General features: G+C 34.6%; 13 protein-coding genes and 1 long non-coding RNA gene across 29 annotated transcripts; 6 read left to right on the plus strand and 8 right to left on the minus strand.

The window, feature by feature from the left end:
* Window positions 1–2,047: 2,047 nt before the first annotated feature.
* Window positions 2,048–6,416, plus strand: LOC126697641 (proline transporter 2). The gene is made up of 7 exons (XM_050394709.1): window positions 2,048–2,595; window positions 3,241–3,465; window positions 3,590–3,684; window positions 4,134–4,323; window positions 4,949–5,073; window positions 5,510–5,725; window positions 5,817–6,416. Exons 1-7 carry the CDS (start codon window positions 2,490–2,492, stop codon window positions 6,192–6,194), a joined length of 1,335 nt encoding a protein of 444 aa, XP_050250666.1. The 5' UTR covers window positions 2,048–2,489; the 3' UTR covers window positions 6,195–6,416.
* Window positions 6,417–6,773: 357 nt separating this feature from the next.
* On the minus strand, window positions 6,774–10,354 carry LOC126697642 (uncharacterized). 2 transcript variants are annotated; one of them, XM_050394711.1, is made up of 3 exons: window positions 10,183–10,354; window positions 7,946–8,194; window positions 6,774–7,180 (listed from the first exon to the last, which is right to left on the minus strand). In XM_050394711.1, exon 2 carries the CDS (start codon window positions 8,188–8,190, stop codon window positions 7,957–7,959), a length of 234 nt encoding a protein of 77 aa, XP_050250668.1. In that variant the 5' UTR covers window positions 8,191–8,194; window positions 10,183–10,354; the 3' UTR covers window positions 6,774–7,180; window positions 7,946–7,956. The 2 variants fall into 2 exon arrangements, with proteins under 2 accessions (XP_050250668.1, XP_050250667.1); XM_050394710.1 differs by having other exon boundaries at window positions 6,774–7,197.
* A 1,533-nt stretch (window positions 10,355–11,887) lies between these two features.
* LOC126697643 (O-fucosyltransferase 19-like) lies at window positions 11,888–16,956 on the minus strand. Of its 2 annotated transcripts, none has more exons than XM_050394712.1 (8): window positions 16,274–16,956; window positions 14,869–14,941; window positions 14,699–14,766; window positions 14,227–14,315; window positions 14,020–14,152; window positions 13,532–13,764; window positions 12,813–13,289; window positions 11,888–12,506 (listed from the first exon to the last, which is right to left on the minus strand). In XM_050394712.1, exons 1-8 carry the CDS (start codon window positions 16,649–16,651, stop codon window positions 12,308–12,310), a joined length of 1,650 nt encoding a protein of 549 aa, XP_050250669.1. In that variant the 5' UTR covers window positions 16,652–16,956; the 3' UTR covers window positions 11,888–12,307. The 2 variants fall into 2 exon arrangements, with proteins under 2 accessions (XP_050250669.1, XP_050250670.1); XM_050394713.1 differs by having other exon boundaries at window positions 14,869–14,945; window positions 16,274–16,416.
* Window positions 16,957–18,286: 1,330 nt separating this feature from the next.
* LOC126697645 (60S ribosomal protein L35a-3) lies at window positions 18,287–20,589 on the plus strand. 2 transcript variants are annotated; one of them, XM_050394715.1, is made up of 5 exons: window positions 18,287–18,437; window positions 18,550–18,585; window positions 19,066–19,294; window positions 19,386–19,428; window positions 20,360–20,589. In XM_050394715.1, exons 1-4 carry the CDS (start codon window positions 18,406–18,408, stop codon window positions 19,425–19,427), a joined length of 339 nt encoding a protein of 112 aa, XP_050250672.1. In that variant the 5' UTR covers window positions 18,287–18,405; the 3' UTR covers window position 19,428; window positions 20,360–20,589. The 2 variants fall into 2 exon arrangements, with proteins under 2 accessions (XP_050250672.1, XP_050250671.1); XM_050394714.1 differs by having other exon boundaries at window positions 18,288–18,437; window positions 20,355–20,589.
* Window positions 20,590–31,994: 11,405 nt separating this feature from the next.
* LOC126697658 (uncharacterized) lies at window positions 31,995–45,204 on the minus strand. The gene is made up of 2 exons (XR_007646237.1): window positions 45,159–45,204; window positions 31,995–32,073 (listed from the first exon to the last, which is right to left on the minus strand). It is a non-coding gene; the product is annotated as an uncharacterized LOC126697658 (long non-coding RNA).
* Window positions 33,032–58,909, plus strand: LOC126697651 (probable sugar phosphate/phosphate translocator At3g11320). 8 transcript variants are annotated; one of them, XM_050394725.1, is made up of 8 exons: window positions 33,040–33,048; window positions 40,823–40,885; window positions 41,259–41,363; window positions 51,261–51,394; window positions 54,869–55,348; window positions 56,375–56,478; window positions 56,604–56,832; window positions 58,374–58,909. In XM_050394725.1, exons 2-8 carry the CDS (start codon window positions 40,837–40,839, stop codon window positions 58,518–58,520), a joined length of 1,248 nt encoding a protein of 415 aa, XP_050250682.1. In that variant the 5' UTR covers window positions 33,040–33,048; window positions 40,823–40,836; the 3' UTR covers window positions 58,521–58,909. The 8 variants fall into 8 exon arrangements, with proteins under 8 accessions (XP_050250687.1, XP_050250682.1, XP_050250683.1 ...); XM_050394730.1 differs by lacking the exons at window positions 40,823–40,885; window positions 41,259–41,363 and adding an exon at window positions 50,731–50,793 and having other exon boundaries at window positions 33,032–33,048; window positions 51,168–51,394; XM_050394726.1 differs by lacking the exon at window positions 40,823–40,885 and having other exon boundaries at window positions 33,040–33,112.
* A 1,953-nt stretch (window positions 58,910–60,862) lies between these two features.
* On the minus strand, window positions 60,863–63,745 carry LOC126697654 (proliferating cell nuclear antigen-like). Its single transcript, XM_050394734.1, has 4 exons — window positions 63,300–63,745; window positions 62,005–62,157; window positions 61,785–61,882; window positions 60,863–61,558 (listed from the first exon to the last, which is right to left on the minus strand). The coding sequence occupies exons 1-4, from the start codon at window positions 63,616–63,618 to the stop codon at window positions 61,160–61,162; spliced, it is 969 nt and encodes a 322-aa protein (XP_050250691.1). The 5' UTR covers window positions 63,619–63,745; the 3' UTR covers window positions 60,863–61,159.
* Window positions 63,746–66,953: 3,208 nt separating this feature from the next.
* On the minus strand, window positions 66,954–69,960 carry LOC126697656 (LIM domain-containing protein WLIM2b-like). Of its 2 annotated transcripts, XM_050394738.1 has the most exons (7): window positions 69,787–69,960; window positions 69,557–69,606; window positions 68,970–69,238; window positions 68,506–68,605; window positions 68,372–68,406; window positions 68,160–68,249; window positions 66,954–67,453 (listed from the first exon to the last, which is right to left on the minus strand). In XM_050394738.1, exons 3-7 carry the CDS (start codon window positions 69,108–69,110, stop codon window positions 67,244–67,246), a joined length of 576 nt encoding a protein of 191 aa, XP_050250695.1. In that variant the 5' UTR covers window positions 69,111–69,238; window positions 69,557–69,606; window positions 69,787–69,960; the 3' UTR covers window positions 66,954–67,243. The 2 variants fall into 2 exon arrangements, with proteins under 2 accessions (XP_050250695.1, XP_050250694.1); XM_050394737.1 differs by lacking the exon at window positions 69,557–69,606 and having other exon boundaries at window positions 69,787–69,959.
* Window positions 69,961–74,880: 4,920 nt separating this feature from the next.
* LOC126697648 (F-box/FBD/LRR-repeat protein At1g13570-like) lies at window positions 74,881–78,732 on the minus strand. Of its 2 annotated transcripts, none has more exons than XM_050394719.1 (5): window positions 78,644–78,732; window positions 77,968–78,063; window positions 76,904–77,809; window positions 76,673–76,816; window positions 74,881–75,464 (listed from the first exon to the last, which is right to left on the minus strand). In XM_050394719.1, the coding sequence occupies exons 2-5, from the start codon at window positions 78,010–78,012 to the stop codon at window positions 75,156–75,158; spliced, it is 1,404 nt and encodes a 467-aa protein (XP_050250676.1). In that variant the 5' UTR covers window positions 78,013–78,063; window positions 78,644–78,732; the 3' UTR covers window positions 74,881–75,155. The 2 variants fall into 2 exon arrangements, with proteins under 2 accessions (XP_050250676.1, XP_050250677.1); XM_050394720.1 differs by lacking the exon at window positions 78,644–78,732 and adding an exon at window positions 78,372–78,628.
* Window positions 78,733–90,603: 11,871 nt separating this feature from the next.
* Window positions 90,604–95,373, plus strand: LOC126697650 (uncharacterized protein At2g39910). 3 transcript variants are annotated; one of them, XR_007646236.1, is made up of 9 exons: window positions 90,604–90,719; window positions 90,800–91,322; window positions 91,604–91,690; window positions 91,907–92,097; window positions 92,709–92,904; window positions 93,562–93,626; window positions 94,571–94,672; window positions 94,773–94,978; window positions 95,209–95,373. XR_007646236.1 is itself a non-coding variant. In XM_050394723.1 (9 exons), the coding sequence occupies exons 1-9, from the start codon at window positions 90,679–90,681 to the stop codon at window positions 95,218–95,220; spliced, it is 1,317 nt and encodes a 438-aa protein (XP_050250680.1). In that variant the 5' UTR covers window positions 90,604–90,678; the 3' UTR covers window positions 95,221–95,373. The 3 variants fall into 3 exon arrangements, 2 of the variants coding, with proteins under 2 accessions (XP_050250680.1, XP_050250679.1); XM_050394723.1 differs by having other exon boundaries at window positions 94,773–94,872; XM_050394722.1 differs by lacking the exon at window positions 95,209–95,373 and having other exon boundaries at window positions 94,773–95,202.
* Window positions 95,374–96,937: 1,564 nt separating this feature from the next.
* LOC126696617 (glucan endo-1,3-beta-glucosidase) lies at window positions 96,938–98,089 on the plus strand. The gene has a single exon (XM_050393316.1). It carries the CDS (start codon window positions 96,938–96,940, stop codon window positions 98,087–98,089), a length of 1,152 nt encoding a protein of 383 aa, XP_050249273.1.
* Window positions 98,090–99,873: 1,784 nt separating this feature from the next.
* Window positions 99,874–103,620, plus strand: LOC126697649 (L10-interacting MYB domain-containing protein). Its single transcript, XM_050394721.1, has 4 exons — window positions 99,874–99,975; window positions 101,759–102,099; window positions 102,202–102,798; window positions 102,902–103,620. Exons 2-4 carry the CDS (start codon window positions 101,788–101,790, stop codon window positions 103,373–103,375), a joined length of 1,383 nt encoding a protein of 460 aa, XP_050250678.1. The 5' UTR covers window positions 99,874–99,975; window positions 101,759–101,787; the 3' UTR covers window positions 103,376–103,620.
* A 708-nt stretch (window positions 103,621–104,328) lies between these two features.
* On the minus strand, window positions 104,329–108,116 carry LOC126697655 (uncharacterized protein At2g39920). Of its 2 annotated transcripts, XM_050394735.1 has the most exons (6): window positions 107,831–108,116; window positions 107,522–107,577; window positions 107,247–107,408; window positions 106,358–106,805; window positions 105,362–105,562; window positions 104,329–104,694 (listed from the first exon to the last, which is right to left on the minus strand). In XM_050394735.1, exons 3-6 carry the CDS (start codon window positions 107,314–107,316, stop codon window positions 104,481–104,483), a joined length of 933 nt encoding a protein of 310 aa, XP_050250692.1. In that variant the 5' UTR covers window positions 107,317–107,408; window positions 107,522–107,577; window positions 107,831–108,116; the 3' UTR covers window positions 104,329–104,480. The 2 variants fall into 2 exon arrangements, with proteins under 2 accessions (XP_050250692.1, XP_050250693.1); XM_050394736.1 differs by lacking the exon at window positions 107,522–107,577.
* A 2,542-nt stretch (window positions 108,117–110,658) lies between these two features.
* LOC126697646 (uncharacterized) lies at window positions 110,659–116,476 on the minus strand. The gene is made up of 11 exons (XM_050394717.1): window positions 116,275–116,476; window positions 114,980–115,284; window positions 114,698–114,841; window positions 114,058–114,273; window positions 113,781–113,963; window positions 113,162–113,383; window positions 112,720–112,836; window positions 112,489–112,632; window positions 112,042–112,143; window positions 111,621–111,689; window positions 110,659–111,243 (listed from the first exon to the last, which is right to left on the minus strand). The coding sequence occupies exons 2-11, from the start codon at window positions 115,190–115,192 to the stop codon at window positions 110,989–110,991; spliced, it is 1,665 nt and encodes a 554-aa protein (XP_050250674.1). The 5' UTR covers window positions 115,193–115,284; window positions 116,275–116,476; the 3' UTR covers window positions 110,659–110,988.
* Window positions 116,477–140,894: the final 24,418 nt, after the last annotated feature.

Raw genomic sequence — 140,894 nt, forward strand, 5'->3', positions numbered from 1 at the left:
TTAGGGTTGGATCAAGTTCAAGTTGGCAAGATTTCCAACCTGATTAACCTCTAAACCAACCCCATTTTATTAATAGTTTAAAAAATATGTGTATTATTTGTGACTTCAATTTATTTTGAAATTTGAGACCTAGTTTAAATTTCTTTGTTTGATGTATTTTAATATTTTAAAACTTAAATTATGATATGAATTTGAAATATTGAACTCAATTGTGTAAATTTCAATCACTTATTCAATATTGAAACTAAATAATTGTATAAAATCTCTAATTTTTATTAGCTCTGAAAAGAAAAAAATTGCCATAAACCCAATGACATAACCCAATGACCTAACCCAACTCAACCCCAATAACGTAAGAGGTGGGTTGATTTTTAGATTATCCAAGGTTGGGTTGTTCTTAACCTAAAAAAGTCAAGTGAGTTGAAAAATGTCACAAACCCAACTCATCCCCTAGCTGTACCTTAAAAAATAAGCTAACTTTATTTCCATTTTTTTTTAGAGAGAGTTTCCAACCTATTGTGTCCACTCCTGATGATAACTCTTTATCATCAGACCAATACACCAATCAGTTTTTGGTGTAGGCAGGGATTGAACCCCAGATTTTTTATACAACCATTAGAGACTTTACCAATTGAGCTAAATAGAACCTACATTTTATTTCCATTTTTAAGCCTAACTAAACAATAAGAAATAATAATAATATGTTGCTGAAAATGGGTAAAATTATAGTCATACATAGAAAGATTGATAACTTAAAAACTTGTACATAAATAAATAACATAATTAGACCTTAAAAAAAGAAAAGAAAAAAAAAGAAAGGAAACTTACACTTATTTGGCAACAACTTTTTTTACTTTTTATAAGTACCAAGTGTACAACTATACTTTCAGTAAATAAGTAAATAAGTACAAATGGACTCATATACTCCTCTATTTTTTTTAGGCACTACTGCTCTAAAATTATGTAGCTTCTGTTTGTTTTGTTTTGTTTTTTTTTTTTTTTTTTAATAATATGTAGCTTCTGTTAGTATGCATTTTGATGCAACTTTTTACTTACTGTATATTACTTGTTATATTGTAAGCTTTAAACTCTAAAAAGGTTCACATAAATGAGAACTAATTGGTTATATAATATATTATAAACTCAGTTTAAAATACTAATATTACTATTTTCGTGTGTGATTTAATAAGTATTATTGTTTACTAAAAAAAAAAAAAGTTGTAAAATTTCTCATTTAACTCATGGTCGGCTAACATTCCACCCAACCTAAATTATATATAGGGGTGGAAAAAGTTAAGGGACTTTATACTTCAGCTTTTCCCTATACGAATGTTTTGTTATGTTGCAACTGATATGAAAGTAATCTGTATAAAGCAAAATATAATTTTACATAATTAATAACCATTGAAGAAGAAGTTTAGATATAATTCCATTCTCCCATTTCTTTATCTTGTCTTGCAATTCCTTTTATTTTACATTAAAAAGCAAAAAAATAAAAAAATGACAGATAACAAGAAGGCTCTCAATGCCACACAAATGATATGATACATAACAGTAATACGGACCAAAAGTAACCCAAGACGCAAATACTTCAAACTCACGTAAGCTTCGTTTGGATTGCACTGAAAATAGGAGATGTTTGTGTTTGGCGTTTTTTTCCTAAGTCCCAGTGTACGGGATTCACAAGTATAAAATTTAACAAATTTTGCTTTAATACTGAGTCCCACAATACTATTCACATATTTAAAAATTATTTTGTTACAGTGTTTTCAATAATAAATTTTCAATTTTCAATAAAAAATATTCATTTGCCATAGATTCTTGGTAACTTCTTGTTTTTTTAAGGAATCATTGACAGTTAGTACGGAATTTGTTTACAGGGACAAATGCCTCCTAGTTCAACTTGATACTTACTAGTAAAAGTCTGTCGGTACCAGTTTTAACTAACCTAAACAATCATACCCACAAAACCAAAACTCCTTTATACTGTCACATAAAAAGTATTCATTAAAAAAAAAAAAAAAAAAAGTATTTAACGCAAACCAAGTTGGGTCCGAGATTCTGAGCTCTGGATTCGCAACGAGTGCTGCTTTGACACGGTGACACGAAAGAAAGAAGAAACACTAAAAAGTGTGGTGGCCAATAGGCAGAGAACATGGCATTTACGAATTACAACTATGATTTCTTTCTAAAAATTGTTTTCGTTCTAAAAATGAGTGCCTGTTAGATTCTTCGGTTGTAAGTAATTATTGGGGGTCGCCTTTTGTTGTGGTAAGGAATTTGAATTTGATTATTTGCTTTTATGGTCCCTGGCCCCGAGACTTTTTCCTATATAAAAGAGCGAGATATAGCGGCAATTGGATACGCTGGCTTTCACTTCGTGTATTTTTGAAGAAGACGAGGAGGCGGAGGAGGACGAGGTCAGCGTACCTCTCCTGGGACAATCATCATCATCAACAGCAATAACCCAGGAAGAGGAAGTGAATTACATGGATAACAACACTGGAGCCAATGATGATTCTCGTCCTAGCAAAGTGTACGATGAAGACGAGTTGGACGTGGAGATCCCACAAACCGCTCATCAGATTAGCAAAGGTAATATAATTTTAACTTTTTGGAGTTTTTGTTTTTGGCATTTTATTGGTTTGTGGAAAATGGGGTTATTGCTTCTTCTTTTTTTATGCTGTACAAGACCCCAAAATGTTTGCTTGGTTGGGTACTCTAATTGTTTTTTGCGTCAAATGGAATGGTTCTATTTGGTTGTGTAAGTTGTGATTGCTAAAATGATTTGGGCCATTTAGTATTTGGAGCATGTTTGTTCACTATACTTTCTTTTCTTGCTCAATTATGGATTGCCGTTGTGGTTCCAGTTCACTCATCTGGCTTATCTGGTAAAGTCGTTTTTTTTTTTTTTGGGTGATGGAATTAGGAATTTGCACTTGAATCTCACCTACTCAATTGGTGTTTTGATGTGATAATAAAGAATAATCATCATGGACATAGGTTCAAATTCTATCATATTGAAAAGAGAGAAGAAGAAATTATGGATTGCCATTGCTCATTGCTGTGTTATTATTAATGCCTCTGAATTTGAAACTCTAAGGAAGAGGATATTCTGTATCAGGGTAATCTTTAAGGATAAATAATTTCAATTACCATGAGTTAATGATATTAAATTTTATCTTTTTTTTGAGCTCATTTTTAATTTTAATTTAATTTTTTTGTGTTTTCAATTTATAGATTCATGGTTTCAAGCGGGTTTCGTCCTGACTACTGGTATCAACAGTGCTTATGTACTGGGATATTCTGGGACTATCATGGTTCCTCTGGGTTGGATATTTGGTATAGTTGGTTTGATAATAGCCACTGCCATATCTTTGTATGCAAATTCTCTTATTGCCAAGCTTCATGAATTTGGGGGCAAGAGGCATATCAGATACAGGGACCTTGCAGGACATATATACGGTATGAACAAAGAGAAAAATAACAAAGGAAAATTAAGTGGACCTATTTTCTCAAATACATTTCATTTGCTTTTTGTTTATGGCTTTTTTTCTAACTTTGGCTCTATGGGGTCTTATCATGGCAGGTAGGAAAGCTTATTCTCTTACATGGGCACTACAATATGTCAATCTTTTCATGATTAACACTGGTTATATCATTTTGGCTGGTTCAGCCCTAAAGGTAAGATCAAATCGAATAAATGGGCTTCTTTTCTAACAAGATAAGAATATAGGGAACTTGTTCAATATGTTCAAAAGTTAAGTCTTCAGCCTTTATAATAGCACTCTGTATTAAAGGGAGACATGATAAAGATTCTTTTGTGGGCGTGTGTTTCAAATAAAATAAAAATTTTGTGTCATAATCAGATGATATTCCATTATGCTGCCTCATCTGTTGTCCAATATGGTTTGCATCTGATTGCCACTGAGCTATTTGAATAAGAACAAGCCAGTTTTATGACAACTTGACAAAGCATGAGTGTGTGTTAATTGTTATCAGTTAAGAGCTATACTTAATAAATTGTAACTAGTCCATAGATATAACTTATAAAAAAAAAAGTCCTTAGATATGATGATTAAAGCTGTCTGAGTTTTTTTCTAAACCTTTTGATCTGTGCATTTGCCATGCAGGCTGTCTATGTTCTTTTCAGGGATGACCATATCATGAAGCTCCCCTACTTTATTGCCATAGCTGGGTTTGTATGTGCCTTGTTTGCCATATGCATACCCCATTTGTCAGCACTTAGGTTTTGGTTGGGATTTTCAACATTCTTCAGCCTGATTTATATAATCATAGCGTTCGTGCTGTCGCTTCAAGATGGTAAGGTCTTGTCTTTGGTGTTTTATTCCAGATAGCGCTTACCATATTGAAGTTTATTCAGATAATGATATGCACTTTGTGCTTTATGTTTCAAGGAACACAATGTACCATATAATTAACATGCTAGTATGTAAAACTAGGTTCTTAAGCACAGATAAAATTTAAAAAATAATAATAATAATAGACTAGGTCCTTAAGCTGGCATCTGAGCAATTGGTTGGGCCATTAGATAGCCTGATCTAGGTGGTTTGCAAACCATGGTTTGGGGAGCATCAGTCAACTGGTCCACTAAGGCTAGTAGACAAAGTTGCATTCTCTCCAAAGATAGAATTAACATGTAATTTCTTCCAACTCCTGCAAAATGTGCATGTTTTATTTACATGGTTTTAAGGGCTAGGCTAAGTGCATGCCCCTCAAATGTCCTTGATAGATTAGCTGGAGTTTCTCTTGTTAAGATTGCTCTTGATTTATTTCCTTGTAAGCTATATGGTACCTTTCATCTATGTCTTTTTCTCTTCTAGGCCAGTTAAATTTATAGTTTTTAGTGTCAAATCTGCATTTGCAATAATAAAATAAATATTTTGGTAGCATCAAATTGGCATCAGTATTCTATGTGTTGTTGTAGGAATCGAAGCACCTGCCAGGGATTATAGCATTCCAGGAACCGCAACAAGCAAAATCTTTACAACAATAGGGGCAGCTGCTAATCTTGTTTTTGCATTCAATACTGGAATGCTTCCAGAGATACAGGTAGGCCAGATTTTTGATGTATAGGGGAATGTTCTGTCATTTGGTGTGAAACCAATTGTTGCTATTCAGAAATAATAGAATTAAAGCTGTTGGTGTACTTCAGCTGGTGTTAATTTATCACTTGCATAATGTTTCCCAAGTACATATATCATTTTGGCATTTTGCAGAATGAAAAATTTTACATTTGTTTTAAAACTTCTTGGTCATTTCCAAAGTTGGTCAAGTTGAATGTTCATCTTCAAGTAGCTTAAACTCCTAATTTATATATATATAACTCTACTTGGTTTTATAGACAAACCCTCTGTTAGGTAATATCCGTGGTTGCACTTTCCACAGCCAGAATAGGCATGCTGTGTGTATCCATTTCTTTCTGTTTTTTATTTTCTGACTCTGCCTTCAAAACTCACCCTCTTTTTCTGCAATATTCTTGAAACAGGCAACAGTGAGGAAGCCTGTTGTTGACAACATGTTAAAAGCTTTGTACTTCCAGTTCACAGCAGGGGTATTACCAATGTATGCTGTTACTTTTGTCGGGTACTGGGCTTATGGATCTTCTACATCATCTTACTTGCTCAACAATGTCACTGGTGCAGTTTGGGTCAAGACGATGGCCAATATTGCTGCCTTCCTGCAAACAGTCATTGCTTTGCATGTACTTGTCTTCATTCCCTACTTTGGCTAATCTGCAATCATTTTCTTGTTGCTTCACTGCCCTAATTTAAGGTTCCTTTTGCTGCTTTCAGATATTTGCAAGTCCAATGTATGAGTATTTGGATACTAAATTTGGGATTAAAGGAAGCGCTTTGTCAGCTCGCAACTTGTCATTCAGAATTACAGTGAGAGGTGGTTACCTAGCTATTAACACACTGGTTGCAGCTCTTTTGCCATTCCTCGGAGATTTCATGAGCCTCACAGGGGCAATCAGCACATTTCCTCTGACGTTTATCCTTGCAAACCACATGTATCTAGTAGCAAAGAAGACCAAACTCACGTCTTTACAGAAGCTATGGCATTGGCTCAATGTTTGCTTCTTTGGCTGCATGTCTATTGCTGCAGCAATTGCAGCCTTGAGGCTCATTGCAGTAGATTCCAAAACATACCATGTTTTTGCTGATTTATGATTAGACTTCTTCTCTAGTCGCCTGTCTTCTTTTTTCCCCCACAATTATTATTCGACTCTTGATTGACATCTTGGCATTTTATTAGGCTCAGTGCTTTAAGCATAGAAGGCCAAGCATATGATTCTTGTCCCATTTAGGGTACTTCGACCCAGAGATGTATGTACCACATAATCCAGGGTGAAGCATAGTTGAAAAGAATGGGATTTATTTTCGCTGGTGTAAGACGTTGTTGCTTCTATCCACATATACAACCAAATTCAAAGGATGATACAATTAACATAAGTAGTATTTTAAATTAGACGTTCTTCTGGGAAAGAAAACTAGGCTCATTGGCCTAGATCCTTCTAGGTATTTTTTTACCGGTGCCTAAAAATTTGTTTAACAAGGTACACTTGGGGAATTTTGAACTTAAAGTAGGGAACTCCGCATCTATTTTAGAAAGTGCCAGGACAATTGTTGAGGCAACTCATTATTTGACATTGTTAAATGGATAGTTTTTTCCTCATCTCAAAACATGAGATTTATCGCAATGAGAAACTTCTAAATTCATCTCCAAGAAAGATAAGTTCCATCAACGAATACCACTGCCAAATGACAACATATGGTTTGAAAGTAAATTCTTGAGTTGTACATAGGGAATTATATTACCACAAAATAGACTAAGAGCAAGTGCGGCATTTGAAGTTTATACGTTGGCAACAGTTACCCCGCATACGGTCTAACTATATGTTACTTTGAATGATCACTTGCAAAAGCTATTTCAATAAAATACAAAAATCAAACAGTAACATTCAATTAAATTCAAAATGTCCTCATTCCCCCCACCTAGATTTGTTATTAAAGCATAAAAACAACCTTAAAATTACTAATCCTTCCTCCCAACCACCCCAAAAGAAAATGAAGCGCACACAGAACAAAATTCTTCAGCCTTTCAGAAAAATTTTCTTTTTGTGTAGTTCCCGCAATCTGGTTTATCTTTATGATATCTGCAATCATTCAGAAACTGAAAATTATACAAATCCCATAGTTAGCATACTCTAATAATCAACAGAGAAAATAATCATAAGATGTCAACACTTTTATAGCAAACAAATTCAAATAGCTCCAAAAGAACGGGACAAATGGAATGCCAGCCAAGAAAGGTACCAAGTCAAGCTTTCAAAAAAAGAAGAAGAAGAAAGAAAGGAAAATCATCTGTTTCATAATTATTCTGGAGACAGAGGGTGTTATTTCATTGCTTACCCCTTTTCTGGAAGGTGAATAGAAACTGCAAGGTTCAGTCAATGACCTTACACTTTATGATCGACATTTATGTGAGATATATATTTTGACACTGTTTAACAAATTGTATTTTTGCCATATAATTGATCCTTAAGGAATATTTTTCATGCTTACATTTGTCTTAAACATCATTCAAGCACTACGTCCTAGTCTCACTCACAAATAAAACTAAGCTAAAAAATGTAGAGTTATGCAGAAATATATATGTAAATCTTACTGCTCACTGGAGTTTAAACAAAAAAAAAAACCCGAGGAAAGCCTAAAGGTCTGGATCATAAAACAAGTCTGCTAGTTTTATGAGACATCAATTCTGAATTTCAGGAAACGCCTGTTTGTATTTTATTTAATGATTAATATCAAACATAATATATCCTTGTTACTTGAAATCTTCAAGAATAGCCTAATGGTGAAATTTTGTTCTAGTCATACTTAAATTAACAAAAAGTCAACATTAAAAAGCAAAATCTTACCTTACATGGTATCATCCGGATACCAACTTTACAACAACAAAGATGGAGTTTAACAGTATGAGAGGTACTCTTAAGTACTGGGTTGCATAAATAAGGCCGATAAGCTGCCCCTTAAATGATTTCGACTTGCCCCCTGAGAATTCTGAGAAGCTCCACCCTCTAGGTGCCAAGAAGCGGTCCTCATTTAATATTGCCAATGCATTTGCAAGAAGTAGAAATCCCTCCAACAATGTCCACAAACCCATTTTCCTGTATATTGAAGAATTTATTATGTAAAAGCTCAATGGATTTCAACTTAAGGGAATTTTTTTCCCCACACTTCCTCCCTTTTGTATTTTATAGAAAAAAAAGAAACTGCTAGAAGAAGAGCATGTCAAAATATCTTCTAAGCATCAATTGAACAAACATGACAGAGAGAAATGAATGCTAACATGATTAGTTTGACAACATGTTCTTAAGTAATACGAATGGATGATGTCCAAGTTGCAAATTGGATACATGAAAGGCCAAGGGAAACTTCAGCACAAATGTATCGGGATATAGCACTCTGGTCAAGGATGCCAAGTTGTCACCCTACGCCCCCCATAAATTAGTTTGAATACATGGTGTAGATATGAGATGATGAGAATCACGTACTCATCATGGTCACATGAGTGGTTAAGCACGTTTCAGCAATGGGTGTGGAAGAGTTCACAAGCAAGTTTGGCCATTTAAACCATATGAACATGGGTAACTCATGTCTAGTAAGAGTATGTTGTGTGGTCAGTTTCCTAAGCTTCATGTACTGAGAAACATTACATTTTTTTGGTGTTAGGACCTAACTCATTTATGAATTGAATTAACATGACCTACACACTGTTTGTTTTTCTCAACAATGTTGAGGATAAAAATGAATCCATGTTCCTAATCAGAAAATTAATCCAAATCATTAGCAATTAGATGATTAAAAGAAAATGTGACCTATTTCATTTATTCCATGTAGTTGCGGATCATATATACTATTGTGCCCACAAAAACCAAAATGCAGGATTGACAACCCAGTCCTAAACATATACATTATCCCAACAGCAAATGGATCCTTAATAAAAAGGAAAGGAATAGGTAATGATAATAAAATTAGGAACTTAAAAATTCAAAAATAGGAAAAACTATGCAAATAAGTGAGTAACTCATGGGTCTTGAAAAAGTAGGACAAAGAAATAGGTAAAGATGCAAAGCAACTGTTATATGACATTACCAAAAAAAAAAACACCATGCCAATTCAGCTGAGTCATTTAGTCATATATTAGTCATTAAGGACATTCCTCGAAAAAATGGTGACATTGACTTTCATCTACTGTCGATGAAATTATATGGATCTTCAAGAGACAAATTATGGTCAACTATAGGTATTCTATTCCGACATTCTATTCTATCCTAAGCCATACTCTCTGTTACCTCTTAATTGAAATCCTTTTTTACTACTTCTACTAATGTTATTTTAGATCTTCCTCTACCATTTTTCATTATCTCAACTTGATAGTCTAATTGCTTAACTTTGACTAATCCATCCAATTTAAATTACTCTTCCTCATCTTTTCATCAATAGAGGGCCCCCACCCTTATCTTGAAGCGAATTTTCTCATTTTGAATTCTATCTTTCCTTGTATTGTATGTTCACTTATCTTATCTATCCTAACCTTCTCATTTCAACTACACTCATTTTATGAACGAACTAACATACACCATATCAAGTAATTTTTAGCATCATCACCTTCACCACCACTCCTCCAACCCGTACCAAAAAATAAGAAAAAGGGAAACCCACTTGCAGGATCTTAGATATAATTCCCCCACAACAGCAAAATTATACTTATACCCACAATGCAATAAGGAAAATCAAGAGAAACCCATCAAAGAAAACCCCTTAAACATGCCCATTTTAGAGAATTTCACCCCCAAACCAACAAAAAGTAAATGCATATCATCACTAATAAATTAACAGAAGCTACAATATCCAATTCCATTAACTATGTCGGAAAATACGTATATTAATCCAGAATGCTTCAATAGAATAGTATTTCAACAACAACCCATTTGTGAGAGACACAAATGTGAGCCAAAAAATGCACAAGAACCCCGAAAGAAAATAATGGAAATCGAAATCTCAAAATTTACGAAGTTAGAAAAATTTGATAAATCTGGAATTTATAGGATTTATACCAGAATGAGGAAAAAATAAAAAATCTGCCACTGACCTGGTGGTTGGAACCTGATCTCTGAAAAGGTTTGGTAATGGGGAAAGGAATCGAAATCGGAGCCTGGAGCAGAGGCTTCACCGAAACGAGAATGGAGAGCAGAACGTGGCGTCTCTTTTGTGCAACGTAAACTTTTAAGGCCGCGTTTGGTTTACTATGGTAAAAATTAAAATGTGTTTTAGTTAAGAGTAAAAAAAAAAAAAAAAAAAAGTTGACTTTTTTTTTGGGAGAAACAAACACTACTGTGAGATGAAGAAAAATGGGTTCTAATATAAATACACACCACAAATTTTAGGGGTAAAAAATTTATTTTTTTATTTAATAATATATACTATTATATAAAATTTTAAATTATATTATTAAGTGTGGTATATTGTAGTTTCGGTTTCAATACCTTATTTGTAAAGTTTTTATTAAAATATTATTATTTTTATTTGTAAAGTGTTTGTTGAAAGATGAGTTTTTGTCACTTTTATGCTAATGTGTGAGAAAAGGTTAAAAGTTAACTTATATTTTAAAAAGAAAAATCTATTTTTGTGATTTTTTTTTTTAAAATAAATAAATAAACCAAGACAAAAAAGCTAGAGATTTTGTACCAAACAAACATAAAATGATGGAAAAAAATTCTAGTCCATGAAATGGACAACTGAGTCAGATTAGAAGAACATGAAGCTTAATAATTGATAGGCTTTTGACTATCAATTTTAAATTATTGTAAGATGAGTTTTAAAAAAAAATTATTGTAAGATGACAAGTTATTTTCCCTTTTAATTACTTGTCCAATTATGAGAAAAAGAAGACCCAGTGGCCTCAAACCCCTTGTGTAGGCTCATGGGCCCACTTAAAAACCATTCGGTATTAGAACAAGCTCTTAATCTGAATTCAATGGATGCAAACCCAGTCGAGCATCCAAAAGTTTGCCCAAGTGTATATAGCCCATCATTCGTGGGGTTTCAAGAAAGAAACTTGAGTGTTCGGAGTGACAACTTAATGAATCTCTATTTTTTTTTTTAATATATATTTAGTATGGGGAATCTCTATTAATTTTTCTTTGATAAATGAAAGTCCATTCGTTAAAGTGATGTAGATTTTTTTTTTTTTTGAGAAGAAGTGATGTAGAGTATTGACATATGTGAATTGCACTTAGAACCAGTTTAAGCACTAAAAAACCTTCATATTAGTTGGGCATGGTATTTCTAGATATAAAAAGCTTATGAAACACCTTTCAAAAAAAAAAAAAAAACAAAAAATGCCTATGAAACAAAACAACTTCATCATCCCTAAAAGTGAAGAAAAAAAGTTCTCTCTTGCTAATCTTCTTTTCTGATATGGGAATGGCAGATTGGCAGGCCTTGTTGTATAGTATTTACCAGTACCTGAATTGATAGGATCAAAAATTGCAAGCTTTACAATCTATGAGAGCATGTGAAAGTTTGTGTTCCTATAGGTTTAACTTTTTGTTTCTCCCTTCTGTTTTATTCTTTGTTTTAATCTTTAAAATAGTGTAATCTCAAACATCATTTATTAGGCGTTTGCTAGCACAATCAACATAACTAAATTGTGTTACTGTTAGTCTGTAATGTTTCAACAATGACTCTAGTTGCATCCAAACACTATGCAAATAATACCATGAATCATGGTTTTATTTAATCAATTTACAAAGAGGGTTTTGAGAGGGAAGAAAAGGAAGTGAAAGTCTACAATCAGCAGTAACTTATTTCGTTTTACTTGCAGCTCAGATTCTGCATTAATCTGACACCTTATGTCATATTACATAAATAATTAAATATGCCATCAAAATCCCCATCATGGTCTTCTATGAAGATTCAGGGAAACGAATGGAAAGAAAAAAAATTGTTTTGAGTAAATCATAAATTCCTATAAGCCTCTGGGATCCTTTTCTTCGTCCAGACTAACTCCTCTACCTAACATGATATAGACTGGAGAGTTATTAAGCAAAGCCCACCAAATGCCTTAATCAGCCAAAAAATGCCGTATATACAGTTAAATGGCAAAAAGTGAAGCAATGGGGTTTGCATAATATACAGTTGGAGCAAAGAGCGCAAATCCTATCTTTTCAAACCACAGTTCAGCTGAGTGTTAGACCTCAATTCTATTTCTTGTTCTACTGTTCGGACTTCTCACAAATGCAACCAGGAAAAGGGTTTGCATAAAAACTTTCCTCCTGTCTTGAAGAAATTCCAGCAAGCCTAGGGTATGGTGATCCAATCCTATCTTCATGTAACACTCTGACCTTAGTTGAAAAGCTTTCCCAAGATATCAGCCCCTTGTCCAATTTATCAATCAATGTCACAAATCTTTGTCTGCAATAGCAAGTAAGGCACAAAACTTAGTAATAATGATAACTGATTAGATAGAGTTTACCTTCAACTCACTACAAACAACCATTCATATGTACTTTTAGTCACATGACTTATTTAATGAGTGAAGTACCTTATTTAAATAATTTAATGAGTCATGTGATTTAATACACATGTATGATTTTATAAATTGCCAAATAATAGGTTGGAGGAGATTCCTTCAAATTGGTTTAAAAGAAAACTTTGTCCTAACTAACTATGCCTTCAAAAATTGAAGTTCAAAAATATTGGCCGGTAAGTTATTCTTACTTGTCAGGATTGATGGTTTTCAGAAATCCTTGAAATCTCCTATGACCTTGGACTGCCTTAGCCATATTTCCATCGTAGGTGTAAACAAAAACATCACTTTCTAGTGCTACAATATAGTCCAAGGCAGCAAGCTGGTTCTGGCGATGTTTAAAAGGTTCTAACTCTTCGTCGGTTGCTAAATTGGAATGGGAAAACACATTGGGAAACTTGTCTTCCAGTGGTCCAATGCCATTTTGACCGTAAATCTTCCCAGCAACTATGTAAATTTTTGTATCAGAAGGATAACCAATTGTCTCAAGCAACACAGCAACCTCTCTCGGGGTCATGGGGCATACTCCTTGTAATCGTCTCTCTTTGCCATCAATCTCTTTTTCTTTCCAATGTGTTACACCGTATCTTAGTTGCCGGAGCTCCTCAGCCTCAACTTCGCTAAGATTGTGATCGCAGCCTGTGAAAGCAAGCATATCCTTTTCATATCTGCAATTCATATTCATATTTACAAGTTAGTGAATTTGGACAAAGTAAGACATGCATCATTAATAGCAATGTCCATAATTTGGACTAAAAATCTTGTGTCTCAAGTTTCAACATGCGTGCTTCACTCTACGTTTCGCCAACCAGATGTCCACCAATTACATATGACATATTGTACTTAGAAAGTAAGAATACAAAGAGGAAGTGGGACTGAGGATTTTTTTTTTTGTTCCATAATTTGATACCTTAAATGAAGAGCAATGTACCGGTTACTGTTATTCCTAAGTCTGTTGATCAACTTCTTTGCAAGATCTTCAATTTTGGTCGTGAACCTGAGTGCATCATACATTGCATGGCATCGAAGTTTTTGGATGGAGCTAGCAACGCCATTATTAGTGAGGCGAGAATCAGTGTGGGTAAATTTGATCACCTTGTGCTTCTTTAATAAGTTAAGTATCTCCCCTCTATAGTATCTGGGCTGCATAAAAAACAAGTACCTGTTTTTAAATTCAACACTTACTTACATATTTTTTTTTTGGGAAAGGGTACTGTTAGGGAGATATATAACAATTTTCATAATTGCTGCTATGACCTGTTGTGATTGTGGCAATTTTACTTGGATCCACTATTGACATCACTTGTATTATGCACCAATCATGACAAGTGGTGTTAGCAGTTGTGATGAATATTATCTACAGACTTATTGTTTTAGAAAATGTCATATTTTCTGTACCTTGGACCAAGAAACGGGGGCCTTGGTGTAGGGCTTCACTTTTGCAACTTCTTGTGGGAGAGTCCTTACAATATTGATATCATCTTTTAGAACTTCTATGAAATTCTCCACATTGAAAATGTCTTTAAAGTCACTGAACCAATCATTTTAGAGAAATTAAGATCATATTTTTCACCAAGTCAATATTTTAACTTATTGAAACCTCACCTTGGATCTGTCCAAAAGGAACGATGATCTAAGGAAGGAAGAACCAGAGTGGCATTCATAATCTTTGCCACAGCAACCATGTCGCTTATCTGCATTTCAAATAATAGAGAACCATAAATTTCTGAAATATAGAAGAAATTAGGTTAAATTGTATATTTAATTCATCCTCAACATTTGTCTTTTGTTTCAAATTCATCTTTACACTTCAAAATGTTTCACTTTAATTTTTATACTTTCAAATTGTTAAAAAAAAGATCTTTATTGTCGGTTGAAAATGCTGAAGTAGCAAGCAAAATTCATACCATATCATTGTTTCACGCCATCAAAGTGACATTAGTTTCATGAATTCCATTTGCTACACCAACATTTTCCATCTATAAGATGACGCTAAGAACTTTTTCAAACATTTAAAGTATAAACACAATTTTCAAACAAATTTCAAAGTTTGAGTATCAAATATACAAATTTGTACCCCAGTTTTCATTTGATTCAGTCCCCCGTTTGCATGAACAAGAATGTAACCATTTGTTGCTCCAATCCCTAAAGAGATACAGTACTTACAAGTTACAAAGATGCATGGCAAATTGTAATCACACAAAGCTAACAAGTAACAAGTCAGAAGTAAATGTTGTTGGACATTACCTCCTTCCTTGGGTGATTGGTTAACGCATTTATGGTATTTAGCACTATCTGGCTGCATCCAAATATCCGGATTCTGACTAGCAGAAATAAAATGAAACTGGGATCAAAATCTAAGGTAACTGCAAATTAGACCTAAACTGTGCTATGGACACCACATCAACAAACTAGTCAGCATGTTATCCCAATAATTGAAGCAATCGAGTGAAACTCCTAGACCTATCAAGTTCATAGACAAACATTGCATCAAGGTCATTAACCATGTGTTTAAGGTTTTATAATTCACTGTTCATGCTTTATGAAATTTGTCAAAAGCTTAAAACATTAAAAAGTTTATCGATTAAAATTTTATATCTTTATTAATCAAGTACTCTACAAGATTATTCTGTGAAATTTGTCAAAAGCTTAAAACAGTAAAAAGTTTCTCAATCAAAACTTTATATCGCAAAAAATCTACTTCTACGATGATGTAAAACAAACACATAAATCTCAATTTATCAAAAAAATTATGTAATCTCAAAACAGAATTAATAAACAAAATGATGGAATTACTCAAACGAACAGAAAATCTACACAATTTGATCTTTAGAAAACCTGGAAAAAAAAAAAAAACTATACTCTTTGTTAGTGGCACCAATTAGATTTTTGGTGAAAGTGGGTTACATCATTTCTCATGCCATGCTAGCAAACAAGAAAATTGTTTTTCAGTGAAAAGTCAAAAACTTGAGATTCGAGTCCATTACCAAAGTAAATTACATATTTAAGTTTAGTTTACCTTCTTGTCAAACATGTTCACGAGTAGTTCATTACCAAAATAAATTACATGTTCGGGAGTTAGCTGAGTAACTTGTTGTTTATTGTATATAATAAAAAGTAAAAACACAAATCTAATAAGGAAATTATCTTTCAACTGGTACAGGAACACCGAAACTAGCTGCAAACTAGCTTATTTTTCAATAACACAATCTTCATTTACATTTTTTTTTAGTAAAAAATAAAACATTTTATTATTTCCATATACCATGTCTTGCAGATGGTTCAGCAAATATTATGAAGCTTTCTGCAGAATGGTAAACCATGTCTTGCTCCATGTGGTCTTGTGATTGAAGACTCTCTCTCTCTCTCTCTCTCTCTATTGCAATTAATCTATGTTCTATTTCTGTCCTAAATGTTAAAGGGGTTATCAATTCTATCGCCCATGCTCTTGACCTCCAAGAGTCTGGCTTGAAGAGGTTCCACATGATATTGAGCTTTTAATGCTCCATGAATTTTTGTAACTGATTTTGTTTCTTGAATATATATACACACACACACACACCAAGGGTATATATTTAATTTCAGCTATGTGTTTTATATATATAAAAGAAGACTATATGTAACAAAATTGAAGTCAAAATAACAAGCTGACCTGGAACCTCTCTGGTGGCAATAACTGAGTAAAACTACCCTCTTCTTGTGCCTCAACCAAAATATTATTAGTGATTTTTGATTCATCTTCAACCGTGGTTCGAAAATCATTTTCCCTCGACATATGGAATTCATGAAATGTACTTAACATGGCAAACTTTGCAAGAAAGAAAAGAAAAGCTACAATCATCAAGCTCCCATAAAGCCAACGTCCTGGCCACAACAGTTTCGGGAAATAATGTCGCACTTTCCTACGAAAAAACACATTGTTTTTTATCATGTCAAATTGATAACCATCTTGTGCTTCTGTGCTTTCAAACACCCTCCTTCTCGTCATGAAGTGAAAGAAGCCGCCCCCGGAATGAACCGGTGTGTGCATGGATTGTTATATGTATATATATATATATATATATATATATATCTATGGTGTTTTCTAAGAGCTTGACAAAGGGAAAGTCATGGAAGAAATAAAGAGAGAAAGAGACATGGGGGTGGGAGATGGTAACGGCTTTTTCTTCTGTGTTTTCTTTTCTGTTTGTATTTTTGTTATACATTTTGTCATTTCAATGGTTTTGGAAATGAGGGGAGCGAAATATGAGGCGAAGGAGACTCTGAGTTTGTGAGGAATTGAAAGAGTTTCGACCTTGGTGGACCATTTCCTCATTCAACCAACCAAAAAATAACCCACACACAGCTTGCTTTTTCTATTTTCTATATATATATATATATATATATATATATATATATTATCATTATCAAAAATAAGGAATCCTATTCAAATTAGACATGATTAATTTTCAACTTTCTAGTCATCAGAATTGAGACACGAAAAAAATGGGGTGAAAGAGAATGATGGGAATGTCTCACTTAATTATGGACATGTGAACTAAGAAAAAAAAGATTGCTCACCTAATGAGGAAGGTGTATTTTGGATTAGAAAAGTCTTGTGTTTATTTTATATAATAAAAACATCACTTTAATTTCCATTTCTTACCTACTAGGAGTTCCCACTTGATCTCACTCATCACAAAAGTCCAAATTATTTAACCATCCCTCCCCAAAGAAGAAAGGAAGCTAACTACCTTAGGGTCGATTTATTTTAATTTAAAATCTCAAACTTATTTTCATCCCCAACTTAAGTACAACAACTATTTAAAACCTCAAATATTCTAGGTAATGATGGGTATACTTGGACTTCCTCCTCCTCTCTTCTCCTCCATCCAAACCTAAGGGGTATTTTTACACAACTTATTTTTTAAACAAAATAATCACATGAAGACAACAAAGCACATCCAAAAATCTTCTAAGTACTGGTTTGAGAGAACTTATTTTCGTTAATTATCAAACTTAAAAAATAAGTTGGATAAAAGTACAATTGTAGCTCGAACCCAAATTGCATCACTAATTATCTTATATATGAGATTCTTTCCCTTGATGCAAGCAAGATAATAAGTTCTCATGAAACTAAGCAATTATTAAGTATTCACAAAGTATAGTAATGTGGTAAATCCTTTTCTCACATTATCGTACTTTAAAAGTACTTCATAATTTAGAAAAAGTTTACTTCTAAACTGATTTGGAGGAAACTTCTTTCAATTTATTTAGATGGTAAAAAAAATCATCCACATATATTTTTATTTATATAACTTTTTTTTTCTTAACTTGAAAATGATAGAATTCATACAACTTTTAAAAAGTACACATAGCGAATTATACTTGGTCGAGAAGAAAACCTTGTTATAATAATTTTCTTACATCAAATCCTACTCTGTGCCATGTTTTCTCTTTTCAAGTTCTCAAAACCAGGAGCCTACATGGTTAGTCTCCTCGTGCAAAGTGCCAAAGTCTAAATAGGCCAGACCCATTGTTGATGATAAAGTTACTTTCAAAATGGGCCTTGTAATCCAAATACCTCATAAGAGTACTGGGCCCTTAGGTATCATGGCCCATGAAAAATTCTAGGCCCTCAACCAAAACTCATAGTACACAATTCCCAGTCTATAAACCCAAACCCATCATATAAATACCCAAATCTCAAACTCTGAGCGAATTAGGGTTTTAGGTTCTTATATATAATTTGGCCTCTCATCGATTTCACTCTCTGAAAAGCAAGCGCCTCCAAAATCGAAGAAAATGGTGAAGGGACGCCAAGGAGAGCGAGTCAGGTCTGAGTCTCTGAGACCTCTACTTTTCCGTATTCATTTTCTCTCTTTGAAAATTCGAAACCTATGCCTATAGATTGTGCCCTAATTTTCAAATCTTTGTATTTGTTCTCAGGCTCTATGTTAGAGGAACAATCCTCGGCTACAAGAGGTAATTGGATATCATTTTCTATTATGTTAAACTGATCAATTTTGTTTCTTTTCTTTTTTGTCTGTTTGGTTGCTGAGAAAATAGAGTAGAAAATGATAATTATTGTGATTTCAGTTGTGGTTCTTGTATTTTGTGTTCCCAATTAGTTGAAAGTGGAGGCTTTTGTTTTTAGCTTTGCAATGGAGGTTTAGGGGTTTTTTTTTTTTTTTTGTATTTTGGGTTTAGGTTAGGTGAAGTGACTGTCTTTTTGATGTACTGGGGTTGTTTCATTCAGTTTCTACTATTTGTTTGGATGCTGAGATACAGAAAAAGAAAATGTGGGTCTCTATGAGTCACAAATAGTGAAACTGGAGGATTTCAGATTGTTTGTTTAGTTTTGATTATTTTGTTACATATTTTCTCAGCTGGTAAAATTAGGGCCAGAATTATTTTTTATTGACTTGTATATTGTTTGAATATTTGACTGGGCTGATGGGTCAGGTCCAAGTCAAACCAGTACCCCAACACATCCCTGATCCAGATTGAGGGAGTGAACACCAAGGAGGAGGTTGGGTGGTATGCTGGCAAGCGTATGGCTTATATCTACAAGGCCAAAGTGAAGAAGAATGGAAGTCACTATCGCTGCATTTGGGGTAAGGTGGCTAGGCCTCATGGTAACAGTGGCGTTGTCCGTGCCAAGTTCACGTCCAATCTTCCACCAAAATCCATGGTAATGTGAAGAAGTAATTGTTGCTGATATAGATAAAATGGTTCTGAATGAAGAGGTTTCTAAGTTATTGTTTCTTTTGGTTATTTTGCAGGGGGCTAGAGTTAGGGTTTTCATGTACCCCAGCAATATATGAGGTATTTAAAGCCCCTTTCATAACATTAATTTCCCCCGTTTTGGATTGTTTTGTTTGATTGTAAATACTTTGTTGATAATACTATATTTGGGCTTCATATTGTAATTTTTGTTACAAATTCACACGAGATAGTGGTTTAATATGCAACTTAGTTGTGTGATATGTGATGTTAGTTATTTGGTTTTCTTGTGTTTATTTTTCAGTTCTGTGTTCTAAATTAGCATAGGTTGCAGCAAAGATATGGCACCAGTTTCATACAAATGGAGATGTAAATTGATTAGCAGATGTTTTAGTGATTGTATATTTGTATCCTATCTGCTCCTCTAATGGATTTTAGGTTCAATCTTTCTATCTTTAGATGATGTTTAGATAGTCTTTCTGGTGACTTAAGATCTTTTTACCAGTATAATTTCTCCCTACGGCCTTTCTCGTTGGTGTGTTAATGCTGTTGCCATGATTAAATAGTCATAAAGTGTTTTGAATTATCTTCTCTTAATGATGGACACTTTGGAGTTTGTTGCTGCTCTCCTTATCCTTTTTATATTGTTTAGATTCTACCTATCTGTTGGACTAATCGATAAACCATATAGATAATGTTGATTCCCTCTTTCTAGCCCAGTGATTCTTAACTGTCGTTGTTTGTCATTTACTTGTCTGTTTGGTTTTTGAATAGCCATATGTGAAGTAACTGAGGGATAACACTCTTTTTTGGGTCTTTCTATCATTAACTGAATGATGAATGAGGAATATTGATCTTGTTCATCATATACTGATCTGTGTGGCTTGAGAATATACCTTTTGTGGACAAACTCTTAACGTTCTTGTGATCATCTGTTGTAACTTTGCATGCATAATTGGTAATTAGTTGATTTGAGAACTTGAATCTTTTACCCCGATCCTTAATTGCATCTTGTTCTCCTTTTGCAGCTCAGGTTGTGTAGATGCTGGATTTAGCTGGTGACAGAAGAATTATGTTTTTTATGAGCTAAATTTATGTCATGTACTTTCGAGCTGAGTCATTTTTGTTTATTTAGGTTGGTGGATGGAACTTTGAATCTTTACTAATGTCATTGAGAAGTTTCTTCTTGTTTGTTTCTTGATACAAGTATTTGGATTATCAACATTTCATAGAAATGGATATTGAGCAAACTTAGTTTATGTAGTTATGTCTCTTATTCAGTGCAAGGTTATTTTTCCTATATGATTATGGTATGTTACTTTCTTTTACATTCTGACAATAGAGAAAAGTAAGGTCTTTGAAATTATAAATAGCTTCATTGGGATAGACGGAATAGGTATTTTCATGTTTGAGATATGTAATAATATTAATGGTCTTCATGGGGTCTGAGATGTAGTTCCAGCAACTCTTGTGGTAATTTGTACGCATGCAGTGGTTGCAAGTTGAGAGTAGCGAGCAGAGAGAGAAGAGATGTAGAAAACTGCTCTAAAACTGGTTGAAATGGTATGATTCTCAGTTTGGATGAGTAGAGAGAGTGGAGAAAACTAAACCAGGTTGAAGTTTGGATGGTTGAACCGATGGTTCCTAGTTTTGATTGCATTATTATTTTTCAGTTTTTAAGACGAATCGGATTGGATTTCTGCCCAAGTCTCGGGTTGAATCGGCGGGTTTTGGAATCCATTGAACAATAAATTCTGTCGTCAATTGAATTATGTGAAAATCAATCATCCATCTTCCCCCAAGCGAGTTCTTTTTCAATTGATTACCCTTTTTTTTTTTTTTTTTTTTTCCTGATATTTCTGTAGTCCCTACGGCGCTCAAACGCTATTCTATTTAAGGTACGCCGATGTAACTACGTTAAATTCAAAAAGGAACTCTTGCAGGCACCTCTATCAGTAGAGAAATGCTCAAAACTTCCAACAATACATGAAATTCTAAAAAGTTTAAGCAATAGGATGGATAAAATTATGGACAAAGTTTTGCTACAAAATTAGTTGTAGCTTAAGACTACAACTTTACTCAATATTTTCTTATTAAAGCTGATTTTTGACAAATCCACCATTGGATTACATTTTTTTGTTATATTCTTTGTAGGGACTGGGTTCGCGCACTTCTTTCGTGGTAGAAGTGGATTCAAGCCCAACTAGCCCAATGCAATAAATTTGTAGAGAGTAGGTTCAAGAGCTAGGTTTTAGCGAGGACTGCAATGACTGATCATGGTCATGAATGGGTTGAATAACAGATACGCAGGCTAAAACGGGAAACTTCGTCCTCGGGCCTCTCGTCCGAGGAGCTTAATGTTCTTCTTATTTCTTTTATGCTAGGTTACAATGGTCCTAAAGACGATACATAATGCTACTCACCTCTCTCTCCTTTTTTTTTTTTCTTTCTCCCTTCTCTTGATTCATCCTCCCCTTTCATGGAGGAGTTTTTACATTATATAGCTCTTCTCAGTCGATCCTGACCTTCCATCTGTTGATCAGGCAGGTAACTACTTAAGTGCTTGTCCCATCAGCCGCCTTCCTTCCCCCACCTTCAGTTAGTTGTAGTAACCGAAGCCACACTGTTCAGGGGTCATGTCCCCATTAATGCGGCCAAAACGTTTGTTGGTGCATTTAATGCGGAGGTGACAGCTTTTCCTCGAACCGCTCCTACACCTCCTACACCGTACCCCCGTGCGCGTCCTACTGTACTCGCCCTTTCTTCTGAGAGCGCTCTAGGGGCTGCCTTTGATGGCGTGCCATTCTTTCCTTTTAGGTTTTGAGATGACGAGGACAGGATCGTCCTCGGCTACATCTCTAGGTCATTTGGACTTTCGTTGCATGTCCTCGACAACGTCTCTCCTCGGCGCGGGCCTTGGGCCCTAATGTAAAGTGGGCTGGAATCACAAATTCTCTGGCCCCACATCCTTCATGTTTGCAAAATTTCTAGAAAATTAAAAATCAATAATTTGTCATCAATAAATTGTATAAATTACAAGTTTTCATAGTTTAATATTATGCATAAAATATAAACTTATAGATTATATAGTAAATAATATCCGATTGAAATAAAATTTGACATGTATATTGAGAGCTTAAAGAACATGTAATTCAATGATTAGATTTTCAAAATATATAGTAATGTTTATTTTAGTAAGTAAGGTTGTAGTCTAAGACTATAATCAATTTTGTAGCTAAACTATGTCCTAAAATTACTCATTTGCATCTTTTATTTTTTTTTCCCTTTTTAATATTGAATTTTACGTTCTCTTTATATATATATATATATATATATATATTTTTTTTTTTTTTTTTTTTCTAATATCCAAAAATGGCTTCAAGTTTTTAGCATCCAAAAATTTACATATAGTTTGTAAACAACTAATAACTATGTTTAACTAATAAATATCTTTTTCAGTTTCTTTGTACAAACTTTTGGATTGCCTCAATTTTTTGCTTACTTTCATTTCATCAGTATCTCCAATTTTTGAAAAGTTAGTTTCCTTTGACATTGTTGAAATTATCAATTTGTATATTTTTGTTTTCGTAATTTTTTACTAATCTTGGTCTTTTTTTTTTTTTAATCTCTAGTCTTCTTCTCTATCTCTTTCTCAAATCTCTTTTCTAGTTTCTTTCCACAGTTCCTTTGATTTCCACAATTTTCTCATTTCATCACTCTTTTTTTTTTCAAAGAGGTATGTTTTCTTTTACATTTTTGGAATTATTATTTGTAGGTTGTGTATTTTTCTTTTCATTTTTTTTTCTAATATTACATTTCTTTAATCTCTTCTTCTCTATCTCTCTATCAAGTTCGTTCTCCATTTTCTTTCCACAACTCCTTTGATTTCCTCAAATTTTATCTCAATTCATCACTATCTCCCACCCAGGGCCGATTGAATAATAGATGTAATTGATGCAATTGCTTAAGGCCCCTAATATATATATATATATATATATATAAATATTTATCTATATATTTTAATTAAAAAAAATTAAATACTTTTATTGGTCAATAAAATGCATTAAAAATGCCACATTGTATCATAAAATGTAGAATACTGCACAATAACAGTGCACACCACTTGATAGGACAAGACTACTCAGTGCTATGTGCATTATGCAGTCTTATCCACAAGCCCCAACACATCACAAGGCCTAAGCTAAGCTGGCACCCACACGGCCCCACACTAATTAATAAGTTATCACATTTTTTTTAATGCAAACTCTTAATTTATCAATTATTATAAATTATCACACCAATTAATAATTTGATGTATATTATAACAACTCATTTGTATTATAGCGATACTAATTTATTAAACCATGTAATAAATTAATTTTATTTGTGCAAGTTTAGACTTTAAAGTTTTAAAAAAATCCACTTAAAATTTTCACCTAAGACCCCCAAAATTGTTGAGCCGTCCTTGCTCCCACCTAATATTTGGAAAAATTATTACTTCGTAGAAGAGTAAGGTGAGGATCATCAATTAGATGGAACAACAAATGAGATAAATGAGATATTGAAAGGATTAATCTTGGTTGTAATGTACATGTGTAATAAAGAATTGTACGAGTATTCCAATTTTTATGAACGCTATATGCATGATATACTTTATCACTAACCACAATCACCTAAAAAATGGATGTTCTTTTCTTTTCTTTTTCTTATTTTTTTTTTCTTTTTGTGATTTGCACCTCATCATTGTAACATTTATGCAAATATATATATATATATATATATATAAAAGGGGGGTAAGTTATAGACAATGGGGTTGGGGGAGAGTGTCGTACTTGTCATATCAAGACCTTGCTAGAAGGTTTTTACACCAGAATATGAGCTGTGAGAAACACTGTTCATGATCATTTCCCCATTAATGCAACCAACTAAGTGGCTGCAGTGCATTTAATTCGGAGGGGATGACTGCATTGTCCTTCCTTTTTCTTCCCTTCCTTGTTCAATACCAAGTTACCTTTGTCCCCTCTGGGATTGCACTGTGCTCCCTTCATACCTGATTCTCGGCCTTCCGAGATTAAGTAGGAGTCCTCAACATCTTCATCAACAGCAACATCCCGAACTCCTTATTAGTTAAATAGGTCCTCTCTAAAGATTCTTCATGAAATTCCCCTCCTCGGAAATACCCTTGCCTACTTTATTACTACTTTGGATCCATGTCCCTCCACAATTTATATATATATATATATATATATATATATATAAGAGATACATGTGAAAAGAAACTAAAAAAGGAATGTGGAAGTGTTGGAATAGGAGTTTGAAGAAGATGGATTGATAGAGTGAGATATAATTCAAGTAAAGAAAAGTTTTAAGTGCAAAAGTTGGGGGAAAATGGGCTTTTGCCCTTATTTTTAAAAATATTTAGTAAGTTATCCTGTTTTGAAACTATTAAGCATCGTGTCCCTGTTTTAAAACTCGATTTTCTAAAAATCGAGTTTCAATGTAACTTGATTTTCTAAAAATCGAGTTTTAATGTAACTCAATTTTATGATTATCGAGTTTTTGGTAAGTTTTTCCCTGGAACTTCAGCTGGATTTTTAAATTGGGAAAAGCCACCGGTGCTCCTTCAGCATTGCAAAAACTTACCTAGAACTCGATAATCATAAAATTGGGTTCTATGGGAAATTGAGTTTTCTAAACTCAATTTTCTAAAAATTGAGTTTTAAAACAAGAACACGGTGCTTAATAGTTTCAAAATAGGGACATTGTACTAGATATTTTAAAAAATAAGGGCAAAGACCCATTTTCCCCGCATAAGTTGTCCCAAATTTTTATTGGCAAGTTGGCGCATGTTAACGTAAATAGTTTATTACATATTGTAAAAATGTCATAACTGTTTTAATCAAAAGATACTACAACGTAAAATTTTATAAAGAAAAGGACAACGTTGTGAAAGCACAATGAGTTAAATTGGATTTAGTGTCATAATTTTTCAATTTATCCAATAATATTTTGCACTTGTGAACTACTGATATAACTAGAGTATCATGAAACTAGCTCCAAAAAATGAACACATCCACAAATACAAACATATGATTTCAATGCTATTTTTGTATTTATTTTTTGATACTAACCTCATGACACTCTTGACTGTATAAGTAGTTCCCAAATGCTTTTTTTTTTTTTTTGAGAAAAAGTTCCCAAATGCTTGATAATATTGGACAAATACCTAAACATCAAATTAGGATAAATAGAAAATTATGACACTAAATCCAAAAAAAAATAAACTTCAAGCTTGCACAGGTTATATTTGTTTGTTTTTAAAATTTTGGCGTAAATGCACTTTTAGTCCCTATGTTTTGGCTTTTTTCCATTTTGGTCCCTACATTTTATTTTTTCCACTTTTAGTCCCTAAACCAATTAACGCGTGTTTATTTTCGTCCTTTCCGTCAGTCAACCAACGGAAATAGCTGAGGTGGCAGCCGGAGGAATTAAAATATTATAAAAATGCCACATCACCCATGACACATCATCATATAAATTTAAAAAATTAATTTATTAATTTTAACAAAATTAAAAAACATAAAAACAAAATTTAAAACATAAAAATACATCAGATTTGAATCAAACACACAAAAAAACCCAAAATTTTTCTTCAGAAACAAACACACAAAAACTCAAAATCTCTACCTCACCTCCACAAAAACCCCAAGACCCTACTACCTCCTCATCTTCTTCGACGCCACCCAGCTCCACGACAAGTCGGAGCTCCAGCTCAAAATCCTCCACATCTGCCTCGTCACTCCACAGTAGTCCTCGAAGTAATCGGAGTAGATGGACCAGGGCGTTTTTCGCTACTCGTCGAGTCGATGGCCGATTTCGTCCAGGCCAAGACCAAGCTCAACGTCCGTCTGATTCACCGGCCTCCGTTCCTCTCCACCAAGCAATTGGGCTTCATCATGGTCACGACCCTAGTTTGGATCCCCTTCACGATTAAGAAGATCGTGAAAGGCGAGACCTTGCTTCATGATCCCAACCTTTGGCTTGCCGGCTCGGTTTTTGTTTACTTCTTCAGCTTTCTCTTTGGATCTGGGTTTTGAGAAAGAGATGGTGGGTGCTAGGTTTGCTGGGATCTGGGATTTCTCTTTGGATTTGATCGGTGATTGTTGGTGGGTTTGACTGGGTTTGATCGGATCTAGGTTTAGAGAAAGAGATGTTGGTGGGTGCTGGGTTCGACTGGGTTCGTTGGTTGGGATTGCAGGGTTTGTTGGTTTGATCGATTATCGTTTCTAAACATTTGGGATTTGGGGTTTGCTGGAGATTTGGTTTTGGCGTTTGCTGGGAATTTCACATTTCAAAATTTCTTTTTGTTTTCTGAGTCGTTAACTTGTTGTGGTATTTGAAATTTCTTTGATTATGGTTTGGTTTGGGAGTGGATGAGTTGTTGGGTTGATGTTCATGTTCTTTGAAATTTCTTTGCTCTTTGATTTGGTAATGTTCACTTTTTTTTTTCCTGTAGGTTTGATGTTCATGTTCTTTTATTCTGGGTTTGCTCTTTGATTCTGGGTTTGATGTTGTTGCTGGGTTTATTTCTTGATTTAAGAAGAACATTGAAGAATAAGTTCTTATGTTCTTAGATCTCAATTATAACATTGCATTTTATGTTTTAAATTTTGTTTTTATGTTTTTTAATTTTGTTAAAATCAATAAATTAATTTTTTAAATTTATATGATGATGTGTCATGGGTGATGTGGTATTTTTATAATATTTTAATTCCTCCGGCTGCCACCTCAGCTATTTCCGTTGGTTGACTGACGGAAAGGACGAAAATAAACACGCGTTAATTGGTTTAGGGACTAAAAGTGGAAAAAATAAAATATAGGGACCAAAATGGAAAAAAGCCAAAACATAAGGACTAAAAATGCATTTACGCCTAAAATTTTTAAATGATATTTATACTTATCACTTGGGGGAATTTATCTATAAATGGGGTTCTACAGGCAAACTACGAAGTAAGATATTCATTTCTTAAGGTACCAAATGAAATTCGGAACAGAGAATATATATATATATATATATATACATACTACGTTAATCATTTTCAAACTTCCAAAGTTCCAACCTGTTTCAAGTAATTAAATTTCATTAAAATTTTCAATACTCTATAAATAAAATTAGGCTAGAAATTTCAACGAGACACCTGTAAACAAAATAAAAGTCAATTATTGAATCTTATCCAAAAAAAAGTAATTTATTAAAGTTTTATTCTTAATTTGCATAATTGAGGTAAGCCACTTTCAATTTTCAATACATTACAAATTTAACAAGGATTGCGATGGCAGTGGTTGTGATTGTTGTTTATTGTGTTGAAAGTTAAAATAAAACTACTGAAGTTGGTTGTTTTGTAAAGTGAAAAGATAAAATAGATAAAATAGTTTTTTTGGTGCCAAATGGCTAAATTTATAGCTCCACCAATGTGGACAACAAGTATTTTCCTACAAGCTTCTGTTCCATTCTATAACATGTGGCTGAAATTAAATTACGCAACTCTAGAGAATTTGATAGAGATATTAAGTGTGCGTTTGGGATGGGCTGGAATTTTCCACTTATGTGCAATTTTAGCTTATTTTTGCTACTATTCATGGGTCTCACTGTACTTTTTGATGCTATTCATGAGTCTTATTGTCTTATTCAGCTTATTTTTCAACTTTTTTTTTTTTTTTTTTTACACTTTTGCAAAAAGTTTTCAGTTTCAGTTAAATAAGCTGTTCCCAAACAGACACTAAGAGAGAAACATTAGAAATTTCTAGAGAGAGGCAGTGCTTGATTTTTAACAATATTCAAGTGGTGTTTACTCCATTCTTTAGTCTATTGTGAAGCAATTTTATCTTCTCTTAAAAGTAAATAAATAAAAGCTTTGAAAACTAATGGCGAATCTAGGATTTTTTTTTTAAGGTGGTCACTAAGAAACTTAATTATACAAAATTTTAAAAAGAGACAATTTGAATATACCAACGTTACAAAAAAAATATGCAAATACATGAAATATTACAATTTTTTTGTACTAACAAAGAGAATAAGAAAAAAAAAAGATTAATAAAAGATAAAGTGCAAATTGAAAATGTTGATATGAGAATAATAAAGTGACCACAACAATTTCATAACAAATCTTATGGAACAAGTTGTTAGCCTATTATTGGTGAGTAAAACATGTCAATATTGAACCCGAATTAGAATGAGTAACAACTTATCACATAAGATTTATTGTGAAATTATTATGAAAATATTGTGGATATAGCATTACTCTTATATTTATTGTACTCAAATTCTTATGATTCCCAAGTAAAGTTGTTCAACATTTTTATTAGGGTGGTCAAAATATGTTAATTTAGTATATAATATATTTTTTAAAAGTATATACACACACACACATTTTTTTCAAGTCAAGGTGGTCATAGAACATATTAGTTTACAATAATTTTTTTTTTTTTTTTGCACGTATAATTTTTTTTTTTTTTACAAGTGAGGGTGGTCCTAGGACCACCCTCACCTACAAGTAAGCCGCCGGTGTTGAAAACTAGCTAAAATACAATTTGTACTACTTGTAGGGTGATGCTTGGAATATAATCTTGGAAGGTGATGCCTGGAATGTCATTGAGCCGCTAAAAAAGTCAGATGTAACCCCACATTAGAGTATCAGGTCTATTCTAGAAGATATTTTGTTCTTTGTTAATTGTTTTTCAAATGTTGAATTTTCTTTTTTTCATAGAAAAGGTAATGTATCTACACATTTGCTCTCCCAAAGGGCAACTTTTGTAAACTGGTTTGGGCCAGTTCCCATCTCCAATCTGCCTTCTCATATATCTTAGGCCTTTGTTAGAGATGGGTCCAGGCCCGATCTTTTTGTTTCTCCCCTGTTTCGAGTTGAGTTTTTTAAGCAAAAAAGTATTTATTCAGCAAAAAAAAAAAAAAAAATTCATACTTGATGACGTATGAAATGTTGCAGTACAATATATACATGCTAAAACTTCCATAGCTAATGAGCAACAGAGAACAAGAAACAAAAAAATGGCTAGAGGTTTGGGTGTTCTTGCTGATGCGGGCGTTCTCTTGGAGAGCTCGAGTGGCCTACTTTTGTTGGGCATGATTATCATGTCCATCCTAGTTATATCAATGGTCATATTTGCTTGTGGTGATAATAAAGCTTGCGATTTTCAATACATTACAAATATAACAAGGATTGCGATCATGGTGGTTGTGATTATTGTTTATTGTGTTGAAAGCTAAAATAAAACTACTAATATTGGTAATTTTGTAAAGTGAGAAGGTAAAATAGATAAAATAGTTTTTTTTGGTGCCAAATGACTAAATTTATAGCTCCACCAATGTGGACAGCAAGTATTTTCCTACAAGCATCTATTCCATTCTATAACATGTGGCTGAAATTAAATTACGTAACTCTAGAGAATTTCGGATAGAGAGATTAAGTGTGCGTTTGGGATGGGCTGGAATTTTCAACTTATGTACAATTTTAGTTTATTTTTGCTACTATTTATGGGTCTCACTGTACTTTTTGATACAATTCATAAGTCTCATTGTACTATTTAGCTTATTTTTCAACTTTTTTTTTACACTTTTTGCAAAAAGTTATCAGTTTCAGTTAAATAAGTTATTCCCAAACTGACACTAAGAGAGAAACATTAGAAATTTCTAAAGAGAGGTAGTGCTTGATTTTTAACAATATTCAAGTGGTGTTTACTTCATTCTTTAGTCTATTATGAAGCAATTTTGTCTTGTCTTAAAAATAAATAAATAAAAGCTTTGAAAACTAGTGGCGGATCTAGGATTTTTTTTTTAAGGTGAACAACAAGTATTTTCCTACAAGCTTTTGTTCCATTCTATAACATGTGGCTGAAATTAAATTACGCAACTCTAGAGAATTTCGAATAGAGAGATTAAGTGTGCATTTGGCATGGGCTGGAATTTCAACTTATGTGCAATTTTAGCTTATTTTTGCTACTATTTATGGGTCTCACTATACTTTTTGATACTATTCATGAGTCTCATTATATTATTCAGCTTATTTTTCAACTTTTTGCAAAAAGTTTTCAATTTCAACTAAATAAATTGTTCCCAAATGGACACTAAGAGCGAAACATTAGAAATTTGTAAATAGAGGCAGTGCCTGATTTTTAACAATATTCAAGTGGCGTTTACTCCATTCTTTAGTCTATTGTGAAACAATTTTGTCTTGTCTTAAAAATAAATAAATAAAAGCTTTGATAACCAGTGGTGGATCTAGGAATTTTTTTTTTAAGGTGGACAGTAATTATTTTCCTACAAGCTTCTGTTTCATTCTATAACATGTGGCTGCAATTAAATTATGCAACTCTAGAGAATTTCGTATAGAGAGATTAATTTCGTATATAACATGTGGGCAATTTTTTTTTTTTGATAATCAATAATTATAATAGGGAAGAGAATTTGAATCTAAATATCTCAATTAGAAATACTAAGATATGTCAATTGAGTGAGAAGACTCTTGGCCAAATTACTCTTGCTCTAAATTGAGTATAACACATGAGTAATTCAGCCGAGTTTCCTTGCATGATGTGTCAAGCTTAAATAAGAAATATTGTGTAAATGCAAAACCAATTTTCCTAATCTATTTTTCTAACCCACCACGGAGACAGATATTCATTTCATAAATCCGTATGCAAACTGAATAAATATTCATGTGGTGTGTGTACGGTCAAATAAAAAGGTTTTGGAAACTACCATACAATTTGTACAACACTGACCTTTCAAGTTTCAATCTTGACGGCGTATGAAATGTTACGGTACTCTCTCTATATATACATGCTAAGACTTCAATAACTAAAAGCAATAAAGAACGATTATCCAAAATAAAACAAGCAATAGAGAACAGGAAGCAAAAAAAATGGCTAGAGATTTGGGTGTTCTTGCTGATGCGGGTATTCTGTTAGGGAGCACAAATGGCCTCCTTTTGTTGTGCATGATTATCATGTCACTCTCAATTATATCAATGGTCATATTTGTTTGTGGTGATTTTGACGATCAAGGTGGTGGTGGTCGTCGTCCTGGTGGTGGTGGTGGTGGTGGTGCGAATTGTGGTGGTGGTGGTGGTGGTTGTGGAGGTGGAGGTGGAGGTGGAGGTGGGGGTTGTGGAGGTGGAGGTGGAGGTTGTTGATAGAAAAATGAAGAATTCATTACTATTATTATAACAATGTTTCGTAGGATTTTCTTCTTCTTTTTAAATAATTCATTTGTTATAACAAATGGAGAGTAGATATTTGTTTTATTGAAACTATAGAAGGAAGTGAAGGTTTAAAGTTATAAACCTCGATTCAAATAAAATCAATTGATGTCATTGAATTACAAGATTTTTTACATGTGTTTTCTATTTGCTATTGTGGTATAGCGCATAAAAAAAATAAATGATTGATGGGACTACATGACCCAATTTTGGGTTTTGCTTTATTAGTATATGTATAATCTTTTCTTCAGTCTTTCTCTTCTCAATTATTTAGGGGGCTTTTATGTCATATTTGTGTTTTAATGAGCCCTGTATGAGTTTATGCTTACAACTAATAAAAAATGCATAAGATAAATTAATCAGGTTATGTCAATCATTACTATTCCTGCATAATTCAGCTCAACAATTAATGAGAATTTAGCGTATGATTTGGCGTTTTCTTTATAAAAAAATTGTGAAGTGTTATTTTTACCTAAAGCTAGTAGTGCGTATTAAAATTAAACAGACTAAACCATGAGTGTTCAAAGTTGAATTCATGCTAAGCAATGAGTCATGTAGAGCTACCACAAGTTGTTTAAGGCTAAGGTCATGCTAAGTTATGAATTATACAGATATTTATTGTAAAATTGTTACGAAAATATTAAAATATTGTGGATATAACATTTCTTTTACTATTATAAAGAGTAACTTAAGTTAGTTTTATATATACTAACTTATCATATGAGTCATATGTATACTATTAACATAAGTAGAAACTCTCTCCTCCCCTTCCAAATCCCCATCCCATCTCCCCCCCCCCCCCCCCCCCCCCCCCAAAAAAAAAAAAAACACAAAAAACTTCCAACTAGACCGAATTTACAAAGTTGCCAAGTTGTTTTTTACAACGTTGCCAAGGTGTGTTGCCCGAATTTACTTTTGAAACTACCGGTTGCATTAGATAATGATATCAATACAGCTTGCCAATCCTCAATCTTTGCCGAGGTGTTTTGCTTGATGGATTTAAAATAGACCCTAGAGAATAAAGTCCTAACTCTCTCTATGTAATAGAAGCAGTGAAGGTAGATTGGAGAAAATTAGTACTATGAAGAAAATACCTTAGATTTTAAGTAGGCGAGCATAGTATGAATGGATTGGGATATTGTCAAATTCGCCTAGATTCCTGCAATTGTATAGCATAATAAAGAATATACCTCCAATTGAAAATGGTAGTATTAAATTATTTTTTTTAATAAAATTCACATCCAACTAGGAAAAGAAATGGATAAAAATCACATAAGCAGTGCCACGTGTGCAATAAATGGTCAAAAGACTGGATTCTAACATAGGTGTGCCGTTGGCTCCTGCCCCTTGGCTTTGCCGGACGGTTGTGTTGTCAGCGAAAGAGCCTTAGACACTTTTCTTTGCCAAATTCACTCCCACTTTCTTTCTCTCACAAACACACGGCGTTCCCCCCCCTTCTTCAATGGCACAGATCGCATTAACTTCTTCGGCAACCCCTGTTTCCTTCAAAGGTATGCTTTCTATCTCTCTCACCCTCTTTTATTGCCACTGATTGCATAGAATTTCCCTTTTTTGTTTTTTTTTTTTTTTATGAAATAGAATTTCCATTTACATACATGTATACCCAGATGGGTTTTCTCTTTAATTTTCAGAAAACTTAGAAATTCCAGAATTTTAACTTGAAAATTTTTAGGTATTCATCTATCTATGTCATACTATTTTCACCCAAATGATGATTGTGCTCGTTTTTTGTTATTGAAGCTATAATGGATTGAAGTCTTAGTGTATGATTAGAACTATAAAAAAAAAAAAAAAAAAAAAAAAAAAGTTGATTGAAGCTATCAACATAAAAAATAATGTTGCTTCAATCATAGTTTATCACCTTAGTAAGTTGTAAAAAAAAAAAAAAAAAAAATTTATGTTGATAGCATTACTAAAAATATTTGTTTTTTAATTGCCACTAAAAGACCCTGAAATACTTTTTTATGTACTAGGATTCCCTTAATTATTAATTCCTCTATTTATTTCTATAAATGCCACACACAAAAAAACAAAAAACAAAAAAACAAAACCCTCCATTTATTGATTAAATAGAACTGTTCCAAATCCCAAATTAATGAGCCATTTATGAATAATCTCAACAAAAAAACAAAAAGAGTCATTTATGAATGTTGTAAATGTAACAATAAAGCAAGCCCATTTCCGTTTCAAAAACGCAAGTAATTTGGTCCAGAACAGTTAATTCGGATTAACTAACTAACAGTTGCCTTTAGTTTAGTGAGCAGCATTGCATTCCACTTTCTTGGAGCACCTGTACCTATCAGTTTGGTTAGAATACTTAGGGTCCGTTTAGATATAGCTGAAAACTGAAAAATACTGCAGCAAAATAATTTTTAAATATGTGAATAGTACCGTGAAACCCATTTTTAATGAAAAAGTTGCTGAAAAGTGAAATTTGTGGGTCTGTGAACAGTGCACGGTGTGCACTGATTTGCTGAAAAAGAGTGAGAAAAGCCAAACTTTGCGGCTACTGTTCATGAACAGTAGCCGTAAGTCTCACAAACGTGTGCCAAAAAAAAAAAAAACGGAAGACGCAGATGCAGACGCTGGGTTTTTCAGCCCAATCCAAACGTAACCTTAGCCAACCTTTAGAAAAAAAGGGATAGAGAAAAAGAAAGAATAACAGTAACCGTAAGTCTCACAAACGCGTGCCAAAATAAAAACGGAAGAGACAGACGCAGACGCTGGGTTTTTCAGCCCAATCCAAACATAACCTTAGCCAACCTTTAGAAAAAAAGGGATAGAGAAAAAGAAAGAATATCATGTTTCTTAAAGCTGTCAAAATTTTTTCAATTTCCAATAAATTTTTTCCAAAATTGGTTTACTATTGTGTGCCCTACGGGCACACATTAGTAAAATCCTAAAAAGAAAGAAAGGAAAAAAAATCATGCATTTACTACTTCATGTAGTGAAGATGAAGATTGTTTCAACTTTGATTACCAAACAAAGTTTATTATTTGTCTAAACAAGTCTAGACAACATGTTTTTAAAACCAAATTATTCTCTCACACAAATACAAAGTTCTTTCTTAATACAAAGGTGGTACTCAATACAAAGTTTGGGGTTGCACCTAATACAAAGAAGTTTTCTCTTCTCTACACAACCCCTCCACAAGCCCCCGGGATCTTTCACTCTTACATTTTGCCACACCACTAGCTCACATTTGCTGCTCCGCCACACCACTTCTGAATAACAAGCTCCATATATATAGAGCAAAATGACCAAAGTGTCGGCAAGCACTATTGTGCATCCACAAAGGCGGACCTACACTAATAGCTTGTTTGGATGGAAGGGAGTAGAGTAGAGAGAGGAAGAGTAAATTAAATTATCTTATTTGGATTTTTTTTAAGGGTGGAGGGGGAGGGGGAGTGGGGGATTTGGAGGGGTTCTAACTACTTCTAACCCCTCATTTTAATTCTTCCAAATTGGATAAATTTGGAGGGAGAGTAGAGCACATAAATGTTTTACCAAATTTACCCTTACCATATTAACAAAATTACAAATTAAGAAAAGGCTAATTATTCACTTACCCCTTACTTAAGTTAAAAAACATCTAAATAAGGTGGAGGATAACAATTCCCTTCTACTCTCCTCCCCTCTACTTTTCTCTCCCTCCAAACTTCCAAATATAGCATAAGGCTGGGGGCCATTCCTTCCCCCCCCCCCCCCCCCCAAAAAAGGTTTTGAAAATAATATATTAGTATAAATATTTACACAAAATTTAAAGTTTTGACTCTTAGTATCTCTTCCCCTCCCCCCCCCCCCCCCCCAAAAAAGTTTTACAAACTGACCCATGAATATCAAAGGAAAAAAAATTATCCGACCATTCCTTTTGCCCAATTGCTCCAAGAACACCAAATAAGAAAAACCTTTAAACAAAAGCAAAATAACCAACAAAACAAATCACAAATCTGGTCTATAACTAAACAAAATACCTATAAAACAATTACAAATCATAATTCCCTAACAATATAGATCACAAAACTGGAAAACCCCCCAAAAATTTTACCAAATAATTCGATTCTTTGTCCAATTTAATTTTTAAAACTGTTGATATCCTAGGAAGCATTGACGCGGCTGGGAGGGTGCTGCATCGGAGTCTGACGCGGCCCGACACTAGGTGCGGCCACTGACACTGCTGTCCCTGCATCGGTGCTGGTTTGAGTTTTTTTTTTTTTTTTTTGGGGATTCATGCCGACTTGGTTTCGATTCGCGCCAACTCAGCTTCGATTCGGCTAAAATCAAGTCATATTGGCCGAATTGGATTGTATCAGTTGATGGCTAAAATGGCCGAAATAGGCCTTGAATCATGCTAGAACAGCTGAAATCGGCTTTGAATGAAACCCAAACATCCCAAATCTATCATTCCTCAATTTTATTTTGAATATTTGTTGCTTCTTTTGTGTTTTCTTTTTTGTTTTGTGTTTCTTGCCTTCTTCTTTCTTTGTTTTGTGAACTAAGGCCATAGTAATGTGTTTTTTAAGAATATTTTAATAGTAAAAATATATAGAAAATATAAATAAAAATATTTTTAATAATTTTTTAATCACCGCACCCGCACCCCACTTTTTCAAAAATTGCTGAGTCTCATGCCCACCCGCACCCGCACCCGCACTTGTATATAGAAATGCACCCGTGCTTCATAGTTGATATCCCAACTTCAAAAAGTCCTCAAACAAAAAACATGCGCAAAGAATTGAAGGGACTGTAAAATCAAAATTTCAGATAAACATTGAAGAGAAATTACCTTATACAGTCTCAAAAATGGTAAAGTTCCCTCAAATCAGCATTTTCAATAAACTCTATATGCTATATGCTTAAGCTGCATAAAAGTTGTCCTAGGAAGAAAAGATGCTAGACACTTAACCATTAACTAGCTAAGCAGTCCTAGAATCATCTGAACAATGAAAGAGGCAGGAGATTGATTCAATGAATGGCACATCAAATCCAAGAAAAAGTTTGTGTCCCATTTGAAATGTTGTTGCATAGTATGAAAAATGAGAACTCTGTGAAGGCAGGCCAAGTAAGAATGAGCAAAAAAGTAAGTGTTGGTGCATTTTAATATTAATTATAAATAAATTGTTAAATTCTTATCGAGTTATGTCACATTGTGGCTTCGTCACATAAAATGAGCCCTAATACATTTTTTTTTTTCCCTCTATTTCATTCTCAACACCACAGTCCCCTAGGCCTAAGTTTAACCAATAACTTAGCTCTCAAAGTATTAACAGCAGAAAATAAAAGGTTAGATCTTGAGTCTAGGACTTTAGCCTTATGCTGAAAAGTTGGCCCATGACCATTTACGTATCTCACTTTAGTTCATTGACCTGAAATATTTTGCTGCAAGCACCAATTGCTTGAGGTTATGACCATTCCTAGTTAGAAAGATGAAAGGTAATATGATTGCATAAACATAAAAAGAACATGAATTTTTGTTTTGAATTTTCATTTTTAACCATACATGAAACATGGCAATGATGTCTAGGTAATTACTTGAAGCTAAGCCTTCTCTTTTTCTTTGCAATTCATTTGGCAATAATGGACAAATTATAAACTGCATACAATTCATTTCTTTTATGAGTGTTAGAGATAGAGAGAGAAACGTAGAGAGAGTCTCAAATATAACATTTTTTTTGGGTTTAGAGATAAGTTTAGAATGTAATAAATGAGGGTAATCAATGAGATTCTAATAAAAATATTTGCAATAATGAGGGTATTTTTTTAACCGTTGGATCTACTTAAATCTAATGGTTTAAAAAATGTGTAACTTTTTATACCTGGTATAACTTGAACTCATCTCTTCAAGTAATTAAATTTCATTAAAATTTTCAATACTCTATAAACATAATTGGGCTAGAAATTTCAACGAGACACCTGTAAACAAAATAAAAGTCACTTATTGAATCTTATCCCCAAAAAAAAAACTAATTTATTGAAGTCTTGTTCTAAGTTTGCATAATACATGAATAATTAAATTTAACCAGGATTGCTGACATACAAAGATATATTCTTTTTTTTTTTTTTTTTTTCCCCTCTCTCTTTCAAATCTCCCTAAAATGTTTTTAAATTAAAGTCCTTCCAAATGGCAAAGCACAAACAAAACTCAACCAAGTTTCCTTGCACGACTTGGTCAGCTTAAATAATAAACATAGTGAAAATGGGAAACCAATTTTCATTTTTCTTTTTTCCCCAAACCTCACTACGAAGAAAGATAATCATTTCTTAAGATACCATATCCATATGCAACTCGGAACAGAACACATATGCTATGTTAAATATTTGACACTTCCAAGGCCCAATCTGTTTCAAGTAATTAAATAAATTTTACAGAAAGTTTCAAAGTCAATACTCTATAAAAAAAAATGAGGCTAGAAATTTCAACGAAACCCCTGTAAACAAAAAAAAAAAGATAAGTAATTATAATAGAGAAGAATATTTGAATTTTAAATATCTTGGTTAAAAATATTAAGAAATGTCAATTGAGTTACCAGACTTTTAGTCAAATTACTCTTGTTCTAAATTGAGTATAACACATGAATAATTCAACTGAATTTTCTTGCATAATGTGTCTAGGTTTAAATAAGAAATGTTGTGAAAATGCGAAACCAATTTTCCTAATCTTTTTTTCTAAACCACAAAGACAGATGTTCATTTCATAAGATGTATAGAATAAATATTCAAGTGGTGTTTTACTCTGTTCTTTAGTCTATTGCGAAGCAATTTTGTTTTGTCTTAAAAATAAATAAATAAAAGTTTTGAAAACTAATAAAATATAATTTGTACTACGCTGATCTTTCAATTTTCATACTTGATGACGTATGAACTGTTGCAATTCTATATATACATGCTAAAACTTCCAAAGTAATAAGTAATAGAGAACAAGAAACGAAAAAATGGCTAGAGGTTTGGGTGTTCTTGCTGATGCGGGTGTTCTGTTGGGGAGCTTGAGTGGCCTACTTTTGTTGGGCATGATTATCATGTCCATCCCAATTATATCAATGGTCATATTTGCTTGTGTTGATAATAAAGGCAAGAAGAGAAGAGGTGGAGGTTGTGGAGGCGGCGGTGGAGGTTGATGATAGAAAAATGAAGGATTCGTTACTATTATAATAAAAAGAGTGCTACGTTTACAACATTTTCACAAGAAATCATAGATGGTAAGTTGTTATTAGTTATGATTTGAATTTACAACTTAAATTACTTTTTTGTCTATCAATAACTACCAATAACAACTTACAACTTAGTATTTGTTGTAAAAATGTTGTGAACATAACATTTCTCTTTTCTCATGGGTTTTTTTTTTTTTTTAATAATTCAATTGTTATAAATAAATGGAGAGTAGAGGTTTGTTTTATTGAAATGAAAGAATGAGGTGAAGGTTTAAAGTTATCAACCTCGGTTCTCCTTGTAAAGAAGATCAATTGATGTCATTGAATTACAAGCTTTTTTTCATGTATTTTCTATTTGCTATTGTGGTATAGCTAGCATAAAAAGAATAAATGATTGGTGTGGCTACATGACCCAATTTTGGGTTTCATTTTATATGTATATATATAATCTTTTAATCAGGTTATGTCAATCATAACCATTCCTATGTAATTCAGCTTAACAACCAATGAGAATTTAGCTTATGACTGAGCATTTTATCTATAAAAAAATATGTGTACTTTTTCTTTTTTTTCTTTTAGAAAGAAGTCTTATTTTTACCTAAAGGTAGTAATTTGTGTTAAAATTAAATTTGACTAAACTCTGAGTCATTCAAAGCTAAATATGTGCTGAGCAATAGCTAAATGTGAAGTCTTATTGTGTTGGTTTTTTTGCAATATCTCCAATAGTTTGCTGTTAATGTATGAGGAGCATTGAAGCTTTAACTAATTGTACTACAGGAGATAGCAGTAAATTAAGGGTTAAATATATTGTAAAAACCTTCATTCTATTCCAGAAGTATTGATCAAGAAAATATTTTCAAAATTCGGAATATTATTTTACTATTATTAACAGTTAGACTATTATGTTGATTCTCTCAATCCTTAAAGGAGTGCAGTATCATTTATCTTAAGGCTTAGGACAAAGTGTAATTCCTCCAAACTTTAAGAGAGGTATGTGTAATTTATCCATAAAGATTAAAAGACAAGGAAGGTCAATAAAAGAAATGAAAAATTATTGAGTGGAAATAAAATAACTCCATCCATACATAGTTGGGCTGAGAAAAAGGTATTGTCAAAAATTAGTTATGTCCAAGGATAATCAAGGAGTAGGTGTCAAAATGTTTAATGGCATTGCATCGAGCACAAAATTGTGCTTATGGGTTAGGGCGGCAAATAAATTCGAGACATGGGTAAATTAGATGGTTATGAACACAATTTTCATAGGAAATTCCAATAGAGGAAACAAAAGTATGCCTTGGGTAGTATGAAAGTGATAAGAAAATGATAAGCTAAGGAGCTAATAGCCTAATACAAATGCTAAAGGGAAAATTCCATGAGTATGTAGTATGTGATTTAAGAGGAACAAGAATAGTTATAATAAGATTGTTACATACATGGAGGGAGATTTCAAGAGATGTGAGATGAATTTCGCAAGTATGCGTGTGTGGTAGCGATAAAAATTTTCCTATTGAGAGTATTCACCATCGTGTGTCTAAGAGAAGAAAGTCTCTGCTTTGAATGATATATTTCTCTATGTAATAGAAGTACTGTAGTAGATTGGAGAAAATTAGTACTATACTATGAAGAAAATACCTTAGATTTTGAGTAGGCGAGAATGATATGAATGAATTGGGATTTTATCAAATTCGCCTATGATTCCTGCAATTGTATAGCATAATAAGGAATATAACTCCAATTGAAAATGGTAGTATTAAATTTTTAAAAATAAAAATAAAATTCACATCCGATTAGGAAAAGGAAAAAAAAAAAAAAAAAGATAAAAATCACAAAAGCAGTGCCACGTGTGCAATAAATGGTCAAAAGACTGGATTCTAACATAGTTTGCCATTGGCTCCTGCCCCTTGTCTTTGCCGGACGGTTGTGTTGTCAGCGAAAGAACCTAGACACTTTTCTTTTGCTAAATTCACTCCCACTTTCTGCCTCTCTCTCTCTCTCTCTCTCTCTCTTTCTCTCTCACAAACACAATCAAACACACGGCGTTCCCCCCCCCCCCCCCCCCTTCTTCAATGGCACAGATTGCATTAACTTCTTCGGCAACCCTTGTTTCCTTCAAAGGTATGCTTTCTCTCTCTCTCACCCGCTTTTATTGCCACTGATTGCATAGCCTTTCTTCTTCTTTTTTGATGAAATAGAATTTCCATTTACATACATGTATACCCAGCTGGGTTTCTCTTAAATTTTCAGAAAATTTAGAAATCTCAGAATTTTTTAACTTGAAAAATTTTAGGTATCATCTATCTATGCCGTACTATTTTCACCCAAACGATGATAGTGCACGTTTTTTGTTATTAAGCTTAATTGATTGAAGTCTTAGTGTAAAGATTGGAACTCAAAAAAGTTGATAATTTGTGATATGATTGAGGGTCATGAATTGTAATCTAGGGTGTGAAATGGGAAAGATTTTATTACCTTAATTGGGGGATTTCAGGTGGAGCAAAACGAGGGGCTAAGTTAAGTTCAAATACTTCGAGACTGAGAGTGTCTAGGATTGGGACCAATATATGGTTGTCAAACAAAAGTGGTGGAAGTGGAAGTAAAGGCTTTGGATTAGTTGGTTCCGATGGAATATATAGAGGAAACAGAGGTGCGGTGAAGGTATCCGATGGTCAAGCAGCCCCCTTGTCTGACTCTTATTTCTGGGCAGCGGCTAATCCATGACTTGGACCTGGGCCTTTGGTTTTTTTTTTTTTTTTTTGAATGGTCTCTGTTCTGTGTGGGCCATATTAAATGGTGTTTTACTTGGAAGCAATGCTAGAAACAAACTCATTTTTTTCATGACTTGTTAAGATGTGATTAGTGCAGCATTATTTACAAAATAAATTCCAATTTTCTTTTAAGTTTAATAACACAAATTATAATATGCCACCTGAAAAGTGTGAAAAAAAGTATGAAAATTTGTGTATTGAGACTATTGTTAACTTTAATATGCCATGCAACTAGCCAACTGCAATGTGCAGCATTTGAGAGAAATAAGTATAACATAAAAATTTTTTGTAATTCTTGACGACATGATATGTTACTAAAGTATATGCCAACTAGTTGAGTTACTAAATCCTTGACAACATGATATGTTATGATTGATGTATAGTTAAAGCGGTATAGTTATTAGCTCATATAAAAATAATGTTGCTTCAATCATAGTTTATCACCTTAGTAAGTTGTAAAAAAAAAAAAATTATGTTGATAGCATTGCTAAAAATATTTGTTTTTTTAACTACCACTAAAAGGTCTTAAAATACTTTTTGAGAGATGCTATGTCTATAACATTTAAATAACGTTTTCACAACAAATCATAGTTATAACGTTTTATAACTACCACTAGGTGGTTACGTTTTCACAACAATTATTGGTTCTAATTTAAATCTATCACTGAAATTATTTTTCTACCCCACTAATAACAACCCGTAATAACTTGTCACATAGAATTTGTTGTGAAAATGTTATGAACATAGCATTTCTCATACTTTTTATATACTAGGATTCTTTTTCTTTTTTTTAATCTCAAAAAAAAAAAAATACTAGAATTCTCTTAATTGTTAATTCCTCTATTTATTTCGATAAATGCCACACTAAAAACAAAACAAAACAAAACCCCCCATTTGTTGATGAACTGTTCCAAATCCCAAATTAATGAGTCATTTATGAATAATCTCAACAAAAAAATAAAAAGAGTCATTTATGAATGTTGTAAATGTAACAATAAAGCAAACCCATTTCCATTTCAAAAACGCAAGTAATTTGGTCCAGAACAGTTAATTCGGATTAAATAACTAACAGTTGACTTTACTTTAGTAAGTAGCATTGCATTCCACTTTTTTGGAGCACCTGTACCTGTCAGTTTGGTTAGGATACTTAGCCAACCTTTAGAAAAAAAGCGATAGAGAAAAAGAAAGAATATCATGTTTCTTATAGCAATAAAAAGAAAGAAAGAAAAAAAATCATGCTTTTACTTCTTCATGTAGTGAAGCTGAAGATGGTTTCAACTTTGATTACCAAACAAAGTTTATTATTTGTCTAAACAAGTCTAGACAACATGTTTCTAAAACCAAATTATTCTCTCACACAAATACAAAGTTCTCTCTTATTACAAAGGTTGGAACTCAATACAAAGTTTGGGGTTGCACCTAATACAAAGAAGTCTTCTCTTCTCTGCCCAACCCCTCCACAAGCCCCAGGATCTTTCACTCGTACATTTTGCCACACCACTAGCTCACATTTTGCTGCTCTACCACACCACTTCTGAATAACAAGCTCCATATATGTAGAGCAAAATAACCAAAGTGTCGACAAGCACTATCGTGCATCCACAGCAATGGACCTACACTAATAGTTTGTTTGGATGGAGGGGGAGTAGAGTAGAGGGAGGAAGAGTAAGTTAAATTACCTTATTTGGATGTCTTTTAGGAGTAGGGGGGGATTTGGAGGGGTTCTAACTACTTCTAACCTCTCATTTTTAATTCCCCCAAATTGAAGAGATTTGGAGGGAGAGTAAAGCATAGAAATGCTTGACAAAATGAATTACCAAATTTACCCTTACCATATTAACAAAATTACAAATTATGAAAAAACTAATTATTCCCCTCTCCCTTACTTAATTTTAAAAACATCCAAACAAAGTGGAGGTTAACATTTCCCCTGGACCCCTCTACACTCCTCCCCTCTACACTCCTCCCCTCCAAACTTCCAAAGATAGCATAAGGCTGAGGGCCATTCTCCACCCCCCCCCCCCCCCCACCCCAAAAAAAAGGTTTTGAAAATTATATATTAGTATATATATTTACACAAAATTTAAAGTTTTACAAACTGACCCATGAAAATCTAAGGAAAAAAAATTAACTAACCATTCCTTTTGCCCAATTACTCCAAGAACACCAAATAAGAAAAACCTTTAGACAAAAGAAAAATAACCAATAAACAAATCACAAATCTGGTTTATAACAAAACAAAATACCAATAAAACAATTACAAATCACAAATCCCTAACCATATAGAACACAAAACCGGAAAACCCCCCAAAAATTTTACCAAATAATTCGATTCTTTGTCCAATTTAATTTTTAAAACCGTAATAGATCTCTATAATTAATATGACTTTTATTTAATTTGTAGATCATAATAAATTAACTACAATGTTTAATTTTTTTTAAAGGAAAAATACAAAAAATTAAAAAACTTGTAATGATGATTTCACATTGCCATCCTCTAGTGTTGATATCCCAACTTCAAAAAGTCCTCAAACAAAAAACATTTTGACCCGCAAGTTCAAATCCTGGTTCCATTCCTGTGCATCCATGCTAGAAAGTCATGCTTAGTTATATAGATGTGATTCCAAATCTTGACAATGCATAAAAAACAAAGAAGACGTCAAATGCAAGTACCATTTGGCTTATAGTACTTTTCCAATCAGCAATTCCATAATCAAATAAAGAGGCTACAATCAATTCAAGCCATTTTTGAACACTATGCTAACCTTTCAAGTTTCATCGTTGATGGCGTATGACATGTTACAGTACTCTCTCTCTCTATATATACATGCTAAAACTTCCACAACTAAAAGTAATAGAGAACGAGAAGCAAAAAAATGGCTAGAGATTTGGGTGTTTTTGCTGATGCGGGTATTCTGTTGGGGAGCCTAAGTGGGCTACTTTTGTTGTGCATGATTATCATATCACTCTCAATGGTCATATTTGTTTGTGGTGATTCTAACAATCGAGATGGTTGTTATCGTGGACGTGCTGCTGGAGTTGATGGTGGTGCAGATTGTGGAGGTGGAGGTGGGGGTTGTGGTGGTGGTTGTGGTGGAGGAGCTTGATAATAGAAAAATGAAGAATTCATTTCTTTTTAAATAATTCAATTGTGATAACAAATGGGGTGTAGAGATTTGTTTTATTGATACAATAGAAAGGGAATGAAGATTTAAAGTTATGAATCTCGATTCTCCTCATAAAGAAGATCAATTGATGTCATTGAATTACAAGATTTTTTTGGCATGTATTTTCTATTTGCTATTATGGTATAGCTAGCATAAAAAGAATAAATGATTGGTGGGGCTACATGACCCAATTTTGGGTTTTGCTTTATGTGTATATGTATAATCTTTTCTTCAGATTTTTTCTTCTCAATAATTTAGCGGGGCTTTCATGTCATATTTGTGTTTCAATGAGCCTTGTATGAGTTTATGCTTACAAGTAATAAAAAATGCATAAGATAAATTAGTCAGGTTATGTCAATCATAATTATTCTTGCACAATTCAGCTCAACAACTAATGAGAATTTAGAGTTTGATCTGGCATTTTCTCTTTAAAAAAATTTGAAGTCTTATTTTTACCTAAAGCTAGTAGTGTGTGTTAAAATTAAACAGACTAAACTATGAGTCGTTCAAAGTTGAATTTATGCTTAGCAATGAGTCGTGTTGAGCTACAACAAGTCGTTTGAGGCTAAGGTTGTACTAAGTTACGAGCCATACAGATATTTGTTGTGAAATTGTTGTAAAAATATCAAAATATTGTGGATGTAACATTTCTTTTATTATTATGAAGAGTAACTTAAGTTAACTTTATATATAATATACTAACTCATTCATAACAACCTAACTAACACACACACACACATGCATATATATATCATTAACATAAGTAGAAATTCTCTCCTCCCATCCACTTCCAAATTCTCCACACACAAAAATAAAATAAAACTCACACAAAACACAAAACTTCCAACTACATTGAATTGGACCAAAATGCTAGTGAGAGAGAAATTCTCCACACACACACACACCAAAAAATCACACAAAATACAAAACTTCCAACTACATCGAAATGGACCAAAATGCTAGTGAGAGAGAAATTCTCCACACACACACACCAAAAAAAAAAAAATCGCACAAAACACAAAGCTTCCAACTACATCGAATTGGACCAAAATGCTAGTGAGAGAGATGAAGAGGGTGAAACTGAGTGTGTGTGTGTGTGTGAGACTGTCTGTGAGTGAGAGAGTAGCTAAGCCTAAGAGAATGGCAGAGTTTAGTACATGGAATGGGTTTTATATATATAAAATTCGGTCTGGTTCCGACCGAAATTTTCCTTTTTGAGCCTTTTGGCACGGCCCTCTTTAACATATAGTTGGGTTCTTTTCTGTTTTATTTTTTCTTTTTTCTTTTTTCTTTTTAATTTTAGTTTTAGTTTTTTTATTCTTCTTTGAGAAATGAAATATAAATTTAGAAGAATATAAGTATGATTTATGATAATGAAACTTATAAATGGAGGCCTTCAACCACAGTTTCAAATTTTAAAATATTTTAAAAAATGATTTAAACAAATAATGAATTAAAATACTTAAACAACAACAACAAATTTTCACAACAATAGGAAAGAAATGATTTGAGTTCCAATTGCAATCTCAAGAAAATTGCAAAATGTATTTAAGTGTGAGTTTTGCATTTTTGCCTAGATTTTATAAGGACAAAAATTGTGTACCAACTTGGTTGTAGTTGTAGCCTATGGCTACAATTCCTACTAAAAAAAATTAATTTGACTATACATTTTGAAAATATAATCGTTGGATTGCATGTTCTTTATATTCTTAACACACATGTCAAACTCTATGCCAGTTAGTTATTTACTATTCGATCCATAAACTTATTTTTTATATATATTTTCAATCTACAAAAACTTGAAATTTAAACATTTGATTGATAACATAATTATTAATCTTTGATCTTCTAGAAATTTTGCAAGCATAGAAGATATAAGAATAAAATAAAATCTAATAGTGGATTTGTCAAAATTCACTATTGGATTATATTTTATTCTTAAATTATCAATCTTTAATCTTCTAGAAATTTTGCAAGCATAGAAGATATAAGAATAAAATATAATCTAACAGTGGATTTATCAAAATTCACCTCTAATAAAAAGATAGTGTGGAGTTGTAACTATTGGCTATAATCAAATTTGTAGTATTTTGTCAATTTTATAATAAAATGGTTGTTGATACCCATTTTCATGACACATTTTGTGCAAGCCTGATTCAACCAAGCTCGACTTCCTTATGAGCTCAATTCATGTATTATATTTTATTTATTCTTTTAAGTATGGCCCGAGCCCATGCGACATATTTGGGAAAATTGAGAAAGTGTGATTTGAAGGGTATAGGTCGGTTCCTTTTGGACCTTTTGCATGAACCCAGCACATGTGTGCTATCAAGTGGGCAAGGGACATTGATAGCACCTCAGGTTCATAGAGATGGTCTTGAGCTTAAAATTTCTATTCCAAAATAGCTTTTATGCTCTTGCTGACTGTGACCTAAAGTTTTTGTCTGAACCCTTTTTTCCTTTTAAAAATAGTTAGCTCTCATTGGCAAATTTTAGCTGATAGCTCTCATTCAAGTGAGCCTCCTAATAGTCTGAAATAATTGGAAAAAAAATGGGAGCCAATGAGGGTTTGGTCAAGCATTTACCTTAATGATGATAAAAGTAAGCCTTTCTTTTGTCCAAACAAAAACGAATCTAAACCAAACATTAATTTAGCATCTTGGAGGTCCATAGCCTCATCTTTATCCTAAAAACCAGTCATTAACAACACCCCAAACTCAATATAAACCTCTTTCTTCAGCTCAAAAATCAAACAATCACGTTTTACCCACATAGCTGAAACTTTAGAGCAAAAGCCCATTCAGCCAATCAATATTCTCACAATTCTAAAGATTAGGGGTGGAAATATGAGTACAAGGGAACCTTCTCTCTCTTCCTCACAAACCTTTCTCAATTTCCTCTTCTTGCTAACTGTGGTCAAAGTTTCAGACCTGTGTACTTTTTCTGTATTTTCTTGTATTTCAATTATGGCATTTTGATTTTTCTCTTGTTAAAACACCATTAGCCTTTTGTTCATTATACATTTGGAATTTTGGGCTTGATTCTACATAAATAAACATTTCTAAAGAATCCAATGGGAGATTTGGGCTAATCCTGCATTTTCGGCCTTTGTCGAAAAATGTCCCTGACAATGGTTATTTATGTGAATCAACTATTCCGTTATTTGGTTATATTTTCATGGAAAAGGTTTGACTACAAATTTGATTGTAGCTTAAGCCTACAATTTTCATTAAAAAAAAACTAACATGACTACATATTTTTAAAATATAACCATTGAATTTCATGGTCATTATACTCTTAACGCACATGTCAAATTTTGAGTCAATTAAATGTTATTTACTATATGGTCCATAAACTTATTTTTTATGCATAATTTTAGATTACAAAAACTTGCAATTTAAACAATTAATTAATGACATAACTATTGATATTCAATCTTTTGGAAATTTTGCAAGCATAGAGCATATAAGAAGAAAATGTAATTCGATGGTAGATTTGTCAAAATTCACATCTAATAAAAATATATTGAGTGAAGTTGTAGCCTTAAGTTACAACAAAGTTTGTAGTCAAACTTTGTCATATTTTCATTACAATAAATGATTATTTCTTAAATAATTAAGGAATATTTATATCTCTTTAAGAGCATCTTCAATGAACTCTTTAAAACAAAACTCCTCTTTATACATATTTGATTAGGGAGTAAACCCTTAAATTAAGGTCCATCAATCCCCCTATTTTACTTTTTTTTTTAAGAGCAACAATGAATCTCTTGATGTGGATTGTAGTTATGTGAACACAATTTCAGTTATGTCCAAGGATAATCAAGGAGGAGGTGTCAAAATGTTTTAATGGCATTGCATCGAGCACGAAATTGTGCTTATGGGTTAGAATGGCAAAATAAAATTTGAGACAAGGGTATATTATATGGTTTATGAAGTATGAACACAATTTTCATATGAAAGTACTTTAAATGTGATGGGCTTTGTGACTCCAAACCTAGTTCCAATCAGAGGTAACAAAAGTATGCCTTGGATAAGTCATAAGAAAACGATAAGCTAAGGAGGTGGTACAAATGCTAGAGGGAGAACTCCATGCAGAGGAGTATGTACTAGTACTATGTAGTATGTGATTTAAGAGGAACAAGAATAGTTATAATAAGATTATTAAATACATGGAGGGAGATTTCAAGAGATATGAGATGAATTTCGCAAGTATGTGTGTGCAGTAGTGATAAAAATTTTCCTATTAAGTATTCACCATCGTGGACCCAAGAGAAGAAAGTTCCTGCTTTGAATGATATACTTCTCTATGTAATAGAAGTACTGTTGTAGATTGGAGAAAATTAGTACTATGAATAAAATATCTTAGATTTTGAGTAGGCGAGAATAGTACGAATGAATTGGGATTTTGTAAAATTTGCCTAAGATTCCTGCAATTGTATAGCATAATAAAGAATATACCTCCAATTGAAAATGGCAGTATTAATTTTTTTTTTTAAAATAAAATTTACATCCAATTAGGAAAAGAAATGGATAAAAATCACGTGAGCATTCTCAACAGCAGTGCCCCACGTGCAATAAATGGTCAAAAGACTGCATTCTAACGCAGGTTTGCCATTGGCTCCTGCCTCTTGGCTTTGCCGGACGGTTGTGTTGTCAGCGAAAGAACCTAGACACTTTTCTTTGCCAAATTCACTCTCACTTTCTCTCTCTCTCTCTCTCTCTCTCTCAAACATAATCAAACACACGGCGTTCCCCCCCCCCCCAGTGGCGGCGCCACTCAGAGTGCAGGGTGTTCCCAGGAACACCCTGACTTAAAAAAAAAAAAAAAAAAATTATATATAATAATTTAAATTTTTTTATTTGTTTACCCTAAGAAAAAATAGGAACACCCTCAAGTCCTATCAGGAACACCCTTAAAATTTTTATGCCAAACAAATTTTGAATTAAAATCTAAAAAAGAAAAAATTGTAACAGAGAATCTGAAAAAAAAAAAAAAGATTGAAAAAATATTCTGTGTTTCCTCACTCTTACGTCGGTTTTTCATCCTCTTCTTCGTATTTGTCTCTGCTACGCATTTCTTCTTATTTTTCTTTGTTTCACCGGCCTCTGTTTCTACAGCCCCTTCATCTTCTTCATTTATTTCTCAACGTGTCTGTCTCTCCCTTTAGTTTTGGTACACTCACTTGAAAGTGGAAAAGTAGTCAGTCAAGAACCAAGTGACAAGACTTCAAAGCAAAACGTGTGGAGGTGAAAAAAAGATTGAAAAAAAATAAATAAATAAACTTATAATGAAAGACTAATGGGCTACAACTGTAAGCAAGATGTGTGGAGGTGAAAAAAGAATGAGTAAAAAAAAATATTAATATTTGTTTTAGTAACTTATTATAATTTTTAAAATAAAATTTTAAAAAATGTTAGCTATGGCTCAACTATTGTAAAATGCATTCTTCATTGCTGCTAATACTTTAACTCCACCAAAAAATATAAAAAGTTGCCAAAGTAATATATTGAGTTATTAGAAATATAACTTTGTATATTGTATAAAATAGTAAAAAATAGCGGTAAACCCAAAACGGTTCACCGGTATTGACCAATAATTAATAATTTAATTAACTAATACATTATAAAAGACAAACAAATTAAATTATATTAGGCTAAACAATAATTAATAATTTAATAATTAATGAAACAACGATACAACAAATTATAGTTTATAAAAGACAAACAAATTTATGAAACAACTAAACAATAATAATTAATAATTTTATTAATATTTCAAATGAACTTATAGTTTATTGTAAATGTACCTTTGTTCATTTCTTTTCTTTTCATTTTTTTCTTTTTGAGGTTTTTTGTTGTACAAAATACAAATTTGTTTTGGTTTTAAGAATTTTTTTTTAAGGCCAAATCTTGAATTTCGGTCGGTATTTACCAAAACACCCGAAATAGACTGAAATAACTCGAAATTTTTTCAAAGTGGAATAGGAACACCCTAGACAAAAATCCTGGAGTCGCCACTGCCCCCCCCCCCCCTTCTTCCATGGCACAGATTGCATTAACTCCTTCGGCAACCCTTGTTTCCTTCAAAGGTATACTTTATATCTCTCTCACCCTCTTTTATTGCCACTGATCGCATAGAATTTCCTTTTTTTTGTTTTTTTTTTATGAAATAGAATTTCCACTTACATACATGTATACCCAGATGGGTTTCTCTTAAATTTTCAGAAAATTTAGAAATCCCAGAATTTTTTAACTTTAAAAATTTTAGGTATCATCTATCTATGCCGTACTATTTTCACCCAAACGATGATTGTGCACGTTCTTTGTTATTAAGCGATTGAAGTCTTAGTGTATGATTGGAACTCAAAAAAGTTGTTAATTTGTGATATGATTGAGGGTCATGACTTTTGTAATCTAGGGTGTGAAATGGGAAAGATTTATTACCTTAATTGGGGGATTTCAGGTGGAGCAAAACGAGGGGCTAAGTTAAGTTCAGATACTTCGAGACTGAGAGTGTCTAGGATTGGGACCAATTTATGGTTGTTAAACAAAAGTGGTGGAAGTGGAAGTAAAGGCTTTGGATTAGTTGGTTCCGATAGAATATATAGAGGAAACAGAGGTGTTGTGAAGGTATCCGATGGTCAAGCAGCCCCCTTGTCTGACTCTTATTTCTGGGCGGCAGCTAATAAGGTTGGAATCTTATCATGCACATTTCCATTTATATCTCTACCATAAAAAGACCACAAGGATTTTTAAATAGTATGAATGTGTTTACTCAATGGGTTTTGGCCCTTTAGTCTTTTGGGTCCTCTGGATTTTGGGTTGAAATCCATGACTTGGACCTGGGCCTTTGTTTTTTTTTTTTTTGAATAGTGTCTGTTCTGTTTGGGCCACATTAACAGGGGTTTTTCTTCGAAGCAAGGCTAAAAACATGATTTTTTTCTCATTACTTGTTAAGATGTGACTAGTGCGGCATTATATACAACATATATTCCAATTTTCTTTTAAGTTTAATAACAAAAATTATAACATGCCACCTGAAAAGTGTGAAAAAAAGTATGAAAATTTGTGTATTGAGACTATTGTTAACTTTAATATGCCATGCAACTAGCCAACTGCAATGTGCTGCATTTGAGAGAAATAAGTATAACATAAAAATTTTGTAATTCTTGACGACATGATATGTTACTAAAGTATATGCCAACTAGTTGAGTAACTAGATTTTTGACAACATGATATGTTATGATTGATGTATAGTTAAAGTGGTACAGTTATTGGCTCGTATAAAAATAATGTTGCTTCAATCATAGTTTATCACCTTAGTAAGTTGTAAAAAAAAATTTATGTTTATAGCATTGTTAATTTTTTTTTTTTTTTAAACTACCACTAAAAGGTCTTGAAATATGTTTTGAGAGGCGTTATATCCACAACATTTTTATAACGTTTTCACAACAAATCATAGGTAGTTAGTTGTTATTGGTTCTAATTTAAATCTATCACTTAAATTACTTTTCTAACCCACTAATAACAATCTGTCACATAGAATTTGTTGTGAAAATGTTATGGACATAACATTTCTCATACTTTTTATATACTAGGATTCTTTTTCTTTTTCTTTTTTTATCTCAAAAAAAAAAAAAATACTAGGATTCTCTTAATTGTTAATTCCTCTATTTATTTCTTCTATAAATGCCAAACTAAAAACAAAACCCCCCATTTGTTGATGAACTGTTCCAAATCCCAAATTAATGAGTCATTTATGAATAATCTCAACATTAAAATAAAATAAAAAAGAGGAGTCATTTATGAATGTTGTAAATATAACAATAAAGCAAACCCATTTCCATTTCAAAAACGCAAGTAATTTGGTCCAGAACAGTTAATTCGGATTAAATAACTAACAGTTGACTTTGGTTTAGCGAGTAGCATTGCATTCCACTTTCTTGGAGCACCTGTACCTGTCAGTTTGGTTAGGATACTTAGCCAACCTTTAGAAAAAAAGGGATAGAGAAAAAGAAAGACAAAGAATATCATGTTTCTTATAGCAATAAAAAGAAAGAAAGAAAAAAAAAATCTTGCTTTTACTACTTCATGTAGTGAAGCTGAAGATTGTTTCAAATTTGATTACCAAACAAAGCTGATTATTTGTCTAAACAAGTCTAGAGTCTAGACAACATGTTTCTAAAACCATGAAAATAAGATTCAGAAAAAAAGGGTCCCATACCCCACACCACACACACACAAATGTGATTTGATCCAACCTAGGGCTTCTCTTCTCCTTGATGACCCAAATTTCTACTGGTACTTTTTTTTTTTTTTCCTTCTTGGTGGTCAATTTCTAGTACATAAATTTAGAGTATAAACTATAAAATAGTGGTATTTTCACATGGGCCAGATTGGCTTAATTTCATAGAAAATTAGGCGGCACTTGGACCGGCCTTTGCCTAATTAGTCCAAGTTTTCAAGTTTCTAGTAAGCAAAGCACTTTGAGTATTCCTTCTTCCACGACCCAAAAAAAAATGGAAAAGGCACGTAGTGTTAATCACAATCTCCGTTGATGACGGTCCAAGTCATAGAATACATTTTTGTTTTCACAAGTATAGTGCTAAAGTCAACGAGAAAGTGTCTTGTATTGGTTTATTTTATTCATGAATTATGACACTAACTACAAATTAGTTAGGGGTACATTATCAAAATTTTAATATAGTTTTGTCATTTATTCGATCGTTTGACTCATTCTATGGGAAAACAAAGTCTGTTTCGGTATAAATTCTTTGTGCTAAGTGGGGTTTTGGAGTCTGGGTCAGAGACTACTAAAATGGACCACTTCTTAATTCACAAAGGAAAAAATCAAAGGAAAATAAAAGAAAAATCCTCATGTATGGCATGTATAAAATAGGACAAAATTCGGAATAAAAATTAAAAGTGACCCCTTGATGTTTTCATTTGCAAATCAATACATGTCGGCAGGTCGCAATAGCTTCTAATAATTTCTCTCTTTAAAACATTGCACACTTGGGAATTAAAATTAGTAAATTACCCATCTCAGATTTTCTTTTATTATTATTTATCTGTAGAGTCAAATTAGAATGCTTTGCAAATCCAACTATCGCAGCCACGGTAAATAAAAAAAAAAAAAAAAAAAAGGTATACAAGTAAATCTAAGAATTTTACTATACTTTAAAATGTCAATATCATAAAAAAGAAATGTTAAAGAATGTTTTAAGAGCATTAGTTTATGAGCTATTTTAAAAAATATTTTATAAAAAAATAATTAATTTTGATGATAGTTTTTTAGATTTTCCATAAAAAAAGATATCCAAACTTTCTTATCATAAAAACCAAGCTAATTTTTCAGCATATTCAAGGTATCCACCGAATTCTTGTAATTCCCTGCAACGTTGGAAACCGAATACTTAGTCAAAACTCAAAAGTTATACTTTTCTTAAGCAGTACACCTCTAGGGAAAAAAAGAAAAAACAAATTAGAAATCAACAAAGTTACAAAACCAAGCAAAAATAAATATAAATAATAAATAAATAAAACACAAAATATATATATATAGAATAATAGAAATATAAATCGTACATATATAGAAAGGAAACAAATTAGAAAGTCTCAAAGTCCTACTACAACAGCACTACCTATACCAAATCAATAAATAAAAAAACCCGAAAGAGAAACGAAACTCATTCCATACGCGTTTTGCGTTTACCTCCTCTATCTTTCCTCTGGTTCTGTTCTGTTCTCAAAATATAAAAACTCTTTCTTTCTCTCTCTTTCTGTGTCTCTCTCTTTTCCTTTAATTGCAGAGAGCCACATTCCTCGTCGGTCATCCTCAAAAACTCGACCTTTTTCATTTGTTTTGTTTCACATCCACGTTGTTTTCGTTTTTGTTTTTTGTTTTTTTTTGTTTTAAATATTCAAAAGCAAATCAATCCCTTTCTCTTATTCTTTGTTTTCGATGAAATGAAACTCAACTCAATTTTTGCTCAGATCCATGGAAGAGAAAACCCACAAGCTTTCTCTCTAAATTCTCCAATGCCCAGATCTATTATTATCTCCTTCCATTTATACTAAACCTCACCGTTTTCTGATTACTCACTGAAAATATATTTATAAAAAAAAAAAAAAATTCAATCTTTTTTTTGGTTGTTGTTGAAGGCAAATTCAGAGCCGTCGGATCGAGACCCATCAACGAAAATGAAAGGTACAAGCAGATTCTTCACGATCGGGCTCGTCGCAGCGTGGTACTCCTCCAACATTGGAGTCCTATTGCTAAACAAGTACTTGCTGAGCAATTACGGGTTCAAGTACCCGATCTTTTTGACCATGTGTCACATGACGGCTTGCTCGTTGCTGAGCTACGTGGCAATCGCGTGGATGAAGATGGTGCCTATGCAGACGATTCGGTCCCGGGTTCAGTTCTTTAAGATCGCGGCGCTGAGCCTCGTGTTCTGCGTGTCGGTTGTGTTCGGGAACATATCGCTCCGATTCTTGCCCGTCTCCTTCAACCAGGCTATTGGGGCTACCACGCCGTTTTTCACTGCGGTTTTTGCGTACATTATGACTCTGAAGAGGGAGGCTTGGCTTACTTATGTTACTCTCATTCCTGTTGTCACTGGAGTCATCATTGCAAGTGGGGTATGTGCTTCTCTCTCTAGCTTTGTTTTTTGGTTTTAATTTGTGCAAATTGATTGAATTTTGGATATGGGTTTTGCTTCAATTGAATTCTTGAGCTACTTTTATGTGCAATTAGGTTAGTTTTTTTGTATTTTGATTGGGAGTTACTGCTTATAATTTAGTGCTGTTTAATGGGCTAGAAGATATAGGAAAATTTTTCAGTCTACCTAGCTGAGCCTAGTTTAGCTATTAGGCTTAATGGAGGTATGAGCTTTTTTTTCCTGGTTTTTGTTTTGGTTTTGACTTGTGTATATTTATCGAATATCGGATGTGGGTTTTGCTTGCATTAATTGAATTTTTGAGCTACTTTTCCGTGCAATTAGATTAGTTTTCTCAACTATCAAAAATAAATCGTTTTCTCATTTTAATTGGGAGATGCTGCAAATAATTGTTACTGTTTGATGTGTTGAAAGATCTAGGAAAATAGGGGAAATTTTATATTATTTTTCAGTATACCCAACTATTCTTAGATTAGCTATTAGGCTTAATGTGGTAAACTTATTTTTGTTTTTTTTGGTTTTGTTTTGATATGTGGGTAAAACTTAGCTATAGTTCCTTAGATGTTGTACCGTAGGTTCTCCAATAAAAGTAACTGTGTGGTTGCATTGATATTAATGTTTTTGTTGCATTGGTCAATAAAACCATGTGGTTGAATTCAATTGGGGAACCTATGTTACAATACTCAGGAGCTGTACCTAAGTTTTCATCCTGATATTTAAGGTTGAAACTTTGTTTGGCTACATGAAATTGAGTGCTTTTTATTTCCCGTTGCTGTTTGTTAGTTTAGTAGGCAGTGTTTTTTGAGGATTGTGCAATGTGCATGCTTGTGGTTTACCATCAATTTGATATTTGGATGATTTAGTTGGTTTGTTGAATTGTCGATGGACTATGGTTAGACTCATTAGAGTGATTTGTAGAAATCTTTAAATGTTTTCTTTATTCATGTGATATCATTGGAATAATATGTCTTCTGATTTGTGGCAACAGGGTGAACCGAGTTTCCATCTGTTTGGGTTCATAATCTGTGTTGCAGCTACAGCTGCAAGGGCACTCAAGTCAGTGCTACAGGGGATTTTGCTCTCTTCAGAAGGGTAAGAAACTCTTATGTGTTCATCTTATTGAGAAAAAAGTTAATGGCATAATTTCTTTGTTCTGTAGTTGAATTATTTCAAAACTAAAAGTGGGTACTGACAATGCCCTCTTAATATTATTCAAGGGAGAAGCTGAATTCTATGAACCTCCTTCTATACATGGCTCCAATAGCTGTTGTTTTTCTGCTACCTGCAACGCTTATTATGGAAGAAAATGTGGTTGGCATCACACTAGCTCTTGCTAGAGATGATCACAAGATCATCTGGTATCTACTATTCAATTCATCGCTGGCATATTTTGTAAATCTGACCAATTTCTTGGTCACGAAACACACTAGTGCACTCACTCTTCAGGTATGACTCACTTCTTGATATAGACTAATTTCTGTTTGTCATCTATCATGTTTCATGTTCTCTGTTAATTGCTTGTGTGTGCTATTTGCCTATTTATTTTTGAGCTCATAGAAATGAATATTTTTCTTCCCTATAGAACTTGGACAGTTCTGGAGGAATGATCTTCATAAATTAATTGTGGAATTATAGAAATCTGAATATTAATTAGAAAAGGACCGTGTCTGCTTAGTGAGAGATATGTTCAGGAAATGTAGGTTGTCGGTCAAATTGCAATAATTTCTTTCTATCAGTTCATGGGCTCAATGATGTGTTTCTGATTATTGCATAGATGGAGCCTTAACGAGGTCTTTCCTAAAATTATGTAAAAGAAACTCTAAAGAGAAGTTGAGTGCTTACTTACCTACCCCCCTCCCCCGGCCCCCCAAAAAAAAGAAGAGTAGTTGAGTGCCTGCTTTGCATTGCATAATCTATGCAGGTTATTGCCAATGTCCTATAGCTCAATTTATAGTTTCTCACCTTGTAACTACAGGCAGAGGGTCCCTGTAAGAGTCACCTAGTGCATGGTTGACTTACCAATTAAGTAAAAAATAAAAATAAAAAGCCATGTTTGCTTATTATCTTCATTAATAAAATATATTTTACTGATACTACAAAAAGGAACAATTGTGAGTGTAAGATGTAAATGTAAAGAGCATGGAAATCTATAAATTGAGCCCGAAAATAGAGTTCTTACTTCTTAGTGAAGCTCGTTAATCATAAACTCCTCTAGGGGTTATTGGTGGGGAGTATTAAATAGTACTGCATGATTTCTATAAAAATCGGCAAATTCCCAAGTAATATGATTGGTAGACATGTTAAATTCTGTACCCTAGATCATTTCCTATAGCTACATATGATGGTTATGGATGGAGTGAAGCTTTGACGAAAAGCATTTATGTTTTTATGTTGACTCGGTTTCCCATGGTAACTTCATTGCAGCCATGATATTTGGATTTTTTAAAGAGTTTAGTTGATGAGATGGATAAGTGGGATATTATCATATATGAGTTCTGAGCTCTAGGCATGACCAATTGAGACAATCATCTAAGATGATTTGATCATGTATGGTGGAAACCAATTGTGGTACCATTTGAGTTTGGTTTAAGCTGAAACTACTCTTTTAAGGATGGCTGAAAGTATATAGGCTGAAGATGTGGAACAAAGTCCATGTAGCCATTCTAAGTGAGAGGAATACTGCTTCAACAGACTTTGTAGCTCTCTTGTTGTATAGCTTTATGTTAAAGTATCTTCTGAGTTGGATATTTTTGGCTATTTTTACTAATGAACTTCTTGGGAGCAAAGCATTTGCTTAGCAATAAAAGGTTGAGCATGATGTTTTTTCCCTTAAAACTATGTATTCAATCTTGCTGCCCTATCATTATTTTTTTGTTTCAAAGGTTCAACAGGTTTATATGCAATGTTGCCTTATTTTTATTTTTTTCCCCTTATCTTCTTTTTTGGAAGTTCAACATTTGTATAACAAGGAGTTATGGTTCTTTCAGGTACTAGGAAATGCTAAAGGGGCAGTGGCTGTGGTGGTTTCAATTTTAATTTTTAGAAATCCCGTGTCGGTGACTGGAATGCTTGGTTACTCGCTTACAGTCATGGGAGTTATACTCTACAGTGAAGCCAAGAAACGAAGCAAATGATATGATTCTGGAAAGCAGTAAGGGGATTTTCCTATATTTTGTTCTTCTACAGCGAGGATAGCATCAACCCACATGGAGGCAAAAGTTTGGGCCAACGTACTAGCAGTTTGAGGTGGATTTTGCCCTCTAAACTCTATTTTTTGCGGGAAGCCTTCAGAGATTGGCTTCCACTTGTATCAGCAACAACTCAGGATTAGCCAAAGAAGTAGAAAAATTCAATAAGTGACTTATATACCTCTATTATTCCTAGCTTGGGGTTTTGGAGGACTTTTTTTTAATCTTCTTTTATTCTTTCAGGAAAGGATTGTAGAATTGGATCTCTACACAATCAGTCTGTTATTAACATTTCTTATATTGATTAATTAATGAAAACATTCATAATCTCACCATTCTGTGCTTGTCATCTTGGCTTTATTAAGGATTTAATTATGGTGTCCCTCTTCAAATTAATCACCCACAAGAAATCTGGTTTGCCAAAGTTGCACACTGTTGGAACATGATCAATTCACTCAGATATTGTCTCCAATTAGGTCCATTCGGTTTCATTTATTCCATTTCGGTTCATTTAGTCTATTTTGGACTAATTGAGCATTAAATTGATTCTTTTTATAAGTTGTCTTCTCTAGCTCAAAATTTACTTTATTTTCTTAATTTTTGGATTGAAAAGTATGAAATTTTATTCTATTTTAATCAAACTCTTTAGTTTTTGGTTAAAAATATTTTTTTTTAAAAAGACTAGAAATTATATATATTTTTAGCCCTAAAATAGCAATAAAAATGATAAATACTCAAAAGATTACTTTAAATTCAGGTTTCAATAAAATAGGCATTATACTTATATTTGAAAAGAAATAAAATGTTACAATTGTAAACTAATACAGTATAATAATTTAAACTTAACATGTTACATGTGTTCTATAAGAAATTTTCAAATTAGTCAACCAATTATAGTATATTTTTTATAAAAGAAAAAAAAAAGTAATTTTAATAACATCTTCTCTATTTTTTTAAAAAATATTATAATTATTTAGTTCAAATCTTTTTATTAAATTATTATTGAATGCAAAATACGTTAGAGCACCCACAGCAGTGGAGCTAAAAATTTAGTTTTTTAGCTCCACCAAAAGTTATTTTATCTATTTTACCTGCACACATGTTGCAGCAGTAGATTTATTTTAGTTTTTAACACAATAAAATAATATAAACATCATAATAAAATAATATAACTACTATAATAAAATAATATATCCCACTCCAAAAAAAAATCCACAGCACCAACCACAACCACCTCTACCATCAGCCACAGCCACAACTACACCCATAACCAGCACCAGCAATCCACAACCAAAAAAAAAAAAAAAAAAAAAACCTAAATCTCCAATTTTTTTCCTTAACCCAGACCAAACAAAATCACCAATCACAAACAAAATAAAAAATCACCAATCATAAACAAGCACAACATCAGCGAGCAAGCACTCCGATTGGCGGCGTGGGTTTGAGGTGAATGGCGGCATGGGTCTAAGCTGATCGACCACTTGGGACGGCGTTGAAATAAAGGTGAGAGTTTGAGATCGATGGCAGCAACGATGAAGTTGACGATGACAGATGGTGGATGGCGGTAACGTTGACGATCGGTGGTGGCGACATTGACAATGGTCAGGCCGATGATGATCAGAGTGAGCTTGAGCTTCAGTGAATAAAGAGAGAGTGAATGAGACCAGAGTGAATGTGAGAATGAATAAAAAAATAAGCAAGTTGTATCAGCTGAATAAAAAATTACTTCTATTTTTTTAGTTCTAGGCTACAGTGATAGATGTGCACTGTAGCAATTCAGTTAAAAAATTTAGTTATTGCTCCACTGCTGCATGGGGTTTTTTTTTGTGGTTTGGCACATCTAAAATAGCAATGTAACTATTTAGCTCCACTACTGTAATTGCTCTTATGATCCCACATAAAACTTATAAAAATTAAAAATATTTTTAAATAACATGTATACTATTTAATTTACAAATTTTATATTATATTTTTAGAAAATAATTACACTATACTTTCCTACACACTGCATTAAAGCTTTGTTGTTCCATTGTCTCGCGCTTGCCACTCTGGCCCATTCACCGATGGTTCTACGCTTCTACCGCACCAATCATACAACTGCCAGATTATTCCATTATATTCTCTTTTTATTTGCCTTTTCAGTTGTCCAATTATTCTCACCGTAGATAAAAAATAAACCTGTTATTATTGTCCGTGTGAATGAGATATGCCTCAGCACAAAATCAATCAGACCGACAATCATTCAAATAATGTCCTTGTAAATAATTTAAAACCAGAAACCAAAAACCAATTCAGAATGCATGATATCATTTTCAAACAGCACCTAACCATTTTAAACCATAGAATCTAACTGAGTTAGGTTCAGGCCTTTAAGGCATAAAAATTGCAAAGGGCTAGGGATATGTCAACAGCCTTCAGCAGAAATTAACAATATACAACACGAGATCCCAATCTAAAACATCTAAAATTGGAAGAATCAATATGATTCCATCTAAGGCTTATCTGTAAACAAAACTCAATGAGCCCTAACATGCCAAGTCTTCAGATTCTTTCAACTGAAAGGACAGATGAATTACAACCATAAACTACTCATCATCCATAAGATCAATTTCCTCCTTGGATCCCACTGCAGTGGTGCTTTCAATTTGAGGCTTATTCTCATCTTCAGCCTTGACCTCCAATTTAGGCTTAATCTCCGATATAGGCTTGGCATCCACTATAGGCTCATCTTTAGGCTTCTTGTTCACTTCAGGCCTGGCTTCCGCTTGATTTTCAATGTCATCTTCTTCTAGCTTGGGAGCCAAGTAGAACCTGATGTAACCCATCTCTGCTACTTTGTACTCAACTACCACAGGCAGTTCTGAAGACAGGCTGATTGTGACTTGGTTTGACAAAGGGGTTGCCTTTGTGAATGAGTTCATGTACCTTAGCGCAAAGGTCAACGAGACTGGCTCCTGCATTTCTATTATGGTAGCATCATCTGGCTGTAAATACAAACAAGAAAACAACCATGTCAACCACCAATAAGTAACTCATGTGTCAATTTCATAATTCTGGAGAAAACAGGAGCAAGCATGTGTAGAGCACTACATTGCTATAGGTAAATGACCAGTGCCCAAATTTTCACTCCCCAGCGATTCAAGTTGAGATGCAAAATTACAATATTTGCTCCATGCAATAAAAAATTTAATACTAAAGAAAGTAACTAACCTTGTCCACAGTAGTATTCTGCCTGCAAACAATATTGGCAGTCCCAATATCACCTCTGGTAGAGAACTTCACACCTTCCTTTGTCACAGATATCACAACTGCAAAAACCGCCATTATCCACATAATGAGCATTCAGAATTTCTGATGCATCCATACTCTTAAGATACAAACTATTTTTGAGAGCAACTTTGACAATGGACATGATGAGAAAGCAGAATACCAGTATCACCAATGGAGCTAAGGTCCTTGCAAATCCTTGCAAATTCAGCTGATGGCATCCTAACGATGGCTTGGAACTCTGCTTCAGGGATTCCAAGATGCTCACTGTCTATGTCCATCAGCTTCATCTCAAAGTCAGCAATCTTGTCTTGAGCTTCATGCCAAGAATAAGGAGCAAGCAATCAACAAAACAACCTTAGGATTTTAATGAATGTAAAGTATACCACATTTAGTGAAGAAAGCCCCACATGCAAGTAACAAAGTCATTCAACCTTCTATATCTTTATCAAATGAATATAAACTTTCATATTGAGCAACAGGACAAACCAATCCCATGTTCATTCTTTGTACAGGAAGAGGTAACTAAAGTAAATGATTACGAAATCAGGGCAATTTACAAAAACAAATAAAAAATACATTCAGGATTTTCAAGACTAAGCTCACAAGTAATAACTACAATTGCTTTCCTTCCCCCAAACTTTCTCTAGAAAAGGAAAAACAGAATGCCAACACCAAACCACAAATACAATATTCAAGTTTTCACCATATTATATCAAAGCGCACAACTAATCTCCATATTTTCCGTCCCTTTTCCACATTTTCTAATCAATCAAACAGGATCACAACAAAAGAACCATAAATACAACATTCAAAAATCAAAATTCCTCCTTCATCTAACAAGAACTTAACTAGTTTCCACATTTCCTTTCCTTTCTCTATAAAGTTATGATATCCTTGGCATCATACAACATTAAAAGATCCCACCTTCATTTAACAAGCAAACAACTAATCTTCACATTTTTTAAGCAATCAAACAAATTCACATCAAAAAACACAAAAAAATCAAAACCCCACCTTCGTCTAACAAGAACTTCACTAATTTCCACATTTTCCTTCCCTTTAGCACATTTTCACAGCAACCAAACAGAATGATAAACAAAAATCCAAAACCACATTCAAGATTCCATCTCCATCTATCAAACAGACAACCATTCTTCACATTTTCTTCCCCTCTCCCACAATTCCTCAGCAACCAAACAAAATAGCAACAAAATCACCAAACAAAAACAAATAAATCAAAATCCCACCTTCAACCACCAAGAACTTCACAAATTCACCCACATTTTCACAGCAACCAAACAGAACGACAACAAAAACCCAAACCCCATAAACACAACATTCAAGATCCCACCTTCATTCACCAAGCCCAGACCCACATTTTCTCAGCAGCCACACAGAATCACCAACAAAAACAAAACAAAAGCACCAAAAGTAATCAAAATCGACGGTTCTTACTAGGGCTTTCGAACATGAAAGTGACGGTATCGCCACCATCATCGGCCTTAATGGTAACAATGTCATCGTTACCAGCACACTTGAGCATCTTGGCCATGTTGTTGAGGTTCATCCCCATGGACAAGTTACGGTCACAGCGGTAGTGCTCGAAGCCCTCAGATCTGAGAAGAAGAGCCACGAGTGCCACGTGGCTGGAATCCATGGCCTGGAGCGAGAACCCGGTGGCGGAGCAGTCGAAGTTAGCGTCATTGACGAGGTCCTTGACCGATTCCAGAACCTTCTTCAATAGACTCCCTTGGACTAGCCTTAGCTCTAGCATTTTGGCTTTTCTTCTATTTGAAATTAGGGTTTGGTTTTTTCTTTTCTTTTTTTTCTTTTCTGCTTGTGTTTTGAGAAAAATTGAATGCAACTCTGAGATTGTGAGAATGAAAGTGAGAGTGAGAGTCTGAGAGAGAGAGAGACTGTTGTTTCTTATAGTGGCTTTTTGGGGTTTAGGCTCTATTTGGCGGGAAAGGGGAACATTCCCGCCGGATTAAGATTTGAAACGACGTCGCTTTTTAGGAAGTTCCCGCCAGTTTAAGATCAAAACTACGTCGCTTTGTTTTCTCCCTCTCTTTATTTAATATCAGTAATAGGAAAAAAAAAATAGAAATGTTTTGAGGTTAAATTTTGGATTTTTTTTTTTTAAATGCAGATCATGTTCTATTTTTATTCTTAAATTTTGGAAAATAAAATGGGATCCAATTAGTTAAATTGGCAAAGTTTTAAGAGATATGAAGATTGAACTCTACTTCTTCTAATGATAAAAAGTAATTATCATGAAATGAATGCTATAAATTAAAATTCTATTGTATCTTTAAAAAATTGGATTTTTTTAATGGTAACTTACCAACTACTGTGCTACTAACTTATAACTTATAACTTTTGCTTACATGATATAATTCAATGATGTCTATGTAAGAGTATAAGACTTCATTATAATGATAAAATTATAAAAAGATTAATTTAATATGTTTATTATGGGGCCCTAAATCTAAGGTCCCAGCCCACTTCGTATTAAGGGCCCAAAGCCCAAGCCGAGGCCTTACTGCCGAGGACGTATGATGAAAGCCCCTTAAAGGCCCAAGAATGTGGCCGAGGACGATTTCACGCTCAACACCTCACAAAACGCCTGAAGAAAATGACAAACTCAGTACAAGAGCAGTACGAACGAGAAAGCTGCCAACACCATAATGTGGAGTCCAGCGCCTGACAAGCCCATACTCCATACCATGCTATCTAGCTTTTCCCAACTACTCTGACGTATGGATTGATAGGACGAGTAATTACCCCAAACTAAGAAAAACTGACACGTAGATGAAGAACGGGAAGTAAATACTAGTATAAAAGGAAAAGAGAGCTAAGAGGGAGGGGATCCTACAAAAAAGGAGGAAGAATGGTGAGAATGTGATGCTCCTCGGACTAATTCCGAGGAGTCAAACCTTTCAAACTACATCGATGTAAGGCTTAGCTATACAGTCCAAACCTACCTTTGTATGAGCTCTCATAAAATCAGGACCAGATCGCAGCCCAGCGCCCAAGGGCAGGCCTTTTCCAAACCCATTCTCTACAAATCATATTGTTCGGGCCCTTTACATACGAGCCCAACGTCATCCTTGGGTCGTTAAAAATCGTGTCCCTACATTTATAATTTTATGAAAATTAAAAATCAATTCAAGTTTTAATTTTAGAAACTAGTAGTATATTTTTACCCATAATATATGCGTGCACATAGTTGGTAAAAACGTATAACATATGCATACGTACAAAACAATTAAAAAAAAAACTCACGTCCGCCATTTGTTGTTTTTTTTTTTTTTTTTTCTTTTTTTGATACAAAATAGAAATTTTATTCTATATTAATTATACAATTAAGTAGATGAATACTTTGGAATGGAGATTTTCACTCCCATTAGTTATGAAAAAGAGTTAAAATCAGTAGATAAATACAGCATCTAGAAATAGAAAGTGATAAAACTCTAAAGGGATTATGCTGTTATCATATATAAGCAACAACAATATAAGATTAAACAGTTCCTAAAATATAGACTTTAAAACAAAGAAACACTTATCACTTAAAGTCTTAAACATTGTGAAACTTGAAATACTAATAGTGTGTGCATACTTCTTTAAACTGTAAGGTTAATTTATAAAAAGTAATAATAATTACTTTTTTTTTAAGACAATAATAATTACTTATGGTTTTAGAAATGGTTTTTGATTTTCGTAGTCAATGTCTCACTTTTAGCCATCGAAGGTTCACAAATTGAGATTTGGCTATAGAAAGATAGAATTGTATCTAAGGAATAGGGAGATACAACCAAAAAAAAAAGTAATAAGAGAGGCACATTGACCCATCAATCATTTGAGTTGAGTTGTATTCTTGACTTTGGAATGAAAAGAGGAATAATGCTTTTTAGCACAGTACACAAAATAAGACCACTTAGAGCGTTAGTATTGAAGAATGCTACTCTATCTTATTTTACCATCTTAAAAAGCTATTTTATTAATTATTCCATACCATTTTACAATACACTCTACATTAAAAAACTCTATTATTTTACTTTTTATTAAAATATTATTTTTTTAATCTTTCTTTATTATTTATTTCACATCATCACTTTTTTTAGCTAAGGGGTGAAATAAAATATATATATTTTTTAGCATAGTGTTACAGTACAATTCTAAGTTTAGAATTGTACTGTAACACTATTGCAAAAAATTTTACAATAGTGAGATATACCATTTTTTGATGCAAATGTTTTTTAGTTATGAAATACCAAAAAGGCCTTCAATGCTAATGCTCTTAGATATAGCGTTCACATAAATGTTCCCCACATGGCTCAAGTTGCGGCGAAGATAAAAAGAAAACGTAATTTTATTCGCACAATTTGCTCATAGACTCATAGCGCAGGTCCCACTTGTATATTGTATATGGCTGAAGAAGTATTTGATTTTCATGGTCAATGTCTTATCTTTTCTTTTCTTTTAAAATGAAGTTATTATTGCAGCAGGTAATAACATATCCTTTGCTGCATATATTTTATTTTTTTCATATCCTCTATTACATTTTTAATTGTATAATTGATGCAACTTGTCATGAATGATGAAGAAAGATTGGATGAGATTAGCAAATCCAATCTATTTAAACAATAAAACCAAGGGGCCCATATACTTATGGGTATCAGTTCCTTTAATCATACACATATGGGACCATGACTATAAAATTGTCTTTAGCCCTGCATCTCCAATGAAGTGGCCAACACCTTTACTCCATTGACAATAGATTTTACTAATGAAGCTAATTAAAACCAATAAATAAAGGTGATAGTGTTGATTACAATGTTGGTTTGTTTTGGTTAGATGAAAAAAAAAATTAATTCCTTCCACCTATTTGATTGATACAAGAAAAAATTAATTTCCAAAATTTGTCATGGAATACGTTTTCTTATAAGCACAGACAAAATCTGCATGGTGATGTTTTAATCATTTAAAAGTTTCCTTTTAGTAAATTGCGGGGAAATTTTTCAAAAATTCCAAACAAAATTTAAATTGAAAAAAATAAGACTGACAAATGTTTTGAAGGTAAAGGGGACAGGTAGAAAGAACAGACAGTAGAAATGAACCTTTTTCTCACTCCATATCTTTGTAACAAGCCAAAACAAAAGGTACATAAAGCTCATGAAGTTTCTGAAAAATGATGTCCTGCAAGTCGTTTTACAAAAGCTGGATTTGCATCCCATGTTCAAGCAACACAACAGTACGCCCAACACTGATGATGAGCTAAAAGCAAAGAGAGAACCAAGTTTTGCCAATTCTCCACCAAGAAAATTAGGTATCAGAAGAAACACACCCATAAACAAAGAGAAAACCATGTAATCAAACCATAATAAATGATAGGGAGTTTAAGCCTCTGGCGTAGAGGCTGCTGCACGCTTCATTGATGCAGACTTGATAAGATGGTTGTAGCTCCCTTTCTCCTTGAAAAGCTGGGAGAAATGGTGTTTGCAATACAAAATGCCCTCTAGAGCTGCATAATTAGATGGGGTTATAGGACAACCACCATGAGAGCACTTGAAACATGACTTGTGGTAGGACTGGCTCTCCACTGTCACCTGCAAATTTTTAGTCAAAACAAACCAACATTGTAATCAACACTATCATACTTGTAAAATATTATTTAAGGTGAATTTGAATGTTACATTTTGTTGTAAGCTTATTTGCTGAAAAGTGAAAGTTTATCTAGAAAAAATGAGGCTTTAAAAAACTATACATAACCAAATAAACTAAAAAGCTAAAAGAATAAGCCGTGCCAAACAGATCTAATCTAGGTAAAAAGCTTATACACATACATACATAGACATATTTGGCTAATTTGATCCTGAAAGTTCATTAAACATGAGGGACCTAGGGGCCAATGGCATTAGAATCGACAAATTCAAAATCTTAAATCCACATTTGCAAATTGAGATGACTATAAACATTAATCCCACTCTACTCCAGCACATAATTGTCAACAAAGAATCGAGAATGCTATACCTATTTCCCCATGTTTGTTAGATGTTATATATGAAATGTGAGATCTACATACTCCAATGCCGTAAATTATAATTAACAACAGATGCATACAAGACATGCACTCATCTAATAGAAAAAACACTAAAAGGGTATCACAACCCCAAATTGCTAGGGTTGGACCAGGAAAAGAGGAAATAGAGGAGGAAGAAGAAGAGCACTCATGGTCAGCAACCTGATAAAAATTCGAGATTTTCCATGTAGAATATCACAACAAAATGACTTTAGGGAATAATAGAATTTTACCTTCTCAAGTGGGTAAGCAGTTTTGCCACAAGTAGCACATTTTTCTTGTGTCCCAGAAAACATGCTCGCAGCCTTGCTAGGTGACCTAGTCTGAAACCAACTCAAGCTTTTGAGAATCAGTGACAACACTAATACACATGAGACTCCTCATGAAATATTTTCCCACTCATATTTAAATTTTGAATGTACACAATGCAGTAGGGAAAATTTACCAGCTCTGGAGATAACTTCTCAGCTGACTTTGCAGCTGTTGAAAATGAAATTCATGGAAAATTAAATGGGCAGAAAATAAACTGTTGACAGAAATCGAATATAAAACTTCATCTTGGCAAAAGAAAAGACATACGTGACTGAAAATTCTTGTTGAAACTGCCCGTCTCCTTGAAGAGCTGCTCAAAGTGAGGCTTACAGTACAGAACACCTTCCATTGAAGAATAGTTACTGAGCTGAAAACATGTAAATTACACAGATAATAGCCTGCATAGAACTCGATCCAAAAGGCCAGAAGTTTCTAATCTTTTGTAATAGAATCTGATTTAATGCAAACAATCTCACTAGATTTCATATCAAACCCTTATAATGCTGTATGAATGGTATAAAATTCACTCAAGGTTGATTTAAACATGGAAGTTGATTACATTAAATACTTCTATATACTGATAATTGCACATTGTATCTACAGTCAACATGTAATTTCAGCCTAAATCATAACTAAAACACAACAAATTCAATGCCATCTGCCTACATACTACATTTGAAGCTACACCAGCCAAAAATTAAAAATTGAGTCTACAAGGATGATAGATATACCTTTAGGGTCCCTTTGCAGTGGGAGCACTTGAAGCAAGACTTGTGGTAAACAACCCCATCAGCAGATAGCTGCTCTACTGGATAGACTGTCTTCTCACAGACCTTGCATTTTTGTTGGGTGCCAGTGAAAGACATAGCCATTGCCTTGGATCTGACTCTTCTCTCTAAGTACTAAATATACAGCCAAATCCAAGGCGATGGATCCGTTTCAAAATCACTTCCTGCTCAGATTTTCCTTTTCCAAACAGCAATCTTATCTACTCCAAGAACTTAAAAAACACAGAAAACAGAATCAAGAATGCGGTCAGAGTATGTCAAATCAGAGAAAATAACCCATTCATTCTGTTTGGTTTGTTACAAGAAGCAGGAAACTAAAACAGCCCAAAATTCTGGAACTTTAATTGATTTTTCCACATGGGTTTCTTCAGAAAACTAAAATCAAACTCAACTAAGGAGTTAAAAAAAACCCAAAACTTTGAAACTTCAAATGATTTATCCAAATGCGTTTCTTCAAAAAATAAATAAACAACTAAAACCCAACTCAACCAGAATCATATACAGAAATTTGACTTGGATTAAGCACTCACATTACATGAAGAAAAAAAGGGGTAAGCAAAATTCAAGTTCTTTCACTTCCCTACACATCAGAGACTAACAGAATCACATAATAATTAAACTTAAGAATCTCTAACACCAACCCACAAAGAAAACTGATAAAATGTGAACATATAATCAAGCACAAAGAGAAAGAACAAGATCTGGGTCGTTAAGTAGATTAAGATAGTACCTAAAAAATTGTAGGGTCAAAGATGCTAACCTGAACAAAGAGAATAAAAGTGGATCTGTGAGTTTGACACTTCTCGATCTAAGAAAACCCAAGAAAGAAAGTTGAGAAATGGAGGAAGGAAGTGGAATACGAAAAGGGTCAGAGAGGTTATATGCAGCTAACGGATGCAGCGAAGTGAAACATGTAGATAAAAGTAGTAAAATACTAATACGCCCCTAAAGATACATAGGAGAATATAGAGAGAGAATATAGGGGAATAATAATTAAAAAAAGTGGGCAAAAAATTATCTTGGCTGGAAACACTTTTGTCTCCACTTTGTCTGGTTCAACGATTCTCAATGAGTAATGGACTCACAATCACGCGGCTTTTTGGCTAGCTGTTGTTGTTGTTGTTGTTGTTGTTATTGTTGTTGGGCTTTGTTAATTAAGGGGAAAATTTTTAGTGGCTGACCACTTTCTGGTTTGATCTTTTGGTGGGGACAGGTTCTTTTTTTTTTTTTTTTTTTCTTTTTTTACTTTCACGCTTAACCTTTTCAGGTATGTAATTACGGTCAAAAACAGTAACTTAATTTTTTTTAAAAGGAAACCATGCTTAATATTTATTGAATAGAAATAGAATCCGTGTACAGAGCCTCCACAGCAGGGAAAGGAGAATCCTCTAGCCAAATGATATCACTCAAGACATTTTTAGCATACCTAACTAACAAATGAGCCACCATGTTGGCACTTCGTTTAGCATAATGAATCTCCGACCATCATAGATCAAGACAAATAGCATCCTAAAAAAATGTCCTAGCCGAGAAAGCAAGCATTTCTTCGACCTCATTGAGTACGTGATTATCTTGTTATCACCTTCAACAACCAACTCTGAAAAACAATACTCAACAGCATAACGACAAGTTCAAATTTCCTCTTCCTCACTACTTGTCACCGGTAGATCCTTAGCTGATAAAGAAGCCGTAACTTCACCTCTATCATTACATATAATATCACCAACCCCTAAAGCTGCTTGGTCTGTAAACCTCACCTCTATCATTAGAGGATGTGTGATTTTTTCAATGAATGTTATTAGTTCTTTTGTTAACTTCTATTGATCTCTTTGTTTATGAGATTAACAAAACAATGACTAAGGGTTTTATTAAAATAAAATAAAAAAAAAGAGTAAATTTGTAACGTTTTTTTAATGTTGAAAATAATTTCACAATAACCAAATCAAAACCTGAACTAGTATTTATTTGAAGTGGCTAAATTCATAAAAATCCAACCCGGGATATAGAGAAATATGGCAAGGCACGCGTCCGTGGTATATATGATTGACCAATATGATGATGACCTTTTATTACATGAGAGCACAAAAAGGCAGTTTGGTTGGGCTTCAATGCATCCTCCACAGAATTAGAATTACCTTATATTTCTTTTTCTTTTTCTTTATTTAGAATTGGAAATTGTCTTTTATGTAAATTTCAAGCAAAGAACTGTGAATTAGAGAGTAAGATAGTGAAGATTTCAAAGTTTCACGGTTCACGTTTTAACTCATGGTAACATCTAGTTGAAAGAAAAGAAGGAATTAAAAGTAAAAACTCAAATATAACATGGTAAATACTTTACGACCAACCGTAGACTTTCATAAACACATGACATGTCATCTTAGTACGGCCAGTCTTTGGGTTTGCCATTGTGGCTGCTTATCAGTTTAATTAGCTGGTTTGTCACTCAGGTTTGAGCTTTGGGATTTGCTTTGAATATCAAAGATTTGGTTTTTGTAATTCCTTTGGTTAAAATTTAAGTACAATTTCTTAGTTAGATTAGATAGCTTAAGCTTCCAATTAAGTTATACCATGTGATTTTTATTGATCAATGAATTACGTTGTTGAATTTAATTATTCTCAAAAAAGATAACACATTTTTTCCTGCATTGTCAATACAACCATGTAGTTGTTGCTTTCAATTGGGGAACTATAGCATATAAGGAATTGTACTTATGTTTTACCTTGCATTTCTATGGCTATGTATTGTGGGCTTGTTTATGCTCATTTAAGAAGAAAAAAAAGTTTTATTAACGAGTGTTCTTAAAGAAATTGTTAATAAACTATTTAAGAAAAATTTTACATCACTTTCATAAAAAAATTTAAAAAGCTGTCAAAATAATTATCTCATTTTTTCTTTTTCCATCAAAATTTTGATTAAAATATTTTATAAACTAATACGGCATTCGTTAAATAATTTCAAAATTAAAAAAAAAAAATCAATTATGTTCCACCGTGAAATCACTGTTGGGTCACTAAAACCATTTATACAATTTTTATTATGAAACAACTTGGTCACAGATGTGAAATTTTGGTGATATAACTGATAATTGATTTAATGTTATATTAAGATATGCCAAGGCACGCCTATGCAGTCTATGATTGACCAAGCTGATGATGACCTCTTGTTACATGAAAGCACGAAAAGGAGAGCTGGTTGCACAGAAATGCCTTATATATTCAAAATTCCGAGCAACGAACTGTGAATTAGATTAAAGACCTCTGAGTTTCAAGTTTCAGCTCATGGTTATCCACTTTCTCAAAAGGGGGCGTGGTGAATCATGGTTATCTATTGGAAATTTGGAAAGAAATGTAAATAACTATAAAAGAAAACTAAACAATTACAGAAATATGATTATAAATAATAAAATGTTAATGTGGGGCCCGGCCCAAAAGTGATGGGCTATTCCAAACTCAGGCCCAGCCGAGGAGCGTCCTGGCCGAAGAGAAGCCTCATATGAAGCGTACTCAATCCCAATAGCGCCAAGGAAACCTGTCCGAGGAGTAACTCCTCCTTGGACATCATGAAGCCCAGACGAGGAACTTTTCCCAGCCCTTTCAGCTCATCTTCACAACATATAAAAAGAATTAAATCCAAAATATCTCATGGAAGGCTACCACCACATTAATTGCACCCCAACCACCCTCTTGGCCGTATTAATGAGGAAAAGACCCCTGAACAGTACCGCCTTGGCCTCTGCAACTCACAAAGGGACTGATGAGGTCGTCTGATGGGACAGGTGCTCAAGTGGATGTTTAGATGATCAACAGATGTAAGGTTGAGATGAAAAGAAGAGAAATATATAATGTAGTGGAGTCTCTCAAAGAGAGGGGCGAGAACTGTATGAGGAAGAAAGAGAAATAAAATCATACTTGAGAAATATCAATTCTGGTGTTTTTATTTTCTTTTTGCAAACAATATTGTCCATGCATTAGGCCGAACAAGTTCACTGAGGCTAAGTTCTTTGACCCATCCTCTACAAATATTTATTGTGGGTTGCGCTTTGGGCCAAGGCCTAATCAACATAAGTTAGGCCAGGAAAATCGTGCAACCACAGTTAAATTTCACTCTTATTTGAACAATGTCTTTATTTCTCTCCCTGTAATCCCATGAAATTATGGGTAGCCAATTTTCGCTAGTCCGAAAGGCAAATGTACGTTTCTATTATTTAGTTCAGTTTAGTTAACTGGTTCATGTCCAATTGTACTAACCGGTTCCAGTTTGAGTCTAATTTTTTCAAACGTTTATTTATATTATATACTTGATTGGTGTAAAGGAAAGAGGAGAAAAAGATGAAATATATATAATTAATAAATACTTTTTTTTTTTTTGGTTTATATCCACTACTTTACATCAATATTTATAATTAATACTACCTAAAAAAATATTCTCGATTAATGTGAAAATTAGGGTTGTGTCAAGTTGATGGGTTTTTAAATCAAACTCACCATTTTTGGGTTGAAAAAACACCCAACTCAACTCATCACAAGAGTCCACATCCAACCCACGTAAAATATCAAATAATTTTATTCCAACTTAGTTGAGAAACAACATAGAACAACATAACTGCATAAGTATTACAAAGGTTTGTTGCCCCCTCACATCTTTTGAAATGAGAAAATAATATAATAGATTAGTTTCTAATTTATATCAAGGATCGGGGCAAAAGAGTAATTAACAAAATCATATAATATATATTAAATATAGGTAAATCAAGTTGAGTTAGGTGGATTTATGAATCTACAATCTACTTAACCAAACCCAATGGATTGGATCAGGTTTGGGTCGGTTTTAGCAAGTTGAAAGTTGACTCCACACCCCTAGTGAAAATATCCACATTTTATAACATGATACACGGTAATGCTTTAGAACACTAGTACTTCGTGTTTTAAAAAATGCTACTTTATCACATCAAAAGTTACTTAATCTATATTAGCATAGAATTTACGAGAACTACATCTCTAGACATGATGGTCACTACACAAGTTCTAGCTCTTGTGGGGGGTGAGGAGCCAACCGGCCAAGGTTAGAATTTAAATCTCTAAGAGGGAATTTCATATCCAAATATATTGAAAGCATTGACATTAGATTTCTTTTAAAAAAATCATATTTTAACACATTGAAGAAAAAAAAAAACCTACACAACCCACCACCACCACACGAAAGTAAAGTTAGAGTATTTACATGAATTTCAATTAAATTTAAAAAGGTATAACTTACATTTTATCCTCTATTTTTTAGAACTTTTTTATTTTATTTTAAATTTCACATGGCAGTACATGTGTCATTTGATGTAGCATAAAAATAAATAAAAATATATAAAATTCCATTACGCATGTCAGTATTTTCCATCACTTAAGGACATTGATTATTATGACATAGCACCAAAAGATGAGACTAAACTGTCATATTTCAAACCTTAAGGAACAAAGCATAAAAGCAAGGTAGGAACCAAATAAATATTTACCCAAAACTAAATGAAAAAACTTGTGACAAATAGTTTCAGGATGAGTCTTGCTAGGTTCTTGAAGTGAGGTAGTTTGTGGATACTACTACTTGGTAAATGGTAACCAACCCTACCACAGCGGCAGAATAATGACTAATGGTGCAATAGCCCTATTGCACCTGATCCAAATCCGATCACCAAATTCAATCCTTTCTCCTACTGAGTTTTCCAAGGGCGTCCTATTGAGAAGGAAAGTCAGGAGAAATTTATCTAACAAGTGGAAGAGTCAACAAGTCTCCCAACAGTGTCTGATCTGCTTCTTGGTAAAATTCTACAAGAGATTTTCAGTTGAGGTTATAGGAGGCAGTTGATCACTTGACATGCTCTTTCCTTTTATATCAGGTAATATATTGTTACTGCTGGTAAAGCAGCTAATTGTTTTCATATACAAATGCTTTTAAGCTCTTGGTTAGTTTTTTATCCAAAAAAATAAATAAATAAATAAATCATTAACTAGATCAACATCCATAATACTTGGATTTAGCAGATTTTGGGGTCCATATACCCATGGCCAAAAAATTAGAATGGAGAACTAAATAAATAAGTACATTTTTTCAGTTAAAAAAAGGCTCACGCAAGCCTAAGATTACAATATTACCAACTGGATGGATGGGGGTACCTTTGCTTCAAGCTGGCTCTTGGCAAGACGTCTTGCAGTTCGTTCGATCTTCAAATTAGCACTCGCGAAGGGAGTTCGCTTGACAATTTGATCGCGAGGATCAATCAAAATTTTCTCAAGTGCCACAGCATTCCTAATAAAGTACATGACAAACTCAAATTCACATGTGCGTCCAGCATATCCGTAAATTTCCAACACCTTGAGGTATTTATGTGGGCATTTGATACCCCTCCTCATTTTTCTTCTGTCATGATCTTCGACATTCATCCATGGCATCTACAAAGAGAAAAAGGAGTTATCCCATTATTGATAAGACACAAGTACAGAAAAAATATGTATATGCACCTAAATGAGTGTCGATAGTAGCTGAATATAATTTACTAGAAAGAACAAATATGCAGATACAATCAGTAGACAATCAAGGGGGTAAGGAAAAAGCATCAAACTTGACAATTATTTTGATTGTAACAAATAAACTAGGAAAATGTCCCAAGCAACTGTCCAATACCAACCAGGATCTTACAGAGTTTACTAATATTACCAGCGACAGTTTTGGGATTACACACTGTATACATATATATATAAATTTATTATTACAAACGCTACCTCACATGCTAAGCACATGTTTTCTTCAGCTGAGCATCGAAAGATGGATTTAAGCAACTCTCAACAGAGATTCTGCATCATGAAATCATGGAAGGACTTACAATACCTTCCTTCACTAATGCCAAACATTTTTGGAAAATGGCCATTGTGAATCGTATGGCCTAGGAACTTACGATATCCATATTTACTTTTTTATTTCGTAGACTGAAGATGACATTCTCAGACCCATAAAACACTCAATCCATCCAAGTTAGATTCTAATTTGGTAAACAACAAAATTAGGCCTAAATAAATAGCCATGCTACTTACAAAAGCATAACTATTGGCTTAATTTCTTAAATTTCTTAGTTTGACTTATCTAATTCAATCCCACAAGTAACCCATGGGTTTGAACTTCCAACCTGATCCTTCCAAGGTTGAGGTGTTATTTCCATCTTTTCTAAGATTGGATAATAATTTACTAGAAGTGGTTCCACTAAAGCATATAAGTTCAATTATGAGAATGAAACATATCCTTACAAAATATGAGTTCATGTAAGAGATTGCATAAAATATAACAGTTATGTCCCAAAAAATACCCTCAGATTGATTCATGATATGATATAAATTGCACAAACAGAGTGATGATTCATATAGCAAATACCAACACAAACTAAACAAAAACAAGAAAACAAAACTATATAGTGTCATCAAGAGGCAAGTCATCAAGCCTAAATATAGATGCCCTGCAGATGAAATGGTTAAATCATCAATTTTAATGATAGGAAGTGGAGAATATGCAAGAGCCAACACATATAAAAGCTGCATTTCAAACAGATGAGGCATGTTGTGTGTGTGCATATCACGGAATCATTATCTAGTATCTAATAAATACTCACCTTCAACTCAAGTATCTGCAAGTAAGGGCATGCGTTTATCAAAGGGGTGAGTCCAAGGAGATCGTCCTCTTCCCATGCTCCAACTTCTAATACCAACTTTTTAAGATTATTTAATGGAGGAAAAAATTCACTGTATACATCATCCTGGAGAAACCAAAAAAAAAAAAAAAGTAAACAACGTGATAACATATGGGATGGAAAGAAAGGGCAAACACATAAAGAAATACTGACCACAAAGCCATCAATTAATTCAAGGGTAAGTACTTGTAGCTGAGAAAGACAGCAAGAGAACTGGGAGAGGTAGTCATCTAGGAATGGTGTATCGAGATTTCCTTTTCCCACACCGATATAAAGATCAACAAGCAATGGCACATTTTCTATAAACAAGTCTATATCCAACCCCACATACTTAAATGATACAAGGCTTGTGTCAAAGATCTCAACATATTTTAAGCAAGTGCAGTAGACTACCTCCAAGTGTTTCAATGAGAGGGATGATCCAGAAACACTTAATTTTACCAAATGTCTTGATCCACATACAGATAATCGCTCAAGCTTGGGACAATTGGCTAAAAAGTACTTAATAACTTTCTGAGTTATGCCAACATTCTTCAAATAAAGATCTTTGAGAAACTTATTGCCATGGAATGTTGGAGTACGGGCGCCGAGAAGATTCAAACAAAATTGCTCCCTAGAAGACCCGCAACTTTGGCTTCTCCAAAGTCGTTTACACTTAGAACTACAACGCCTTGAAGACAAGGTATTATAAGGACGTTGCCCTAACAAGTCCATCTCAAGCCTTTGAACTTCCCTTGTCATTGCAAACTCGATCCAACTATTAATAGCATGCGTAGAATTTTGATCCAAATCAAAAGAAATCCTGAATTCATTTATAGTTGAGACTTCATATTGTCCCAAAACACAATCCACCCATTTGACATACATAGGCCCTGATTGAATTGTGTCTGTTGCCTTTGTAGCATCAAAGTCAAGTATAGTAATAGATGTCCACAAATACCTCCATCTCCTACCAAGGATACTAGTAGCCACCGCTTCTCTTAGTGTCAATTGTGAAAGTATGGAAACAAGAGTTTCACTAGACAGGTTACTTATGTAATCCTTGGAAGCACATTTTCCCTTAAATAAATCGATGAAAACAAAGAAAAAGAGTCAGCTAAATCATAAAAACACTCAATTATAAATAAATATTGGCACAATGTAAACATTGATCACTTTAGAAAAAAGACTTTCAATTTGTAGCACCTTAGCTAGTACAAATTTTTAATGAGTTTCACCTTGTTTTTTGAACATTTAGCTGTAAGTCGCACCCTTTTCTCCATTGATTGAATCCCGCTAATTCTTCGTTTGCTATTATGCAAACGCGCAGAGTTCTGCTAAGCAAAAATCAGATGCACGTTGAAAATTTGAAATTAGTGCCCAGGAAAACAATAATTTGAAGAAAAGACAGAAACTTGTTAGCAATTTAGCAAATTTTAGTTTATACTTTAAAAAAAGAAAAACAAGTTTAGCAAATAATACTGCTATACAAAATTGATCGAAGCCTTAAAAGATACAAACATTGCCCGGAAATAACAATATTACACCGAAACAAACGTATTTTTTAGAAACCAACGCCTTCTAAACCACAATTGAATAATAATAACAATAATACGTGCATAAAGATAGAATTTTTATAGACCTAACATCTTTGTCCAAAATTTATCAAGATACAGAGTTTTCCCAGAATTATGTATATTCTATGGAAACAAACGTAATTTTTTTAGAACCACGCGCATCCTCAACCCCAATTGAATATATAAAACTGTGGAGGTCCTGTCAAAAAATTGCCTTCGAGATCGCGATGGAGCTCCATCGGGACTGAGTTTTATGAAGGATGTGATTGTAAGACCGTCCCTCTCTAGCTCTCAAAACAATAAATAAAAATCTATAAAGACCGAAGCTCTAACAAACCTTTTAAAGTACTTAGAAAGTGCTGCAGGAACTAGGGTTTTTGATACGTACACAATTTTTGGAGAGGGAATATATATATATATATATATATATATATCATCACACAGGCGCTAAATGAGACTTTTTTTTTTTTTTTTTGGGTTCCACGGCAGTTTTGTTTTATTCTTTTATTTGAAAAGTTGTATTAGTATTTAACTACTAATGTGAGAGAGAAATTTGGAGGTTGAAAAAAAAAAACAGTTTAGTGATAAAAAAATGCTACATTTGTGGAAAAAAAAAAGCAGTTTTATTATTATTATTATTTTTTTTTTAAAGAAGTTCTATTAGCATTTGACAACTAATGTGAGAGAAAAATGTAAACACGGGAGAAAAAACTTTTTTTTATTTAGCTAAAAATTAGGAACTTTTAAATTACTAATTTTACATGTATATTCCTATGATTTAAGCCTTAAAAATGAATAAATTTGATAGTATATTTTGGGCCTCTAAATTGAGGATTCCAAATAGGGAAGCTCCTTAAATAATAGTATAAATAAGATAACAAAGAATAAAGTTTGGATTTGACTAAAAAAATCTTGATCTCTCCGAACCTTTTAGATTTAATTGAAGAAATTCTAGCTCCACTACATTTAGAATCTAAAAAACAAGGAACTGCACGCAACGTGAGCTACAATAACTAAACTACCCAACTTATTAGGACTCTATGAGCAATAGCATCAATCAGTCTAAATTTTTCCATCTATTTTAGCATAAGAGCCTACTTTTTCTATTTTACACGACCATTTTTCCAAAATACCTACATCAGTTTATCTATTATACAACATCTTTTATTTAAAAAATATTTTTCTCACATTTTTTATTATATCACACTACCCAGAAGCCCCACCCACCTTTAACACAAGCCAAAGGGGAAGAGTAAGACAAATGGGGGGAGAGAAAAAAAGATTTAAAAAATCATTTATACATGAACATGATATATGCACAATTACTATAACAATTTTGCATATGAATAGTGTTATAAATAGACTGATGGGTGTAGTTTTTAAGCAAAATTGTGTAAAAGTCAACACTTTTTCTATTTTGCACTTACTAATGCAAGTGCACTAAAAACAACTCTGACGTTGTAAGAACAATAGCAAATACCAAATTTTAAAGTTAATAAAACAATAGTAAATAAACTAAATTACTAATGACACATTGGCACTTATTACTTCTCACATCACTTATGCTCTGTTTGGATGGAAGAGGAAGTGGAGTAGAGGGAATGAGAATAAGTTAAATTATCTTATTTGAATATTTTTTAAGGGATGAGAGGGGAGATTAAGAGGGGTTTGAAGAGGTTCTAATTACTTCTAACCCCTCATTTTTAATTCTCCCAGATTGAAGAGATTTTGAAGAGAGAGTAAAGCATAGAAATACTTGACCAAATGAATTACCTAATTTACCCTTACCGTATTAATAAAATTACAAACTATGTTCTGTACATAAAAACAAATCTGTAATGTTGAAAAAATCTCTCAAATTTCTCTCAGCTCTTGAAGACTCATGCTCTCTCTCTCTCTCTCTCTCTCTCTCAAAGGTAAACTCTGTTTTAATTTCTACTTCATAGGTTTCTTTTGAGTTGGATCAAATAAATATGTTCTTGTAATTATGATTTTATTGGGTAATTTCTTATTAATCGTGATTTTATTGGGGTGATACATGTTATTTGTGAGTGGGTTTCAAATCTGAGAGCTTTTTTTACTTAAATTTTAAAGTTTCAAAGTATTGCTCATAAGGTTTTTGATTAAGTGCTTGAGTGAGTCTAGATTGTGAACTTGCATAAATTTGTATCTCAATTCTTCTCTAAATCCTCAAAAATCAAATTCATGAACTAAGAAAGATAAAAAAAAATTTAAAATAATAATAATAAATGAAAACACACTCAACATTCAATATTTTATTGATTTTTTCAGTAAAAAAAAAACATTTCTTCTTATTTTAATTATTATTAATTAAGGATTTTTTTTAGTATAAAAAAATGAAAAAAGAAATTAATCATAGACCAATGTTGACTATTTAATTCGAATAAAATATATATATATATATATATATATATATAAAATTGCACGTTATATGTCAAATTAATCATTGACCAATGTTGTAAGTCTATTTCTAATAGGGTAAATTTGTTTATTTAAATATATTTACCCATTTTCTCTCATTCTCATCCTAATTTTTAAAAGATTCAAACAAGAGGAAAGGCTAATTATTCATCTCCCATTTACTTAATTTTAAAAACATTCAAACAATGTGGAGAATAATCATTCCCTTCTACTCTTCTCCCCACTACTCTCCTCCACTCTACTCTCCTCTCCCTCTAAACTTCCAAACATAGCACTAGTTGTTGGCTTCTACTATTTCTTATCATCCCAACTACCTGTATGGACACCAACTACACAAACACACACCCCCTTTGTAGAAAACCAAACTCTTATAATTATTCTATGGGTGTGTTTGTTTGGAGATGAAATAGGGTGGAAGGAAAATTTTGGAGAGAAAAATGAAAGGAAAACTTTTTTTGAATATGTTTGGTTGGGTGGGGAGGAAGGAAAATAAATGGTGGAGTTCAAGCATTTTCTTCCCGAGCCCACCAAATAGTTTTTTCCCTAAAATGGTGAGAAAACTAAGAGGGAGAAACTCATGAAATGAGCTCCAAAAATACTCCTCACGTTGGACTTCACCTCCAACGTGTTGGCTTTTTCTTTTTTTGATTTTTTCTTTCTCTATTTGCCTTCTTTCTTTCTTTCTCTTTTTCATTTCACTTTCCCTCTTTCTTAAGCGTATCTTAAAATTCAAATTTATCTAGTAAGTACAAAACTTATCTCTCAAATTTCCATCTCACTCTAATATCTACTAACTCTAAATTTTCTCTCTCAAATTTCAATCTCTCTTAATTCATAGTCTCCTTGGAAAGACTCTTTCTCAGTTTAAAGATTTTCTCTCTAACTTTCAGGTAATTTTTTGGTTCTCTTTAAATTTTAATTTGATTTTTCTTTGTTTAATTGTACAATCTTCAAGAAGTATTGTTTTGTATGTATTTTTTTTTTTAGAATCAATAATTGTGTATATTGCTGTCATTGTGTTGTATATATATGATGTTTTTCAATTTTATACTTATTTTCTTTTCTTTTCTTTTTCCAAAATAGGTGGTAAGTCAATGAAATGGTCGTGAAGTATACTTGGATAACACCTTCAGGAAGAAACTTTTCTTTCATGTTATATTGATTTTTGCATACTTTTTGAAACTATGTGTTTGAATGTAAATTCAACAAGTTGTGTATATATTTGTGTTTTTTGACATATGTATTGAAATGAAGTATTTCGAATTTTTAATCTTTTTTGCATATCTTTAATTTGTTAGTATAGTACCTAGATATGGTTTTTAATTGCAAAACAGGTTAATGGAAAAATTATTATTTAAAAAAATGATATATTTATTTTTTAAATTATAAAATAAAAAAAAATAAAAAACAAAACAAAACAAAACAAAACCTATTGCAATGAGATTTTCAAAGTAAATTATTGCAATATTGGAATTTATTGCAATGAAAATCTAGTGTTGCATAAACCTATTGATTTTTTTTAATAAAAAAATAACCTAGTAACGAGATTTTAAAAGTAAATCGTTGCAATATATAGAATTTATTGCAACAAAAATCTAGCGTTGCATAAACCTATTACCTCAAAGTTTATTATAACGGCTTGCCGCTTGCATCGACTTTTTCGTTACTATAATAACACCTATTACGATGACATTAATTATTATAGCAATGGCTTTTTTCATTGTATTAAGTCTTTTTTCTTGTAGCGTTAATTGATTAAAACTAGTTTGTCACAACAAATGTGTTAAAAATAGAGATAAAGAATCGGAGTAGAATTATTCCTATAATTGTCGAAATCAATCTCTTCTTCTCCAACAATGCAGCGGATTTCTAACCTCGTGAATCTAGTAGCTCTAGGATCCACGGATATGCTTCCATCCCAACCACCAAAATCACGTCATAGCTCCACAAAACTTCTCATCTCAGCAACAGTGGAAACCATAATGAATTGAAGCTACTTTACTAATGTGGTTGTGTGCTCGAGCGCAAGATGTGTTCGGTGAACTTGATTACTCAGATTTTCGACCGGAAGACTGCTAAGCCTTCTAAAATATAGAGATATCATAAAACTTTATAACTTATATAATAGATGTAAAAATTACAAAATTGTTTTTTGACTAGATACAATTTCTTTCTGGCCTATACTTCCAAATAGTAAGTAGGAAAGCTATTGCATTAGATCTCAATCCCGCATGAAGCACTATCCTTGAGTTGATTTTTTTTAATCCATAAACTTTCTTTAACCAAACCAAGAAACATTTTCTTTTCTGCCTATACTTCCAAATAGTAAAGGGAAAGCTATTGCACCTGATCTCAATCTTGCATGAAGCATTATCCTTGACTTGATTTTCTTTTTAATCCAAAAACTTTCATTAACCAAATCAAGAAACATTTTCTTTCCTGCCTATACTTCCTACTAGTAAAGGAAAGGAAAAAATATTAGAAACCAAACAAAAATTATAAGATGAGCTCATTGAATTCGAGCATTCAAGTTGTCAATTGAGATACCAGCAAGCGACATCATTCTTCTCCTACTATGAAGGTTGATAAACTTTTGATTAGCACACAAAAATTCCCGGAGTCATTTCAATGAAGCAAACCTATTTTTTTTATTCCTTTTGGCTCTCCTTCTTTTAGCCTTACTAGCTCGGCTTCCTCTCACTTTGACCATGCTTGTTTCTGATGAAATACTTTTTTGTAACTTAAGTTAACATGTTTAGTTCATGTGGTTTCATTGCACAAATGGACATAAACCTTCTAAAATATAAAGATATCGTAAAATATAAGATGACAACACACGTTACTTGTATAATAGATATAAACTTTTTTTTACAAAATTGTCTGTTTCGCTATAAACAATTTCTTTATGGCCTATACTTTCAAAGTAAATCGTTGCAATATATGAAATTTATTGCAACAAAAATCTAATATTGCATAAACCTATTACCTTAGATTTTATTATAACGACTTGCATCAACCTTTTTGTCACTGCAATAACACCCATTACAATGACATTAGTTATTATTGCAATGACTTTTTTCATTAAATTAAGTCTTTTTTCTTGTAGTGTTAATTGATTAAAACTAGTTTGTCACAACAAATGTGTTAAAAACAGAGATAAAGAATCGGAGTAGAATTATTCCTATAATTGTCGAAATTGATATATTTTCTTCTCCAACAATGCTGCGGATTTCTAACCTCGTGAATCTAGTAGCTCTAGGATCCACGGATATGCTTCCATCCCAACCACCAAAATCACGACGTAGCACCACCAGACTTCTCATCTCAACAACCGTGGAAACTACAATGAATTGAAGTTGCTTCACTGATGTGGCTGTGTGCTCGATCGCAAGATATGCTCAGCGAACTTGATTTCTCAGATTTCTGACCGGAGGCCGCTAAGCCTTCTAAAATATAAAAATATCATAAAACTTTATAACTTGCATAATAGATGTAAAAATTACAAAATTGTCTCTTTGGCTAGATACAATTTCTTTCTGGCCTATACTTCCAAATAGTAAGTGGGAAAGCTATTGCATTGGATCTCAATTCCGCATGAAGCACTATCCTTGAGTTGATTTTTTTAATCTATAAACTTTCTTTAACCAAACCAAGAAACATTTTCTTTTCTGCCTATACTTCCAAATAGTAAAGGGAAAGCTATTGCACATGATCTCAATCTCGCATGAAACATTATCCTTGACTTGATTTTCTTTTTAATCCAAAAACTTTCATTAACCAAACCAAGAAACATTTTCTTTCCTGCCTATACTTCCTACTAGTAAAGGAAAGGAAAAAATATTAGAAACCAAACAAAAATTATAAGATGAGCTCATTGAATTCGAGCATTCAAGTTGCCAATTGAGATACCAACAAGCGACATCATTCTTCTCCTACTATGAAGGTTGATAAACTTTTGATTAGCACACAAAAATTCCCAGAGTCATTTCAGTGAAGCAAACCTATTTTTTTTATTCCTTTCGGGTCTCCTTCTTTTAGCCTTACTAGCTCGGCTCCCTCTCACTTTGACCATGCTTGTTTCTGATGAAATACTTTTTTGTAACTTAAGTTAACATGTTTAGTTCATGTGGTTTCATTGCACAAATGGACATAAACCTTCTAAAATATAAAGATATCGTAAAATATAAGATGACAACACACGTTGCTTTTATAGTAGATATAAAAAAAATTTTACAAAATTGTCTGTTTGGCTATAAACAATTTCTTTATGGCCTATACTTTCAAAGTAAATCATTGCAATATATGGAATTTATTGCAACAAAAATCTAGTGTTACATAAACCTATTGCCTTGGATTTTATTATAACGGCTTGCATCAACTTTTTTGTCACTGCAGTAACACCCATTACAATGACATTAGTTATTATTGCAATGACTTTTTTCGTTGTATTAAGTCTTTTTTCTTGTAGTGTTAATTGATTAAAACTAATTTGTCACAACAAATGTGTTAAAAACAGAGATAAAGAATCGGAGTAGAATTATTCCTATAATTGTTGAAATTAATATATTTTCTTCTCCAACAATGCTGCGGATTTCTAACCTCGTGAATCTAGTAGCTCTAGGATCCACGGATATGCTTCCATCCCAACCACCAAAATCACGACGTAGCTCCACCAGACTTCTCATCTCAACAACCGTGGAAACTATAATGAATTGAAGCTGCTTCACTGATGTGGCTGTGTGCTCGAGCGCAAGATATGCTTAGCGAACTTGATTTCTCAGATTTCTGACTGGAGGCCGCTAAGCCTTCTAAAATATAAATATATCATAAAACTTTATAACTTGCATAATAGATGTAAAAATTACAAAATTGTCTCTTTGGCTAGATACAAATTCTTTCTGGCCAATACTTCCAAATAGTAAGTGGGAAAGTGATTGCATTGGATCTCAATCCCGCATGAAGCACTATCCTTGAGTTGATTTTTTTTAATCTATAAACTTTCTTTAACCAAACCAAGAAACATTTTCTTTTCTGCCTATACTTCCAAATAGTAAAGGAAAAGCTATTGCACCTGATCTCAATCTCGCATGAAGCATTATCCTTGACTTGATTTTCTTTTTAATCCAAAAACTTTCATTAACCAAACCAAGAAACATTTTCTTTCCAGCCTATACTTCCTACTAGTAAAGGAAAGGAAAAAATATTAGAAACCAAACAAAAATTATAAGATGAGCTCATTAAATTCGAGCATTCAAGTTGCCAATTGAGATACCAGCAAGCGACATCATTCTTCTCATACTATGAAGGTTGACAAACTTTTGATTAGCACACAAAAATTCCTGGAGTCATTTCAGTGAAGCAAACCTATTTTTTTCATTCCTTTCGGCTCTCCTTCTTTTAGCCTTACTAGCTCGACTCTCTCTCACTTTGACCATGCTTGTTTCTGATGAAATACTTTTTTGTAACTTAAGTTAACATGTTTAGTTCATGTGGTTTCATTGCACAAATGGACATAAACCTTCTAAAATATAAAGATATCGTAAAATATAAGATGACAACACACGTTGCTTTTATAGTAGATATAAAATTTTTTTTACAAAATTGTCTGTTTGGCTATAAACAATTTCTTTATGGCCTATACTTTCAAAGTAAATCGTTGCAATATATGGAATTTATTGCAACAAAAATCTAGTGTTGCATAAACCTATTGTCTCGGATTTTATTATAATGGCTTGCATCAACTTTTTTGTCACTGCAATAACACCCATTACAATGACATCAGTTATTATTGCAATGACTTTTTTCGTTGTATTAAGTCTTTTTTCTTGTAGTGTTAATTGATTAAAACTAGTTTGTCACAACAAATGTGTTAAAAACAGAGATAAAGAATCGAAGTAGAATTATTCCTATAATTGTCGAAATTGATATATTTTCTTCTCCAACAATGCTGCGGATTTCTAACCTCGTGAATCTAGTAGCTCTAGGATCCACGGATATGCTTCCATCTCAACCACCAAAATCACGACGTAGCTCCACCAGACTTCTCATCTCAACAACCGTGGAACCTATAATGAATTGAAGCTGCTTCACTGATGTGGCTGTGTGCTCGAGCGCAAGATATGCTCGGCGAACTTGATTTCTCAGATTTCCAACCGGAGGCCGCTAAGCCTTCTAAAATATAGAGATATCATAGAATTTTATAACTTGCATAATAGATGTAAAAATTACAAAATTGTCTCTTTGGCTAGATACAATTTCTTTCTGGCCTATACTTCCAAATAGTAAGTGGGAAAACTATTGCATTGGATCTCAATCTCGCATGAAGCACTATCCCTGAGTTGATTTTTTTTAATCCATAAACTTTCTTTAACCAAACCAAGAAACATTTTCTTTTCTTCCTATACTTCCAAATAGTAAAGGGAAAGCTATTGCACCTGATCTCAATCTCGCATGAAGCATTATCCTTGACTTGATTTTTTTTTAATCCAAAAACTTTATTAACCAAACCAAGAAACATGTTCTTTCCTGCCTATACTTCCTACTAGTAAAGGAAAGGGAAAAATATTAGAAACCAAACAAAAATTATAAGATGAGCTTGTTGAATTCGGGCATTCAAGTTGTCAATTGAGATACCAGCAAGCGACATCATTATTCTCCTACTATGAAGCTTGATAAACTTTTGATTAGCACACAAAAATTCACGGAGTCATCTCAGTGAAGCAAACCTATTTTTTTGATTCCTTTCGGCTCTCCTTCTTTTAGCCTTACTAGCTCGGCCCCCTCTCACTTTGACTATGCTTGTTTCTGATGAAATACTTTTTTGTAATTTAAGTTAACATATTTAGTTCATGTGGTTTCATTGCACAAATGGACATAAACCTTCTAAAATATAGAGATATCGTAAAATATAAGATGACAACACACGTTGCTTGTATAATAGATATAAAAAAAAATTTACAAAATTGTCTGTTTGGCTATAAACAATTTCTTTATGGCCTATACTTTCAATGTAAATTGTTGCAATATATGGAATTTATTGCAACAAAAATCTAATGTTGCATAAACCTATTGCTTCGGATTTTATTATAACGGCTTGCATCAACTTTTTTGTCACTACAATAACACCCATTACAATAACATTAGTTATTATTGCAATGACTTTTTTCGTTATATTAAGTCTTTTTTCTTGTAGTGTTAATTAATTAAAACTAGTTTGTCACAACAAATGTGTTAAAAACAGAGATAAAGAATCGGAGTAGAATTATTCCTATAATTGTTGAAATTGATATATCTTCTTCTCCAACAATGCGGCGAATTTCTAACCTCGTGAATCTAGTAGCTCTAGGATCCACGGATATGCTTCCACCCCAACCACCAAAATCACGACGTAACTCCACCAGACTTCTCATCTCAACAACCGTGGAAACTATAATGAATTGAAACTGCTTCACTGATGTGGCTGTGTGCTCGAGCGCAAGATTTGCTCGGCGAACTTGATTTCTCAGATTTCCAACCGGAGGCCGCTAAGCCTTCTAAAATATAGAGATATCATAAAACTTTATAACTTGCATAATAGATGTAAAAATTACAAAATTATCTCTTTGGCTAGATACAATTTCTTTCTGGCCTATACTTTCAAATAGTAAGTGGGAAAGTTATTGCATTGGATCTCAATCCCGCACGAAGCACTATACCTTAGTTTATTGTTTTTAATCCATAAACTTTCTTTAACCAAACCAAGAAATATTTTCTTTTCTACCTATACTTCCAAATAGTAAAGGGAAAGCTATTGCACTTGATCTCAATCTCGCATGAAGCATTATCCTTGACTTGATTTTTTTTTTAATCCAAAAACTTTCATTAACCAAACCAAGAAACATTTTCTTTCCTGCCTATACTTCCTACTAGTAAAGGGAAATGAAAAAATATTAGAAACCAAACAAAAATTATAAGATGAGCTCATTAAAATAATATGTGTTCACTTAATGAAAAAAGAAGAAGAAGATATTAGGTGCAATTCATCTCCTTAATTAATTTGTTTCATTCTTTTTAAAATTTTAGCATTTATTTGTTTTTTCTATGTGAAAAGTACGGATTGATCTGATCCGACCCTCAACCTAATTAATCCAACCCTTAAAGTGACTCATTTTTACTTGCAACACGGTTGACCTAATTTGACACGACCATTTGCCATATCTACACAAAATATCATACAAAATCTTATAGTTCTTTGTTTCAATTTTCATGGGTGTATTTGGCACTCATAGTGAGAGCATGATGACCCATTTTCTTGATCTTAACATAAATTCACAAATTGGCAATTCCAAAGTTGTATGCCGCTTACTACTATGCATATTAGGAATCAAGGAATGAGCCATGTGCAAATAAGGATGCATGTTAGAGCATTCGCACTGGAGATTGCAAATGCCAAATGTAAGGAAAATTTGGCATTTCAAGCCCCAAAGTACTCAGCATTTGGGATTGTAAACGGCTACTATTGTAAAAATTTTTAAAATTGTGCTACAGTGCAATTCTACATGTAGAATTGCATTGTAGCTCAATTGTTAAATATATATATATATATATATATTTTTTTTTTTTATTCCTTTTGACTCTCCCACTCTCTACACTCTGTCTCCCACATCTCTCTCTCTTTTAGATTTCTCCCTCTCCCTTTGCTCTCTCTCAGTGATTTCTCCCTCTCCCTTTGCTCTCCATCAGGCCATCATTGGCTGTGTCTTGATGTTTTGCTCCGATGTGGCTTCGATGGGTTTGCTCCGATGTGGGTGTGGTTTGTGGGTTTCTTGGTAGAGATTGGTGGGTTTCTTGGTGGAGATTGGTCTGGCGTGGGTCGTGGCTCTCTTAAGTCCGGTGTGGGTCGTGGGTTGTTGGTCTTGAATCGGTGTGGATTGTGGTGGATCGGCGGGTCTTGAATCGGTTGCGTTGGTTGGGTTTTGAATCGGTGTGGATCGTGGCGGGTTGTGGTGGCTCTAGGGCTAAGGATTGTGGTGGATCGGCGGGTTTGGAGTTTTGGGTTCTATGATTTTTTTTTTTTTTTTGATGTGATTGGTGCTTAAAGGAAGAGGTGGGTTTTGTTTGATTTTGTGGGTTGCCGGAGTTGGGGGTTGCCATGGTTTGGTTTGTTTTTTTTATTTATTTTGTTGGTTGTCGTGATTTTGATTTGATTCTTTTTCTTCTTCTTCTTCTTCTTCTTTTTTTTTTTTTTTTTTTTTTTTTTTTTTTTTGGTGCTTGAAGAAGACTTTGGTTTTCAACTAATAAAAATCAATTTGAGTACCGAGTTTTGGAGATAAAAATCAGTTTGGGTATGTACTTGGTGGTGGTGGTAGCAGGTGGTTGCAGAGGTGATTTGGGTTTTGGGTTTTGGGTTTTTGTTTTTATTTAGGTTTTGGGATATATTATTTTATTGAGTAGATATATTATTTTAATGAGTATGATAGGAAAATAAAAGTTTGGATGTTGGATATGGTATAATTAATAAAGTAGGTTTTTAGGATAGTAAAATAGGATAAAATAGCATTTCCTCATATGAATGCTGTTAGGGGAAACTAAAGTCTATGAATGCAATCAAATTTGTAATCAAACTTTCCAATTAAATTTTTCCAGAAATCATCGTTAATTCTCTAAACTTTTTTAGATTTGGAATTGCCTTATAATTCAATTTCAAGCAAAGAACTGTGAAAGACTTACGAGCTTCAAAGGTTCAACTGTTCAAGTTTCAACTTTCAACTCAAGGTAAATTCTATTGGAAAGTGAAGATGGAATAAAAAAGTGAAAACCCAAATATAATATGGTAATGCTTTACGACGAATCGTATAGAGTCTTAAAACTATACGACGTGTCGTTTTGGTACGTCCGTTCTGTTATATGGAAGAGGATCTCAAAGAAGCCGAACTGAGAGAGAGTCGAAAATGTCGAACTCATTCACTGACCTCCATCACCTTCTCATTCAGTAAGCTCTCTCTCTCTCTCTCTCATTTCTCTCTCAAATTTCATTCTCTAACAGCGTTTCTCTGTAAAACTTTTTCAAAGGTTATCGGAGCCAATAGCGGAATCTCTCGCCAAAACCAACTACGCTCCACCAGAGGGTTCCCAAATCTCCGTCAAAGCCCTAATCGAGCCTCTTCTCCCACACAAAGCCTCACCGCCAAACCCTAACGTCGACGCTTCCATCAAAGATTTCGCCCTAGCTTGCGCGTTGCTATCCTCCTCTCACTCCTCGACTCACGACCTTTTCTCATGGATTCCCGAAAACCTCTCTACCTCAGCGAACTCGGCCTTTCGCGAGCTCTCCAAAGCTTATTGCGTCGCTTTCGGAGAGCGAAACGCGAAGAGGATTGGAGAGTTGGGATTGGATTGTGGTTCGGTGCCCGAAGAGAAGAGGTTGGTGGTGGAATTGATGCCTGAGGTGATGCCATTGTTGAAGGAGAGGATTAAGGAGAGCTCGATCGATAAGTCTGACGAAGCTGGCGACGAGGTCTCAGCTGCTTCTGCTAGAGTTCCAGTTGGGTTTGCCATTGTGGCTGCTTATCAGTTTAGGTGGTTTGCCACTCAGGTTTGTGCTTTGTGAATTTTTTGAACTTCAAAGATTTTGGTTTTTTACATAGCTTAGGTTCCCAATTAAATAAAAAAATGTGATTGTATTGATCAACGAATTGCATTGTTGAATTTAATTATGCTCGGAAAAAAGAACACCATTTTTACTATATTCATCAATACAACTATGTGATTGCATTCAATTGAGAACTACCGTATTTAAAGGAACTGTATCTAAGTTTTTTCTTAAGCTTTTGTAGCCATGTGGGCTTGTTTAAAATCGTCTTTTGTTTTTGATAGGTTGATTATCCTCATTTGGGAAAATTGTGCGCTTTGGTGATTCCTTGTGCGTTGAATGCTCTTGATCATTGGTCGCCGGATGTGAAAGTATGAGATTGAATTTGGGTTTGGTCCCCCCTTTTATATTAATTTAATTGCAAATTGCTAGTTATAAATTTTAATCATTCTTGAATTGCCATAAAAGCTTGAGCTCAAAGTAGAAGTTTTTGATTTTGTTTTTGGATTATAGAATTTACAATTTCAATCTTCAAGCGTGTTTCAATCCTGTGTTTTAAAAGTTGATTTTCTCTTCTCATTTTTCAGGGGCAGGGCATGATTAGCTTTATACATCTTGCAAAAAATGTCAATGCTGTTGAGCTTGGTTCGTATGGAGATGTGATTCTTGATGCGTGCTGCCAGAATATTGCTTCTAGTGATGAGATATGGCACCATGTAGTTGAGATGTCAACACTTCTTGTGACTTGTATCCAGAGCGGCAATCCCCGTAGCCCATGGTATGTTTGTTTGTCTGTGTTCTTTTAGTTATCGACAATTGTTTTTGTGCTTTTGTAGGTTTCTTTTGAAATGGAAAGAACGTTATTTATGCAACTAAAATCATTGCTATGTTTCTGATAAAGGATTTGGAAATGGACTATTGATTAATTAGCGTGTGCTTATTATCATATATTGGATGTTTATGGAAATTTGGTGGAGTATGTGGTGGTGGCAGTGGCAGTGGCGGTGGAGTATGTGACGCTGAGTGTGGTGGGGAGTGAGGTTGTTAGTTGGAGGAGGAGGAGAGGGAGAGAGTGAGAGTGAAGAACAAAGAGAGAGAAGGCATGATGTTTTCTTGAGGGAGGGAGAGAGAGAGTTAAGGTCGTTTTGGTAGTTAGAGGGGGCATATTGCGCTCTACCACTATGGGTTGGTTGGTTCCTGTTGCGACTCTTGTAGTGAGGAGAGAATTGGATCCTATGCGGTTAAGTGTTCAGGTGGATGCTAGCTGCCACGTTGGCATTTTCCTTTAGAATTTGGATATGGATTATTGATTAATTAGAGTGTGCTTATTATCATATATTGGAACTTATGGAAATTTGTGTTTGCTCATTATCATGTATTTGTTGTTAGGTTTGAAAGGATGTTAAATGAGATGTTAAGTCACTTGGAGCGGCAACCAAGGGACAAGGAGCGCTGTGTTGCATGGCTCAAATATATCGAGCCACTTTTGAGTGCTGTTGGTCTTGTGTTATTAGCACATTTTAGGCGTATATTTCCCCTTATTCTTAAGTGGATGCATGCTGATGATGATGAGACTGTTCTACTGGTGAGAATAATTTCTTTTCTTTTGACACTTACTGATTCCAGCATGTTTGCTTGAAGATGGCTTTGGGAATCCTTTCTTTCCTGAAACACAATTATGAGGTTTTACCACCTCTGCTAGGTAGCATTTTGACCATTTTCAATGTATACATTTACTGCATAAATTATGGAGATAGAAATTCTCAGGTCTATGTTTCATTCTCCGTCTTACTATAGGAAGAGATAGTATATCATATTAAAAAATGAACTTGACTTTGGAATAGCCTAGTGATTAACTACCTAGCAAAATTTTCTTTTTTCCCTCTGTTTTCTCAGTGTGTAGTTGTCATTTGACCTTTAGCATCTCAGATACTATATGCATTGCATCACACTTAAAAAAAAAATTTATAAGTAAGCTTTGCATCATACTTGTCTTTAATAAGATAAATATGTTTCGTGGAGCAAAGGTCCTTTTGTAAGTTCTTTTCAACACTACCAGTAACAATCCAGGCATTTCTTGCATAACCTAATTAAACATGTAATTATCCATTGCCCTCTTTGCGCTTTCCTCATTACAAATAAGTATAGGGCAAACTCAGCGCTATTTCTGTAGCTGATTTTTGTTTGATGTAGTAACAAATATACTATTTGTCTGTTTGTATAATTCTTTAATTATGTGCAGGTTCTGGAACGGATCCAGACTATTTTAAAGTTAACGTGGATAAGGAACACACCATATGTTGGAAGGTAAATTACTAGGTAATTATGCTTTATCATCTGATAGTTTTTTCAGTTAGGCAGCATTTTGAAGTGCCCTGGAACATCATTCCTTCTGTTATCTTGCATGCATTTGACTGTACAAAACACTATAATAGCAACTAGAATGAGCTGATGATTTTGAGATCTTTGCTTGATTTTACTGAACAAGTGTTTAGAATAAGAATGAAACTTGCCTTATAAAGGAACTTAATTCATTTCAAACAATCCAGCAAAAGAAGAAGAAAAAAAGAAAAAGAAAAAGAAAAAAAAGAAGACATTTCAAATGCCATAAACACGATTTTTAATTGCACTTCTGTGGGATGCTCACTGCTGCTTTGTTGTTTTTATAACTTAATAAGTGATTGTTTGTTCAATCTCATGTCATTGCACTGGTCCTTCAAAATTCAAAATTGTGTGTTTTTTCTTTCTTCCAACCCATTATTTGTACAAGTAAAGAATGTGGCGTTTAATGACTGATTTTCCCCTTAACGATGTTTAGGAAGGCACTACAGTCAACAATTGTTTCTAGATGGCAGTTAATGGTCATGTAAGTGACCATTAGAAGTTAGTCCATTGTTAACTTCCTTCCAAATGTGGCCTTAGTTGCTTTGACCTTGAATAGGAAGTATATTTTTAAGTCTCATACTTCAGTTCTGCTTCAAAACCTTCCTGGCATACAATAGGTTTGGATACCAGCCTATGCTTGCTTATGTAGTGCATTTTGGAGTCTGAAAAGTTGTGGTTTAAAGGCTTGGGATAGTGGAAGTGTTTAAGGATACGTATGTGGGTTTTAGTTTGATATATATATTTTTTCCCCAAATAAGTATAGATTAGGGTGTAATCAGGGTTTATTGGCAAAGGGAATTGAATCTTGAGAGAGATTGGTTTCTGGATTTTATGACGTGTTCACAATTCTGCAAATTTGGTGTCAGGTTGGTTGACGAACTCACGATTTTGTATAAAGAGGCTGCAATGAAAAGGGCTCGTGAAGAAGTTAGAATGCATATTCTTCAGATACTGATCTTACTCCAGCAGTAAGGGTTGTGTTATGATTTCCATGATAATAGAGGAGTTTTACATAATTTCTTCCTTGATCTTTGATTTGTTCTTTTATCATTCTTCCTGAACCCCTAGATGCAAAGGTATGCAATTCGAAGCAGCCTGGGGCAAGCACAAGGACGATCCAAACTTGGCAAATCTTGAGTCATCTTTAAGTGGAAGAGGCGCAGCAACGGTAAAAACCATGCTCTTTATTACTGCACATTTGTGACAATTGCAGTGCAGTTGTCATCACAGGGTTCAAAGCCATTGAGAACTTACTGAGCTTGCCATTCCATTTCGTGAGTTACTTGATCCAAATGTCTGGCTGTCAGTGATATTTGGAAAACAAGCTATTCAAGTTGCACCTATGCAGCTTTGTGTGTATGTGTGTGAGTGGGTGGGGATGTAGTCTTTGAGTTCCATTTCCTTCCAATCTTTCTAATAATTTTTTCTCATGCTGCCCCTATGTCCAATTTTAATACCTTAGCTACTATTTTCTGTCTAATTAATCTGTGAAAATGTGACGCAGGTCGTTCAATGATCATATGGAAAGGAATCTTGAGTCCTACGAAATGAATTCTTGTCAATGTTCATTGGAATATTTATGTGCAATTGATGTAAATAAATCATTTTGGGAACCCTGTACATGTAATTGTAAGCATTAATATAACTTGCGATATTTTAATTGGTCTTAGACATATCTCAAACGTATGCCCTTGTACATTTTACATGTATTACTAAAGCAGAAACAAAACAAGAAGACACAAATAGCATGAGTACAGCCAATTAAAGAAATACAAGAAGATACTCAAACAGACTGGGCAAACTGCAAGGCGATGCAAACCCACAAATCTGATCGTAAAAACTAAAAACCCCACTCCGCCAAGTAATCTAGTGGTGACTCTCATGTTTCACTTCCACTGCTGACAGCGATTTAACGTGTGGCCAGACGTAACATAGGATCCCAAATACATTGAAAAATACAAGTACAACATTTCATGAAACGCTCAGCAACTTGATCTCTAAGATTTGTTTGGATTGAGGGGGGAGAGAGGGGGAGCAAGAGAGACTAATTTTTGGCTAATTTTATTCTACTCCCTTTCTCTCCTCCTCAATCAAAATAGATTATTAAAAAATATGAAACTTTGCAAGGGAAAAGAGGAAGGAGATGGAAACTTTTTTTTTTTTTAAAAAAATTTCTAATGGCTCGTGCAGTTTTCTTACATCACATTAATGACAACAAGAATCCTATTGTAGATATTGTTCGCTTTGGGGCCCATGCTCCTCACGGTTTTGTTCTCTCTCAAAGTACATAGTAGTGGAGGAAAATGCCTCTACACATTAAAGGAAGGTCACTCCTTATAAGCATATCTCTATATACTTCCCTAGACGATGTGAGATTCCATGGATTGCAAGACCCCTTTTTAGGTCATTACATAAAATAAGAATGCTAGAAGTTAGGTGAACTTTTATAAAAAGCAATGTATTGGCTCATGCCACATACATGACATAAAATAAATGTAAAATGCCAAAATACCAAGTACCTAATATTTCTATTTTCTTTTCTGCCATTTGTTAACATGCACCCATTAATGTTGCATTAAATATACCAAAGTATTGTTACTTTTGTATGTGATCGAGATAAAAGAGTAACAAGTGTGTTCCATAAAAGCTTAAAAAGATTACTACAGCAAATTGCATTATATATTTTCTTATCAAATACCGCAAGACATGAAGACACTCGTTAACTAACTTCTTTTATTTCTATCTTCTATCATGACAATTGATGCCTATGTACTTCTTTATTATTTTTTCTTCCATTCCTATCAACCAGCTTGTCTTTGTGCTTTTCTCTTTGTAGAGAACAACTAGTAATGCAGTTAAGGCAATAAATAAATTAAACTTCTTATAGTATGAGAGTATCTTGTGTGAATTACTCTTTTTTCCTGTCAAATATCGGGTTCGGACTTCGGACCTTTTGCATCAGGGTCGTGATAAAATTGGAAGTCCAATCCAACCCACCAATACCAAATATACAAATCCATGCATCAAATCAAAGATTCCAATCCTAAAATGCCAACGTGACAGTCGCAACAGAAACCAACTAACCAACCCGTAGCGGTAGTAGTGTGCGCAATACGCACCCCCCATCTTAACTGCCAAAACGAACATAACTCCCTCCAAATTTCAAATCCCATTTCCCAACAAACCACTCTCTCTCTCTCTCTCTCTCTCTCGCTCAAGAAAACACGATGACGATGCCTTCTCTCTCTTTCTTCATCACTCTCACTCTCACTCTCTCCCTACTCCAACTAACAACCTCACTCCCAACCCAACTCGGCGTCACATACTCCACCGCCACCTCCACCACCAAGCCACCGCCGCCGGACCAAATCTCCGCCGCCCTCTCCACCCTCAAACTCACCTCCATCCGCATCCTCAACCCAGACCCAACTCTCACCCGCGCCTTCACCTACACAAACACCTCTCTCCTCCTCACAATCCCCAACTCCCTGATCCCGCCCATCTCCGCCAACCGCTCCGTCGCGCTCCGCTGGCTCTACCTCCACGTCGTCCCCTTCTACCCTCGCGCCAAAATCACCACCATCTCCGTCGGCCACGACTTCCTCGACGAATACTACTCCTCCCCAGGCCTCTTCTCCTGCCTCCTCCCCGCCGTCCGAAACGTCCACCTCGCCCTCCGCGACCTCGGCATCCACCGCATCTCGGTCTCCACCACCTTCTCTTTCGTCAACATCATCTCCACTCCGTTCCCGCCTTCCTCCTCCGAGTTCCAACCCCCAGCCTCCGAGAGCTTCATCAAGCCACTGCTCCAGTTCTTGCGCGACACCAACTCCTCGTTCCTGATCAACATCTACCCTTACAAGCTCTACAGGCTCAACTCCGAGATCCCGATCGGCTTCGCCCTGTTCCAAGACCATCCGTTCAACTTCCGCGACGACTTGATCACCGGCGTCCGGTACCGGAACCTCTTCGACATGATGGTGGACGCGGTGGTTAGCGCCATGGCCGTCGCCGGCTACGAGAATATTCCGGTGGTCGTGGTCGAGACGGGGTGGCCGAGCTCCGGCGCCGACGCGAGCGAGGTCGAGGCTAATCCGGCTTACGCCGAGATGTATCTTAAGAATCTTGTGGAGCATTTGAGATCGGGGACCGGCACGCCGCTGAGGAAGGAAGGAGTGGCGGAGGTGTATATATACGAGCTGTTTGACAAGGAAGTGAAGCTAAGGAATGATCGGAATTGGGGGATTCTGTATCCGAATATGACCAAGAAGTACAAGATCGAGTTCTCTGGGTGTGGGTGCAACGGTATCATCAATCACCAAACTGGTTTCGTGAGAGTTGAGTCTTTCTTGGTCTTTGCTTTCTTGCTTTGGCTTTTGCAGTAGTAGTGAAAAGTATAGTACAAAAATCGATTGCATTTTCTTGATGCTGATTCTTGTAAAGATGAGACAATTCTTTGTGTCCATAATCAGAATCTGGTTTTAGGGGTAAAGTGTTTGATAAAAAGAATTCAATGAAAATACAGGTTTATGTTTCACAGAAAAAAGGTTTGTTAAGTGAATATGGTCATATGGTCTCTGGCACATTTGTTCTAATGCATGTGATATTTGATTTGATAAGAGTGTGTGTGTGTGATTAGCATTTCAACAAACCAATTGTGGTAATATCCAAATATCCATGCTTCAACTGTTATTGCATGCTTATATTGGGAATAGTAAATCCTAAAGATCAGATTGAAATGAAAGCTATGAGCATGAGGTGCATATAACCATTAACACTCATAAAATGGGAAGCTCCCTATTTGTAGTTTTCTGCCCAAATTGTTAGTTTGGGAGCTGCAAAATTTCTATCATAGTGACTTGAAGGAACTTTGCCATTAGTAAAAATGTCTCAAATCTGATACCAACTATGTGCCTTTTATAAGTAATTTAGTGAGCCAGTGATGAAACAGAAGTAGAGGAGCTATTGAATGCTCTTACAGGAGTCTTCAAGGTCACTGTCAGAGTGTCAGTCTAGCTCCTAAACTTCCTTCTCAAACAGTCCATGAGTTTGATGTTAATTAAAGGTGTTTGTTTGCAATTTCAGAACAATTGTATTATGCTGAAAGATTTGTGTACACGTATGGTTTTGTGTTGGTATTGTAATTGTGAGCCTTTTATGATTTTTTTTTTGGGTTGTTGATAATATATTGAAATTATTTTTTCTTTTTGAAATTTCTTGTCCCAAAACCAGAAAGAAAGAAAAAAAATAGTGGCAAGAATTGGTATTGGTGGACCAAGTTTGGATACAGAGCTTGTCAATTTGTTGGAAGAGTTGGAGGGTGTTGAAGAGTTTGAGTTGGATCAAACGAGTCAAACCTCAAACCAAGTGTAATTAAACTTAAAACTAAACATCTAAAATGTTATTAACAATTTTAAGTATTAATAAGCACTTTTATACTAAATTAAGTAACATGAAGAGAGAAAGAAAGGTACACAGTACACTTATATTATATATCTATAAACTTTACTATAGCTTTTTGTGTAAAGAAATTAAACATAGAGGTATTTTAGTGATTTAAATTAATTATATGGTCGATTGTGGATTAAAACTTAAAATAATTCACAAACCTTAATGGGTTTAAAAATTTGAATCCAAAGCCATTTAAAGAACTTCCAAACCCGAACTACTAGGATTGGGTTGAATAGGAAAACCCACATTCAAGCCCAACGCATTGCCATCCCACTATTTGGGATTAGTTTTTAGTGATTGAGAATTTGTGTTTAAATCATTATTTTAAATTACAAAATTAATTAATAATCTATCATAAGAGCCAAAAAATAAAATGTTGTTTTACTAATTTCTAGGATTACAACCTAATATAAGAAAATAAATAATTTTTTCAGAAAATATTTTTCCAAAAAAATTAAAATATTTCTAAAAAAAATCATTTTCCCTCTTTACATTAAAAGAAAAAAGAATTTTAATATCAAGACTTTAATTTATAGTTATCTTTTAAAATTTTTATTTCACCAAAGAATATTAATAAGTAATATTAATGACTCTGGCGAAAATAAAACCAATGACAAATGGAGATGATCGTTTTCTAAACAAACGGGAAAGCTTAGGTCCCAATTAGGAAGAAGAATCTCCTCAAACCATTAAAAAAAAAAAAAAAAAAAAAAAAAAAAAAAAAAAAAGAAGAAGAAGAAGAAGAAGAAGAAGTAGCTCTCTCTGTTTTCACGTTTAATACTGAGAGACCTCCAAACAAATGCGACCCTTTTGAATGCAGGTATTTTATTCCTCTGCAAAGGGGTTTCTGATTACTTGTCCATTTATTTATATAGCTTAATTTGAGAACTGGGCAAAAGCTCACTTAGAAAAAGATTCAGTTTTTATCAACTATTGATTCATAAACGCAACTTTTCAGTTTATGATATTCTTCTGTTATAAATTCATAGAGGTTATTGTTTCATACACACACAATTCATAGAGATTAATGTTTCACACACACACACTTGTATGTGCAAACAAATGATGAAAATTGTAGAAAATGATTGCTTATCTATTTATAATTTTATATAGCTTAAATTTGAGAACTGGGCAAAGGCTCTTTTAAAGAATTTTTTTTTCCCCACCTATTGATTCATATGAAACAACTTTTCAATTTTTAACATTCTCATTGAGGCATTTTTGTATGTATGTGAAAGCAAATGAGGAAAATTGTAGAAAATGATTACTTATCTATTTACATAGCTTAATTTGAGAACTGGGCAAAATCTCTTGAAAAAAAAAGATTATGTTTGTCCTTATTATTGATCCTATAATATCATTTTGTTCTAAATTCGTAGAGATTGTTGTTTCGTTCACAAACTCATAGAGACATTTTTGTATATATGTGAAACAATTGAGGAAAATTGTAGAAAATGATTACTTATCTATTTATATAGCTTAATTTGAGAACTGGGAAAAATCTCTTCGGAAAAAAAGATTCTGTTTGTTCCCTGCTATTGATTAAAAAAATACAAAATTTTCAGTTTTTAATATCTTTCTATTCTAAATTCATAGAGATTATTGTTTCACTCACACACTCTCATAGAGTCATTTTTGTGTATATGTGAAAACAAATGAGGAAGATTGACAGATTGTAAAAAATAGTTTATTGGGTTCCTCAATCTCTCACTTATACGCTTTGCTTTGGGGTATGAGTATGCTTGAAATTTTTTGTTGCATTGGTCCAAAAATGATGTTGAATTGAATCCAAATGTAAACTTTAGAGTTTCCAATTGTACCTATGTACCCCACTTGGAAGAACATATCTATAGTTGTTTGCTAGGATAGCCATTTGGTGATATTTTCCTCTTAGCACTCAATATTTATTGGAAAAGTTGGCTAATTTTATGACAGAATTTTTCTCGAAACTTATTTGGGAGAAAATTTGTTCAACCTAGTACCTGGCAATTCAAATGATCATATGCGTTTGCTTTAATCAAATGGCATATTTAATAATTATGTGATTGGTTTAAATGACTTAATGAGTTATGTGATTAGAATACATGTGGATGGTGGGTTATAGCTTATAGGAGATTCCTCTTATCCAATTTGAAGGAAAACTTTATCCTTAATTTTATTTTAGACTACTACAAGGATATGGTAAGAAACTCAAGATTACCAACTTTTACTTCCCTTTCACTTTATCAAATCCTTCCTCAAAGATATTCTTTTGGGTTATTAGCTGTGGAACTCTGATAGTTCTTGTAAACAGTGGTACAATCTGTCTCCATTACTTCTTATTCAGTTCAACATTATTTTTTTCCTTTATTTATTTATTTAAAATTTCACTAGTGTTTAACTATATCTTGGATCTACTTTGAAAAGATAGGAAAAAAGGGGTGGGTGGGGTGGTGGTGGTGGGGTTTGGACAATTGATTATATGCTTTCTGCCTCAGATTATGGATCACAGTGATAGTTTGTATGTGCCACTGCCTCTAGCCCAGCTTCTCTGTTTCTTTTCCCTTAAGTGTTTTTTCTTATAACAATATAACTTGTCTTTTTATTCTATCATGCATGTGAAGACTACCAGAAGATTGCAATTGAAGAAGGGATGTCAACTTGGATGCCTGCTGTGTGGACGCCTGCCCACCACGAAACATATATTGATCTATGTCTTGAACAGACATTAAAGGGGAATAAACCTGGGACACATTTTAATAAGGAGGGTTGGAATAATATCGTTGAATCATTTTATGAAAAGACTGGTTTTAGGTACGATAATAAACAAATAAAGAATCACTGGAGTTTTACCAAGGAACAATGGAAAGTCTGGGTTAAGCTAATTGGTGATAGTAGTATGAAATGGGATCCAGAAACCAAGACATTTGGTGCTAGCAAAGAGGACTGGGACAAATATATAGAGGTATGGTAACTGATTTTACAGTAGATAATGCTATTTTGGTGAAAATTTAAAAATGTTCTTCATGTAGGTAATTTTTGTGATAACATAGTGATTTTGTCATAGGCAAACCCAGAAGCTGCACAATTTAGATTTAAGGAACTCCAGTTCACTGAAAAATTGGAAATTATCTTTGATGGAACAATAAATGCTGCTGACACAGAAGCTTCTACTGGCCGTAAGAGGCACAATGGTAGTTCGACCTCCTCCCGTTTGCTTAGAAAAGTGCAAAGGACAACAATGCCAAAGGGGAAGAATGACAATTCATGTGATGATGAATCGAGGAGTGCTGTTATGGTTCAGTACACACATGGCACACCAATGGCTAGTGAACAAAGCATGTCTAGTTCATCACCTCGAAAGGCGAAAGCAACTTGGATGCCTGCAATGCACAAAATATTCATTGATTTATGTCTAGAACAGACATTACAGGGGAATAAACCTCAAACACATTTTAATAGGGAGGGTTGGAGGAATATTAATGAATCCTTTCAGAAAAAGACTGGTCTGAGTTTTGATAGAATACAGCTAAAGAATCATTGGGATGTCACTAAGGAACACTGGAAAGTCTGGTCTAAGCTAATTGGCACTGGTAGTATGAAATGGGATCCAAACACCAATAAATTTGGTGCAAGTGAAGCAGATTGGGAAAGTTATTTACAGGTATGTTGAATGAATGAACAATAGATGTTTCTATTTAATTGGAAAACTTAGGGAGGTTCTGCATGGATTTTGGATTTTTAATAGTGGAATGGATTTATTACAGGAAAACCCAGAAGCTGCACAATTTCGTTTTAAGGAACTTGAGCTTGCTGACAAACTGGAGACCATTTTCAATGAAATAACAGTTCCTGGAGAAAGTAAGCGTGCTAGTCAACGTAAGAAGTACAAGTATGCTTCAAAAAAATCTCTCTTACACAACAAAGAACCAGACATACTGAAGCCAGATAAGAAAACTGAGCTTCTTTGTGATGCTGTTGAATTAAGAGGTGCTGTAATGATGCAGAAAAGAATGGAAATGGTTCCATCTACACAAGTCAAACCCACTTATAGTATTGGGGAGTGCATTGATTGTCTTGATGGGATGGAGGAAGTGGTACAAGGAAGTGACCTCTACTTGTTTGCATTAGATATATTCTTGAAGAAGGACTACAGGGAAGTTTTTCTTCAACTGAAGAAGCCTAATGTAAGGATTGCATGGTTGCAGCGCCTGCAATCACTTGATCCACCTTTGAAATAGAATGCTGAATTGTTTTGATCTCTCCTTTTCTTGGTACAGCTATAGGTAGTTTTTGCATATGACTAGCAATTAAAGTGGTGGTTTTTATAGACTTATAAGGACTGGTTGTCAGATCATTTTCTTTCATTTGCTTACAAATTATTTAGGTGGTCACCTCTATCTTACTGTTACTGACTTACCGTCGTTTTTATTGGCATAGTCCATAAGTTAGCACAATTGTGCACTTTAAGTTGAGATTTCAGAGACTTCCTGGACCAGAGTGTAAGTTAATTTCTACTCTAATTCAAGTTGAAAATAAATAAATACGTGCCTGCGTAGCAAGTGGGGTTGCTAGCATTTTTTATATTTTAAAAATGTAAATTATTATATAAGTTTAGAATTGTAACATTTTTTTTTTCTTTTCAAATATTAGTATAATGTCCCACATTATTGAAACTTGAATTTTAAGGCAATCTTTTGAATATTTATTATTTTTATTTCCTTTTTAGGGTCCATATCTGTAATTTCTAATGTCTATTTTGTTTGTATTTTTTAGCCAAAAACTAAAGAGTTTAGCCCAAATAGAGTAAAATTTCATACTTTTCAATCCAAAAATTAAGAAAAAAAAAAACTTTTGAGCCCAAGACTAAAAAAGCTACCTACAAAGAGAATCAATTTAAGACTCAGTTAGATCAAAATGGACCAAATGAATCTAAGTGGACTAAAATAGACCAAATGGATTATCAATTAGTTCAAAATGGACCAAATGAACTTAAGTGGACTAAAATAGACCAAAAGGATTATCTGCCAAGTGTTCAAAATGGACCAAATGAACCTAAGTGGACTGAAATAGACCAAATGGATTATCTGCCAAGTGTTTGAAAAGCTTACAGTTTTGACACTTTTCTTATAAACGGGTACACAAATAAATAGTGAAAAAAAAGAAAAAGAAAAAGAAAAAGAAGTGTTTGAGCAGCACAGCTAGAACATTTTGACATGTTTCTTATAAACTGATACACACAAAAAATGTGAACAAATATTAACAAAATTTTGACAATAATGTTTTTTTTTACAGTCACAATAATCAATACAAGAACAAACTAATGGTTCCACCTTTAGACATGACCTATTTTTTTGGTCTATATGTGCTCTCAATTTGATGCTCAAAGTCGTAATATATAGCATTTGGAAGCTTAAAAACATGCTTTCCTAAATATGGGCCTGTTAAAGCATCGAAATGGCTGCTTATAACACCTGTTATACGGAAGCCATCTTTTTGCATTACTGCCCTTCGTCTTGAAAAGTAATCACAGCTATCCATATGCACTTCATCGTCTGACCTGCACAAGTGCTGACCATTTAAACTCACGGCATAGGTGGCATCAAATATGAAATACAATTACAAGCTACTGTACACTCAACTAAGCAGAAAGATAGATGTTTATCGAAGCAGACTGAGGATATTTTATAGGTATAATCCATTGGAGATACATCTGCAGCTACTACTAAATTATGGGTTCAAATCTTCTCGTGTCATAAATATCACATAGCATATGGGAGACTCCAAGGTCTTTCAAATTTTTATGATCATATCATATACTCAAGTAACTCAACAACTAAATAAATCAAACCTATGAATATCCTCTGAAAACACATTGGAATAAGATGATAAGAGTGTTGCAAGCACCAAATCCACAAGGCTTCCAAAAGAAACCAAAAGGGTGCAGCTCTAACGCTTAGATATTGCTCAAAACAGCCAGTTTACTTTAAAATTAAGTATTGACTCCTCAAAACTACACATAATGCAGCACAACATCACGTGGAAATTCATAGCATTGTAGAAAGAAGACTATATGACAACAATTACCAGATGACAATAAAAATTAGAAACAGAAAAATTATTGTTTGTGGGACATAATGAGCAGAAAAACATTCTTTATTTTTTTTAAAGCAGGTAATTAGCAATTTCACATATAGGGTTTAAACAAAGGAACATAATAATAATACCTCATTATCAATGACACCCAACCACTGAATCCTGTAGAAATAAGATGCTCTACAGTGGCATTTTGTTCTCTCGCAGACTTTCTTGTCAACAAAATTAAAGGCCACCCACTAGCTTGAAGTTTCATGTATAATCTAAGGATAAGTAGGTGCTTCAGATGCTTAGCCTCTTCAACACAATCACTACAACCAAACTGATCAAATCTGTTCCAGGCAATCATTTTCGTCTCAAGTGATATATAACAATGGTAAATGAAGATTGGAAAGGCATTGCATACAATTTGCTAGACTAGGAGTTAATCGAAATTTGGTGTAATGAAATATTTGAACTTGTACACTGGAGTGTCAAACTAATTTCAGCAGAAGAAAGGACTTTTTTCTTCTTCTTTTTTAATATTTATTTTCTAGGATAATGACACATAGATGGACGATATAAATTTGACCTGCCTTGTGGTGGAGGGCTGTTTTGGAGATTTTACTCTACAACGACAACAACAACAACATCAACCAAACAAACAAAGCCTTAGTCCCAAAATTTATGTCTTAGATTTTACTCGAAGACGTAAAATGAGGATGGCAATGGAAATGCACATCGAATTTAAATAAGTTGATTTACTATTTCCATTTTCCAGAGTACATATTCTCCCTTAAAAAAACTTTGGCAATAGTATGAAAAACCATTTCAATCAAAGTAAAAACATAAGGAAGGTGACTAACAAATCTTAAATGAATTTGGTTTTAATGCTCCCTGCATCAGGGACGTATAAGAAATATACATTAAAAAAAAAAACAACCAACGAAAGACGTCTTTCTTTAGGAGACTTATGACTGACATGAACGGAAACCTTAGGAAACCAACTTGCCCATTCAAGACAACAATAACATGTCAAAGAACTCTGAGCAGAGTCAGAGATCTAACATATAAAACCCAATCAAAACTTTGACATGAAATGGAGAAAATACACAAAAAGATGTGTGAAAAGCTATAAGGAAAATTACCTGTGCATTATTAGAATGGTTTGGTGAGGATTTGAGGTAAGAATGTCATCTATGTCAATCAATACAACATCAAGACCATCATTTTGAGGTGTAATGCTACTGAAATAATTCTGAACCAGCCACATGGTAGAATTCAAATCCCTTGCATATTGACCTGCTCTAATATACTGAATAGCAGGAATCCTGCAAAATGAAAGGAATTCATCTGCTTGCAAGCTGTTGAGCTCTGCATACAGAGCAAAAGCCTTGCAACCATTGTAATCATCACTTGTTTTCTGAACTTCAACAACTCCTGAACTCTTACTTTGACAAGATTGCAACATTACAGTTAATGCAATCAGCAAAGTAATTAATAAAATCCCAACAGCTACAAGTGCACCAATGAAGATTGTTGCAGCAAAAGATGTCATGTAGAACCCTGACTCATAATGGCTTCCCACCTCTGTGCCTAATGAAAGGGAATGGGGTTGGAAGATTATCAAAGTTAATCCACAAATGTTACTGAAACATAATCTGACCTCAATCATAAAACGTCAATAGCTTACCAATAGCTGGCCAATGCAGGCATCAGATAAGCAAAGGTTATATTCATAAAATCCAGTCAAACGACAGAATAAATTCCATAATCTCACTTTACAACAATGGTTCATATGTTTCATACAAATTTCAACTTTGTAAACAAATTTAATAGGGTTGAGTAAGGTCTTAGGTCCTTGGTTAAAGAACTTTCAAAGCATAACATTTGACAATAACAATAACACAATCCTACTAGCCAAATGAGTTGAAACCTACTTGTATACCATCCTAACAACCACCAAATCGCATAAATCAATTGTTCTACCCAAATATAAAAGTAAAAAAAGACAAGCGAGACATAGGTATCACACACCAGTATTTTCTCTACTGGAGAGATTCTGGGCGGAGTACTCCCGCTCCATTTGATGCGCATATGCAGACATGATTTCTAACTTTAATCAACAATCACCGGCACAAGTAGTAATAGTATGCACATACAAATCTCCACATCTGTTCTGGATCATAGAAGGACCACCTATAATAACAAAGATCAAACTCAATCAAACACCAGCCTCATTTGAGTCATACAGTCTTAATCATAATAAGTACTCAAAATAACTAAAACATCTGAATAAAGTCATAACTTACATGCAGCTTCTTTTACCATGCTAAAAGCTATCAGTACCACATCTCAATTTCTTTGCCTATCACAGTTACACCACAGATCAAATAATGCAGAGACCATTTAAAATAACCCAATAAGAAAGATTCGATTTTTAACCATCTGATCAGCCATTATCATACCAAAAAACACAAATTTATCAACTGGGTCCTTGAAAAATTGAGCTGATCTTTGTTGGGTAAGTGACTCTCAGCTGATCAGATTGTTAAAAAACTTTCCTTTGATGTGATCATATTGGTCCAATGAAAAAAGAAAAAGAAAAAGAAGAGACTAACCCTTTATTTTGCTTGAGCAAATGCTTCTACGGACAAGCTCCACAAGTCACCCAGCAATAAAACAATAAACAAAGAATAGAAGCTAACCAATCAGTGAAACTAGTTGGCGTGCCAGAGAGAAAGAGTACCTAAGTGAAACAGTGAAGAGTGATTTCTGGAAGAGGGAAGATAATAAAAAGAACCAAGCACTTGAAAACTACAGTACAGATATTTCGCCATAATCGTTCTCTCTCTCTCTCTCTCTCTCTCTCTAATTGTGTCTATCTCTAAGACGAAGCTTCCTTTTGAAAACTAAAAGGACCACGATAACTGAAACGGGTATTATTGGCCCTCAATTCAATGCACTACCAGAAATGAGTAAGATTTTCTATAAATAATAATAATAAAAAAAAAAGATTCTTAAAACTTTTTTTTAATAACTTTCTCCCAACCTTTTTTTTTTTTTTTTTTTTTTTTTAGTAATAGAAATTGTCAATATTGGCTAAAGATGGCTAAAGATCTTTAAAAGGTGCTTAAAGTTGGAAATATATTTAAGGATAAAACTAAAATTCAAGATTTTATGAAAAATCTTTATAGTTAACTATTATGTTTATTAATCCAGAATTTTAAAACATAGTTAATTGTATTTTTTTTTTATGGAAACAATTAATTGTAATTTGTCAAACTCTCAAAATGATAAAGAATTTTTCTTTAAAGTTTACACTTAAAATTAAAAAAAACAAAGAAAATTGTTTAAACTTTAAGCCCCGTTTAGTTTAGGTCCTAAATTTTTAATTTAAACAATCAAAGTTCTAAAGTATGAAATTGTTTCAATTTGAAACTTATATTTATCTTCGTTATTCTATTCTAGACAATAATAGAATAGAGAAAAATGAAAATTATTGATAAAATTAATCTTTCACTGAAATAACTATGTATTTTTTTTTTTTTTTTGAGTAATCACTTTCTTACTTTAAGCAAGACTTTTTCTCTATACCCACCCTCTGTGTTCAATAGCTACCAAATTGAATTATGAATTAGCTCTAAGTAAAATACAAAGTTTAATTAATGATTTTTGCTTTTCTTTGTTTCGTAATTGCCCGTGATAACAGAAATAAATAACGGAAAGATAAGCATAAGCTTTAAATTAAAATGATTTCATAAATTTGGGCCTAATTAACAAAATTAAAATCTAACTACTAATATAAAATATCATATAAATTATAGGTCTTTTTATTTAATTTTCCCTTCAAGTTTAAAAAAAAAAAAAAAAAAAAAAAAAGGAATATTACAACCCAAAGCAAAAGCTTGTCTTGTTCCAAAACAGCAAAACTCCTTGTTAGGTGTAACAAAGTTTTGCACAAAGTCCATTTGGAAGAACATTTCTATATGACTTAAATAAGTATCTATGTTATATATATATATATATATATATATATAAAGTATCTGTGTCTAATGTTAATTATTAGACCCATTTAACAATCATATAACTTATTTAATAAATTAGTAAATCATATGATTAATCAAACGCAATGGATTGAATGCGACTTGTGATGATAAAACTTTGTCTCCTTAGGAATGAGTCGCTTTCTTGTTTTTCTAGTACTTATTCCCCATTTCCTTCATTTCTTTTATTTTTAGTACATAACTACATATTCCTAAATAATACCAGGACCACCAGTCCAGTATCCTTTTGGACACTATTGTGTGATTTTGTTTGCACCCGAAAAAAAAAATTATATATATATATATATATTTTACTTGGCTAGAATTATCAATTAATTAATATATTTAGCTGTCAAGAAGTAAACTTAAAAAGAAAATGTAATAAATATACTTATTTATCACTTTTAAAAATAATTATTAATGAGAAATGAGGTTTTTAATAAGTTATAACTTTCTATAAATCTGTTTAAATGTTAAGAGGAACAAAAATGTTAATATATTGGATCAATAAACTTAATTTAATGGTATCTTAAGAAAATGGAAATTTGTCCCAAAAAGAAAATGGAAATTTGATTAAAACATATTAATGAGATTAAGTGGCCTAGACCTCGGAGGCTCCTCTCTAGTTTTGACTCATTTCAGCAAGAAGCTAAAGTGACCAGCAGAAACAAAGAAAAGCTAAATATTCTTATACATTTATAAATAAATAGGTCAAACCAACCGCAGCTAAATTTATTTATTAAGTTGCTGAGATTTGAGAGATCAAATTCTATAATTGTGGTAGTAGAATGTACTGATCCATTACATTTTTGTTGGCAAGATATGGTCTATAGAAAACATCATCGTTGTTACGTTGTAGCATGTGCAATGATGAAGACGAACCTGTCTCCAGTTATTGTAGCTTTCATTTTGTCAGAAATTTTATAGTATTAAAAAAAATTCCATGTGCAGTGATGAGTATTATTGAAATTTTTAAGTGATCATCTTATGGACTTTCATGTCCTACACTCCTACCTCAGTAGTTGTAAGAGTAATTATTTTAAGGTAGATAGATATAGGTCATTAATAATTGATTGACATAGTAAACATAACATAAAATAATACTCTCAGAAACATATAGTCAGGAATTAATGCAGTCCAATTGGTGGGTGCTAGTAGTAGTCAATAGAAGAAGAAAAAAAAGTAATCTTTTTGTGTGATTCTTTCAGCCAGAAACTGGCCCTTTTTTCTTTTTTGTATGTTCTTAACGTCTATGTCTTCTGACCCAAATATACATCTTTGGGTTATTCACTCCACACACCCAATTCCATAGTCATGACTCAGATGCAGAGTCTTGGTTTTGTAACATTCCTGGTAACTCCGTATTTAACAGTCAAATCCTTGGCCTATTTCAGCAAGAGACGTTTCAAGCAAAATGAAAGAGGATGAAATTATATATTATCAGCATGCTTATTTAAGATGGTTATATTTGCATCAAAATTGTCTACAAAATTTTGAGCCCTCAATTGCTCAATGCAGGACATACAATCATTTTCAGTTACAATTTACATACTTTAACCAGTAGAAAATTGTCCTTTTTCCCTCTTTCCTGCAAAATTAACATTCCCAGCAAATCATTTTTTACCAGACCATTGATCAGTTTTACCTGATTATTTGATGATTAGCCAGGCACTGAAGTTCGATCCAGCGGTGCAACAATACCTAGTAAGCAGTTTCACTAACAAATATCATCTTCAACTCTTCACACTATGAGTTTCAAAGACCTTCGTCCCATTCACCAAATTCACGGCTACATCCACAGTCCTGGCCAATTCAACAGCCGCTCCCACGTAGGTATGTGGTGTCAACTTCAACAGATTGGACTTTGCTTCTTTAGGTAATTCTAACCCTTCAATAAACTGTGTTATACTTTCTTTAGTAACTGCTCTTCCTCTTGTTAGCTCCTTAAGCTTCTCGTATGGTTCAGGAACCCCATATCTTCGCATAACCTATAATCAAGAAAAGAACAGTACTGAGAGAATGATGAGGACATCAGATCTAGGTTAGAGAAGAGTTAATGCTTTAAGCTAAACATATTATCTAGGAAAGATATCTTCCATCCTAGAGGAAACTCAATCCCACCAAATTTTATAAACTCATTTAAATGTCATAACGAAGGCACTCCAATCAGATGGTATAACACAAATGAAGGACCAAATGCCATGGAACATCAAAAAAGCACTCATGCTCCTGGTACATATTAGCAAATGCTTATTGTACTGAATATTAACTAATATGGGTGATCTAGGCAGTAACTAAACCTCAAATCCTCAGAAATGGACAAGTTGTATACATGGAAAAACACACACAAAATGGAGATACATACAGTCTGTATTGGTTCAGCAAGCACCTCCCATGACTGGTTCAAGTCTTCACTCAAGCGAGCTTCATTGACCTAGAGTTCAAAACAAATTCCACAAGAAAAATAAAGAGAGTGAAATGCACAACATAGAAGAAGCAATGCTATTTTCCCCACCACTTCGAAACATTTATAGCACTGGAAAACTGAAGAACATCAGTGAGAGATTGCTACACAGGTGACAGGTGATATGAAGTTGACAGCTATTGAGTTAAATAATATGTACATGTCATACATCAAAACAATTAATGCATGACAATAATGTTTTCATAATATGTATGTGCCATAGAAGAACATCCATCTATTACTTGATAACCCCTGCACTATGCACAGATGATTGTGCACCTTCCAGAAAACATCAAGCGTAATTCTGAATTATTTTGCATACCTGAAGCTTTGTTATCCCCTGTAGTGTGCTTTTGTAAGCAAGAATTGAATGCCCTAATCCTACACCCATGTTCCTTAGAACAGTTGAATCAGTCAAGTCACGCTGCAAATACAACAGAAAACAAGAAACCTATTACTAAGGCCACCCTATAACTAGATTGCCATAACTTAAAATCCATACAAGGGTAAAATAAATTGAAATGGCTAGCTAAAAATTGCTCCTGAAGGCTTAGTTTATGTCAACAACACTAATCCATGAAATTAATGAGCAAATTCAGTTTTACAGCAAACAGTAATACATGTGTTATAACTTTGGCAGCTTCAAACATGCGGCCGCTTAAAGTTACTTTTGGATTTAAAGTACCTTGGGACTCAGAGCAACAACTTAGAGCAGGGACAATGGTGCATGGAAGAAAGGAAAATTACATGGAAATGGAGTATCTCTTACCTGCCAACGTGAAATAGGCAACTTAATGCTTAGATGAGATAGACCTCCATTAGCCACACCAAGATTACCTTCACTGTTTTCAAAATCAATTGGATTCACTTTGTGAGGCATGGTTGAAGACCCAATCTCACCAGCCTTAGTTGTCTGATCAAAATTTCCAACTTCATCAATCACTTTCTTGGATAAAGGAGAACTACATATTCAATATTGTCATTTATATCAGATGCTGACCTGCTTAAAGTAACCCAAAGATATGTAGCTCCATACATCCCTATCAAAGTCGATCAATATATTGTTGAACTGGATAATTGCATGAAAAAGTTTTGCCATATAGTCATGGGTTTCTATCTGCAAAAGAGACAGAGTAATTCAATAAGAAAAATCATTGCATTATTAAACCTTTCATGATTATATGCATCCTTATGAATCAATACAGGTTTATTTCATTCTTTATAAAGTATAAATTTTCATATTTGAGGATTAATGTTGACATAGTACATGAGCCAGTTACTGAACATGTTTATTGAAGGCATTAAAAAGCAACAATAATTCTTCTATTTAGCAATTTTTATTCATGAATGGATTAAATTAATTGAGAATGTAAAATTTGAATAGAATTAAACCCAACAATAAGTTTTTTACTAAGAAGAATAAACAAGCCCAAGAAGCATACCTGAGTGACATAGGGATTAAAACTCAATCCAAGTGATTTTACAAAATCTTCAGCAATTTGAGGCCACTTAACATCAGGATATGCAACAAGATGTGCATTGTAATTTCCAACTGCACCAGCAAGCTTGCCCATTAACTCAATCTGAGACATATCTCTCCTTTCTCTGCTTAACCTGACGGCAAAAACTGCCATTTCCTTCCCCAAAGTTGTAGGTGAAGCCGGCTAAGGTAGATAAAGAAAATATATGATCTATCTATCTAAGAATATCAGAGCATAAAAGGAATAAATGATCAAAAATCAAAAGAATTGAAGATAGCTACACAGTCAAGCAAATTGATAAATCAAGTAATCAACCAAGATGGTGACTCTATCACAGCATGCTTTTCAAACAAAATTTCAATCACCATCTCTCATACAACAAGAGTCAAATTCTTTGAATGATTTTGAGAAATGATAATACTATGAGATACATTTACAAAAAAATCTGGTTTCAAACATAAGGACATGGACCAATATTTTATTTTTGATAGGTAAGGACATGGGCCAATATTGCAACCTTTCAGTGACTAATAACATGATAATGCATAAATAACAAATTATGCAAGATATAACATATAACCTGCCCATGAGTGCGAGAGAGCATTGGAATGTGAGCATGATCCTTCGCCGTGTTACATATTGCCTCAATCAATTCATCCATGACAGGAAATATGGCAGTGTGCATTGCTTCTTTCAACATCAATGCATGGGCAAGATTGTTGATGTCTTCAGATGTGCAAGCAAAATGAAAAAATTCAAGCACCTACAATGAGAAAGAGTAGGGTCAGGTAATCCTAAAACATCAAGATGAAACCTATAAACACCAATGATTTCATTAGAAAGAAGTGAGTCCCAACCTCAGCAATCTCCGGATGTGATTGGCATTTCTGTTTCAAGAAGTATTCCACTGCTTTTACGTCATGATTTGTCACTCTCTCAATATTTTTAATTTCCAAAGCATCATTTATGCTAAAGTCATCAATTACTCCTTGTAAATATGACCGAGCTTCTTCGCTAAAGCTTGGAACCTCTGTGACTTGAGGAATTTGTGAAAGCTTTAGCAACCATTTAATCTGATAGACAGTATCTAAATTAGGAACAAACTTTTAAAATGTAAAAGAATGTCACAAAAAACAAACTAATAATAATGAAGATGATTGGCAGACTATGAGATTTGTACATAGATATTAACAAACCAAACTTCAAAGATTATAAATTTATTAACTTTGTGACAGGGAATAAAACTGTAGGTCTTCTATATGATTGCTTGTAATTCTTTAAATACTTTGCGTTCACAGTCTTGAACACGAATATATATATATATCAACCCAAATTTCCATCAACCTGGTACATCATTTCCCAAAAGACTTGTCTTTCCACTCCATTGGTGACCCATATAATTTCTTGTTAGTTGAAAAAAACAAGAATATTCAAATAGATTTTGATAACCAATAATATGATACGATGGTATCCATAAGAGTTTTATATTAGAAGCACCTCGACTAAGACCCGGAAATAGATTAAGCCATATTCGCTCATATAAGGAGCCAAGTCCTTAACTTTACTCCAATAACGACCATCCAATGGTGACAAAGCTGTTAAACTTGAAAGCTCAAATTCATTCCCAGACATCTTCTTCACCTGAAACAACAAATTCAACCAAAAACCCCAAATATAAAAAGATACAAATAAGATTTCGTCACTAATTATGTAATTATCAAATTAAATAAAATCGAATGAATTTATTTTAAAAAATAAGGGAGAGAGAGAGAGATGAACCGTGGGCGTGGAGGTATTGGTGTCTTTAAGAGTGGCTTTAAAAGTGCAATCTCTGTGAGAAATTGAGGAGGAAATTTGAAACGAAGCATTCGAAGGAAGATGAAGATTCAAGCTTGGGAGGTCAATCTGTGATTGAAATTTTTTTGGATTGGGAATGAGGCACAAAAAGTGATTGCTGTTGAGAACCCTAGAAGAAGCTGCTCCAAATTCCATTGCAGTCACAGATGGTTGTTAGGATCGAGATTCTACACAGGAATGGTGAGAGGGTGCCGTGGAGCCAATCGAGGATCAGAAGATTCTACTTTCTATCAAAAAGTATGAAGGAAAAAAAAAAAACCAGTAATCATAATTCATAATATATGTTAAACAATCATTGGGAAAAAAAAAAGTAAATTTTGACACAAATTACTTATAAAAGGAAATAACAATTAACAACTAAGTACCAAATTACAAACACATGAACAAATGACAAATATCAAATATCAAAGTTCAAAGTTACATGTTCCAAGTTCTACCACCACAAACATACTCAAAGTTCAAAGTTCAAAAAAGTTACAAGTTTGAAGTTCTAAAACCACAAACATAGATAATGTCCCAAACAAACAATGCAATTCAAGTATTCACAACCCATAAAGCTACAGAACTTAGGAGCACAGCTATGCAACGAAATGCCATTCAGCCCCTTTGAAACTACTAGTTTTGCTTCTCAAGTTCTACCACCACAAACTTGGACAAATTTCAAAGTTCAAAAAAGTTACAAGTTCCAAGTTCTAACACCACAAACATAGATAATGACCCAAATAAACAAAGCAATTCAAGTATTAAACTCATAAAGCTACAGAACTTAGGAGCACAGCTAAGCAACAAAATGCAACTAAGCCCCTTTGAACTACTAGTTTTGCTTCTCAAAAAGCCATTTTTATTTTCCGTCACAAACAGTTCTTTTTTGGGGTCAAATTTCCATCAGAAACTTAGTCCCAGCTAAAAGTGAAAATTGTGAAAGGACCATTTTAACTATTTAAACCATGATTAGATTGTTTGGATCAGAAACTCCATCTACTGTTTTTAAACCCAAAGAAATTAACAAATCACATAAATTAATTACTCCAGCTGATTACGCCTGAGCTCACATCTCAATTCTTTAAAGCAGAAACTTCTTATATGATCAAATTACTCTAAGAGTGAACATACCCAACAAAAATTATAACCCAAAAACCCAACAACAACAAAAACTAAACAGACCCAACAAAATGAGGAAAATTTAACACAACCCCAACAAACAAACAAAAACTCACCGGCACAGGCGTCGTCTCCGTCGGTGGGCACGGCGGCGCCTAGGCAGTCTCTCTCTCTCTCTCTTTCTGGGGAAGGGATTCTATAGGCACACTGAGTACAGAGTTAAAAGGTTTTTCACTTTCTTCGCCGTCTTTTTGCTTTATCTTTCTGATTCTGTGGGCTTTGTAATTGTTGGGTGGGTTGGTACTTGGTTCCGACGGAATATATAGAGGAAACAGAGGTGCGGTGAAGGTATCCGATGGTCAAGCAGCCCCCTCGTCTGACTCTTATTTCTGGGCAGCAGCTAATCCATGACTTGGACCTGGGCCTTTGTTTTTTTTTTTTTTTTTGAATGGTGTCTGTTCTGTGTGGGCCATATTAAATGGTGTTTTACTAAGTGAAGCAGGCTCACTCGATTCCACCTCGTTTTCACATCAATGCCTAGATTCATATTACCTACTTAGGGCATATTTGGTAGACTGTAATAGACACTGTAATGTAATAGTTATTCCTATGGTTTAGTTATTCTTTAGTTTGGTCATGTTTTTATTACAAGGAATAGTCATTCCTTATGAATAGCTATTCTTCAAAATGAGGAATAACTATTCCTCTTTAAAAGGTTGTATTAGCTATTTCTTAGTAAGTGCAATAATTTCAAAACTTAATATATTTTCAAATAAACAAACTTTCCATACATCTAATAATTATAAAAATAAAAAATCATAAAAAATAATACATATCTCTCTTAAATTTAAAAATAATAATTTTTAAAGAGATATAATTGTATGAGTAAGATATTTCCTAAAATAAATGTTAAGTTTCATTCTAATGTTATAACTCATAACCAAACTAATGAATAGGTTTAGCTATTACATTACAACACATTTTATTACTAGTAATAAATATTACTGTACGAGACCGAGACCCCAAAGCCCATACCAGCATTAAGCCCAAGCTCGTACAGGCCCTGGGCCCAGGCCCATACCGGTTTTGGGTGCAGGCCCAGCGGAAAGGTCCAGTTACCTTACATCCTTCTTGAAACTGCCTTAACGTGAAAACAAGTTTTGGGGTCTGAGTTCCAACAGGCGATCGGTTTAACTTTCCCGGGCAAGCGAATCGGCCGTGCCCGGGAAAGTCATGATATGCACGGGAAACAGAATTGCCGAACATAACCGGTCAAGCAGGAATCAAGTTCCAAGGCTATAAATGCTGCACCGCCCACTCACCTAAACATCCACTTTAACGAAATAATATTGGACCTTTAGTAGCACTAACGGTGGCTGTAATCATAATCTCCCCACTAACCTTGGCTATAAATAGAAGAAATTGGGGGGAAGAAGTGGTTCAGAAAAACTGAGAGAAAACAGTCAAGTAAGAAAGAGAAAACTGAGTGTTGCTTTGAGTCTCTCTGCCGAGAACGACCCAAAGTAAGAAATCATCAAACCCACTACAAATAAATTGTGAGCCCAAGTAATTTAGGGCCCAGTAGTCTCGTACTTGGTTCTTACAATTGGCGCCCACCGTGGGGCTCTCCTACGAAGCTGTGGTTCGATTGAGACTCAAACAAGGGAGATGTCTGAAGAGCGTTCAGGAGGGCGTGCCACGAGCAGTTCCATAGGCTCTTCTCGGGGATCGACGTGGAGGGAGAGAAGGCAGAAACGGCGGGAGGATAGGGAGCATCCAAGAGGAGAGGAAAGGTCCGGATTGGGAGAAGGATCGGCCCAAACAGACCGGACGATTTCAGGTGTCTCGGCGCATCGGCAATATGATGATAGAGACCGAGAGCTGGAGCGGTTACGCAGGTTGGTAATGGATTTGGAGCTGGAAGTAAGGGATCGGCGCCACGAAAGGAACCGCAACCCCCAACAAAGGAGGAATCGGGGCGAGGAGGGCTCCGGCCGATCTGGTACGCAACAATACCGAGACCGATCACGCTCCCAAGAGTCACATCGGCACTCCCGGGAGGCGCGTCATCAACGGGACCGTTCCCAATCTCATGGATATGATGACCGAGGATCAGAGTCGCCGGAGGAGCGGCAGCACCACAACGCCGCAATGGACGCCATGAGCAGAGCCTTGCGGATGGCAGCCCGGTCTCCATTCTCCGATGAGATTGAACGGGCCCCCATGCCGAGTAGATTCACGCGACCGCCATTCAATTCCTATGAGGGGAGGACAGACCCCGTGGAGCATGTCAGTCATTACATCCACATGATGTCTTTGCATGCGCACAATGATGCACTGATGTGTAAAGTGTTCCCCTCTAGCCTCGGTTCAACGGCCCTGAGATGGTTCAACGGGTTACGAAAAGGCTCCATACACAGCTTTGCCGAGCTGATACAAGAATTTGACAGTAGATTTGTGACATGTAGCCGAGTGCAACAGCCGGTTGACGCGCTACTTTCCATGAAGATGAGGGTCGGGGAAACCCTTCGGAGTTATGCCAGCCGATACTGGGAACTCTACAACGAGATTGGTGGAGGGAATGAGAAAATTGCGGCAAGCACCTTCAGGATGGGACTCCCCAAAGACTCTGAGTTACGGGAGTCGTTGACAAAAAGACCCCCCGAGGATATGAGGCAACTGATGAGGCGCATAGAGGAGTACAAACGCCTGGAGGACGAACGGCTGCAGAGCAGGGGGAAAGCCCCATTAATTGGGAGATCTCGGCAAGGCGTTTTGCCGACAAAACCAAAGAGAGACTTCAGAATGCGAGAACCAGAGGTGCAAATCGAAGGGGTAAATGTGGCATTTAAGGAGCCCATGCACAAAATCCTGGAGCGGATCAAGAACGAGCCATTTTTCAGATGGCCAAACAAAATGGGGGGCGACCCATCTCGGAGGAACCAAAACCTGTACTGCACCTACCACAGAGACAAGGGACACACCACCGAGCAGTGTCGGGTACTAAAGGATCACCTCGGGCAGCTGGTAAAGGCAGGGTACCTGAAAGACTTCATTGCAGACTCCGTTCACCGAGAAGCCGGACAGGGCGTCCAACAGAAAAGGAACCCCCTCCCGCCTCTACTGGGGGTAATCGAAGTCATCCATGCTGCGCCAAGAGGAACAGCAGCAACAAAAAGGGTACTGACAGTGGCTTGCACGGGGGGAGGACCAGCCGAGAAGAAGAAGAAAGTTGGACGGCTTAACATCTCGTTCGGGGAAGACGATTTGGAAGGAACAGTCCAACCCCATGACGACGCTTTGGTGGTCACGGCCCGAATAGGCGGGTTCCTGGTGAAGAGGGTAATGATTGATCAAGGGAGCGGGGCTGATGTCATGTACCCAGACCTCTTCGAAGGGCTCGGATTAAGGACCCAAGATTTGGCGAAGTATGACACGCCGCTAGTCTCATTTGACGGGAGAGTCGTAATTCCCGAAGGTCAAATCTCTCTCCCCGTGAATATGGAAGGCAAGGGAGTCATAGTTACCTTCATAGTAGTCCGATCATTCTCGCCGTACACCGCAATCCTGGGGAGACCGTGGATTCACGCCATGGAGGCTGTCCCGTCCACCCTCCACGGGAAAGTAAAATTTCCTACCGAGTATGGAATTGCCGAAGTAAGGAGGAACCAACAAATGGCGAGACAGTGCCTTATCACCGCGGCCACATGGAAAAGTGAACAACCCGAACAAGCTGAGCGAGCCGATAAAGAAGATTCATAGCAATTACAGAGGCCCCGAGGGGAAGTGGGGGCTGACGTGGCCGAAGAGGTACTGAAGGTTAAGATTCTTCCAGATACTGACAAGTATTTTCAGATAGGCACAAGCATGAATGACCGGGAAGGGTAGAGATGTTGTTGTTCCTTTTGCAAAACGTAGATGTTTTCGCGTGGAACCCGTACGAAGTGCCCGGCGTAGACCCCGAGTTCATTGTCTACAAACTCAACGTGGACCCATCATTTCCCCCGAAGAAGCAGAAACCGAGGAGAGCGTCAAAAGAACACGTCGACGCAGTAAACCTGGAGGTCCAGCGACTGAAGGAAGCCGGGGTCATAAAAGAAATATTCTTCCCGAGATGGCTTGCAAACACTGTCGTAGTAAAGAAGAAGAACGGTAAATGGAGAGTTTGTGTGGACTTCACCGATTTGAATAGAGCGTGTCCCAAAGATCCATTCCCAATGCCAAAGATTGATCAGCTAGTAGATGCCACGTATGGGCACCCGAGGATGAGCTTCCTGGACGCCTTCCAAGGCTACCACCAGATCGCCCTAGCGCCTAAGGACCGAGAAAAGACAGCATTTATATCCCCGAACGCAAACTATCACTACGAGGTCATGCCGTTTGGATTGAAGAACGCCGGGGCCACCTACCAGCGTATGATGACGAGAATGTTCCGAGAAAAAATTGGATGCACAGTTGAAGTTTATATTGACGACATGGTGGTAAAAAGCAGAGAAGAGTGGCAGCATACAGAAGACCTTCGGGGAGTGTTCGAGATACTACGGCGTCACAAATTGCGCCTGAATGCCGAAAAGTGCACTTTCGGAGTGGGGGCTGGCAAGTTCCTAGGTTATCTGATCTCCACTCGGGGAATAGAGGCTAACCCCGACCAAATAGAGGCCGTCAATCGCCTCAAGCCACCAAGCAATCCTAAGGAGGTGCAAGTGCTCACTGGAATGTTAGCCGCCCTGAACCGATTCATCTCCAAGTTTGCCGATCGCTGCCGGCCATTCTATCAACTTCTGAAGAAGTGGAAGGGGTTTCGTTGGGACGAGGGATGTGATGAGGCTTTCCGAGAACTGAAGGAATACTTGGCAAAGGCGCCGAGGTTGACGGCCCCGAAACCCGGAGAGGATTTGTTTATGTACCTCTCAGTTACCGAGCATGCTGTAAGTGCTGTGTTGCTAAGGGACCAAGGGGTACAAATGCCAGTGTATTACGTAAGCAAAACCTTGGTAGATGCTGAGACAAGGTACCTGCCTCTGGAGAAGTTAGTTTTAGCCCTGGTGCACGCCATGAGGAAGTTGCCACATTACTTCCAGGCTCACACGGTGTTCGTCCTCACCGAGTATCCATTACAGTCGTTATTGAAGAGATCGGATTTCACGGGCCGAATTGCCAAATGGGGGACTCGGTTGGGATCGTTTGACATAAGATACCGACCTAGGAGCTCGGTGAAGGGACAAGTTCTCGCAGATTTCATCGCGGAATTCACGCCTAAGAACGATGGCAAAGTAATCTGTAGTGCAGAAATTCGCCCGTGGAGGGTATTTGTGGACGGCGCCTCAAATGCTTTGGGGGCCGGAGCTGGCATCGTCATAATTACTCCTGAGGGCATACGATTGGAACACTCCTTCAGGTTGGGATTCAAAGCCTCAAACAATGAAGCCAAGTATGAGGCCCTACTGGCTGGCTTGAGGGCCGTATTACATCTGAGTGCAAAAGATGTAGAAATTTACTCGGACTCTAGGCTGGTTGTTTATCAGATTACAGGAAACTTCGAGGCTCGGGACTCTCGGATGAAGGCTTATCTGAGTACGGCCAAGCAGATCATCAGCCAATTCGGAACAGTGAAGGTATCCCAGGTAGCTCGGTCACAAAACAAGCACGCCGATTCCCTTGCCACGTTAGCCTCATCGGCTACGGAGGATGTGCCTCGGCTAGTCACAATTGAACTTATAAGGGAGCCAAGTATCAGTGTGCAGAGTGTCCCCAGCCAAGCCAGAATAGAGGTTGCGCAGGCAGCAGTGTCTAATCCGTGTTGGATGAAGCCGATCATAGATTTTCTTACCGAAGATATAGTTCCGGAGGATGAGGACGAGGCCAAGAGGATTCGTCGGGTTGCTCCCCGGTACTGGTTGTCCTCGGACCAAAAATTGTACCGACGGTCCTTTGCTGGCCCTTACCTTTTGTGCTTACATCCCGAGAAAGTCAGGGAGCTTCTGACTGAGCTACATGAGGGAGTGTGTGGCGGACATGTTGGGGGACGATCTTTAGCACACAGAGCGATGACCCAAGGGTTTTGGTGGCCTCAAATGCAGAAGGATGCCGCTGAATATGTTCGGAGCTGCGAACAGTGTCAAAAGCATGCTCCTTTGATCCATCAGCTTGCAGGGCGCCTGAATCCTGTCAGCAGCCCGTGGCCGTTCGCACAATGGGGGCTTGACATTCTCGGACCATTCCCCCGAGCAACGAGGAACCGCCGTTTTGTATTGGTAGTAGTAGATTACTTCACGAAGTGGGCGGAAGCTGAGGCCTTAGCCAATATCCGGGATACTGACGTGAAAAAGTTCGTATGGAAGAACATTATTACAAGGTTTGGGGTGCCAGATGCGCTAGTATCGGACAATGGGCTACAGTTCGACAGCAAAGCCTTTCGGACCTTCTGCAGCGAACTCGGCATCAGGAACAAATATTCCACCCCGGCTTACCCACAAAGCAACGGTCAGGCCGAGGCAGTAAACAAGACTATTCTGAATGGGCTCAAGAGGAGGTTGGACGGGGCGAAAGGAAGATGGGCAGATGAACTACCCAGTGTATTGTGGGCTTATCGCACGACCCCCAGAAGATCCACGGGGGAAACCCCATTTTCTCTGACGTACGGAGCGGAAGCGGTGATACCGACCGAGGTGAGCCTATGCAGCGCAAGGGTCGCCGGGTTTGACCCTGTCCGGAACGCCGACCTGATGATGGAGCGCTTGGATTGGTTAGAAGAATGCAGAGAGGCCGCGTCCATACGGCTCGCCGAGTATCAGCAGAGACTGGCCCAGAGATACAACCGAAATGTAAAGGGTAGGGAATTCAGTGCCGGGGAGCTAGTACTAAGAAAGGTTGTGGGAAACATGCGAGACATAGCTGCAGGGAAGCTTGCCCAAACCTGGGAGGGACCATACAGAGTTACAGCCATCGCGGGTGCAGGGGCCTACTACTTGGAAGACCTCGATGAGTGGCCGCTTCCCCGGCCATGGAACGCCAACAACTTAAATAAATTCTACGCATAATTACCCATGTAAGCCACAACTTGTATTTCGTTAAAATCAAGATTATGATGAACTTATTTGTATATGCCGTTTTCGCGACTATGTACCGAGAGAATTACAACTAAATCTCTAAGGACAGAAACCCGACCCTCGGCGCAATAAAATTCGCCGAGCAGGTGGAAACCTTACAACTAAATCTCTAAGGACAGAAACCTGACCCTCGGCTCGATAAAATTCGCCGAGCAGGTGGAAACCTTACAACTAAATCTCTAAGGACAGAAACCTGACCCTCGGCTCGATAAAATTCGCCGAGCAGGTGGAAACCTTACAACTTAATCTCTAAGGACAGAAACCTGACCCTCGGCTCGATAAAATTCGCCGAGCAGGTGGAAACCTTACAACTAAATCTCTAAGGACAGAAACCTGACCCTCGGCTCGATAAAATTCGCCGAGCAGGTGGAAACCTTACAACTAAATCTCTAAGGATAGAAACCTGACCCTCGGCTCGATCATAGTCACCGAGCAGGTGGAAACCGTACAGCTAAAATCTTTAAGGACAAAGACCTGGTACTCGGCTCGATTAGAACCGACGAACGGGTTTAGACCTTATAACTAAAAACACAAAGGACAAAAGCATGACTCTCGATTAAGCTAAATTACCCAAAGCACTGGCATAATCCCCGTGAAACAAACCAATTGAAACAAAATTCATGCAACTGATTAAAATAAAAGTCAAACGGAAAGCATGTTACTCGTTAAATAAATAAAAGTAACTGTTCATGCACTACATCCCGGTGCCTTAGGCAAACAAACCTTTGAAATTAGAAAATTGATAAAAACAAAGTAAAAATACAAAAAAGGCTATAAAGGAAATCAGTTGGAAGGTCGAGCAGGATCAGTCACTTCTGCTTGGACGGTTAGAGGGAAAGGCGGGTCCTCACCAAGAAGCTCCTGCACAGTCGGGATGCTGATGATTTCCACTTCCTCGGGCTCGGCGTGAGCATCAATTTGTTCAACCAGCTCCCTCATACTTGCCGTTTCCTCCTCGTCAATAGCGGCCGGAGCTTCCTGGACGACAAGGACAGGGCTCGGAAACGGAATTTGGCCGGGGTCCCTCAGATGCGAATCTTCAGGAGCTCCCATTGCTTGGAGAGCGGCGAACCACCTGGCCTCAAAACCCATATGCCGAGCCCGAGCCACTACTGGCTCTGCTGAATTTTCAGCATCGGCGAAGCCCTCGTTGTACCATTTTTTCTCCGCAGCCTCCAAGGCTGCCCTGAGGTCAGCTATCTCCTCGGTGTTGGCGGTATTAAGGCTGATGGCTTCGGCTAATTTGACCTCCGTCTCATTCTACTTCGCCAGGATCTCCGCACACCTCTTCTCGGCCAGTGCCCGGTTCTTCTCAGCAGTAGCAGCCTTCTTCTCAGCAGACTCGGCAGCTTTAAGTTTTTCCTTCGCCGTTTTGGCTGCCGACTCCCGCGCACCCTTTTCGCGCTCTACTTCCTCGGCCAGATCCCGTGTCCAGCTGGCTACTATGTGAGCCAGTTGAGCAGCCTGACAAACCCAAAAATTAATAAAGAGGCAAAAAAGGATGCATGGAAAGAAAACGAAGAAGCTAAGTTATTACCGCAATAGCGTGCCACTCTAAACGGCGCCCCACAGACTCCTCGGAACCCTCCTCAAAGGCGTGCACGTCCTCGGGTAGAAGGAGACCTTCAGCCAAAGTTTGGGCAATACGACCGCCCTCGCCTTTTTCCCACATCCGAACACAGGCGGTTGAGGGCAGTGGTTTGCCGTCCAACAGGAACTTAGGCTTCCATGCTGGAGCCACCTGAGAGGAGGACGCAGCCCCCGTGCCAGCTTGGGTTGGTGGCTCACGGATAACAATCCCTCCTGTTGGTGGGGGAGGAGTCTGGACTACGGCATCCCCCGGACCCGTGGAAGGTTGGTCAGTTACTTTCTGCTTCTTACGGGCCCGTCCGGACTGCGAAGGGGGTGGAGGCTGAGACACTTGACCCCGACCCTGAGTAGGTGGGGGCTGATTGGGGTGCCAGGCACCGGGCACAAACCGCTCGATGGTCATGACTCTCCTTGACACCATCTTTGCACCGGGTTGGATAGCTTCAGCTAGCAAGGCGGCCGCTTCTGTTACTTGCTGTTGAAGCTCGGCGGGTGGATTCTCGGGATTGGGTTGCTTTTGGACTTGGTCTCCTTGCTGTATGGCCTCGTGGGCTATCTCTCTGAGGCGCCGAGATACCCGTTCCGCGGACTCGTCATGCAAGGGAGCTAGCTCGTCCGAAGCAGTGAACCGCCGACCAAATTCCCTTGCCTCCCCGGTCGTAAGTTTCGGCGGCAAAAAGTTTACGTACCGGACGTCTATATATGATAGCAGGGGGCTATCAACCAATAGTGCCTGCTTGAAGGTCTGCCAGGTAGAGTAAACTGGCTCTACCCCGAGGATCATGTGCGAAACCCGGAGTTGTCCGTCCCAATGAACGTATATCTCGGAACGGAGGACGAAGTTCAGATCCTTGACGTGGACGGCTCTTACGTCTTGAACGAACACCTTGCCGTCTGCAAAAGAGCAAGTGTTGCATTAGCATGTAACAATAAAAATCTACTTCAATAAGAAAAAAAAAGAGAAGCAAGGGAAAGCAAATGTATCAGGGGAATAGTACGAACCCACTTCACGCCGTGAAAGGGGGCAAGGGACGTCCCCGGCAAACCAATTGCCGCGCACCCTTACAAATTCCCCGGCGGAGTTCCTGTTCGAATTAGGTAGGCATGATATCAGCCGTACCCGATTATCTCTTGGCTTTAAGTAATAGTTGGTGGATTTGTTCCCACAGAGGCTATACATCTGGTTAATGTCATGGTGGTTTAACTGTAAGTTAAAGGTATGGTTCAACTTACTGACGCAGCTAACTACCCGGTAAAAGTTGGGGGGAAGCTGGTCAGGACACAGCCCGTAGTACGTGAGTGCGTCTATCAAGAGGGGATCCACGGGGAACCTAACCCCTCCTTCTAAAATTGACATCAAAGGAAAAAAGGCTGTGCCCCGCCCTCGGTGGAGTTCAATATCACTCTCATGGCAGTAGGCCACATCCACGTCATCGGGAATATTAAATTTACTCCTAAAGGTGGCTAAGGCAGCCGGGGAATCTAGAAGGTAAGAGTAACCCATCTATAACGACTAAAACTACAAAAGGGGAACTTGAAGAAATAAAGCTGAAGGAACAGGAAGGGGAAGAAAAACTTACTTTGGGTTCTAAGGAGGAAAGGAACACTGGGCAAGCAAGTAAATGCACAGAGATTTGGTCGGCAGAGAGTAAGCACAAAAAGTGAGAAGCGAAGGAAAAATGAAATGGTGTTCAGAGGGGGACTATTTATAAAGCCAAAAGGAAAAGAGGGGGAGAAGAAACGTTCAATCAAGCAATAAATGGGCATGATTTACGAGCGGTCCATCGAATGCCAAACGACAAGCAATAATGGCGACTGCATCTGGCGCCGCGAAACGGCACGTCTTTTGAGATGAGTATTAATGAGGAGCCGTAGTCACGAGTCCCAGGCTATATGATTCCCGAGGTAAAAAGTCCCAGACAACTCCTTGATTCTTCTCGGCGACCGAGTATGAATCAAGGGGGGCTAATGTACGAGACCGAGACCCCAAAGCCCATACCAGCATTAAGCCCAAGCCCGTACAGGCCCTGGGCCCAGGCCCAGGCCCATACCGGTTTTGGGTGTAGGCCCAGCGGAAAGGTCCAGTTACCTTACATCCTTCTTGAAACTGCCTTAACGTGAAAACAAGTTTTGGGGTCTGAGTTCCAACAGGCGATCGGTTTAACTTTCCCGGGCAAGCGAATCGGCCGTGCCCGGGAAAGTCATGATATGCACGGGAAACAGAATTGCCGAACATAACCGGTCAAGCAGGAATCAAGTTCCAAGGCCATAAATGCTGCACCGCCCTCTCACCTAAACATCCACTTTAACCAAATAATATTGGACCTTTAGTAGCACTAACGGTGGTTGTAATCATAATCTCCCCACTAACCTTGGCTATAAATAGAAGAAATTGGGGGGAAGAAGGGGTTCAGAAAAACTGAGAGAAAACAGTCAAGTAAGAAAGAGAAAACTGAGTGTTGCTTTGAGTCTCTCTGTCGAGAACGACTCAAAGTAGGAAATCCTCAAACCCACTACAAATAAATTGTGAGCCCAAGTAATTTAGGGCCCAGTAGTCTCGTACTTGGTTTTTACAATTACAATTTCTGTCGTAATCTTCATTCAGTATACCAAACGTACTCTTAATAATTCTAGTTTAAAATTTCAAACTTTATTAGCCATTCCAAAAAAATTCAAAATATTTCAAACTATATTCATTTTAATGTTTTAAATCTTTTATAAATTTAATTAATATAAGACATACTATAAACTTTATATATGTGTGTAGAGCAATAAAAAAATATACATCAATATATACCAATATCAATATACATAATTAAACCAAAATGTTTTTCGAAACAGAATTCAAAGGAATTGTGCAAATAACAATACGTAGCAGTTTTTTTTTTTTTTTTTTAATTGAGTGTATATTTTAATGTTAATGGTAATATTGACTATTGAGAAGTGGAAGAGGATAAGAAAGATGGAAAAGGAAAGTACATTAGCATAAAGCAGACAAACTTTCTGCTGCACAATATGGGGCACCTTCCCCAAAAAAACGTGTTGAGTTGTGTAATGTCTGGAAGCAATGCTAGAAACAAACTCATTTTTTTTATGACTTGTTAAGATGTGATTAGTGCAGCATTATTTACAAAATAAATTCCAATTTTCTTTTAAGTTTAATAACACAAATTATAATATGCCACCTGAAAAGTGTGAAAAAAAGTATGAAAAATTGTGTATTGAGACTATTGTTAACTTTAATATGCCATGCAACTAGGCAACTGCAATGTGCTGCATTTGAGAGAAATAAGTATAATATAAAATTTTCAGCGCAGAGAGAAATAAGTATAATATAAATTTTTTTGTAATTCTTGACGACATGATATGTTACTGAAGTATATACCAACTAGTTGAGTTATTAAATTCTTGACGACATGATATGTTACTAAAGTATATGCCAACTAGTTGAAGTGGTACAGTTATTGACTCATATAAAAATAATGTTGCTTCAATCATTGTTTCTCACCTTAGTAAGTTGTAAAAAAAAATTATGTTGATAGCATTGCTAAAAATATTTGTTTTTTTAACTACCACTAAAAGGTCTTGAAATACTTTTTGAGATGTGCTACGTCTACAACATTTTTATAACGTTTTCACAACAAATCATAGGTGGTTAATTGTTATTGGTTCTAATTTAAATCTATCACTTAAATTACTTTTCTACTCCACTAATAACAACCCATAACAATTTGCCACATAGAATTTGTTGTGAAAATGTTATAAACATAGCATTTCTCATACTTTTTATATACTAGGATTCTTTTTTTTTTTTTTTTTTAATCTCAAAAAGAAAAAATACTAGGATTCTCTTAATTGTTAATTCCTCTATTTATTTCTATAAATGCCACACTAAAAACAAAACAAAACAAAACCCCCCATTTGTTGATGAACTATTCCAAATCCCAAATTAATGAGTCATTTATGAATAATCTCAACAAAAATAAAAAGAGTCATTTATGAATGTTGTAAATGTAACGATAAAGCAAACCCATTTCCATTTCAAAAACGCAAGTAATTTGGTCCAGAACAGTTAATTCAGATTAATTGCCCGTTTGGTTTCAGCTGAAACCTATGTTCACGTTTTGCGTTTTTTTTTTTTTTTTTTTTTTTTTTTTTTTTTTTTTTTTTTCTGCACCGTTTCTGCTTTAGGGGGACAAGAGTACTGTTCATACACTGTTAATTACTGTTCATACACTGTTTGGCACTGTTTACGGGTTCAAAAATATTAAAAATGGGTCCCACGATACTATTCACATATTTAAAAATAATTTTGCTACAGTGTTTTCAGTTTTCAGTTTTCAGTTTCAGCAACAATAAGTTCAATCCAAACGAACCCTAAATAACTAACAGTTGACTTTAGTTTAGTAAGTAGCATTGCATTCCACTTTTTTGGAGCACCTGTATCTGTCAGTTTGGTTAGGATACTTAGCCAACCTTTAGAAAAAAAGCGATAGAGAAAAAGAAAGAATATCATGTTTCTTATAGCAATAAAAAGAAAGAAAGAAAAAAAGATCATGCTTTTACTTATTCATGTAGTGAAGCTGAAGATTGTTTCAACTTTGATTACCAAACAAAGTTTATTATTTGTCTAAACAAGTCTAGACAACATGTTTCTAAAACCAAATTATTCTCTCACACAAATACAAAGTTCTCTCTTAATACAAAGGTTGGAACTCAATACAAAGTTTGTGGTTGCACCTAATACAAAGAAGTCTTCTCTTCTCTGCCCAACCCCTTCACAAGCCCCTGGGATCTTTCACTCTTACATTTTGCCACACCACTAGCTCACATTTTGCTGCTCTACCACACCACTTCTGAATAACAAGCTCCATATATATAGAGCAAAATAACCAAAGTGTCGGCAAGCACTATCGTGCATCCACAGCAATGGACCTACACTAATAGCTTGTTTAGATGGAGAGGGAGTAGAGTAGAGGGAGGAAGAGTAAGTTAAATTACCTTATTTGGATGTTTTTTAGGGGTAGGGGGGATTTGGAGGGGTTCTAACTACTTCTAACCTCTCATTTTTAATTTCCCCAAATTGAAGAGATTTGGAGGGAGAGTAAAGCATAGAAATGCTTGACCAAATGAATTACCAAATTTACCCTTACCATATTAACAAAATTACAAATTATGAAAAAGCTAATTATTCCCCTCCCCCTTACTTAATTTTAAAAACATCCAAACAAAGTGGAGATTAACATTTACCCTGGACCCCTCTACTCTTCTCTCCCTCCAAACTTCCAAAGATAGCATAAGGCTGAGGGCCATTCTCCCCCCCCCCCCCCCCCCCCCCCGAAAAAAGGTTTTGAAAATTATATATTAGTATATATATTTACACAAAATTTAAAGTTTTGATTCTTAGTATCTATTCCCCCCAAAGTTTTACAAACTGACCCATGAAAATCTAAGGAAAACAAATTAACTGACCATTCCTTTTGCCCAATTGCTCCGAGAACACCAAATAAGAAAAACCTTTAGACAAAAGAAAAACAACCAATAAACAAATCACAAATCTGGTTTATAACAAAACAAAATACCAATAAAACAATTACAAATCACAAATCCCTAACCATATAGATCACAAAACCGGAAAACCCCCCAAACATTTTACCAGATAATTCGATTCTTTGTCCAATTTAATTTTTAAAACCATAATAGATCTCTATAATTAATATGACTTTTATTTAATTTGTAGATCATAATAAATTAACTACAATGTTTAATTTTTTTTAAAGAAAAAATACAAAAAATTAAAAAAACCGGTAATGATGATTTCACATTGCCATCCTCTAGTGTTGATATCCCAACTTCAAAAAGTCCTCAAACAAAAAACATTTTGACCCGCAAGTTCAAATCCTGGTTTCATTCCTGTGCATCCATGCTAGAAAGTCATGCTTGGTTATATAGATGTGATTCCAAATCTTGACAATGCATGCAAAACAAAGAAGACGTCAAATGCAAGTACCATTTGGCTTATAGTACTTTTCCAACCAGCAATTCCATAATCAAATAAAGAGGCTACAATCAATTCAAGCCATTTTTGAACACTACGCTAACCTTTCAAGCTTCATCGTTGATGGCGTATGACATGTTACAGTACTCTCTCTCTCTATATACACATGCTAAAACTTCCACAACTAAAAGCAATAGAGAACGAGAAGCGAAAAAATGGCTAGAGATTTGGGTGTTCTTACTGATGCGGGTATTCTGTTGGGGAGCCTGAGTGGGCTACTTTTGTTGTGCATGATTATCATATCACTTTCAATGGTCATATTTGTTTGTGGTGATTCTAACAATCGAGATGGTTGTTATCGTGGGCGTGCTGTTGGAGTTGATGGTGGTGCAGATTGTGGAGGTGGAGGTGGAGGTGGGGGTTGTGGTGGAGGAGCTTGATAATAGAAAAATGAAGAATTCATTTCTTTTTAAATAATTCAATTGTGATAACAAATGGGGTGTAGAGATTTGTTTTATTGATACAATAGAAAGGGAATGAAGATTTAAAGTTATGAATCTCGATTCTCCTCATAAAGAAGATCAATTGATGTCATTGGATTACAAGATTTTTTTTGGCATGTATTTTCTATTTGCTATTATGGTATAGCTAGCATAAAAAGAATAAATGATTGGTGGGGCTACATGACCCAATTTTGGGTTTTGCTTTATGTGTATATGTATAATCTTTTCTTCAGATTTTTTCTTCTCAATAATTTAGGGGGGCTTTCATGTCATATTTGTGTTTCAATGAGCCTTGTATGAGTTTATGCTTACAACTAATAAAAAATGCATAAGATAAATTAATTAGGTTATGTCAATCATAATTATTCTTGCGAAATTCAGCTCAACAACTAATGAGAATTTAGAGTATGATCTGGCGTTTTCTCTAAAAAAAAATTTGAAGTCTTATTTTTACCTAAAGCTAGTAGTGTGTGTTAAAATTAAACAGACTAAACTATGAGTCGTTCAAAGTTGAATTCGTGCTTAGCAATGAGTCGTGTTGAGCTACCACAAGTCGTTTGAGGCTAAGGTTGTACTAAGTTACGAGTCATACAAATATTTGTTGTGAAATTGTTGTAAAAATATCAAAATATTGTGGATGTAACATTTCTTTTACTATTATAAAGAGTAACTTAAGTTAGCTTTATATATAATAACTCATTCATAACAACCTAACTAACACACACACGCACACATATATATATTATTAACATAAGTAGAAATTCTCTCCTCCCATCCACTTCCAAATTCTCCACACACACAAAAAAAAAAAAAAAAAAATCACACAAAACACAAAACTTCCAACTACATCGAATTGGACCAAAATGCTAGTGAGAGAGATGAAGAGGGTGAAATTGAGCGTGTGTGTGTGTGTGAGACTGTATGTGAGTGAGAGAGTAGCTAAGCGCCTAAGCGGCTAAGCCTAAGAGAATGGCAGAGTTTAGTACATAGAATGGGTTATATATATATAATTCGGTCTGGTTCCGACCGAAATTTTCCTTTTTAAGCCTTTTGGCACGGCCCTCTTTAACATATAGTTGGGTTCTTTCCTTTTTTTCTTTTTAATTTTAGTTTTAGTTTTTTTTTTTCTTCTTTGAGAAATGAAATATAAATTTAGAAGAATATAAGTATGATTTATGATAATGAAACTTATAAATGGAGGCCTTCAACCACAGTTTCAAATTTTAAAATATTTTTAAAAATGATTTAAACAAATAATGAATTAAAATACTTAAACAACAACAACAACAACAAATTTTCATAACAATAGGAAAGAAATGATTTGAGTTCCAATTGCAATCTCAAGAAAATTGCAAAATGTATTTAAGTGTGAGTTTTACATTTTTGCCTAGATTTTATAAGGACAAAAATTGTGTACCAACTTGGTTGTGGTTGTAGCCTATGGCTACAATTCCTACTAAAAAAAATTAATTTGACTATACATTTTGAAAATATAATTGTTGGATTGCATGTTCTTTATATTCTTAACACACATGTCAAACTCTATGCCAGTCGGTTATTTACTATTCGATCCATAAACTTATTTTTTATGTATAATTTCAATCTACAAAAACTTGAAATTTAACCATTTGATTAATAACATAACTATTAATCTTTGATCTTCTAGAAATTTTGCAAACATAGAAGATATAAGAATAAAATATAATCCAATAGTGGATTTGTCAAAATTCACTATTGGATTATATTTTATTCTTAAACTATTAATCTTTGATCTTCTAGAAATTTTGCAAGTATAGAAGATATAAGAATAAAATATAATCTAATAGTGGATTTATCAAAATTCACCTCTAATAAAAAGATAGTGTGGAGTTGTAACTATTGGCTATAATCAAATTTGTAACCAAATTTTGTCCATTTTATAATAAAATGGTTGTTGATACCCATTTTCACGACACATTTCGTGCAAGCCTGATTCAACCAAGCTCAACTTCCTTGTGAGCTCAATTCATGTATTATATTTTATTTATTCTTTTAAGCATGGCCCAAGCCCATGCGATATATTTGGAAAAATTGAGGAAGTGTGGTTTGAAGGGTATGGGTCGGTTCCTTTCGAACCTTTTGCATGAACCCAGCACATGTGTGCTACCAAGTGGGCAAGAGACATTAATAGCACCCCAGGTTCATAAAGGCGATCTTGTACTTAAAATTTCCATCCCCAAACAGCTTTTATGCTCTTACTGACTGTGACCCAAAGTTTCTGTCTGAGCCCTTTTTTCCTTTTAAAAATAGTTAGATCTCATTGGCCAATTTCAGTTGATAGCTCTCATTCAGGTGAGCCTCACAATAGTTTGAAATAACTAAAAAAAAAAAATGGGAGCCAATGAGGGTTTAGTCAAGCATTTACCTTAATGATGATAAAAGTAAGCCTTTCTTTTGTCCAAACAAAAGCAAATCTAAACCAAACATTAATTTAGCATGTTGGAGGTCCATAGCCTCATCTTTATCCTAAAAACTAGTCATTAACAACACCCAAACTCAATATAAAACTCTTTCTTCAACTCAAAAATCAAACAATCACGTTTTACCCACATAGCTGAAACTTTAGAGCAAAAGCCCATTCAGCCAGTCAACATTCTCACAATTCTAAAGATTAAGGGTGGAAATATGGGTACAAGGGAACCTTCTCTCTCTTCGTCACAAACCTTTCTCAATTTCCTCTTCTTGCTAACTATGGTCGAAGTTTCGGACCTGTGTACTTTTTCTGTATTTTCTTGTATTTCAGTTATGGCATTTTGACTTTTCTCTTGTTAAAATACCATTAGCCTTTTGTTCATTATACATTTGGAATTTTGGGCTTGATTCTACATAAATAAACATTTCTAAAGAATCCAATGGGAGATTTGGGCTAATCCTGCATTTTCGGCCTTTGTCGAAAAATGTCCCCGACAATGGTTATTTATGTGAATCAACTATTCCGTTATTTGGTTATATTTTCATGGAAAAGGTTTGACTACAAATTTGATTGTAGCTTAAGCCTACAATTTTCATTAAAAAAAACTAACATGACTACATATTTTTAAAATCTAACCATTGAATTCCATGTTCATTATACTCTTAACGCACATGTCAAATTTTGAGTCAATTAGATGTTATTTACTATATGATCCATAAACTTATTTTTTATGCATAATTTTAGATTACAAAAACTTGCAATTTAAACAATTAATTAATGACATAACTATTGATCTTCAATCTTTTGGAAATTTTGCAAGCATAGAGGATATAAGAAGAAAATGTAATTCGATGGTAGATTTGTCAAAATTCACACCTAATAAAAATATATTGAGTGAAGTTGTAGCCTTAAGCTACAACAAAGTTTGTAGTCAAACTTTGCCATATTTTCATTACAATAAATGATTATTTCTTAAATAATTGAGGAATATTTATATCTCTTTAAGAGCATCTTCAATGAACTCTTTAAAACAAATCTCCTCTTTATACATATTAGATTAAGGAGTAAACCCTTAAAATATTAATCTCTCTATTTTACTTTTTTTTTGAAGAGCAACAATGAATCTCTTGATGTGGATTGTAGCTATGTGAACACAATTTCAGTTATGTCCAAGGATAATCAAGTAGGAGGTGTCAAAATGTTTTAATGGCATTGCATCGAGCACGAAATTGTGCTTATGGGTTAGAATGGCAAAATAAAATTTGAGACAAGGGTATATTATATGGTTTATGAAGTATGAACACAATTTTCATATGAAAGTACTTTAAATGTAAAGGGCTTTGTGACTCCAAACCTAGTTCCAATCAGAGGTAACAAAAGTATGCCTTGGATAAGTGATAAGAAAACGATAAGCTAAGGAGGTGGTACAAATGCTAGAGGGAGAACTCCATGCAAGGGAGTATGTACTATGTAGTATGTGATTTAAGAGGAACAAGAATAGTTATAACTAGTCGCTAACCCGTGCGATGCACGGAAAAGTTAAGCAAAAGTTTAATTTTTTTTATTTTATTTGAAAACAAAAGTTTTAAATTTTACTTTTACTTAAAGTTATGATCACTTGAAAATAAAAGTTATAATTGAAAAGGGAAAAAAATTCTAATACCAATGATAAGTCCAACACCAATAATAATTTGGTGACAAATTATGTAAATAATTTAATATAAAAAGATTGAAGAAATTTTTAACAAACCTGAAATAGCAGTATTATAAGTTGGAATAATGTAAATAATCTAATATCACTCAACCTATTTTATAATTTTAAAAAATCAATCAGTGAGCCCATAAAAAGAAAATCAATTAGTAACTACCGCAGAAGAGAAAGTGACATGAGGATTGCATATTGCATAAGTCCAATCCGTATTTTCCTCTTAATATTTATTCTTGCTCCACCATATTTTAATTCTCTCATCTTTATTTCTTTGTTATTTTTTTTTTCTCTTATCTTGAATCGTTCTCATCCACACATTTAAATTATTTTTACTTTCCCAATGCCTTGACTTTTCTTTCCCAATGGCTACATGATCAAACGTTCTATTCTTTATTCTCATCCTCACAAATCTCTTCCTCTCACTCCATCTCAGCCTCTTCATTCTCTTGCTCACAAATTAGTTTCAGTCACATAAACAGTAAAAATGCAAGAATTTTCTTACATATTGCATCGTCATCATGCTCTTTTCTTTTTCTTTTCTCTTTTTTTTTTTTCAAAAGAAGCATTCATCTCAACGTTTTGATAGATCTCATGGTGGTTGAGGCTTCAACAATAATGATAAGGTGCTATGAGCCTGTAAAATACTACTTCACAGGCTAATAGCATAAGGTGCTATGAGCTGGTAGAGGAAGGCAGGGAAGAGATGCAGAGCATCGTGAAAGGTAAGGCAGAGTATCGGTTTGTGGGAGCTTGAAAAGCTTCGGTTTTATATGTATATATAGACTAGTCGCTAACCCGTGCAATGCACGGGATAAAATCTTATGAAAGTATAGTTTATACATATATTAGTTAAAAATGAATAAAAATCAATATTTATATGAAATAAAGATACACATATTTTGAAAAAAAAAAAAAAAACCAAATTGTATGTGTGTGTGTATGTATATATATATAAAGATGAAACAAAGGTGCACTATTTATATTTCTATCATATTTAAAGTTTTATAAAATATGGAACAACAAAATAAAACAACAATATTGACAAAAAGAAATTTCTAAGTTTCACCGTGGCTTTTAGGGAAAAAAACGCAAATAAAGTAATATAAAAAAAATGTTTTATAACACAAAGTATTCAAAACTCTCATTTTGACATAATTAATTAATAAATTAATAAAACAATAATGAGTAAAATTGTGGGACAACCAAAATAGTCAAACTTCTTTAGTTTGGTTTAAAATTCTCCATGTTGTTGAGTAATAGTTGGTTTAAAACTTTCCAAGTTACTAAGTAGTAGTCAGTTTGAAACTCTATGTCGTTGAGTAATGATTGATTTAAAACTCTTTAGTGTGAAGAGTAGTAATCGATTTAATAAATAAATCAATAAAAAAAATGATGTTTAACATTGTGGGACTACCAAAACATATGTTTTCTAAAACCTAAAATAAAATAAAAAATAAAATAAATTAATGAAAGCCGTCAAGTGTTCTCTTCGTATGGAGATGTGTTCAATCAATTTATACTATTTGTTCTCAATTCTTCAATGTATCTCATGCTCTATTATTACCCTATTTTGTAAAAGAAGATTGGAGATATACTACCTATTTTCCCTAACTTCAATAGGTTTATGATTACCCTTGCTCCTATATCACGGCCAAATTGTAACCTCAAATAGAGAAGACAAACATTGACATTATCTAAGTGTTTTATCTGTTGTGGGATTTCGATGTTAGTCTAGGACTTGGGAAGTCATCTAATACGAGATTGTAAAATTGTACTGGGTGCAAATATAAAATAATAATAATAATAACAAAAAAAAAACCATTAAGCAAAAACAGAAGTATTAGAAAAACTTAGATGAAAAAAGAGACATACCACCTTTAGCACCATGATACTTGTCCTAGGCCTCCTGTCAAGTCTGATGGGCAATCAAGAAGCATTGATTTGGTAGTGTTGGTTGGAATGCAGGGACTATCATGGAGCAATAATAATAATAACAAAAAAAATATATATATACCAGAGAAAAACCATTAAGCAAAAACAAAAGTATTAGAAAAACTTAGATGAAAAAAGGGACATACCAAGATTAGGGTTTGTTAGTTGTAGATTTAGATTTGTAAAAACACCACCTTTAGCACCATGATACTTGTCCTAGGCCTCCCGTCAAGTTTGATGGGCAATCAAGAAGCATTGATTTAGGAGTGTTGGTTGGAATGCAGGGACTATCATGGAGCAATAATAATAATAATAATAACAAAAAAAATATACCAGAGAAAAACCATTAAGCAAAAACAAAAGTATTAGAAAAACTTAGATGAAAAAAGGGACATACCAAGATTAGGGTTTGTTAGTTGTAGATTTAGATTTGTAAAAACACCACCTTTAGCACCATGATATATACTTGTCCTAGGCCTCCCATCAAGTTTGATGGGCAATCAAGAAGCATTGATTTGGGAGTGTTGGTTGGAATGCAGGGACTATCATGGAGCAAGGAAGAGAAGGGAAGTCCTACATCTAGGGTTTGAGGAGGGAAAAAAAAAAAAAAACCATTTGAGAGAGGGAAGGTTTTAGTGGGTTGTGTTAGAGAAAACCAAGAATGCTTGGCTTTTATCCGGCTTTGTTTTTGAGTGAATTGGGAGTGTTGGTTGGAATGCAGGGACTATCATGGAGCAAGGAAGAGAAGGGAAGTCTTACATCTAGGGTTTGAGGAGGGACAAAAAAAAAAAAAAAAAAAAAAAACGTTTGAGAGAGGGAAGGTTGTAATGGGTTGCGTTAAAGAAAACCTAGAATGCTTGGCTTTTATCCGGTTTTGTTTTTGAGTGAAATAGAGTTTTTAATTTTAATTTTAATTTTATAAATTATATTGTGCTGACGTAGAAAATTATGAGAGTTTTAGAAGTTTCGGTTTTATGTATATATATATATAGATAAGATTATTAAAACTTTATAATAAGATTATTTAAAAATTAGGGTTAAACGTTTCACTACCAACTTGGTAGTGAAACGTTTAACCCTAATTTGGTTGAAAGGCCACTTACTCCTAACATCCAAATTCCTAGAAATGTGATTTCTTACAATCTGGATATCTAGAAATGTAGCTATTCTTATGTTTGGTTTCATTGGGAATCTCTTAAGATTCCTAGGAATGTGAGATGGTAATATTTGGTTTATTCCTAGGAATCTTAAATGAATTATTTATTTTTCCCATTCTATCGTTAAATTTGAATGTAAACTACCAAGTCCTTTAAAAAAAAATCTTCCTCTAAATAAATAATGAAAAACAAAATATAAACTATTAATAATTTGTTGAGCAACACACACACACAAAACAGCAAAAATGAATACTTGGCAATAATGGAGGATCCCCTTCAAACTTTTTTTTTTTTTTTTTTTTCACACGTGAAACCTAAATAGAACTTTGTTAGAGAATATATCAGCAAAGTTGCCTATCCTGTTTATGTTATTTTGACAGGAAAAGATAAAGACAAGGGAAAAGATATTGATGATTTATTCTATATTTTATCTTAATTGCTTAAATGATAAGAAAAAATTATTAAAATTGTCAATTTATAAAAAATACAATTTCCTTTAACTTTGGGAATGTGAATACCCACCTGTTTTAAAGGGAATTCACATTCCTACTGAGAGGGGTTTAAAGGGGGAATCCAAATTCCCCTGGCATCTAATTTCTTGGCAAGATTTGTAACCAAATATGGGAATCTTTAAAAATTCCTAGAAATCTTAAAACATTACATCGTACCAAACGCCACATAAATGTTTTTTTTTTTTTTTTTTTTAACTATCTTCTCCATCCTTGTCATGGTTGATCTCAATTTCCAATCGTATGATTTTAATGCTATATTGGTGTTCATTTTTTGGAGTGACTCTCATGACACTTTTAGTCATATTAGTAGTTCTAAATGCGTAAATATTAATGAACAAAATTGTGAACCTCAAATTGATATGAAAGAAAAATTATGAAACTAAATAAAAATAAAAATAAAACTCATTGCACCCGCAAAGCGTGTGTGATGAGACTAGTTTTTTTTTTTTTTTTTTTTTTAATTGAGAAAAAACTCTTTAGAATTCTCATTGAGTTTTATATGAAAAGTTGACTTTTTTTTTTCTTTTTTTCAATAAAGAGTTTCAAATCTATGGCAAGCTCTTTATCATCATACTAAGATACTATTTTGTTTTTGCAGTAACATGATGTATTCTTTAAAGGTTTCTTTACTATCTTCTCCATCTTTGTCATGGTTGATCTCAATTTCCAATCATATGATTTCAATACTATATCGGTGTTTATTTTTTGAAATGACTCTCATGACACTTTTAGTCATATTAGTAGTTTTAAATGCATAAATATTAATGAACAAATTTGTAAACCTCAAATTGATATGAAAGAATTACATGCGCGAAGCACGTGTGATGAGACTAGTTTTTTTTTTTTTTTATATTGAGAAAAAAGTCTTTAGAATTCTCATTGAGTTTTATATGAAAATTTGATTTTTTTTCTTTGTTTTTCAATAAAGAGTTTCAAATCTATGGCATACTTTTTATCATCATACTAAGATGCTATTTGGTCTTGGCGGTAACATGGTGTAGTCATTAAAGGTTTTTTCACTATCTTCTTCATCCTCGTCATGGTTGATCTCAATTTCCAATCATATCGTAGATTTTTGAAAGAACATCCACAAGTATTAATTAATCTACCTAATTACTTTGTTATATATCCATAAAATTAGAGTTTAAAAGGTATTAAGGGTTTTGGATTTTGATTTATGTCCCTTTTTATTTACTGCCAATCGGGTCGATGTTTCATGAAATTATAAAAAATAGGCTTAGGCTAACATGGCCCTGAAAAGAAGAGAGCCCACGTTGACAGATCTTCACGGGTTTTGATTTTTCATATTTTTGAGAAAAAACTCTTTAGAATTCTCATTGAGTTTTATATGAAAAGTTGATTTTTTTTTCTTCTTTTTTTCAAAAAGAATTTCAAATTTATGGCATGCTTTTTATCATTAGACCAATTCTTTACTATCTTCTCCCTCCTCGTCATGGTTGATCTCGATTTCAAATCGTACGGTAGATTTTTGAAAGAACATCCACAAGTATTAATTAATTTACCTATGCTTTCCTTAGTTATATATCTGCACATTTAGAGTTTAGAAGGTATTAAGGGTTTTTGGATTTTGATTTATTATCCTCTTTATTTATTGCCAATCAGGTTGGGTTTGGCAGTGTTTCATGAAATCATGAAAAATAGGCTTGGGCCAACATGGCCGTAAAAATAAGAGAGCCCACGTTGTCATATCTTCACAGGTTTTTATTTGATTTTGCTTTTGATTTTTTTTATTGAGAAAAAAATCTTTAGAATTC

This window comes from Quercus robur, chromosome 8, assembly GCF_932294415.1.
Source record: "Quercus robur chromosome 8, dhQueRobu3.1, whole genome shotgun sequence".
In the NCBI taxonomy this organism is placed as follows: Eukaryota; Viridiplantae; Streptophyta; class Magnoliopsida; order Fagales; family Fagaceae; genus Quercus; species Quercus robur.

Excerpts from the sequence above, each read along its gene's own strand:
- LOC126697645 (XM_050394715.1), top strand. The coding sequence starts at position 18,406 with ATGGTGAAGGGACGCCAAGGAGAGCGAGTCAG. Across the intron at positions 18,438-18,549 it reads CGCCAAGGAGAGCGAGTCAG|GCTCTATGTTAGAGGAACAA; the intron begins GTCTGAGTCTCT and ends ATTTGTTCTCAG. Across the intron at positions 19,295-19,385 it reads ATCTTCCACCAAAATCCATG|GGGGCTAGAGTTAGGGTTTT; the intron begins GTAATGTGAAGA and ends GTTATTTTGCAG.
- LOC126697655 (XM_050394736.1), bottom strand. The coding sequence starts at position 107,316 with ATGTCTGCATATGCGCATCAAATGGAGCGGGAGTACTCCGCCCAGAAT. Across the intron at positions 106,806-107,246 it reads CTCCAGTAGAGAAAATACTG|GCACAGAGGTGGGAAGCCAT; the intron begins GTGTGTGATACC and ends CCCTTTCATTAG. Across the intron at positions 104,695-105,361 it reads TGGGTGTCATTGATAATGAG|GTCAGACGATGAAGTGCATA; the intron begins GTATTATTATTA and ends GCACTTGTGCAG.
- LOC126697643 (XM_050394712.1), bottom strand. The coding sequence starts at position 16,651 with ATGCACACACCGGTTCATTCCGGGGGCGGCTTCTTTCACTTCATGACG. Across the intron at positions 14,767-14,868 it reads CCAATCACCCAAGGAAGGAG|GGATTGGAGCAACAAATGGT; the intron begins GTAATGTCCAAC and ends GTATCTCTTTAG. Across the intron at positions 13,290-13,531 it reads TACATTGCTCTTCATTTAAG|ATATGAAAAGGATATGCTTG; the intron begins GTATCAAATTAT and ends TATGAATTGCAG.
- LOC126697656 (XM_050394738.1), bottom strand. The coding sequence starts at position 69,110 with ATGGCTATGTCTTTCACTGGCACCCAACAAAAATGCAAGGTCTGTGAG. Across the intron at positions 68,606-68,969 it reads ACTGCAAAGGGACCCTAAAG|CTCAGTAACTATTCTTCAAT; the intron begins GTATATCTATCA and ends ACATGTTTTCAG. Across the intron at positions 67,454-68,159 it reads CTGCTTACCCACTTGAGAAG|GTGACAGTGGAGAGCCAGTC; the intron begins GTAAAATTCTAT and ends AAAAATTTGCAG.
- LOC126697651 (XM_050394726.1), top strand. The coding sequence starts at position 33,064 with ATGGCACAGATCGCATTAACTTCTTCGGCAACCCCTGTTTCCTTCAAA. Across the intron at positions 41,364-51,260 it reads CAAAAGTGGTGGAAGTGGAA|GTGGAAGTGGAAGTAAAGGC; the intron begins GTAAAGGCTTTG and ends TAAACAAAAGTG. Across the intron at positions 56,479-56,603 it reads ATTTTGCTCTCTTCAGAAGG|GGAGAAGCTGAATTCTATGA; the intron begins GTAAGAAACTCT and ends ATATTATTCAAG.
- LOC126697641 (XM_050394709.1), top strand. The coding sequence starts at position 2,490 with ATGGATAACAACACTGGAGCCAATGATGATTCTCGTCCTAGCAAAGTG. Across the intron at positions 5,074-5,509 it reads GAATGCTTCCAGAGATACAG|GCAACAGTGAGGAAGCCTGT; the intron begins GTAGGCCAGATT and ends TTCTTGAAACAG. Across the intron at positions 5,726-5,816 it reads AAACAGTCATTGCTTTGCAT|ATATTTGCAAGTCCAATGTA; the intron begins GTACTTGTCTTC and ends TGCTGCTTTCAG.
- LOC126696617 (XM_050393316.1), top strand. The coding sequence starts at position 96,938 with ATGCCTTCTCTCTCTTTCTTCATCACTCTCACTCTCACTCTCTCCCTA.
- LOC126697642 (XM_050394711.1), bottom strand. The coding sequence starts at position 8,190 with ATGGGTTTGTGGACATTGTTGGAGGGATTTCTACTTCTTGCAAATGCA.
- LOC126697648 (XM_050394719.1), bottom strand. The coding sequence starts at position 78,012 with ATGGAGAAAAGGGTGCGACTTACAGCTAAATGTTCAAAAAACAAG. Across the intron at positions 77,810-77,967 it reads CTAAATGTTCAAAAAACAAG|GGAAAATGTGCTTCCAAGGA; the intron begins GTGAAACTCATT and ends GATTTATTTAAG. Across the intron at positions 75,465-76,672 it reads TGCAGATACTTGAGTTGAAG|ATGCCATGGATGAATGTCGA; the intron begins GTGAGTATTTAT and ends TTCTCTTTGTAG.
- LOC126697654 (XM_050394734.1), bottom strand. The coding sequence starts at position 63,618 with ATGCTAGAGCTAAGGCTAGTCCAAGGGAGTCTATTGAAGAAGGTTCTG. Across the intron at positions 62,158-63,299 it reads TTTCATGTTCGAAAGCCCTA|CTCAAGACAAGATTGCTGAC; the intron begins GTAAGAACCGTC and ends CTTGGCATGAAG. Across the intron at positions 61,883-62,004 it reads TAGCTCCATTGGTGATACTG|TTGTGATATCTGTGACAAAG; the intron begins GTATTCTGCTTT and ends CGGTTTTTGCAG.
- LOC126697649 (XM_050394721.1), top strand. The coding sequence starts at position 101,788 with ATGTCAACTTGGATGCCTGCTGTGTGGACGCCTGCCCACCACGAAACA. Across the intron at positions 102,100-102,201 it reads ACTGGGACAAATATATAGAG|GCAAACCCAGAAGCTGCACA; the intron begins GTATGGTAACTG and ends ATTTTGTCATAG. Across the intron at positions 102,799-102,901 it reads ATTGGGAAAGTTATTTACAG|GAAAACCCAGAAGCTGCACA; the intron begins GTATGTTGAATG and ends GATTTATTACAG.
- LOC126697646 (XM_050394717.1), bottom strand. The coding sequence starts at position 115,192 with ATGGAATTTGGAGCAGCTTCTTCTAGGGTTCTCAACAGCAATCACTTT. Across the intron at positions 114,274-114,697 it reads ATTTCCGGGTCTTAGTCGAG|ATTAAATGGTTGCTAAAGCT; the intron begins GTGCTTCTAATA and ends ACTGTCTATCAG. Across the intron at positions 112,837-113,161 it reads TTAATCCCTATGTCACTCAG|ATAGAAACCCATGACTATAT; the intron begins GTATGCTTCTTG and ends TCTCTTTTGCAG.
- LOC126697650 (XM_050394722.1), top strand. The coding sequence starts at position 90,679 with ATGTCGAACTCATTCACTGACCTCCATCACCTTCTCATTCA. Across the intron at positions 91,691-91,906 it reads ATTGGTCGCCGGATGTGAAA|GGGCAGGGCATGATTAGCTT; the intron begins GTATGAGATTGA and ends CTCATTTTTCAG. Across the intron at positions 93,627-94,570 it reads AACACACCATATGTTGGAAG|GTTGGTTGACGAACTCACGA; the intron begins GTAAATTACTAG and ends ATTTGGTGTCAG.